Raw genomic sequence first — 144,179 nt, 5'->3', positions numbered from 1 at the left:
TGGCTAATGCTATAATCTTTGAATCGAAGCTCTGGTAAGTACCAACTCTGTGACCCTGGGCAAGTTATTCAACTTATCTCTGTCTCATTTACTAATATCTAAAATGGTACTAATAGTAGTAACACAGCTTGTAGGATCACATTGAGATAAAAGGAATTAATATATAGTAAGCAATAGGAACAGAACCTGGCACATAATAAGTGCTTCATTGGTATTATTTAGCTGGATTATATATAGATCATGAGGTTCAGTTTATGTCACAATTTTTAAGGTTAGAAGAGTCACCCTAGTTACACTGTTCTGTTAAGGAGCATGGCTTTGGTCAATCAGTGAGTTGAGTTGGCATCAAAAGATAACTATGTATTAGGGGTGGTATGTTTTTGTTTTGAAAGTGGTGGTATAGGAGAGAGGCAATCACATTTTTCAACTCCTCTAATTCCTAATTAATTATGTAAGTATAAGAAACCAGACTAGAACAAAAGACCAATTCCATTTATCAGACTGAATTAAATAATTCAAGATCCTAGGCATAAGGGACTGATACCCATGGATGTTCTTGTTTGGAATTGTCACAATTACTATGTGAAAATAAGTTTAGTATGTTGGCTTTGTCTATTTACATACAAAGATATATTCACCTGCAGGTGTTCCATCATGCCTTGTTAAATGTCAGTTCCACTCAAAAGATAAACAATTCCTACCACAATTTCAGTTATCTATTTGGTTATATCTTGAAATTTTATCTTGAACAGGGCAAGGTAAAGATAAAAGAATAATCAGCAACTATACTCAATCTGTGACTCACAATTAAGCCTTCACTGTATTAACCTTGGAAGCTTGAATCACTATCTGTATCACCTAGATTTAGCGTATTCAGTAAAGTCTAACTAGTGGGTAGCTTAATTCAGAGAAATACAACTTTATACTGAACTCAGTTGAACGCTGTATTGTAGACACCTATAAGTTTTTTAAGCTTTCCCCTAGGACATATTTGTATCTCCAAGTGTTATGTACCAGAAAGTTTTCCTAGTCAGGAAGACTAATGAAATTTTGGTGTAATTAGAAGACAGTTGAAAACAAAAGAGAACACATGTGGTACCTCCACACCTGGGATATGGTAAGAAATTCTGATTGATGTAATTCAACAAATAATTGGAAAAGTCAGAGAATGGGAAACTGAAGGCAAGGGTTAATTAAAATTTATGTAAAAAAAGAAAATAACAAAAATAAGTGTTGGCAATAATAGAATGGTATGAACTATGAAGAAGAGAAGTGACATTAGGAAGTATACCTTTCTACCAAGGTGTCTCATAAGAACATTAAAAAATCATATTCCAGCTGTACTCACTAATCTTTGTCCTCAAATCTGTCTTCCTCATATTCTTTAGCTCAGGTGGCAGTAATACCACTATCCTCCCATCCACTCAGTAAAGAAACTTGGAAGTTATCACAGACTATTTTTCAATCTCAATTTCCAACCCATTGTTATGCCCTGTCATTTTTACTTCCATGTTATCTCTTATTAAAACTTTTTTAAAAGATCCAACTGCTAATACCTGAATTTAGAATCTCATTGTTGTTTTGACTTTTATATTAGTACCCTAGTGGTCTTTCCTTTATCCATTAATTCTGTATCTTCAGCAACTAGCACTGTTCCATGGAATATAATTAATTGACCTTGGGCCATATTTTAGTACGCCATTCAAAAGGGCTAAGATAACAGGACCCCAGCTGAAAAGTCTATAAAATATACTGTAGGAGATTAGATATAGCATTGAAAGTGCAAAAGACCAAGTCCAACTGTTAAAATATTACACATTACGAAGGACCTTCTGTGGGACTCCCTTTTATAAAGCTGAAAATATGCCCTGCAAGATAGCCGGCATTTGAGTACTTTCCTAACAAAGATGTTAACTGTCAGACTGTTTTTTTAGGAAAGCATTGAGAGATAAGACAGTATTATCAAGGCAGCCAATTATGTGAAAGAACACCTGCAATTTCTCCTATTTCCCCTTTTACAGTTTTATATCCCAGAGAAGCTAGAACCAGAAGAGAGAGAAGAAAGAGTAAAATAAAATAAGACCACACTCCCTCCCCTGTGTGGTTGCCTTGGTCTAAAGGTCAACGTATATCTAGAGGGATGTGAGGAAATAAGTTTAGGCTTTTTAATCAGAATGATATGTGCTGTTTAAAGATCACTGAAAATGGGGACTTCCGGCCAAGATGGAGGCTTAGACTGACACGCTTGGTCTCCCTCTACAACTAAGAAGGAATACAACTACCTCAAAACAAAAGATAACTAGAAATTCCAGAAAATAAAACTACATGGAAGCCCAATGTATGAAGTTATAAACCAGCGGTGCTCGTCTGGATGGTAGGAGGGGCGAGATCAGAATCAGTACAGAAGGGTCAGGCGGAGCTGTCTGAGGTAGCAGCGGGAATAGTGGCAGGACTGCGAGAAACACCAGGGGAGCAATCTTGGCTGCAGTCGAGACCCAGCAGCTCGCGATTCCAACGCTGGGGAAGGCAGACCCCCCCCATTGCCTTGAACAGTGAGGCTGTGGGGAAAAAGCCTCCCGGTCTCTTGGTGGAGAGTAATGGCAGGAATCCATCTTGGACCCCCGCCCCCACACATAGAGCCACAGAGCAGTAAAAATGGTTGCCAATTGCTACCAGTCGCGGATCGCTGCTGGTCGCTGGGCAGTGACAAGTGCACAGGGCTCCGCACCCTATAGCCTGCCTGGGAAGAAAGCTAAACACAAATCTGTTAGAATGAGGCAGACAACGATTGAAATCCCAGTGACATAGCTCACCAGGCAGCAGATGAGAGGACTGACAGAGGGACAAATAAAAAACCTTTCAGAGGCTCAGTTCAGAGCTATAGTGATAAGGTGGCTTACAGAATTAACAAAAGATTTGTAACAAGACAGGAAAGGAATGAAAGCTACACATACTGAAACAAACAAAAACACATACAAGAGAAGTGGTGAGGAAATAAAATGCAAAGTTCAAATCAACAAACCAGAACATAGGGAAGGAACAGACAACCAGTGCAGAAAGAGGAAACAAAAAGTAATGAAAGTGAGAAGATCAGAAACCTCTGGGACAGCTATAAGTGATCAAACATTCAGATAATAGGATTGCCAGAGGACGAAGAAGAAGAACCAGAAATTGAAAAATTATGTGAAAAAATAATGAAGCAGAACTTCCCGAACTTGGGGAAGGAAATAGACTTACAGGTCCAGGAAGCACAGAGAGTTCCAGAAAACTGGACCCAGGGAGAACCACTCCAAGACATATCATAATCAAAGTGTCAAAAATTAAAGAGAGAATCTTAAAAGCAGCAAGAGAGAAGAAAAGAATCATTTACAAAGGGGTCCCATTTAGACTATCAATGGATTTCTCAAAAGAGACCCTGCAGGCAAGAAGGGAATGGCAAGAAATGTTTAAAGTAATGAAAATAAAAAACCTACAGCCATGAATACTCTATCCAGCTAAACTGTCATTCAGAATAGAAGGGCAGAGAAAGTGCTTCCAGGACAAAGTAAAACTGAAGGAGTTCATTAGATCCAAACCACTGTTATATGAGATGTTAAAGGGACTGGTTTAGAAGAAAGAGGATCAAAACTATGAACATTAAAATGAAAACTGCATCACATCAACCAACAACAAAGCTCGGGAATTGAAACAAAGGCAAACTAAGTAGGCAACAAGAATGGAAAAAGAACTATAGGTATGGGGAACATATTGGGGCGAGGTCAGCAGGGAGGGGAAAGAGGGAAAGGGAGAGAAATGGTACAGGAATTAAGAAGCATAGTAGGAGGGAATGGAGTAGACAGGAAGAAGTTGAGAAGAAATATATGCACAACCAATGGACATGGACTAAAAGTGGGGGAGAACTGGAGGGGGGCCACTGGGTGGAGGGGAGCATAGGAAAAAGAAATTGGGACAACTGTAACAGCATAATCAATAAAACATATTTAAAAATAAATAAATAAATAGATAGATAGATAAATAAAAAAGGGAAAAAAAATCACTGAAAATGATCAGCTTGGAAGCTACCAGAAATGTCATTAAATGGATTGGTAGGACAGATTCAACAGGATAAGACTTAATGTAGTGTTTGGAAAAAAGTAATAAAATGATTTGGTACCTATATCTCACAAAGTTCAGAGGGCTTATTATTTACTTACATTTTACCAGATAATTATTTTTAAATATATATTGTTGATTATGGTATTACAGTGGTTCCAATTTTTCCCTTTGTACTTCTGCACCAAGAACCCCCATTCCCTCCAGAAATCCCTGCTTTGTTTATGTCCATGGGTCATGCATATATGTTCTTTAGCTTCTCCATTTCCTATACTGTTCTTAATATCCACCTATTTTGTACCTACAAATTTGTGCTTCTTAATCTCTGTACCTTTTCCCTATTTACCCCTTCCCCATCCCAACTGATAGCCCTCCAAATTATCTCCATTTCTGTTCCTGTTCTGCTTGTTGGCTTAGTTTGTTATTTGGATTCAATTATTGATAGTTGTGAATGTATTGCCATTTTAATGTTCATTGTTTGAATAATTTTTTCTTCTTCTATAATCCTCTTTAGCATTTCATATTATAATGGCTTGGTGATGATGAAATCCTTTAGTTTTATCTTGTCTGGGAAGCACTTTATCTGCCCTTCCATTCTAAATGGTAGCTTTTCTGGATAGAGTAATCTAGGCAGTAGGTCATTGGTTTTCATCAGTTTGAGTACTTCTTGCCAGTCTTTTCTAACCTGCAGTTTCTTTTGAGAAATCATCTGATAGTCTTATGGGAAATCCTTTGTAGATACTTGCCTGCTTTTCTCTTGCTGCTTTTACGATTCTCTCTTTATCTTTAACGTTTGGCATTTAAAAATACGATGTTTCTTGGTGTGGTCCTCTTTGGGTCTAGCTTGTTTGGGAATGTCTGTGCTTCCTGGACTTATATTTCTATTTTCTTCACTAAATTAGGGAAATTTTTTTTTAAATAAGTTTTTAATTTCTTGTTTTTCCTTTTCTCTTTCTGGCACTCCGATGATTTGGATGTTGGTATGTTAAAGATGTCCTAGAGGTTCCTAAGCCTATCCTCATTTTTTTTTATTTCTTTTTTCTTCTTGGTGTTCTGATTGATTGCTTTTTCCTTCCTTGTCTTCCAAATCATTCATTTGATTCTTGGCCTCATTTTCTCAACTGTTGGTTCCCTGTAGATTTTTCTTTATTTAGCTTAATGCCACCTTAATTTCTTCCTGGGTCTTTTTTGTGCCATTGAAGTACCCAATGAGTTCCTGGAGCATCCTCATAACCTGTGTTTTGAACTATGCATCTAATAAGGTCCCTTATCTTCATTTAATTTAGTTCTTTTTCTGAATTTTTGTTCTGTTCTTTTATTTGGGCCATATTTCTTTGTCTCCTCATTTTGTCAGCCTCCCTGTATTTGTTTCTGTGTATTAGATAGAGCAGCGTTGACTCTGTGTCTTAGTAGTGTGGCCTATTGTAGAAAGGCATACCTATTAAGTTGTATGAGGTGGAGCCTTAGGTAATCACTGGGGAGAGGCCACCAGTGTCACTGATTTGCTGCTGTGTGTGTTGGGGAGAGCTCACAGAGGGGACAATGACACTGCCTGGTCTCTGGAGTTTTGACAGAGAGGAGGATATCTCCCAACACTTGCATTTCACTTTCTCCCCAAATGCCATTGGTACTTTTCCAGCTGTTGCCCAGGTGCTGAATTCCAGAGGGTGTGGGTCTATGTGAATCCTAAGTCTGTGGGGAGCCATTTAAGAGGAGTCTCTTGAGAATCCCACTGTTTCCTTTGCAGCCCCAACCCCCACTGGTTTTCACAGCCAAAAGTTTGGGCCCTTATCTTCCTGACCAGAAGTTGTATATTTTACCTGATAATTATTTGATAATTAATACATTGATGAAATAATATTTAACACACTAAGAATCTTATGTTTTATCAATATAAAATGAACTTTTTGTCCCATTTAATGTTTTTTGCCTTAAATTTTACTTTATTTGGTACTTTGTAGCCCCTGCTTTTTTCGTTTGCTTTTGTGTTGCATATTTTCTTTTCAAAAGATTTTCATTCACAAGTTGTTTTTAACTCAATGTAACATGTACACACATCCATCTACTATCTATCTAATCTCAATATGGGAGTTCAATTTATTCACATTTGTTTTAATAGCTGATATAATTGATTTTTACAATATGTTTTAATATGCTTTCTTTTAATATATATGTATGTACATATATGCTTTTCCTTGGTTTTCTGATTTTCAGTATAAAAGCTTCATTTTATGTTTTCCAGTGATTTAAAAGGTCATGTTCTGTTTTTGTATAATGGCAACATTTATGTTGTTCAAAATTATTCTTTAACTTACAGTTCTTCAAAATACTGAGTCAAAAATAAAAGTTTAATGAGAATCCCCAATATTTGAGATAAAATATTTAGGACACTTTTAATTGTTTCTCTTTTCAACCTCTTAATTGTTTCTTTTTAAAAATTAATTTATTGTTTTTTTTATTACAATTGTCCTGGGAATTTTCCAGGCTATGTAGAAAGTTTATTTCAATTTTGAAAACTAAGAACTAGATGTGTAAGTGGATGAGGCTAACTTTGGACAGAGATTCTTTTAGCTACAATCAAATGAGAATTTTAGATCACAAAAGTTAGGGAATAGCCAAATGGTTTCATGTATTCTTTATTTCCAAACACTTATTAGAACAATCTCTGCAGGTTTAAATGGATTGTCCTTCCAGAAATGAGGAGGTGGGCATTTATTCTGAACCTAGTTGTTTATTTATACTTTCCCCAGATCAGAGATTGTGAGACCATGGTGTTATTTAATTATATTGTCCGTCTCTGGAGGCTACCCATTGCAAATTCCCATTACTTTATTTGGGAACAAAAAGCAGAATTTCTTCTAAGAAGTTAGGAGAGGCAAGATTTTTCAAGAAAGAGCCATTATTCAATACATTTTAATCTCTTTTTACTTGTTACTAATTTCAGAAATGCACATTCCATAGGAAAGTAGCACACTGACTTTGGCCCAACTTTATTATGAACAATAATCATAGTGTATCCTGTGTTCTAGTAAGAAAAACAAAGTGGTCTGGATCATGTTCCTTAAATATAGATAGACTGGTAATATTCCAGGCAATATCCTGACGATTATTTTTCAAGCCCTATGAATAAAATGTACTTTATTAAGATAAACTTTTATTATTGATTAAAGTTCTATGGGGATTTTATTATTAATATTAAAGCCCTATCATTTAATATTATTAGAGCCCTATTATTTATTAAGCTCCATATAAAATTGATTAGTCAAAAAATATACAAACTTTAAAATTTGCAAAAAGTAAGTGAGTAGCCTTTTTTTACATACTTTTCCCTACTAGGAGTTTTTTCATATTTTAAAATCTCTGTCATTCTGATATGCACAAGTAGTTTTGGTTTCAATTATGACTGATGTCGCATACTTTTTATGAAAAATTAATTTTTTACATTTTAACGTTTTAAATTCCTGTTTTATTTTTATTTCTCTTTATTTTTATTACTTTTGTATTTAATTTTATTGTAATTTTTTCTATTATCTTTTAGTCCCCTTATACTTCCCTCTTCCAAGCAGCCAGTCAGAGAAGGCCAAATACCATATAATTTTACTCATATGTGAATCTAGTGAATAAACTGAACTAACAAGGAAAATGAAGACAGACTCATAGATGGAGAGCAGATGATCGCTAGTGTGGAAGTTGATTAGTGGGTAGAGGGATTGAGGAAAAAAAAAGGACTCATGGGCATGTACATTTTAACTTTCACTAAAAGGATGAGAAATAATTTGTTAAGTTGAGCAGGCAGAATGAGAACTAGGGTAAAGCTCTTTAGGTGTGGGAAACAGCACATGAAAGAATATGGGTGTTTGAAAGTGGATCTTTTCAACAAATGCTTCAATAGTGTCCATAGCAGAGTTGTTGTGAGATGAGGCTGGAAAAGGAAACAGCAGTCAATTCTCTGCATAGAATTTAGTCTCCCTTTTATTTAAACTTGAACCGATTGATGAGAGACCTTCCTAATTCCAGTATACTGATTCCAATGTTTCTTGTTGGTATAATTGCTAAAAAATTAACAACCAGTAGTCTCCGAGTTGATTGTTATCTTTGGCACTTATAAACCCCCATTGTAATTTGACATGGAAAATAATTTTATAACACCAACCCTGTTACTTGTTAGCTTATAATTATTGATTTTTAGTCTAGAGTAAAACTAGAAAATGGCATATAGTGAATCTTGTCTTTGAACTTCATCCCAACACAGACAATATGCATTTAAAATTTTCTTCTTAAGAAAGAGAAGCTAGTTCTTTTACTATCCTGGGATGTTAAATCACTTACCAATACACTCTTAGCCACATGCCTGCTTCACTTTCTCCTGAAAAATAATTAAGGTAAGGAATGATGGATGAAAATCCTAAGGACCATGACACTATTTTGTGTTTGTTAATTGTCCACAAGTTTCTTCTTAAGTACTAATAAATTATATAGGATATGATACTTTATTTACAAATAAAATGCCAGTTGTCATGTTTGTTATAAAAGTACAATAACTCTAAGACTCACTGAAGATTTTCAGTCTGAGCTCTGAGGCTTTGCTTTCTCTTTCAGTTTTTAGATGCTGTACAAAAACTTTCTTTAAAGAAAAAATATCTTCAGCACAGGAATGACAGACACTTAGTTGATCTTCATAAATTAATGTCACATACTTTTGAGTATGTCTAATATGTTTATTCATCATTCATATTTCTTTTATAAATTGCCATGTTTGCTAAAATAATGATGTTTATACTTGTCTTAATGATTAGGCTTGTTGTGTGACATATACATTACTAGATTTTCTAATTTCTTAGCTATATTTTGTGTGTGTATGTATATAGTATTTCATTGTTGTTTTACCTACATATTTTTCACATTTCTATTTTGTCTAATTATTAATTATTATCATTTTATTTTTGAATTTAAATATTTTTCATATTCAGAAATGAGTCTCTCAAATATTCTATAAAATGGTAACATAAAATTTGTCTAGTGCTTTTACAATTTGCCTTATATTTAAAACTTCAAATCACTTACAGGTTGTTTTTATTGTTATATCAAGAGATATTTTTGTTTGTTTGTTACTACATAACTTCTCCCCCTCTCAATATCATTTATTGAATACATTTATTTTTTGTTGATTTGAAATGCCACATTTAGCATGTATAAGGTCCCATATATCCTTAGGTTTGTTTAAAGATCTTATTCTGGCCCTGGACAGGATGCTCAATTGGTTGAGGCATCATCCCATACACCAAAAGTTTGCAGGTTTGATCCTGGGTTCAGGGTACATACCTAGGGTATGGATTGGATTCTTGGTCAGAGTGTATTCAGGAGGCAACCAATCCATGTTTCTTACATCAGTGTTTCTCTCTCTTTCTCAAATTAGATGAAGATTAAAAAATAAATAAAAATAAAAGTAAAGAGCTTATTCTGTACTACTGATCTATCTGTTCTCAACCCAGAACCATTTATCTTTTTCAAATAAGATTCCTTATTTTTAAAATATTTATAACTTCTATTTTATTGTCTGGATAGTGTTTTTGGTAGAAGTACTAGAAATATGAATACTAATAATTACAGCAAAGAGTGTTTTACTGTTCATGATTTTAATAATTAGTGGAATAAGAAAAGGGGCTATTAGACAACTGCACTTAATCTGCCATCTTATTAGTGCATTGTTCCAACATTTCCAGCTATTTGTTATGCTTTTCTTTCCAAATGTTTTATCTTGAACAGGATTTTCTGGAGTAACTTCTTTGATTTGCTTTTAGCAGTCAGAGTCTTATCATATATTTAAGAGCATGTTTCTACTGTAACGCATATTATCAATCTGGCATATGGATGTTTCCCCTAGAGAAAATGAAAACTTATATTTACACAAAACTTGTATATGATTATTTAGAGTCCCAAACTGGAAACAACCCAAGTGCCCCTCAAGTGGGGGATTGATAAAATGTGGCACAAATGTATAATGGAAGAATACTTGATAATTAAAAGGATCAAATTATGACACACAACAACATAGATGGATCCTAAATACATTATCTTAAACAATAGAAGCCATATTGAATAATTTACATATGTACAATTCAATTTCCATGTCATTCTGGAAAAGACAAAACCATGGGAATGATGATTATTGATAGGATTTTGGACAAGGGTAAATATTTACTATAGAAGTGTTGCACAGTCCTGGCCAGTGTGGCTCAGTGGTTCAATTCTCAGTCAGGGCACATGCCTAGGTTGTGGGCCACATCCCCAGTTCTGGGTGCACAAGAGGCAACCACACATTGATGTTTCTCTCCATCTCTTTATTCCTCCCTTCTCCTCTTTCTAAAAATAAATAAAATCATAAAAAAGAAGTGTTACACAAAGGAGTAATTTGGGATAAATATTTGTTTTGTATTCTGATCATGGAGATGTTTATATGACTCCATATATGTGTCAACACTTGTAGAACTATACAACAGAAAAGTAAATTTCACTGGATGTAATTACAAAAATAAATTAAAAAAAATTACACAGCAGGGTCTTCCTTTGAGCTAACACTTGTTTCTCCCACTGGTGTTTTACCTGCTAGGAGCAGAGGTCAACTTAGAGGTATCTGTGTGAAAAGCCCAAACCAGTTTTCTGCTTAGTACAGAGGAACATGCAATTTTAACACTTTCAATTCATCAAGTCACTTTTCAGAGAAAATCAGGTTTTTAAAAATGATACACAAATAATTAAAGAGAAATAAAGCAAAGTGTACAGATCTGTTAAGTATGAGAAATTACTGAGAGCACGTCAGATACACTGGACTGAATTTTAGGCATCAGCTTACATTAGGTATAATTTTTTATTATATTTAAAGTTCTGAGGATTCTTGTGTTTTCCTCAGCCACAACTTAAGAGCTATTAAAATAACAATACTTATATAGAATAATTGTTTCAATTCTTCTGAATTATACTTTTTATCATTTTTAATGAGATAATACTTTAAAATCTTAAGTCAAGAGATTGCAATTTAGTTGCTTACCTCTTAATTATTCCCAGTGAAGGGAAATGAAGAGATGTTTGTCATCTAAATACAATAGTAGCATACAATGTCTTAAAAGTTATAGAGGCAACCCAGTCAAACTTACTTGGGCCACTCTAAATTCTCTCATTTATATCCCATAGCAAGATCAACATTTCCTCAATTACTTTTGTACATTCTGTCTCCTGGATTCCTCATTTCTTATTTACCTTTTCTTCACCTCCACTTTCTTTGTCCAAACCCTTTTGGTTTGGGTTACACCTATGGCCTTATACATAGTTTTTTTTCCTCCTAAGTAAACACTCCTTTCTCCTATCCACTAATAATTGACAAATGACTGAAAGTATATGAATTCAGGATTTACAAACTGGCATAGGGAAATGTAATATGCCAATCAACCAGACAGTAATTATTAGAAACATTATTGTCATCACACAAACATCTGAACTTCAGACAATTGCAAATTAAATATTACAGTACCACTTTCAACCTTAAAACTGAAAATAATATAAAAGAGTGATATCTAGTTTTAACAAGTTCTGAGGAAATGGGTGGTACCAAGTATGCTGCTGTGAGTGTGGATTGCTATAATCTTTTGGTAAGGTAATTTTTTTGTATCTTAATGTTAAACATTTTCTATTAGAAATCTATCCTGCCTAAATAAAATATATGTAAGATGCATAGTGCATCATAATTTTAATTTAAATGTACTATAAATATTTAGGAAATGAATGGCTTAATTATGGTGTAATCATTCTAGATTTTAAAGGGAAAATTGTATATCTATGTTGATTGGCCTAGAAAGATCTCTATATACTGTTCTGTGGGAGAAAAAGTTGAAGAACAATTAATATAAGATGATTACTTATACACATAAAGAAGTTAGTATTTTTTAGTGTATGTTTGTGATATTACATAGAAAAAAATGAGAGTGGGGATAATTATCGCTAGTAGAGAGGCCGTTTGTTTTTTTAAACAAATCAACTAAAATGTCAGCATCTTTTAATGAAGTTCAAAATGTGATTACTTGTGTGATTATAGAAAATGGCACAGTAGTGGGGTGAATACACACCAAAGTAGTTACCACTAGATAGAACTTATGGCTTCTTCCACTGCATGATACTAGAGAGCCAGTATAGAATAGCTGTTAAGAACATAGTGTCTGTATTATAACTATATGGGTTTGAATCTTAGCTCCATTATTTATAATATGTGTGATCTTTGGCAAGTTTAATATATCACTTAGTGCTTCAGTTCTCTCATTTGTAAATTAGCGTAATAATAATACCCGCTGAATAAAATAATTTTGAGGATTACATGAACTAATAATACCTATGTATAATTCTTAAAATATTCCCTATTACAAAGTAACCATTAAATAAATGTTAGCTTCTATTCTAGAATGATAGGATTTATGTGGATATGTCACTTACTAGAACATGTAGGTAAATCCAGTTTATATGTATATTATATTTCTCATTGCTTCACAGTGAGAACAGGACTATGGAAGTTTATTTTTGGACTTTTAGTATTTATAAAATCTTTATTCAGATGAAAAGCTAAAAGGTATTATGAGTAATATATGTTTGATGTTGGGGCAAATTAGATAAATCACCTGCAGCTTACTATGCAAACACATCTAAAGCCAAGTTTTAGATTTCAGCCAAATTCATTTCTATATTTCTTCAACTCTAATTAGGATGACCATATAATTTATCATCTAATTCAGGGCACTTTTGACAGAAAAATAGAACACTTTATAACTGAACCTAGAACTTGTCTTAAAGGGGAATGTCCAGATAATTAGGATACATTGTCATGCTAGCCTCTGTAGAATTTCCCTTGACATACCTACATTCACCCCACTGTAGCCCAGTACAATATGCTTGCTTCAAATTCACAGTGGTCACTAAGGACACCCTGGTTCAAGCTACCACCATTCTTCATTTGGATTAACAATAGCTTTACATAAGACCTCCCTGCTTTCCTTTTTGCTCTTCACTCACCACAGCTCTCAGAATGATCCTTTGGAAATATAGGCTAAATCACATCACTATTTTTGCTCAGTTCCTCCAATGACTTTTTGTGTCACTCAGAGTAAAGTCCAGAGTCCTTTCAACTGTCCTTATAAGACCCTACCCTATCTGGCTGTCCCCTACCTCCAAATAAAGATACCATTGATTCTCTAACAATATCTCCTACTACTCCCCCATCATTGGTTTGCCTCCAGCAATATTGACCCCTTTTCTGTTCTTTGAACATACCAGAAATGTCTCCACCTGAGGAACTTTGTACTTCTAGTCCCTCTGCTTGGTGTGCTCTTTCTACCAATATCTATGGGGTTTGCTCCCTTATATATTTCAGGTTTTTTTTCTCAAAGTCTCATTCCTCATGAAGCCTCCTCAAACACTTTATTTAAAATTGTAAATCACTGCCCCTCTGATACTCCTTTTCTAGATTTTATTTCTTTTCTTTTGAAATTCACTAGAATGTAAACCTCTATGAAGTTAAGAATTGTCTCTTGGATCCACTATTGTATCCATAGTTCCTAGAATGGCACTGACCACATAGCCAGGGCTTAATACATATTTCTTGATTGACAATGAAGACAAAGTTCACTTGCTTCTCTAAATTTTTCAAGTATAGACTTCTTTACACTATTGCTTTGTAGGATGTAGACTCCATTCTTTTGGGGGCCATGTCTAATGCCATAACTTCTATGAGCATATTGCCCATCAATTCTGAAAAAAAGCTCATGATTCTGCTGATGACCACAAGCTATGTGCTATACCAATTTGTAAGTAAATGACAAGTTCTGGAAATATGTTCCTTCATACATATATAAGCACATGGGGTAGGAAATAAGAGTCTGTTATCTGTGCTGGTGTAGATCTTTATTCTATAGCCATTAATTCCTCAGAGGGGTAATAAAGAATGACAGCAAAAGAAGAATGATCTCAAGACTCATTTTTGTGTGATGCTTTGCCAAGAGCAACATTATCAGGGCAGTGCATGCAGCACATGGAGTTGGGGGGCCTTGGCAATGTGTGAATTTGTTGCCACCACCTAATTAGCTGCTTAATTCTCTTACCTTTCCAAGTTTACATTCTTGATTACATATTCATAAAACTGCCCCTTCTTTTGAGCATAAATATAACTGCTACAAAAATATAATTGTGCATGTTCGTCAAATACCTAATTTGTCTTACTTGCCAGTTCCTAATTACATATGGAATATAAATTAATTGTAGTCCATATATTCTGTGTTAACTACTGCAAGGAAAACTTTTTGTGGTTTCAATCAACACTGAAGTTGCAAGCTTGGTGTTGAACATTCTTTATGTACACTACTTCTCAACCTAGACAAACAGAAACATACAATTAGCAATGGCTTACATATATATTCATAAAATGTTGCAAAACAACATATCCTGTGGCAATTGTCTTTTTAAATATTTTCACACTATTAACAAGTATTTTATCCTAACTTGCTCTAGTGTCACTAATTTTATCTATTTTGAAACTAAACTTCACGTTCATCATTCTATACCTAAATATATTAGTTTTCTGAGATCATCATGACAAGATACCATAACTTTGATGTCTTAAAATAACTTCAATTTTATTTCTCACAGTTCTGTAGGCCTAAAGTCTGAAATCAAGGTGCCTGTAGTACCGCACTGGCTCATGAGGCTCTGGGTGGAGAATCCTTCCTTGCTTCTTCCTATCATATTTCTAGTGACTGTACAGCATTCTTTGGTGTTTCAAAATCTTCTTCTCTCTTCACATTGCCTTTTTCTATATGTGCTTTTCTGTCTCAAAACTTCCTCAACGTCTCTCTTTAAAGGATACATGTCATTGTGAACATACATGCCATTACAAACATGCACACCTGATAATTCAGGATAAGCATCTCTTCTCGAGATGCTGAACTTAATCACATCTTTTTACATGTAAGGCAATGTGTTCTATTTTGCATATAATATGTACAGGTTCTAGGTATTAGGAAGTGAATATGTCCTTGGGACATGATTGTTTTCAGCTCACTACACTAAGACAGTGCCTGATACATAATAGAAAGTTGATAAACTTAGTGACTTATATGCCTTGAGCAAGTGTCTCCCTCTCACCTCTCCCCCATTATCTCTCTATTTCTGTTACTTTTCTCAAATTTAACCTGAGATGGTTAAATTATACAGTCATTTTTATGTAAAATGACATATAACAATGATGAAGAAAAAATCACATGGAATACAGATGAAGCCAGGTATACACTTGAGTTTAATACAGCTCATTCCACACTTCCATTATTCAGCGAAATAGAGAAAAAGACATACACATGTCTTTGTGTTTCTGAGTTGGCTTATCGGTCATTTCAAGGCAATGGAATGAGATTTGATAGAGATGTTCTCACTGTAAGTACGTATATGAAAGTGGGAGAAATCTCTGTAAATGCATGATACCTGCAATATATTTGTAATCAGTCTTGAGATCTAAGCTTCGAACAATTAACAAATATATTAGAATTATTTTTCCTGAATATCACAAAACAAAACACTGTAGGGGATGTAGACTGCCATACAAAGAAAATACACTTTTGATAGCTAAAATTTTAATCAAGTGTAAACAGTTTGCAGTAGCTATTATTTCAATACTTATTGGAATTCTTGATATTTTAAAATAAAACTTTTATTATGTTTAGATATATATCAGTCATGAAAGACAAGTACATATGGTTTCACTAATATGTAGATTCTAAGGAACAAAATGAACTAACAAGTAAAATAGAGACAGATTCATAGATAGCTGTCAGAGGTGGAATTGAAGGGCTGGGTGGGGGATGGAGGGATTGATCAGAAAAGAAAAAAACAGAAAAACTCATGGACACAGACAGCAGTGTGGTGATTACTGGGAAGAAGGGAAGAGGGGAAGAGGGAAGTGGACAAGGGCATGGGGAGTAAATGGTGATGGAAGGAGACTTGACTTGGGGTGGTGAATACACAATACAGTGTACAGATGATATGTTGTAGAATTGTACACCTGAAAACTGTATATAGAAATTCAATAAAAAGGAAAAATAAATAAAAATATAAACTAAAACATTTACATCACCTTTTAAAATACATTTAATTAAATTAAATGCCATAGAAATTTGAGATCTGCTATCATGTTTTTAAAATATGCAAATTTTTCAAAATTTCTTTACACATAAGACATTTCTCCTTGAATTCATGTTTTCATTCAACTAGTAAAAAGTTTATTATCCTAATTTAATATACATTTGCATGAAATTTTTTATTGGTTTTCATAAATGATGCTGGAAGAACTGAAGATTCACTTAAAAAAAATGAATCTAGACACAGACCTCACTCTTCACCAAAATTAAAATGGATCACACACCTAAATGTAAAGCACAAAACCCTAAAAATCCAAGATGATAATATTGGAGAAGACTTTGGTTTCTTTGGGTATGGTGATGATTTCTTAGACAAACACCAAAGACACAATTTGTGAAAGAAATACTTGATAAGCTGAATTTTCTTAAAATTAAAAACTTCTACTCTGTGAAAGACAATGTCAAGAGAATGAGAAGATAAGTCACAGACTTGGATATATATGGGGGTGAATAAAATTAGTTCTATAGTTGTAAGTACACCAAGCACAGAATTTATTCTTGTACTATTACTTATTAATTATTGTATTATTTTCCATACTGTACACCTGCTTTTGCTCACCCCATGTATTTGCAAAAGACACATCTGATCAGGGACTGGTATACAAAACACACAAAAACCTCTTATAACTCAACAACGACAACAAATACAATTAAAAAGTGGCCCAAAGCCCTGGCTGGTGTGGCTCAATTGGTTGGGCATCATCCTGCAAACTGAAAGGTCATGGGTTTGATTCCAGGTAGGTACACATGCCTAGGTTGCAGGTTTGGTCCTTGGTCAGGGAGCATACAAAAGGCAAGCAATGAATGTTCCTCTCTCATATTGATGTTTCTCTTCTGCTCTTTCACTTTCTCTTCTCCTATCTCTAAATCATCTCTCCTCTCTCTAAAAGCAATGAAAAAATACCCTCGGGTGAGGATAAAATTTTTTAAATGGGACAAAGGCATTAAAAGACACCACAACATAAAAGATGTACAGATATCAAGTAAAGCATATGAAAATATGTTTCACATCATATGTCATTGGGGAAATGCAATTTAAAACAACAATAAGATATCACTATGTCCTTATTAGAATGGCAAAAATCCAGAACATTGACAACACTAAATGCTGGTTAGGATATGGAGCAAAAGGAAATCTCATTCATTACTGGTGGGAATGCAAAATGATAGACACTTTGGAAGACAGCTTGTAATTTTCTTACAAAACTCAACATGATTTTACCATTTGACCCAGCAATTACACCCCTTGCTTTATACCCAACTAAATTGGAAATTTTATTTTATTAATAAAGTCCTGCACTTGAATACTCATAGCTTTTTTCATAATTACCCAAACTTAGAAGTAACCATTATCTTTCAGTAGGTAAATAGATAAATAAACTTGGTATATCCAGAAAATGGGGTCTTAGTACTAAGAGGAAATTAGCTATCAAGCCAAGATAACACATAGAAAAACCTTAAGTGCATATTAATAAGTAAAATTCAATCTGAGAAGGCAACATACTGTATGATTCTAACTATGAGACACTCTGGAAAATAAGTATGTAGACAATAAAAATAACTGTGCTTGCCAGGGATTGGAGGTAATAGGGTATGGGGAGGGGAAGAATGAATTAGTGGAGCACAGTGGATGTTTAGGACAGTAGAAATGTGTGATACTACCCTGACCAGTAAGGCTCAGCTGATTGGGCATCATATTACAAAGCGAAAGGTCACTGGTTCAATTCCTGGTCAGAGCACATGCTTGGGTTGTGGGTTTGGTCCGAAGTCAGGGCACGTACAAGAGACAACTAATTTATGTCTTTCTCTCACATTGATGTTTCTTTCCCTCTCTTTCTACCTCCCTTCCCCTCTCTCTAGAAATAAAATTAAAAAATATTTTTAAAATGTATGATACCATACTTATAGAAATAGGTAATATACGTTTGTCCATGCCCATAAAATATACAAAACCAAGAGTGAACCATAATCTAAACCAGTGATTTTCAACTGATGTGCTGCAAGAATTGTTAAAACATGCAATGCTTGAATATTTAATCAGGGGCACTGACCGCTTTTTCCTTAGATTGTCAAATAAAAAAAGACAACAGCTAATGCAATAGTTGTTCAGTATGAATAAATAAAAATTATACCTAATTTTTGTCAGATTTGCATATATATATATATGTATATGTATATATGTGTCTGTGTTTGTATATATATATATATATTGGTGTGCACCAAATTTTATTAATTGGATTATGTGTGCCATGACATGAAAAAGGTTGAAAATCTCTGGTCTGTATTGTGACTTTGGATGATTATGATGTGTCAATTTAGGTTCATCAACTTTATTGTTTTTCTGATTTAATCTTTATTGTATTTTTCCCATTGCCATTTAGTCACTTTATATCCCCCTCCTTCCATCAATCACCATACAGTTGTCCATATCCATGAGTCCTTTTATTTTTCTCATTTCCTCCATCCCTAACCCCCTTCCCCCGCCACTAGCTGTCATCTGCTCTCTCCATCTATGACTCTGTTGCTGTTTTGATTGTTAGTTCAGTTTCTTCATTAGGATCTACATATGAGTGAAATCATAAGGCATTTGTCTTTCTCTGAATTGATTATTTCATTTAGCATAATCGCTTAGTTCTCCCAGTGGAACCTTGATCCATTTCCCCCTTTGGGCCATACTTCTCTGTCTCCTCATCTTGACAGGCTCCTGTGTTTTTTTTGCTTCTGTGTCTTAGGTAGAGCTGTAGCTCCTTTTACATTGTAAGGGGCAGAACCTTGGGTATTCATCAGTAGAGGGTGACCCGTTTCACCATGTGTGGTGCTGTGTATGGGGGAGGGGTCTGAGAGGGAACAATGTTGCTTGCTCAGCACTTGCCCCTTTTCCAGGCACTTCTCCCACTTCTCTATGGGACTGGCTCCTCACTAGCTGTTGCCCTGGCCATTGTTCCCAGAGTGGAGGGGCCTTCAGATGTTCTAGGACTGTGGGGGCCCTTTAAAAAAATGGACTGGCAGTTTCTTCCTCCGCCCCAACCCCCACTGGTTTGCACAGTCAGAAACAATGAGGCTTTATTTTTCCCAAAGATGGAACCCTGAGCTGTGCAGTCTGGTCTAGTGCTGGGAGCGCTCCCCAGGTGTACCTCTGACTTTTTAAAATGTGTGTCTGTGCTTTCTGCCAGCCTGCTTCCATCACACTGCGGCCTCTCCACCCTGGCTCTGCCCCTCCTACCTGTCTAGATGAGTATTTCTTCTTTGTTTGTTGGACTTCCATGCAGCTCGATTTTCTGTAACTTCTGGTTGTCTCTAGTTTTGAGGTAGTTGTATTCCTTCTTAGTTGTGTAGTGAGATGCATTTCTGATTTTATTTATTGGGGTGTTTTCTCTTTTTTTTTCTTGAAGAGTCTAGTTAAAGTTTTGTTAGTATTTTTAACTTTTCAAAGAATCAGCTCTTGGATTTGTTATATCATTTTGTACCATTTTTTAGACTCTTTTATTTATTTCTACTCTGACCTTTATTCTTTTCTTCCTTTTACTCACTTTGGTCTTTACTTGTTCTTTCTCAAGTTCCTTTACATGTAAAGTTATATTGTTTATTTGAGGTTTTTTTAAAAAATAGGTTTGTAATGCTATGAGTTTTCCCTCTTAGGATTGCTTTCCCTGTGTCCCACAAATTTTGGATTGCTGTGTCCTAATTTTCATTTGTTTCAAGGTCTCTTTTGATTTCTTCTTTGTTCTGATTGTTGGCCCATTTATTGTTTAATAACATTTAGCTTCCATGTCTTTGTGTGTTTTTCAGTGTTCTTGTAATTGATTTTTAGTTTCATAGCATTGTGGTCAGAGAAGATGCTTGATATGATTTCAGTCTTCTTAAATTTATTGAGACTTGTTCTGTGTCCTAATGTGTGGTCTATACTATAAAATGTTTCATGTGCATTGAAAAATATTTATATTCTCCTGCTTTGGAAGAAATACTCTGAACATATCAACTAATTCTATTTGATCTACTGTGTCATTTAAGGCTGCTGTCTTCTTGGTGATTTTTTATCTAGAACATCTATCCATTAAACTCAAAGGGGTGTTAAAATTGCCGACTATGACTGTATTTCTGTTGATCTCTCCCTTTATGTCCATTAAGATTTGCTTCACATATTTAGGTGCTACTATGTTGAATACATAAATGTTTACTATGGTTATAGCCTCTTGTTGGATTGTTCCCTTTATCATTATGCAATTGTCTTTCTTTGTCTCTTATGGTAGCCTTGGTTTTAAAGTCTATCTTGTTGAATATAAGTACTGCTACCCTAGCTTTCTAAAAAAATTTCCGTTTGCATGAGATACATTTTCCCATTCCTTTACTTTTAATCTCTCTGTATCTGAGATGGATTTCTTTGAGACAACACATATATGAGGCTTGTTTTTTTTACCCATTTAGCTACCCTATGTCTTTTGGTTGGATCATTTATGCCATTTACATTTTAGGTGATTATTGATAGATACATATATAGTGTCATTTTATTGTTAGACTGTTTTCCTCTGTTTTTTCTTCCTTATTTTTCTTTCTCTTCTCCTCCTCCTCCTTCTTCAAGCAAGCTCTTTAACATTTGTTGCAGTACCGGTTTGGTGTTAAAAAACTCCTTTAGCTTTTTCTCATTGGGAAGCTCCACATTTCTTCTTTGATTTTAAATGATAAACTTGCTGGATGAGTAGCCTTGGTTGTAGGTCCTTGCTTTGAATCAGCTTGAATATTTTTTCTTTTTTTTAAGTATATTTTCTTGTTTATGTTGTTACAGTAGTCCCAATATTTTTCCCTTTGCTCCCCTCTGTCCAGTACCCACTTCCCTCCAGCAATCCCACCCCCCTTAATTCAGGTCCATGGGTCATGCATATAAGTTCTTTGGCTTCACCCTTTCATATATTATTCTTAGCATACCCCTGTCTATTTTGTATCTACTGATTATGCTTCTTAGTCCGTGCACCATTTCCCCATTTCTCCCCCTCCACACTCCCAGCTGATAATCCTCCAAATGATCCCCATACCTATGATTCTGTTCCTATTCTGGTTTGCTTAGTTGGATTTTGTTTTGATTTTTTAGATTCAGTTGTTGATAGTTGTGAGTTTGTTGTAGTTTTAGTGTTCATAGTTTTGATCTTTTTTTAAATTAATTAATTAATTTGTTTATTTCTTTTATTTTTAGAGAGAGGGGAAAGGAGAAAGAGAGGGAGAGAAACATCACTGTGTGGTTGCCTCTCACTCACGCCCCCAACAGGGGACCTGACGTGCAACCTAGTAATGTGCCCTGACTGGGATGATCTTCTTTTTCTTAAGTAAGTCTCTTTGACATTTCATATAATAATGGCTTGGTGATGATGAGCTCCTTTATCTTCACCTTGTCTGAGAAGCACTTTATCTGCCCTTCCATTCTAAATGATAGCTTTGCTGGATAAAGTAATCCTGGTTGTAGGTTGCCTTCCATCACATTGAATACTGCTTGCCAGTCTCTTCCTGTCTGCAAAGTGTCCTCTGAGAAATCATCTGATAGTCCAATAGGCAACTTCTGTAGGCAACTCTCCACCTCTCTCTTGCTGCCCCTAGGACTCTGTCTTTATCTTTCACCTTTGGCATCTCAGTCATGATGCGTCCTGATGTGGTCCCCTCTGGGTCCAGCTGGCCCAGGACACTCCATGATTCCTGGACCTGTATGTCCATCTCCTCCGCAAAATTTGGGGAGTTTTCCTCATTTTTTTCAATTCTTGCTTCCTTATTATGCACTGGTTGACTGTTCTTTTTCTTCCCTATATTCCAAATCACTGATTTGACCCCCAAATTCCTTCCCTTCACCATTGGTTTTGTGTGGATTTTCCTTCTTTTCACTTAGCATAGCCTTCACTTCTTCTCTTATGCATTTGCCATACTCAAGCATATCTGTCAAGCCTGTGAGCATCTTTATCACCAGTGTTTGGAATTCTGCGTGTGTTAGGTTGTCTATCTCCTCATCTGTTAGGTTGGCTCTCTCCTTGTCACTTAGTTCTCCCACTGGAACCTTGATCCATTTCCCCTTTTGGGCCATACTTCTCTATCTCCTCATTCTGACAGGGTCCTGTGTTTGTCGCTCCTGTTATGTTTTAAAGGGTGGAGCCTTAGAGATTCATCGGTACAGGGCAACCTGTTTCTCCAAGTTGTGGCGCTGTATGTGGCGGAGTGGTCCGAGAGGGAACAATGCCACCAGCCCAGCACTTGCCCCTTTTCCAGGCACCTCTCCCACTTCTGCACTGGACTGGTGCCCCTCTAGCTGCTGCCCTGGCCGTCGTTACCAGAATGGGTGGGTCTGTGGACGTCCTAGGACTGTGGGGGCCCTTTAAACAAGCAGACTCTGCTGAGATGGCCAGTTTCTGCCTCGCCCCCAAAGCCCACTGGTCTGCACAGTCAGAAGCAATGAGGCTTGATTTTCACCAGTGCTGGGACTATGAGCTGCAAGGTCCGTTGAGGAACTGGGAATGCTTCCCAGGTGTCCCTCCTGACTTTTTAAAATGCGTGACTGCATTTTCCGCTGGCCCATCGCTGCTGCTGCCACTGCCACTGCCGCCATCACACCACATCCTCTCTGCCTCGACTCCACCCCTCCTACCTGTCTGGATGAGTATTTCTTCTTTATATCTTTGTTTGCTGGACTTCCATGTAGTTTGATTTTTCTGGAACTTCTGGTTGTTTCTAGTTTTGAGGTAGTTGTATTCCTTCTTAGTTGTGGAGGCAGATGCAGTGTGTCTGTCTACACTTCCATCTTGGCCAGAAGTCCCCATCAGCTTGAATATTTAACACCACTTCTTTCTGGCCTGATATGTTTCTGTTGAGAAACAGAAAACAGTCTGATTGGTGCTCCCTTGTATATAACTACCTGCTTTTCTCATTCAGCTTTTAGAATTCTCTCCTTGTCTTTAAGCTTTGTCATTCTGATTGTTTTGGACTCTATGGGCTTCCTGGACTTGTGTGTCTTTTTCGTTCACTAGATTAGGGAAGTTTTTGGTCATTATTACTTCAAATAGATTTTTGATTCCTTGCTTGCTCTCTTCTCCTTCTGTTATTTCCATTATTTGGATGTTGTTCTGCTTCATGTTGTCCAAAATATTTCTTGAGCTTTCCTCATATTTTTAAATTGCTTTCTAGTTTAGTTTTTGTTTTGTTTTGTTTTTTGTTTTGCTGTTCTGCCTGGGTGTTTTTTTTTTTTTTTCCACCCTGTCTTCCAAATCACTAATTTGAATCTCTGTTTTATCTGAGCTACTACTTATTGCTTCAGAGTATTATTTATTTCAGATATGGCATCCTTTATTTCTGACTGGTCCTTTTTTATGGTTTCTATGTCTTTTTCAATGCTGTTGAGTATCCTTACAATCATTATTTTAAACTCTATCTGATAAATTACTTGCTTCCATTTCATCTAGTTTTTCTTCTGGAGAATTCTCTTATTCTTAAGTTTGTGTCTCTTTCTTTGTCTTCCCATTTTTGGCTGCTTTGTTGTATTTCTTGCCTTAGCTGTTAAACCAATCAGTTTATTTTTTTAAAATAATTTATCTATTTGCTTGTTTATTTTATTTTTAGAGCGAGGGGAAAGGAGAAAGAGAGGGAGAGAAACATCACTGTGTGGTTGCCTTTCACTCGTGCCCCCAACTGGGGACCTTACGTGCAACCTAGTAATCTGCCCTGACTGGGAATCAAACCAGCGACACTTGGCTCGCAGGCCAACACTCAATCCACTGAGCCACAGCAGCCAGTGCTTCCGATCAGTTTTTAAACTAATCAATCTGTAATCAGCAGTCTGGCTTAAGCGCCACAGAGTGGGGCGGAGTAATTCCTTTGAGTGGGGTTATTGCTTTCCTTTAGGCTAATGCCACTTGGAGAGAGTGCTCTGCCTGAGAAAGATGGTTCCTGCAGTTGGGGAATGACTCAGCACAGGGATCCTGGAGGCTGTTTCTCCAGTCCTCTCCCCAGATTCTCCTCAAGTGTCTCTAGTTCACTCTGCCCTTCCTCTGCAAGAGCCCAGGGTGTGTGGCTGTGAATGAAATTTTGTGTGTTGTCCCTTTAAGAGGCTCTCTGAGTCTCCACCCATCTCTCCCTGGCAGACAGCAACCCTGTTGTTTTTCACAGCTGAATGTTATCTGGGTTTCTTTCAGGCTTTAGTGCTGTAGGCTGGGGAGCCCAGTGTGATGTTTAGACCCCAGGCTTGTCAAGGGGAAGCTTCAACAAGCTTGGTCCACTGAAATATCCCTCCCTAACTTCAACTGCCACCAATAGGAACCCAGCCAGCCCTCTTGCACCTCCTCCACACTCCCTACCAGTCTTATTGTGGTAAAGTGGTTTCTTCTGTCTATCCTTGGTTATTAGGCTTCTCTCCAGGTAGTGTTCAGTTGGTTATTCAGAATGCTTTCTTTATAGTTTAGTTGTGATTCCTGATTGGTCCTGAGAGGAGGTTAATGTTGCTTCCACTTACTCCTCTGCCATCTTGTATCTCTGGCACCAGGCTTGTAAATTTTAATAAGTGTACCACCCTATTACATTTGGAAATGGTAGGGGATGTTGATAATGGGGGAGGCTCTTGTGGGAGGAGGGTGTACATGGGAAATATTTGTACCTTCCTGTAAGTTTTTCTGTGAAATTTAAACTATTCTAAAGAGATAATCTATAAATAAATAAAACATTTATTGGTAACCTCATCATTATATTCTGCAAAAATTAAATATCTAAACAATATTTGTTTAAAAATTCTTATGAGCATAAACTTCTAATTGTTTAATTTTTAGAGTGAGCTATCATAATATAGTTATTACTTAATAGCTGAAACAACATAAACATTTAGTAAATATTAGGCATACAAAGTAAAATTTATTAAAAATACATTTATTAATAAAATTATAGGGTTTTTTTTTCCCTTTACTAAGCTTATGTGTCCATGGAGTTATAATATCTATGGATATAAAGAGGATTTGATGGAAATTTAAAGAAATAACAAGAGAAGGTATTAGGCCATCAGTAATTGTAGAACTTATAAAATTTTTAATATGATTATTTTTATGTTAATTTATAGAGAATCCTGATTATTTATTTTCAATTTATTGGGGTGACAATTGTTAATAAAATTATATAGGGTTCAGATGTACAACTCTATAATACATTATCTGTATATTGCATTGTCTGTTCACCACTCCAAGTCAAATCTCCTTCCATCACCATTTTCCCCCTATGCCCTCTTCTACCTTCCCCACCCCCTTTCCCTCTGGTAATCACCATATTGTTGTCTGTGTCTATGAGATTTTTTTTATTTTGTTTAGTCCCTTCACCTTTTTCACAATAAAATTTTATTTATTTAAATCTAATTAAGTACACAATTAGAATCAATGCATTAGTGAAATATTCATCGAGGAAAGACAAAAAACAGGAGACTCATGCCCAAGTTTGAAACATAGATACAGATTTGCAATATTTGATTATCTTCCAGCAAATTGAGATTGTTTCTTTTCAGTCTTCATTAGTATTTAATATATAACATTCTACAATTTTTTCAAATGTGTTCCTTTTAGTAAAGATGTGATATTGCTTTCTCAAGAATGAATGTCAAGCTTCTCCCTCTTCCTTGAAAGCGTGCAACATTTGAAAGTGACACACAGTCCAGTCTGAGACAAGGTTATGGGAGTAAACACCAGGTTCTTATTACTGAGAATGGTGAAAATGTAGGGACAGCATTGTTTATAGCAGATTGGTATTTTCTATGATGCCTTTACAAGACAAATATTTTAATAATAAAATAGTTAACACAGCTTTGTGTTTGTTATATAGATTTAAAAGTGTATTATACCTTTAATATTTCTTATTAAGTGTCTCTTTTGTTTGCTTTTCTGGGACTCTCCTTTAGAAACAGTGCACTGTCTTAAACATTATTTGGGGGGTTGAATAGGGAAAGCCATTAAACAAAAATTATCTTTCCTACCTTCCTACTCTTTCATATATTTGATTTTTTATTTCTATAGAGGTCAGCATACCCTGTTTCTATTCCATAATTATGTTATAACACAAATATGTATAATACCTATTGTGACTTTATACAGTACCTTGATAAAGGAGACTTCAAAAGCAACATTTAAAGTGGTTCTTTTGTTTTTCCACTTGGATATCTTTATATTCCACACAATATAATAAGATTATAGGTGGCTGAGAAATATGCCTTTCTTCATAAGTATGTAGTAGATAACTACAGACATATTTTCAGGTAATTCACTTTTAGGGACTAGATCATAAAAATTTGTGTATCTAGAAATTGAGTCTTAAAAAATTCCTCCTTGTATGTCCCTTGGAAAATATCTAGGTACCTACCACCATGCTTATGTGGACTCCAATTTACAGAACACTAATTTAGTGATACAGGTCCACTGGAAGTCTGCATCTACACAGCAACAAAGTAATCAAGTCAATCTAAACATTGAAAAATAATTTGTGATTCAGAATATGCTTTTTGCTGATAGAGAAGGGATCATCCAAATTAGTTGTTTGGTATCATATAAACCATTTTTTAACTAACCAACAAACATATTTCTAATAGTAGATTAACCGGCTTAATAGTTCATTTGTCAATAGTTAAAATTATTAAGATTTGAAGAAATGTACTTGGCGCTATGAGATTTTTGGTGGGTAGGGGAAGTATTGTTTAATCATTACATTGTTTTTGAATAGGTATGGTTTAACTTTTTCATAAAATGGGTTTAAATATGTATAGTAATTACTTCCACTTTTTCCTTACAGTCCCACTTAAAAATATTTAAATAAAATTTTTTATTTCTTGTTTTATCCCATAATCTTTACTAAGTTTCTTATATTTTGAACTGAAAGAACCAGATTTTCCGATAATCTGTAAGCATGCAAACTTGGAATACTGACTTGAAAGAAAGAGTCAGATTATTTTTACTGAATGTTTTGGTTAAAATTTGAATTTCTTAAGGGTTTTTATTGAAGTAATGCCAAATTCTAAATTTTATCCTTTACAGGCTGTGGAGCCACCAAACAGTTTTAGTTATTTCTGGATATTAATGGAGCACCATCATTTTGAATTTCCTTATTACCCTGATCATGATGGAAGTTTAAAGTTTAAGTTATTCAAAAGAGAGTCCTCATTGACTTACCCTTTCATTAAATCCTGTCATGGAACATGATGAGATGCTGCCCCTTTCAAAATAATGGTTTCTTTTTGTTACTCTTCATCAGTTTACAAACAAGCATTATAAACTTTTGTTTTTCACAAACAGCAGGGTAATTTGATGGAGGAAGAAAGTAGCTGGAACTAGTGAAGTAGTTAAAATACAGAATAATTCTTACATTATTTTTGTTGTGATAAGAAAGGTACAGTGAATTTTTATTGAGGTATAATTAACATGTACCATTATATGAAATATGATTTTATATTTGTATACATTGAGAAATGATCAACAAAATAAATCTAGATAACATCATTAGCACAGTTAAAACCAACATCATTTAACGTTTATTCTCTTAGCAACTTTCAAATATGCAATATAGTATAGTCAACATGCTGTACATTAATCCCCAAGACTTAAGTATTTTATAATTGTAATGTTGTACTTTTTGACCCCCTTTATCAATTTTTGCCACCACCTCCCTGCTTCTGGCAACTACTATTCTATTCTCTATATCTATGAATGTGTCCGTTTGTTTTTTAGATTCCACATATTAGTGAGAACATACAGTATTTGTCTTTCTCTGTCTGACATTACTTAGCATAATGTCCTTGAAGTCCATCTATATTGGTGCACATGGCAAGATTTCCTTCTTTTTTTAACTTAATTATTATTGCTGACACTATTACAGATGTTCCCATTCCCCTCCCTTTGACCACCTCATCCTGCCTTTTTCCCTACTTTACTTTGGCCGTCACCACACTGTTGTCTGTGCCTGTCATGTATATATGTTCTTTGGCTGATCACTTCACCCTCTTTGATCGAGTCCCCCCTCCTCTCTGACAGCTGTCAGTATGTTCCATGTATCCATGCCTCTGTTTCAATTTTGGTAATCAGTTTATTTTGTTCATTGGATTCCACATATAAATGAAATTATATGGTATATGTCTTTCATAGACTGGCCTATCTCACTTAGCATAATAGTTTCCAGATCCATTCATGCTATCACAAAAGGTGAGTTCCTTTCCTTTTACAGCTTTATAGTATTCCATTGTATAATTATACCATGGCTTTTTTATCCACTCATCTACTAATGGGTACTTGGGCTGTTTCTATATCTTAGCTATTGTAAATAATGCTGATATGAATATAGGAGTTCATACATTCTTGCAAATTGTTGGTTCAGGATTCTTATTATATATTCACAGAAGTGGAATAACTGGGTCAAAAGGCAGTTCTATTTTTAATTTTTTGAGGAAATTCCATATTGTTTTATACAGTGGCTGCACCAGTCTGCATTTCTACCAATAGTGCACTAGGGTTCCCTTTTCTCCACATTCTCACCAACACTTGTTTTTTGTTGATTTATTGGTGATAGCCATTCTGACAGGTGTGAAGTAATATCTCATTGTGGTTTTAATTTGCATATCTCTGATGATTAGTGATGCTGAAAATTTTTTCATATGTGTATTGGCTATCTGTATATCCTCTTTGAGGAAATGCTATTCAAGTCCTTTATCCATTTTTAATTAGACTGTTTTCCTGATATTCAGTTGTATACATTATTGTCTATCTATCTATCTATGCATCATCTATAATATGTCTATCTATCATATGTCTATCATCTATATACCATATATCTATCCACATACACACAGTGGCTTTTAAAAGCATGTTATTCATCACCTCCCAAGAATTTTGAATATACTTCTTATCTACAAATCTCTTTCTTTTTAAGTAACTTTTTAGTACAGGAGAATATTACCTCAACCCATATCTTCATATTTGTAAATTTGTTAAAAATATTAAAGTGTTTATCGCTTTCAGACTGAGGGAGAGAGAGAGACAGAGAGAGAGAGAAATTTATGTGAGAAAGAAACATCAATTGGATGCCTCCCATACACACACTGACCAGGGATAAAACCCACAATCTAGCTATGTCCCCTGATTAGGAATCAAACCCCCAAACTTTTGGCGTATGCTATGATGCTCTAACCAACTGAGCCACACTGGCAAGGGCTACAAATTTCTTGATAGTCCCTTTGAAAATGAGAGGATATGCTGCTTATTTGTTTTTCATATAATGTATTTTCAGTTTTATTGAGATATTTTCAAATAAATTGTAAGATATTTAAAGTGTACATCATGTTGTTTTGATGTATATATACATTGTGAAAGGATTCTTTCCATCTAATGAATAAACACAACTATCCCCTTACATATTTAACATGTGTATGTGTAAGAATATTTAGTGAGAAAAATGTGGTATATTTACACAATTGAATACTATGCAACAGAAAGAAATAAGAAATTTCTACCTTTTGCAACAGCATAGATGGAACTGGAGAATATTATGCTAAGTGAAACAAGCAAGTTGGTAAAGATCTCACCTATAAGCGGAATACAATGAACAAAATAAACTAACAAACAAAATAGAACCACAGAAATGGAAATACAGAACAGACTGACAGTGACCAGAGGTGAGGAGAAGAGGGATAATGGTGGAGTGATGTGAAAGTACTAGTCAAAGAACATGTATGAATGACACATGGACATGGACAACAGTGTGGGAATTGACTATGGGATTGGGGGTGAGATGGGCTGAGGAGGGCAAAGGGGAAAAATCGGGACAGCTGTAATAGAATAACAATAAAATTATTTTAAAAGAATATTTAATTTCTACTCTCTTAGAAAGTTCAGTTACACAATAGAATGTTATTAACTATAGTCAGCATGAAACATTAAATTATCCAACCTTATATATTTCATAGATGAATATATGTGCTTTTTAAAAAACCTATCTCTATTTTCCTTGCCCCTTAGACCCTGGAAGTATTTGCCTTTCTTTGTCTGGCTTATTTCTTTAGCATAAGGAGTTCAGGATCCATTCATTCTTTAATGTTGTAAAATTTAGGATTTTCTTTTTCATAGCTGAGTAATATTCTTCTATGTGTGGGGCGGGTGGATTGTCATATTTTTTAATCCATTCATCCATTGATGGACATATGTTTTTCTTATATCTTGGCACATGTGAATAATGTTGCAATTAACATGTAAGTGCAGATATCACATCTAGATCTTATATTCATACCTTTCTATATATCCCCAACTATGAGATTGCAAGATCATATGGTAGTTCTATTATAGTTTCTTTTTTTTTTTTAATTTTATTTTTTGGTTATTCAATTACAGTTGTCCTATTTTTCCCCCATTGCTCCCCCCTCCCAGCCCATACCTACTCCCACAATTATATCCCACCCCGTTGTCCATGTCCATGAGTCATTCATACACGTTCCTTGACTAGACCCTTCCCTTAATTATCCCCCTTCTCTCCCTCCCCCTCGCCCCTACTGACTACTATTCTAGTCTTTGCCTACTTTGTTCGTTTGTTTGTGTTGCCCTTTAGTTTCTGGAATTGGGTGATATCATATGGTATTTTGCTTTCTTTGCCTGGCTTATTTCACTAAGCATAATTCTCTCTAATTCCATCCATGTTGTCGCAAATGGCAGGAGTTCCTTCTTTCTTTCTGCTACATAGTATTCCATTGTGTAGATGTACCACAGTTCTTTGATCCACTCATCCACAGACGGGCACCTAGGCTGTTTCGAGCACTTAGCTATTGTAAACCGGGCTGCTATGAACATAGGGGTGCATAAGTTCTCTTGAATTAGGGTTTCAGGATTTTTCGGGTATAATCCTAGCAGTGGAATCATTGGTTCAAATGGCAGTTCCATTTTTAGTTTTTTTGAGGTAATTCCATACTGTTTTCCATAGTGGCTGCACCAGTCTCCATTCCCACCAACAGTGCAGTAGGGTTCCTGTTTCTCCACATCCTCGTCAGCATTTGTTGTTTGTTGATTTGTTGATGATGGCCATTCTGACAGGTGTAAAGTGGTATCTCATTGTGGTTTTTACTTGCATCTCTCTGATGGCCAATGATGTTGAGCATTTTTTCATGTGCCTATGGACCTTCTGTATGTCCTCTTCAGAGAAGTCTTTGTTCAGGTCCTTTGCCCATTTTTTAATTGGGTTGTTTGTTTTCTTGATGTTGAGTTGTATAAGTTCTTTATATATTTTGGAGATCAGTCCCCTGTCTGTGATATCATTGGCAAATATGTTTTCCAATATGGTTGGTTTCCTATTCATCTTGCTGATGTTTTCTTTTGCTGAGCAGAAACATTTTAGTTTGATGTAGTCCCATTTGTTTATTTATTCCTTTATTTCTCTTGCCTTGGGAGATGTATCCGTGTAGATGTTGTTACGTGTGATATCTGAAATTTCCCTGCCTATGTTTTCCTCTAGGACTTTTATGGTATCACGGCTTACATTTAAGTCTTTAATCCATCTTGAGTTTATTCTCGTGTGTGGTGTAAGTTGGTGGTCTAGTTTCATTTTTTGCAAGTCCCTGTCCAGTTCTCCCAGCACCATTTGTTAAAGAGGCTCTTCTCACTCCATTTTATGTTCCTTCCTCCTTTATCAAAGATCAGTTGACCATAGAGACCTGGGTTTATTTCTGGGCTTTCAATTCTGTTCCACTGATCTATATGTCTGTTCTTATGCCAGTACCAGACTGTTCTGATCACAGTGGCTTTGTAGTATTGTTTGATGTCTGGTATCGTGATTCCTCCTGCTGTGTTCTTCTGTTTCAAGATTGCTTTTGCTATTCGGGGTCATTTTTGGTTCCATATGAATTTTTGGAGGCTTTGTTCTAGGTCCGTGAAATATGTCATTGGTATTTTAATAGGGATTGCATTGAATTTGTAAATTGCTTTGGGTAGTATGGCCATTTTGATGATGTTGATTCTTCCCATCGAAGAACATGGTATTTGCCTCCATTTATTTGTATCTTCCTTAATTTCTTTCTTCAGTGTTGCATAATTTTCAGTGTACAGGTCTTTTATCTCTTTGGTTAAGTTTATTCCTAGGTACTTTATTTTTCTTGTTGCTATAGTAAATGGTATTTTCTTTTTTGCTTCTGTCTCTGATATTTTATTGTTGGTGTACAGAAATGCCTTAGATTTCTGTATATTTATTTTGTACCCTGTTATTTTTCCAAATTCACTTATTATATCAAGTAGTCTTTTAGTGGAGTTTATAGGGTTTTCTAGGTATACTATCATGTCGTCTGCAAATAGTGGTAGTTTTACTTCTTCTTTCCCAAATTGGATGCCTTTTATTTCTTTGTCTTGTCTGATTGGTGTGGCTAGGACTTCCAACACTATGTTGAATAGAAGTGGGGAGAGTGGACAGCCTTGTCTAGTTCCTGATTTCAGGGGGAATGCTTTCAGTTTTTGTCCATTGAGTATGATGTTGGCTTCAGGCTTCTCATATATAGCCTTAATGATGTTAAGGTTTGCTCCCTCTATTCCCATTTTGCTGAGTGTTTTCAACATAAATTGGTATTGTACTTTATCAAATGTTTTTTCTGCATCTATAGATGTGATCATGTGATTTTTGTCTTTCATTTTGTTTAGGTGATGTATTATATGTATTGATTTGCAAATATTAAACCATCCTTGCATCCCTGGGATGAATCCCACTTGATCATGGTGTATGATCTTTTTGATGTATTGTTGGATCCTGTTTGCCAAAATTTTATTGAGGATTTTAGTATCTATCTTCATCACTGATATTGGCCTGTAGTTTTCTTTCTTTGCTGTGTCTTGACCTGGTTTTGGGATTAGGGTAATACTGGCTTCATAGAAAGAGTTTGGGATTCTTCCCTCTTCTTGGATTTTTTGGAATAGTTTGAGGGGGGTAGGAATTAGTTCTTCCCTAAATATTTTGTAAAATTCGCCTGTGAAGCCATTCAGTCCAGGGCTTTTGTGTGCAGGGAGATTTTGGATTACTGTTTCAATTTCCTTCTTTGTTATTGGTCTGTTGAGACTTTCTACTTCTTCTTGATTCAGTTTTGGAAGGTTATATGTTTCTAGAAATCTGTCCATTTCTACTAGGTTGTCAAATTTCTTGCCATATAGTTGTTTGTAGTAATTTCTTATAATTGTTTGTATTTCTGAGGTATCAGTCGTGACTTCTCCTCTTTCATTTCTGATTTTGTTTACTTGGGTCTTCTCTCTTTTTTTCTTAATGAGCCTGGCTAGAGGCTTGTCAATTTTGTTTATTTTTTCAAAGAACCAGCTCCTAGTTTTGTTGATTTTTTTGGATTGTTCGTTTCGTTTCTATGTCATTTAAGTCTGCTTTGATCTTGATGATTTCCTTTCTTCTTTTTGCCCTAGGCTTTGTTTGTTGTTGCTGTTCTAGTTCTTGTAGCTTTATGGTTAGGTTTTTTATTTGAGATTCTTCTAGCCTTTTCAGATATGCCTGTATTGCTATGAACTTCCCTCTTAGGACTGCTTTTGCTGTGTCCCATAGGTTTTGGGCTGCTGTGTGTTCATTGTCATTAGTTTCTAAAAATTTCTTGATTTCGTCTTTGATGTCATTGTTAACCCATTCATTATTTAAGAGCATGTTATTCATTCTCCATGAGTTTGGGTGTCTTTGATTTTTTTCCCTGAGGTTGATTTTTTGTTTCAAGGCACTGTGGTCTGAAAAGATGCTTGATATAATTTCAATTTTCTTGAATTTGTTGAGGCTTGTTTTGTGTCATATCATGTGGTCTATCTTTGAAAATGTCCCATGTGCCTTTGAAAAGAATGTATATTTTGCTTCTTTGGGGTGAAAAGTTCTATATATATCAGTTAAGTCCATGTGGTTTAGTGTGTTTTTCAATGACTGTATATCCTTGGTGTTTCTTTGCTTGGATGATCTGTCCATTGTTGATAACAGAGTGTTGAAGTCCCCTATTATGAGTGTATTGTTGTTAATATCCTTCTTGTGGTCTTCTAGTATTTACTTTATGTATTTGGGTGCTCCTATGTTGGGTGCATATATGTTTATCAGTGTTATATCTTCTTGATATAAGCGTCCACTCCGGCACGCTGCTTTCCAGGAACGCTGGGCTCCCGCAGCAGTTTCAGGGGACAATGGAAGTTGCCGAGCACATGCGGGGCAGCTGTGTGTGGCCCACGGCAGTGCCCACGGCCTCGGGGAAATGGCGGTTTCCGGAACACTGCACATCAGTGATGGGTTGGCGAGACTGTACCCCTGCACCCGGGCCGATGGACCCGGGCTCCTCCGAGAGGTCGTCCCGCGTCCGGGAGCAGACAGACAGCTAATCTGCTCTAACCCCTTGGAAACTGTGGAGGAAATGAATCAATTCCCCCCTCCCTATCCGGTCAGCTGTGTACGTCCAGGCCGCCTGTGGGTTGGAAGCGTGCGCCCTCCTCAGAGAACAACCTGAGGTTTTAACTCCTCTGTTGAGGAGATTGTGGACTCTTCTGTTTATGGGGAAGGTATACATCTAGTCCTCTCCGTACAAAAGCAGGGCTTTAAGGACTAAAAAATATCTACACTTCCTTCTAGAGCTTGTCTGGATAAAAAGCTGTGTTCTTATATTCACAGCTTTTGTATTTGTCATTATAGCTTATGTTCAAATATATACAAACTGAGAATGCTGTGTATAATGGATACTCCTGCACCCACAAGCCAGCCGCCCGCGCTCTGAGTCTTGCCGTTCTTGTTACATTCCTCGCACCTGCCTCCACGCCTCCCTTTAATTGTTTCCTGGCACGTTGTGTTAGCAAACCTCGGGGAGGTGGCGCTGTGGTGCTCTTCAGGGCTCAGGACAAAGGCACGTGTTGGTCGTGGGTCTTCCCCTGTACTCCAGGACCACGGCAGAAATGGGGGCCTCTCCTATGGAGGCCCCCAACACGTCGCTTCTGACATAGACCCCACACCCAGTGCGCCAGGACCCAGAGCCAAGAGAAGCGATACTTCCCAGAAGGAAAAGTCTGTCACAGTGTCAGGAAAAGTAAGAAGCGTTGTGTTTTTCACCTAGATAATGTGATAGCCTTGCTGTCAATGAACTTGTCCTCTCAGGGCAGGAAGTGAACATTTGAAGTTCCCTAATTAAGAACAGATACTATACTCCAGGGCAAGTTAAGGATGGCTCAGCAAGTAAGTAAGTGTCGAGACTGTCAGGCAGCACAAGAGTACTGGAGTCTTTTTCTTAGGTGACAGGGGTGGTCTTCAAGTGATAAGGGTTCACTGGAGATGTTGTCTGCCGTCTTCCAAATGCAATGGATGGATTTGCTTCAGTATTGTGTTCTAGGCCCAGGACTCTGCTCTTCCAGGGTCCTGCCCCAGTGAAGGACCATGGGGATCTGTCACCAAACCCAACCAGAAGGTAGCTGAAGGCAGCTTCCAGAAGAGGGCCGCCTGTCTCCCTCAAACCGTTCAAGTTCCTAAAAGAGCGAGTGTTTGAACTTCCGGACTTACAGCAGGTGTTGTGACCGTTTTGTTCCTGTTTGTTGTAATATACCACCTGGTAGAGAAATTCTATGGGAGGGGACCTACATTCCCACCTGCCTTTGACATTGAGATCTACCCATAACATATTGACTAAATGGCTATCATGCTGGGTCAATTTAGGGTGGAGAAAAGGAGTGAGAACTTCAGAGGGAGCTTTGGCTTTTTCTCTTGGGAGAAAGGGTCATTAGTATCCTCCCAAACTGCGGAGACCCATGCAGCTCCTGTATATCAGGTTGTCCCTGTAAGGGACACAGGCACTGCTGACTCTCAAACCAGTAAAACAGTAATTCGCAGCAAAGGGCAAATGTAATTAAATTGTGAATCAGGGGGTCTCCGAGTCAGAGTCTACAGTATTAGCATACCTACAAGTCAGGGCCCCTGGCTGGTTTGGCTCAGTGGATTGAGCGTCGGCCTGCGAGCTAAGTGTCGCTGGTTCGATCTTCCAGTCAGGGCACATCAGAGAAGGAAAACTCTGACTCCAAAAAACCTCCGCTGCCATGCGGCATACCTCTTCAGGGGAAAGGCTAAGGGAGTAAACCCCGACAGAAAATCCGGAGCCGGAGTCCCTAAGGCGGTTTGACGTTGTAGTCAACACCGGCAACTCCTGCGGCGCACCTGAAGCCAAGCTGTATTGACTCCGTCTTTCCCTTGGACCCTTCAGCTGCGAAGAGAGGGGGGTCTGCTGCATGGGCAACAGCAGACCCTCCATATCACCCTGCCCAGGCTCTGTAGCTTCAGCTTCACTGGAGAGGACACTCCAGCATCATCGCAAGATGTCGATTCAACACGGGAGGAGACAGATACCGTGTCACTCCTGAGTCGGACTGCTCAGCCACTCTCGGCGGTGCAGATAGACTCTTAAGAAGCTACACCATCGTCTCTCGAGACGGACGGTTGCCGACGATCTTCTTGATGAATCGTTCCTTTAAGTATTATGAAATGTCCTTCTTTGTCTCTTTTTATTGCCCTTGCTTTGAAATCCGTTTTGTCTGATATGAGGACTGCTACCCCAGCTTTTTTTTCAGGTCCATTTGCTTGGAATATTTTTTATATCCCTTTACTTTCAGTCTATGTAAATCTTTTGTTTTGAGGTGTGTTTCTTGTAGACAGCAAATATGTGGGTCTTGTTTTCTTATCCATTCCGTTACCCTATGTCTTTTAATGGGAGCATTTAATCCATTGACATTTAAGGTTATTATTGACATGTGTTTATTCATTTCCCTTTTGTATCTATGTTCCTTTACTCTGTTTTTGTTTTTTCTCTTCCTTTTTCTTACAATATTCCCTTTAGCATCTCTTGCAATGCTGGTTTTGTGGAGATGTATTCTTTTAGTCTTCCTTTGTCTGAGAAACTCCTTATTTCACCTTCTATTTTGAATGAGAGCCTTGCTGGGTAGAGTATTCTTGGTTGTAGGCCTTTGTTTTTCATTGCTTGAAATATTTTTGACCATTCCCTTCTGGCTTGTAATGTTTCTGTTGAGAAATCGGTCGATAGCCTTATTGGAGCTCCCTTGTAAGTTATTTGCTGTTTTTCTCTTGCTGCTTTTAGGATTCTCTCTTTGTCTTGGAATGTTGCCATTTTAACTATGATGTTCCTTGGAGTGGGTTTTTGGGGGTTCCTCTTTATTGGAACTCTCAGTGCTTCTTGGACTTGCATAACTTTTTCTCTCATCAGGTTTGGAAAATTTTCTGTCACTATTTCTCCTATCAGTTTTTCAATTCCATGCTCCTTTTCTTCTCCCTCTCTTATTCCTATGATCCTTAAATTATTTTTTCTGATGCTATCCTGTAATTCCCTTACATCTTGTTCATATTTTTTTCAATCTTTTTTCATTTTGCTGTATCATTTGAGAATTATTACCTACATTATCCTCTAACTCACTAATCTGATCCTCTGCTTCGTTTAGTCTGCTTTTGACTGATTCTTCTGTGTTTTTCAGTTCAGAGATTGCATTCTTCATTTCTTCCTGGTTCTTGTTGATAGTTTCTATGTCTTTTTTTAAGCTGGTGTAGTTCTCTGCAAGTTCCCTGTAATTTTCTTGGAGCTATTGGTAACTTCCTTGGAGGTCGTCATAGTTTTTTTTGAGGTTTTCGAGCATATTGAGCTTCTTCACCACCATAGTTTTGAATTCCATGTCTGACATTTGGGCTATGTCTATTCCATCTACCTCTCTTTCTGGGAATTCCTCTTTTCTTTTCATTGAGAGGTTGTTTCTGCGTCTTACCGTGTTGGATTCTTCTTGTTTGTTTTTGTTATTTGGATTTGTCTGCTTTGCCTTCCCACCTTTGTGGTATGAGATTTTTTTATGGTAGATCTGGGGGTTTCAGCGGTGCAGTCTCTTTAATCTCCTGAGCCTGATGTTCTTGGGGTACCTTTTATATCGTTTGTTTCTGCTGTCTGGTTATATTTCAGATTTTTTTTTTTTTTTTGTTAGGATATTCCTTCTGGCTTGTTGATTGAGAGTCACTCTATCCACTTTATCTCGAATTCTTTTGTGGAGATGCTGTTAAAAACATAAACACACAGCGCCGGCAGGAGACCCGCACCTCAAATATATCCCCCACCCTCTATCCTGCTATCATCAGCCAACAAGCCAGTATTAATATAGATGTAGAGAGATTAGAGCTTTTACACTCTAGGAAGAATAGATAAGGGTTGTTTTAGTGAAGGAAAAATACGATTTTTGAGAGAGGGGATAATAGATTAATAATAGATGAGACTGTGCAAGAGAGTAGGTAATATTTACGTTGTATGTTAATAACTATAGAAAAAAGGGGGAAGAGTGCAGAATATAGTAGGAAAGTGGAATTATATAGTATTGGATTTAAATAGTAGTTATAGTCTATTTATTTAGAGTGAAAGGGAGGCTAAACTAGGCCCACAAACAAATAAACAACAATTGAAGAAGAGGGATAAGAAGGAAAGATTATATAAAACAGATTAGATATATAGTTTGTTTTTTCCTCCTTCCTTCCCCTCCTCCCTCCTCCCCTGCTCTTTCAGGAAGAGAAGAAAAAGGAAAAAGGGAAAAAGAAAAAAAAAGGAATGTTTTTACTCAGTTCAGCCTTCTTGTGTCGTCTTCTTTTTCTGTGTCCACAGCTGGTCTAATGTGATGAGTCAGAGATTCCTATTCCTTGCAGCAGTGGTGTACGCGAGGTGGCTGGCAGTGCGCAATGCAAGGCAGCCAAGAGCCCACCTCAGGTCTGCCACGCCACGCTCCAGGAAAGCAGGCCTCGCCGTGCTCTGGGGAAGCTGGCCAGGTGTTTTTTTCACTCAAGCATCAGTGCGCACCCAAGGCGGCTGGGGAACTAAGCTCAGGCATGCCGCACTGTGCTCCTAGAAAGCAGGCTGCTCCAAGCTCCAGGAAAGCCCTCCAGGTGTTTTTTTGGCATGAGCACCGGTTCACGCCCAAGGTGTACGGGGAACTAAGCTCAGGCCTGCCGCGCCGGGCTCCTAGAAAGCCGGCCGCACCGTGCTCCGAGGAAGCCGGCTGCACCGTGCTCTGAGAAACCCCTCGAGGTGTTTTTTGGCTAGAGTGCCGGTGTGCACCCAAACGGCTGGGGAGCTAGCCTCAGGCCTGCAGCACCGTGTTCCGGGACTTGGTCTTTCGCCTCTTAGGGCAGGGCCGCAGACACTTGTGCTCAGTAGACGTGAGTGTCTGTGAGTCGCTGCTGCCCACCGTTCCCGCACCTCCTGAGCTAGCACGCGCAGAGCCTGGGCAAGTGCTCTGCGCTCCGGATTCCGGCCTGGTACTTCCGCCTGGCGCCCACTGAGCTGGCCAGGGGCAACTGTGCACAGTCTTCTGCGTGTCCAGTGGGCCCTCCCTGCGCCCATTGGGTCACTGATTTTATGTCTGTTGGCATGTGTCCGGGGGGCACCTGGACGCGCAGCCCTGCGCACCTGGGCCAGTGAATGAGGGCACTTCCCTATGCGCGCCCCTGTGACCCAAGGGGAGGATTGGGGGAGGATGAGCGCACCACTGCGCCTGCGCTCCTCAAGAATGACCTACCACCCCCAAACTTTCCTCCCCTCTCCACCGTCCACTAGAGAAAAATATAAAGGAGAATTATGTTCTCACTTGCCTGGCAGCACGCTGTCTCCTGTCCTTCAGCACCAATGCCACTTGGTCGAGTCTGGTCTCTGCCAGCGGGCAGAGATCTGCTGTCCTCCCAACACCTCTCCCGGGTAGCCTGTGGTCGCCAAAAAGCCTTTGTGTACTTCCAGCCACAGTTCCAGCAGCCGCCCCAGTCAGGAATCCAGTTTCGTCCCCTTTTTCTCCGCTATCCTCACTAAACAGGTTGTTCCCAGATGGATTTTGTCTAATCCAGCAGTGCCTTGGCTGGACTCCTGCCAGTGTCCAGCTGCTCACTGAGATGTTCTGTCTGCAGTTAGCCCAAACTGCAGACGGGTCTCAGGAGCCTGAAACCGCAGCCTCTCCTCAATCCTCCGCCATCTTCCTCTATTTTAGTTTCTTGAACAGCCTTCATACTATTTCCTGTAGTGGCAGAAACAGTTTACATTTTGACCAGCAGTGCACAAGAGCTTCATTTACTCCACATCCTCACCAACACTTGTTATCACTTGTCTGTTATATATAGTAATTGTAGTTTCCATTTGTAGTTCCCTGATTATTAGTAATTTTGAACATGTTCTCCTGTACCTAACTCTATGTCTTCCTTGGCAAAATTTCTATTCATTTTCTCTGCCCATTATTAATTGAATTCTTTAGATTTTGCTATTCAGTTTTAAAAATATGTTTTAGATATTAACCCCTATCAGGTATATGATTTGCAAATATTTTCTTCTATTCTGTAGGTTGTCTTTTTATTTTGTTGATGGTTTTGCTGCTGTGTACAACCTTTAAGTTTGATGTAGTTACATATGTTATAATTTAAAGTAAAAATATAGTTAGAAAACAATATTAATGAAGAGAACTATGCAGGTCCTATATGAAGTACAATTACTCAACAATTGATTATAGCCTTTGACATTGCAAAAGAAAGAGTAAGGGAGAACTAGTCTGGATTTACAACGTAATTTTGGAGAAATCATCTGGAATAACCAACCAAACACCAGCTGGAGAGAAGTCTTATAACCACGGAGAGACAAAAAAGGCTGCTACATCACAACGTGACTGGTAGGGAGTGCGGAGACACGGAAGGGCTGGCTGGGCTCACACAGGTGGCAGCTGAAGGGACTGAGAAACAGCTCAGCAGCTGGGGATTCCCCCTGAGAAGGGCAGGGTCTAAACCCCCAGCCGGGCTCCCCAGCCTATAGCAACAGAGTGGAAAGTAAAATACTATCCAGCTGAGAAAAGCGAAAAGCCACAGGGTTTCTTGCTAGCCAGAGAGAAACAGCTGGAGAAAAAGAGCTCTTAAGCGGATCACATACAAAAATATTTTGGCCCCCACTTACCCTGGGCACAAGCAGAGGGAAGACAGGACTGGAAATGCTTGGGGAGAGTTTGGTGGGGTGGCTTTGAGGGGAGAGCTGGGGAAGTGGCCGGCCGGGTCCCAGTGCTGACTCATCCCCACTCTGCAGGCAGACCATTCCCGGCCAAGTGGCGTCAGCCTGAGGGGAAGCAAAGGCCCTGCCTACAGGAATTAAGCTGCCACACCCACGGTCCTTAAACCTGACAGCTAATCACAGATTGCATAGATTAACAACTAAAGGAGACAGACAAAGGCAGTAGATCCCTGGAAGTCTCCAACAGGCTGCCTAGGCCCAGACTGGTACAGGATCTGATGCCACCAGGGGCAGATCCAGGAAGTGCAGATCATTCTAAGAAGCAGCAACAAACAATAAGAGTCACAAAAATGGGGAGACAGAGAAACAACCCCCCATCGAAAGGAAAGGTAGAGTCCCCAGAAAGAGTCCTAAATGAAATAGAGGGGAGCCAACTATCATATATGGAATTGAAAGCATGTATTATGGAGAAGCTCAATGAGCTCAGCGGAAACTACAAAGAACTCCAGAAAAACTACAGTGAACTCCAGAAGAACTATAAGGAACTTACTGAGAATTATACCAGCATCAAAAAGGACATGGAAGCTATCAATAAGAGCCAGGAGGAAATGAAGCATACCATCTCTGAATTGAAGAACACAGTAGAAGGAATTGAAAACAGGCTAGAGGAAGCAGAAAATCGGATCAGCGAGCTGGAGGACAATGTAGACAAAACTCACAGACAGTGCAACAAAAGGAAAAAAGGCTGAACAAGACTGAAGAGGCTCTAAGACAGCTGCAGGACAACATGAAATGTAATAATATCCGTATCATAGGAATTCCAGAAGGAGAAGAAAAAGAGCAAGGAATAGAAAACCTCTTTGAAAAACTAATGACAGAAAACTTCCCTAACATGAGGAGAGAAAGAATCATGCAAGTCCAGGAAGCACAGAGGGTCCCAAAGAAGATGAACCCCAACAGGACCACTTCAAGACACATCATCATTAAAATGGCAACATTCAAAGACAAAGAGAGAATCCTAAAAGCAGCAAGAGAGAAACAACTAATAACATACAAGGGAGCTCCAATAAGGCTATCATCAGATTTCTCAGCAGAAACACTACAAGCCAGAATGGAATGGCAAAATATATTCCAAGTAATGAAAAACAAAGGCCGACAACCAAGAATACTCTACCCAGCAAGGCTCTCATTCAACATGGAAGGTGAAATAAGGAGTTTCCAAGACAAAAGAAGGTTAAAAGCATACATCTCCACCAAACCAGTATTTCAAGAGATGCTAAAGGGTCTGCTTTAAGAAGATGAAGAAACAGAGAGAGACAGAGAGGAACACGAGTACAAAGGGGGGAAATAACAATGAATAAGTACTGAAAGAAAGAAGGAACTTCTACCATTTGAAACAACATGATTGGAACTAGAGAGAGTTATGCTTAGCGAAATAAGCCAGGCAACAAAAGAAGATTACCTTATGCTATCACCTGTTAAAGGAAACTAATGAACAACACAAACAAATGAGCAAAATTGAACCAGTGGTATGTAAACGAGGAATAAACTAACAGTAACAAAGGGGGAGATGGGAGGGAGAGAAGTGGTAAGAAGGGGAAGGGTCTAGTCAAAGAACATGTATAAATGACCCATGGACATGGACAACTGGGTGGGGACTGAATGTGGGAGAAGGGAGGGACAGGGTGCAGAGAAGCAAGAGGGGGGAAAAAGTGAGACAACTGTAATGGAAAAACAAACAAAAAGAAAAATTTTTAGTGGGGGGAAAAATAAAAATATAAAGAATAGAAATGCAAGTTCAGTGAATATTAGAAGGACAAGGATTTTCCTTCACACTGTATATATTTTCCCCCTATCTGATCCCTCCGGAATTTGGCATTCTAAAGAAGTAAGTAATGACCTAAGTTTCTTTGCATAAAACTAATAAGACCAGTTGTTAATAACGATTTTTTGACTAAGACTTTGACTGGAATGTCATGCCTAAAGGAGACATGATTGGGCTTTGGTTGTTACCAAAAAGCCCTGAGCAACTGGAACTGACTTTCAAAGGTAATAAAAGTCCACGAGATAAAAGGCCTGGTACCTTGGATGGATGAGCGGTCCATAGCAATCTTTCCAGGGAAGGAACGAAGGTTGTTTCCCTGAAAGATGGCTAGAAGGGACCTTAAAGCACAATGGAAAACCAGGAGGACCTGGAAAAGACAGGTGTTTAGAGGCAAGGCTGAATGCCAGGTATGTGACTCAACTTCTCTGCCCTGAAGGGCAGACTGAAGGTCACCCTAAATGTTCCTTGTGTAAGTTCCAGCAAAGCAGAACTAAAGATCATAAGTGATCATTTGCTACTCTTGTTGTGTTTATGCAAATGAACAGGATAAATTAAAAATGAACTTAATGCAGTCCCTTTAATGACAGGGAGGGTAATCTTATGGAGAAAAATCAAGATTCAAGGAAGATCACAATGCCCAGTGGTAGACTATAAAGTAGTGCAGCTAACCGTCTTTAAAGTTTCTTTTCATTTAAAATTTGTTTTCATTTGAAAGTTAAACTATGTGACATTATCAAAGATGTTTAATTTACAGGCGAGAAGAATGTCAAATGCCTTGCAACTGGATGTCTTTCCGATGAGACAGTCCTACAGATTTAGAGACTTGTATGTGGGTTATGTTACATAAATTAACATGTGTTTTCTGTTTTCAAAGAGCATAATCCTACGATCTCATTACCTGACTGATTGTCTGTACGTATTGGCCTCACTTAATCCTGTCTGCATTGCTGCCTCCTGAGACTCAATGGTTTGGCTGGGTTGGTGAAGAACGGGTTGGTCTGTGGGCTTCACTTTAAAACTGGTTTCTCTTTTCTATCCTAATGGCTTGGACAGAAAGAGCCCAGAGGCCTGAGAGGGGGGAAACCTAAAATATTTCCCTCAGTTCAAACTAAGTATAATGGGCAAAAGGGTTTTGGACAGGTGAGATGTACCTGGCATACCTTCCTCCAAAGAAACCCTTCTTTTCCCTAATGTGGGACATTGAAAAATTAATACCTGTCTTTTGTCATCTAGTGGTTACGGATTGAATAATGTCCTTTAACCCTGTTGTCCCCAGAATACAACAAGGATGCCAGCCTGTTAAACCAAGCATGCCGTTGTCCAGAGACAGCCAACCAACCTGGAGTCTGCACGGTCCTTCCCCTTGTGGGAAGGCCACCCTCCCCTCCACACCCCCACTCTTATTAGGGATTTCTTGACCCAAGGGTAGGTAGGACAACAACCATGTCCAGCTTGAAGCAGCTAGAGGAGCTCGAGACCTTCGTCCATTGTCCTTTATAAGATTGTAAAGTGTCTTAAGTCTGAGAGGGAGGGATTGTTATTTTTTATTTTTAAAATATTTAAATAATTAATTAATTATTTTTTTAAAAAAGGAAGAAGAATATATGAAAGGGTGAGCCATGGGCATGGACTTGGGGAGGGGATTGTCGGGGAAGGGGGGTGCTGGGTGGAGGGGAGCAAAGGGGAAAAAATTGGAAATATTGTAACAATATAATCAATAAAATATACTTAAAAAAAAAAAGAAAGAGTAACCAGAACTTGAATATTTGTCAATTAATTGATTTTTCCAAGGATTTTATTAGCATTTTTGTGCTATTTACTTCGCTTTCTTTAAAATAGTCACACTAAAACCCTTAAATTTCTTGATAGGTCTTTGTTCTAGTTTTTCCACTTCATATGAAAACAGGGCCCTGGTTTATTTTATAAAAGAATAGAATGATCATAGGATAAATTAAATGTAAGGTCAATGTGTTTGTGATTCCTCACTCTGTTACAATAGCCATTTGTTGAGAAAATGGTAATAGTATATATAGGTGTATAGATATAGATGATATCGAGATAGGTTAGATATAGCTATAAATATATAACATAGACACAGATAACAGTTTGTTGATAGCCAGATGGAAAGGTTTTGTGGGGGAAGTAGAAGAGGATAAAGTATGGACAGTGGAAACAGAAACAGATTTTACTTTGTGTGATCGGTGCATGATGCAACTTGCCGATGATGTTTTATAGAGTCGTACAATTGAAACCTGTGTGGTTTTGTTAGCCAATGTCATCCCAATGAACTCAATAAAAATTAAAAAATAGCCCTGTCCTGAGTGACTTGGTTGGATGGAACATTGTCCCATACACTTAAATGTTACAAGTTTGATTCCTGGTCAAGGTACATAATTAGATTGCAGATTCCATCCCCCATTAGCGTGTATTGGAGTCAACCAATTGATGTTTATCTCTCACATCAAATGTTCTCTCTCTCTCTCTCTCTCTCTCTCTCTCTCTCTCTCCTTATTTCTCTTCACTCTAAAAATCAATGAACATGTGCTTGAATGAGAATTAAAAATAAATAGATGATAGATAGATAGATAGATAGATGATAGATAGATAGATAGATAGATAGATAGATAGTACAAGGAAAGCTGCAGCGGAAATGCAGACTCAGTAGGGACCCCAGGCATGAGAGCAGTATGCACAGGCGAAAAATAAGACGCTGCCAGCCAGAGACGGATGCAGCCTGGTGCTGCGGCTTGGAGCACAGAGAGTTTTGGGGAGGAAGAGCGAAGATAGGACTAAAGGCTGGGCTGGGCAGGGACTAGGGATATGTGCACTGGCTTGAGAGAACACTGTTGCTAAACAAGCCTGAGGATTGCTGGAGGGTGCCGCAGGACAATTAGGGAGACACCCAACTCAGTGCGGCTCACAGCAGAAAGCAGCAGCAGGCCCATGGGAGAGAGAAAAACAGCCACAGAAACCAGCCAGATCTTCTCACAGCCAGCCAGCCAGAAAAGATTTGAAATCCACCGAAATTTGACCAAGGGGGGGATCTATAAAAAGAGGACTGAGCCCAAAGGTTGAACTGAGTAAAAACTCTTTTTTTATCTTTTCTTCCCTTTCCTTTTTTTCTCTTCCCTTTTTATTCTTCCCCTTTAAAAAAACCTCAACTTTTTCTTTAATCGGTTTCCTACCTTCTCTCCCTCCTATCCTTCTTCTTTAATTTTTGTTTGTTTGTTTGTCTGTTTTGTTTTTCCTCCCTTTCACACTAAACATATAGCATATAACTATTTAAACCTAATACTGTACACTTCCACTTTCTCACTTTATTCTGCAATCTTCCCTCTCTTTTTTAATATACAATGTAAATATTACTTACTGTCTTGCATAACCTTGACCCTACTTGAAACTATTATTATTCTATCATCTTCCCTCTCAAAAACCATCTTTCTTTTATTTAAAACAACTCCTATCTGTTTCTCCTATAGTATAATAGTCTTAACCTCTCTACATTTATAACAATACTAGCTCATTTGCTACCGATAGTGGGATTATGAGTGGGGGATATTTTGGAGGATGTGTATTTCTTGCCTGGGTTGTGTGTTTGTGATTTAACAGCATCTCCACAAAAGAACTCCAGACAAGGTAGGAAGAGTGACTCTCAATCAACTACCCAGAGGGAAGGATCCACCAAAGAGTAATTGAAATACAACCAGACAGTTTAAACAAATGGCGTAAAGAGCATCCCAAGAGCATCAGGCTCAGGAGATCAAAGAGACTGCATCACTGGATCCGCCAGGTCTCCTATAAAGAATCTCATACCACAAAGGCGGGAAATCAATGCAGACAAATCTAATAAACAAAAACAAAGAAGAAGAATTCAACATGGGGAGACACAGAAACAACCTCCCAATGAAAGGAAAAGAAGAATTCCCAGAAAGAGAGATAGATGGAATAGATATAAGCCTACTATCAGACATGGAATTCAAAATAATGCATATAAAGTAGCTCAATATACTTGACAGTCTCAAAGAAAACAAAAACAAACTCAAGAGAAATTACAAAGAACTCCAGGAAACTACAAAGAATTGCAGGGAAACTACAAGGAACCTACATAGAACTACACCAGCATAAGAAAGGACATAGAAATTGTTAATAAAAACCAGGAAGAAATGAAGAATACAATTTCTGAACTGAAGAACACAGTAACATCAATCAATCAAAAGCTCGCTAAATGAATCAGAGGATCGGATCAGTGAGTTAGAGGACAATGTAGAAAAAAATTCCCAGACAATGCAAAAAAAATAAAAAAAATATTTAAAAGAATGAAGAGGGTTTAAGAGAACTGCAAGACAACATGAGACTAAACAACATTAGAATCATTGGCATAAAAGAATGAGAAGAGGAGGAACAATGGATAGAAAACCTGATAAAAAAAGTAATGACAGAAACATTTTCTCCCCTGATGAGAGAAAAAGTCATGCAAGTACAAGAAGGACAGAGGTTGCCAATAAAGATGAACCCAAAAAGGCTCATTCCAAGTCACATCATAATTAAAATTTTAACATTCAAAGACAAAGTGAGAATCCTAAAAGCAGCAAGAGAAAAACAGCTAATAACATACAGGGAGTGCCGATAAGTTTATCAACCAATTTCTCAACAGAAACACTACAAGCCAGAAGGGAATGGTAAAAAATATTCCAAAAAATAAAAATCAAAGGCCTACAACCAAGAATACTCTGCCCAGCATGGCTCTCTTTCAATATGGAAGGTGAAAATAGGAGTTTCTCAGACAAAGGAAGACTAAAAGAATACATCTCCACCAAACCAGCATTGCAAGAGATGCTAAAGGGAATGCTTGAAGAAAAAGAAGAAAAAAGGAGAGGGAGAGGAACACAGGTACAAAGGGAAATGAATAAATTCCTATCAATAATAACCTTAAATGTAAATGGATTAAATGCTCCAATTAAAAGACATAGGATAGCGGAATGGATATGAAAACATGACCCACATATATGCTGTCTACAAGATACACACCTCAAAAAAAGAAGACTTACACAGACTGAAAGTGAATGGATGAAAAAAAGCATTACAAGCATATGAACATGTAAAAAAAAAAAGCTGCGGTAGCAATAGTTATATGAGACAAAATGGATTTCACAGCAAGGGCCATAAAAAGACGCAAAGAAGAACATTTCATAATACTTAAGGGAACAATTCATCAAGAAGATGTAACCGTGGTAAACATATATACACCCAAGATAGGAGCACCCAAACACATAAGGAAAATACTGGAAGACTACAAGAAGGATATCAACAACAACACACTCATAGTAGGGGACTTTAACACTCCATTATCAATAGACAGATCTTTGAAGCAAAGAAACACCAAGGTTATACAGGCATTGAACAACAGTCTAAACCAAATGGACTTAACTGATATATATAGAACTTTTCACCCTAAAGAAGCAAAATACACATTATTTTCAAATGCACATGGGACATTCTCAAAGATAGACCACATGGTAGGACAAAAAACAAGCCTCAGCAAATTAAAGATAATTGAAATTATATCAAGTGTCTCAGATCACAATGTCTTAAAACTGAAAATCAACCTCAAGGAAAAAACTCAAAGACATTCAAACTCATGGAGAATGAATCACATCATATTAAATAATGAATGGGTAAACAATGACATCAAGGAAGATATCAAGAAGTTTGTGGAAACTAATGATAACGAACACACAATAGTCCAAAACCTATGGGACACAGCAAAAGCAGTCCTGAGATGGATGTTCATAGCAATACAAGCCTACCTGAAAAGGATAGAAGAATCTCAGATACAAAAATCTAACCCTACAGCTACAAGATCTAGAACAACAACAACAAATAAAGCCCAGAGTAGGAGGAAGAAAATCATCAAAATCAGATCAGAATGAGTGACATAAAGACTAAACAACCAATTCAAAAGATCAACAAAAGTAGGAGGTGGTTCTTGAAACCAATAAACAAAATCAACAACCCTTTAGCCAGGCTCATCAAGAAAAAAAGTGAAAGGACTCAAATAAGCAAAATCAGAAACAAAAGAGTAGAAATCACGACTGAGATGACAGAAACACAAAGGATTATAAGAAAAATTAGTAAAACAACTCTATGGCAAGAAACTTGACAACCTAGATAAAATGGACAAATTGTAGAAACATATAACCTTCCAAAACAGACTCAAGAAAAAATAAAGAGTCTGAACAGACCAATAAAAAAGTTTGAAATTGAAACAGTAATCAAAAATCTCCCGGGGACTTCCGGCCAAGATGGAGGCTTAGACGGACACGCTAGGTCTCCCTCTACAACTATAGAGGAATACAACTACTTCAAAACAAAGGATAACTAGAAATTCCAGAAAATAAAACTACACGGAAGCCCAACATATGAAGTTATAAACCAGTGGTGCCATTTGGGCAGGTAAGAGTTAAAGTGGGCAGTGCTGTTTGCGGTCGCACCCGGAGCGGCGGGTTGCGAGGAGTCCCGGCGGCCAAGCCCCTGGCGGTGCGCGACCCCGGCGAGGAGTCCCGGCTACGCAAGCCCCTGGCGGTGCGCGACACCGGCGAGGAGTCCCGGCGGCCAAGCCCCTGGCGGTGCGCGACTCCGGAGCTGGGGAGAGCGGCCGCCGCATCGCCTTGAACAGTGAGGCCCAGGGGGGCGGGAGGACGGATCCCGGTCTCCTAGCTGAATAACTGTGTGAATCCATCTTGGACCCCCGCCCCCAAAGAAAGCACCACAGGGCTGCGAAATAGGTCGCGGACAAGCAGGCGCCGGTCGCTAATTTGTGACGCGTACACAGGCACTGCCCCCGACAGCCAGCCCAAGAAAACAAAAAGCATCTGTCAAAATGAGGCAGGCAACTTTAGAAATACCGGTAACACAACTCACCAGGCAGCAGATAGAGAACCTGACAGATGAACAGATAAGAAACCTGTCAGAGGCTCAGTTCTGGGCCATTGTTATCAGGTGGCTTACAGAATTCACAAAAGAGCAGGAAAAAGATATGAAAGAAGCGAAAAACTTTCATAACGAAAGGAACAAAACAGCATACGAGACAGAAGGAAAGGAAATAAAATCCAGAGTTCATTTCAACAAACTGGAATATGGAGAAGGAACAAGCAGTCAACCAATGCAGCGAGAAGAAATGGGAAGCAACAATGAAAGGATCAGAAACCTCTGGGACAGCTATAAAAGGCCCAACATAAGAATCATTGGTTTGCCAGAGAATGAGGAAGATGAACTAGAACTTGAAAAATTGAGTGAAAATATAATAAAGGAGAACTTCCCAGACTTGGGGAAGGGAATAGACCTGCAGGTCCAGGAAGCAAGGAGAGTTCCCAAGAGACTGGACCCAGGGAGAACCACTCCAAGACACATTATAATCAAAATGTCAAAAATTAAAGATAAAGAGAGAATCTTAAAAGCAGCAAGAGAGAAGAAAAGAATTATGTACAAAGGGGTCCCAATTAGACTATCAGCTGACTTCTCAAGGGAGACCCTGCAGGCAAGAAGGGACTGGCAAGAAATATTCAAAGTAATGAAAATCCAAAACCTACAACCACGAATACTCTATCCAGCGAAATTGTCATTCAGAATAGAAGGACAGAGAAAGTGTTTCCAGGACAAAATAAAACTGAAAGAGTTCATTAGATCCAAACCACTGTTATATGAGATGTTAAAGGGACTGGTTTAAAAAAAAAACAGAAGCTAGGGAGATGAAACAAAGGCAAACTAAATAGGCAACGAGAGGGGAAGAGGAACTGTGGGTACGGGAAGCATATTGGGGGGAGGTCAACAGGGAGGGGGAATGGGGAAAGGGAGGGAGATGATATAGGAATTGGGGATCAAGGTAGGAGGGAATGGAATAGACGGAGAGAGGTTGGGAGGAACTGTATGCACAACTAATGGACATAATCTAAAAGGGGGGGACAACTGGAGGGAGGGGGGCCACCGGGTGGAGGGGAGCAGAGGGAAGGGAAATTGGCACAAATGTAATAATTTAATCAATAAAACACATTAAATCTGAAAAAAAGAAAACAATCTCCCGGCACACAAAAGTCCTGGACTGGATGGCTTCACGGGTGAATTTTACAAAACATTTAGGGAAGAACTAACTCCTACCCTTCTCAAACTATTTCAAAAAATCCAAGAAGAGGAAAAAATCCCAAACTCTTTCTGTGAAGCCAGTATTACCCTAATTCCAAAACCAGGTCAAGACACAACAAAGAAAGAAAACTACAGGCCAGTATCACTGATGAACATAGATGCTAAAATCCTCAATAAAATATTGGCAAACAGGATCCAGCGACACATTAAAAAGATTATACACCACGATCAAGTGGGATTCATCCCAGGGATTCAAAGATGGTTTGATATTCGAAAATCAATAAACATAATACACCACCTAAACAAAATGAAAGACAAAAATCACATGATCATATCAATAGATGCAGAAAAGGCACTTGATAAAGTACACCATCCATTTATGATGAAAACACTCAGGAAAATGGGAATAGAGGGAGCATACCTCAACATAATTCAGGATATATATGAGAAACCTGAAGCCAGCATCATACTCAGTGGGCAAAAACTGGAAGCATTCCGCTTGAGATCAGGAACAAGACAAGGATATCTACTATCTCCACTCCTATTCAACATAGTGTTAGAATTTCTAGCCATAGCAATCAGATAAGGAAAATAAATAAAAGGCATCTGAATTGGGAAAGAAGAAGTAAAACTATCATTATATGCAGATGACTTGATAGTATACATAGAAAACCCTATAGACTCCACTAAAAACTACTCGCTATAATAAGCAAATTTGGAAAATAGCAGGGTATAAAATAAATATACAAAAATTAAGGCATTTCTGTATACCAACAATAAAATATCAGAGATAGAAACTAAATAAAAATCCTATCTACTATAGCAACAAGAAAAATAAAGTTCCTAGGAATAAACTTAACCCCAGAGATAAGATACCGGTACTCAGAAAACTATGTAACACGAAGAAATAAATTAAGGAAGATACAAATAAATGGAAGCAAATACCATGTTCATGTATGGGAATAATTAACATCATTAAAATGTCAATACTACCCAGAGCAATTTACAGATTTAAAACAATCCCTATTAAAATACCAATGACATATTTCACAGACCTAGAAAAAATACTTCAAAAATTTATAATGAACCAAAAAAGACCCTGAATAGCCACAAAAACCTTCAGACAGAAGAACACAGCAGGAGGAATCACAATACCAGACATCAAACTATACTACAAAGCCATTGTCATCAAAACAGTCTGATATTGATGTAAGAACACATATATATCAATGGAACATAATAGAGAGCTCACAATAAACCCAGGACTATATGGTCAACCTGCATTTGACAAAGGGGGAAGGAGGATAAAATGGAGTGAGAAGAGCCTCTTCAACGAATGCTTCTGGGAGAATTGGACAGGGATTTGCAAAAATATGAAACTAGAACACCAACTTACACCATACACCAGAATAAACTCAAGATGGATCAAAGACTTAAATGTAAGCCATGACACCATAAGAGCCCTAGAGGAAAACGTAGGCAGGAAAATTTTGGATATCCCATGTAGCAATATTCTTGCCAATACATCTTCTAAGGCAAGGGAAATAAAGGAAAAAATAAACAAATGGGACTATATCAAACTAAAAAGTTTCTGCTCAGCAAAAGAAAACATTAGCAAGATGAAAAGGAAATCAACCATGTCAGAAAACATATTTGCCAATGATACGTCAGACAAGGGATTGATCTCTAAAATATATGAAGAACTTACACATTTGAACACCAAGAAGACAGACAGCCCAATTAAAAAATGGGCAAAAGACCTGAACAAATACTTCTCCAAGGAGGATACACAGAGGGTCCATTGATACATGAAAGAATGTTCAACATCACTAACCATCAGAGAGATGTAAATAAAAACCACAATGAGATACTACATCATACCAGTCAGAATGGCCATCATCAACAAATCAACAAACAGCAAGTGCTGGCGAGGATGTGGAGAAACAGGAACCCTAGTGCACTGTTGGTGGGAATGCAGACTGGTGCAGCCACTATGGAAAACAGTATGGAATTATCTCAAAAAATTAAAAATGGAACTGCCTTTTGAACCAGTGATTCCACCTCTAGCATTATACCTGAAAAATTCTGAAACCACAATTCAAAAGAACTTATGCACCCCTATGTTTATAGCAGCTCTGTTTACAATAGCTAAGTGCTGGAAACAGCCTAAGTGTCCATCTGTAGATGAGTGTACCAAAAAACTTTGGCGCATTTACACAATGGAGTGCTGTGCAGCAGAAAGAAAGAAGGAACTTCTGTTATTCGCGATGATATAGATGGAACTAGAGAGAATTTTGCTTAGTGAAATAAGCCAGGCAATGAAAGAAAAATACCATATAATATCACCAAATACAGGAGACTAAGGAACAACAAAAGCAAATGAACAAAATTGAACAAGGAACAGAATAACAGTTATCAGGTGGGAGTGGGGAAGGAGAGAAGGGGATAAATAAGGGAAGGATTTAATCAAAGTACATGTATAAATGACACATGGACATGGACAACGGGGAGGGATATGACTGAGAAGGGGTGGGTTGGGTGGGGGGAGCAATAGGAGGGAAATAGGACAACTGTCATTGAAAAAAATAATAAAAAGAATTTAACCAAAAAAATTTAAAAAAATAAAATAAAATAAATAAATAATTTTAAAAAGAGTCCAGTGCTGCAAAATTACTAATGTTCTTGTCATTTTTCTTAGGCCTCATCTAACTTAAGTTTTAGCTTAGAATGATATCTGCTAGGGATCTTATACATGTCAAATATTTATGACTTTTTTATGTTTGTTGACGAAATGGAAATAATTTTATTTTTACTCATTATAAATGTAATATATATATATATGTATATATATATATATATATATATATACACACACACATCGTCGTCGTCGTCGGCAGCCGTCCGTCTCGAGAGACGATGGTGTAGCTTCTTAAGAGTCTATCTGCACCGCCGACAATGGCTGTGCAGTCGGACTCGGGAGTGACACGGTATCTGTCTCCTCCCGTGTTGAATCGACATCTTGCGATGACGCTGGAGTATCCTCTCCAGTGAAGCTGAAGCTACAGAGCCTGGGCAGGGTGATATGGAGGGTCTGCTGTTGCCCATGCAGCAGACCTCCCTCTCTTCGCAGCTGAAGGGTCCAAGGGAAAGACGGAGTCAATACAGCTTGGCTTCAGGTGCGCCGCAGGAGTTGCCGGTGTTGACTACAACGTCAAACCGCCTTAGGGACTCCGGCTCCGGATTTTCTGTCGGGGTTTACTCCCTTAACCTTTCCCCTGAAGAGGTATGCCGCAAGGCAGCGGAGGTTTTTTGGAGTCAGAGTTTTCCTTCTCTGATGTGCCCTGACTGGAAGATCGAACCAGCGACACTTAGCTCGCAGGCCGATGCTCAATCCACTGAGCCAAACCAGCCAGGGTCATATACACACATATACATACATATATATATATATATATATAATTTGTTGTAGAGCAAAGCAAATATCCACCAATATGAATATTGGTGAGGAATAAATTAATGTTGTTGGTGGAAATGGAATCCTTTTGCCGAGTCATGAGAAATGCCTGTCCGGGTAACTACTCATTAGAGGATGAGGTCCAGCGGTAAACTTTGTTTGAGTGTATATAGAAGGCTGCCTCCATGTCCCTGGGTTCTCATTTCCATCCATCCCACTGTGAAAGGGGTCCAGATTTGTTCTTTTAAAAAATTATTTTTTCATTTTATTGTTTTTCAATTTTATTGTTTTCTAATTACAGTTCTCTCATCCCCCTCATTGCTCTCCCCTACCCCACCCTCCCATCCCTGCTCCCATAGTCAATTGCCACCCTGTTGTCCATGTCCATGGGTCATTTATACTTGATTCTTGATTAGACCCTTCCCCTCCTTACCAGCCTTCTCTTCCTCCCCCCTCCCCACCAATTCATTGTCAGTCTGCGCCTTGTTTAAATGCCTCTTTCTGTTCTGCTTGTTTGTTTGTGTTGTTCATTAGTTTCCTGTATGAGGTGATATTATATGGTATTTGTCTTTCATTGCCGGGCTTCTTTCATTTAGCATAATTCTCTCCAGTTCCATCCATATTATCACAAATAGTAGGTGTTCCTTCTTTCTTTCTTCTACATAGTATTCCATTGTGTAAATGTACCACAGTTTTTTGATTCACTCATCTACAGGTGCACACTTAGTCTGTTTCCAGAACATGGATATTATAATTAGTGCTGCTATGAACATAGGGGTGCATAAGTCTTTTGAATTGGGGTTTCAGGGTTCTTTGGGTATAATCCTAGAAATGGAATCACTGGATCGAAAGGCAATTCCATTTTTAGTTTGTCGAACAAATTTCATATTGTTTTACATAGTAGCTGCACCAGTCTGCATTCCCACCAACAGTGTACTAGGTAGGGTTCCCTTTTTACCACATCCTCACCAGCACTTGTTTTTTGTTGATTTGTTGATGATGGCCATTCTGACTGGTGTGAAGTGGTATCTCATTGTGGTTTTTAATTGCATATCTCTGATGGCTAGTGATGTTGAGCATTCTTTCATATGCCTATTGACCCTCTGTGTGTCCTCTTTAGAGAAGTGTTTGTTCAGGTCCTTTGCCCATTTTTAATTGGGCTGTCTGTCTTCTTGGTGTTCAAATGTGTAAGTTCTTCATATATTTTAGAGATCAATCCCTTGTCTGACGTATCATTGGCAAATATGTTTTCTGACATGGTTGATTTCCTTTTCATCTTGCTAATGTTTTCTTTTGCTGAGCAGAAACTTTTTAGTTTGATATAGTCCCATTTGTTTATTTTTTCCTTTATTTCCCTTGCCTTAGAAGATGTATTGGCAAGAATATTGCTACATGGGATATCCGAAATTTTCCTGCCTATGTTTTCCTCTAGGATTTCTATGGAGTCATGCCTTACATTTAAGTCTTTGATCCATCTTGAGTTTATTCTGGTGTATGGTGTAAGTTGGTGGTCTAGTTTCATTTTTTTGCATGTCCCTGTCCAGTTTTCCCAACACCATTTGTTTCACTCCATTTGATATTCCTTCCCCCTTTGTCAAATATTAGTTGACCATGTAGACCTGGGCTTATTTCTGGGCTCTCTATTCTGTTCCATTGATCTATATGTCTGTTCTTATGCCAGTACCAGACTGTTTTGATTCCAGTGGCCTTATAGTATAGTTTGATATGAAGTACTGTGATTCCTCCTACTGTGTTCTTTCTCAAGATTGCTGTGGCTATTTGGGCTCTTTTTTGGTTCCATATAAATTTTTGAAGTGTTTGTTCTAAATCTATGAAATATGTCACTAGTATTTCAATAGGGATTGCATTGAATATATAAATTGCTTTGGGTAGTACGGACTTTTTAATGATATTAATTTTTCCCATCTAAGAACATGGTATATGCTTCCTTTTATTTATCTCTTCATTGATTTCTTTCTTCAGCGTTCCATAGATTTTGAAGTAGAGGTCTTTTATCTCCTTGGTTAAGTTCATGTCTAAGTACTTTATTTTTTTTGTTGTTGTTGTAGTAAATGGAATTTTTTCCTAATTTCTATTTCTGATATTTTATTATTGGTGTACAGTAATGCCTTTGATTTCTGAATATTGACTTTGTACCATACGTTTTTTCCCAATTCACTTATTAATTCAAGTAATTTCTTTGTCGAGCCTATAAGGTTTTCTATGTACACTATCATGTCATCTGCAAATAATGATAGTTTCACTTCCTCCTTTCCAATTTGGATGCATTTTACTTCTTTTCCTTGTCTGATTGTTGTGGCTAAAACTTCCAATACTGTGTTGAATAGGAGTGGAGAGAGTAGGTATCCTTGTCTTGTTTCTTATCTTAGGGGTAGTGTTTTCAATTTTTGCCCATTGAGTATGCTGTTGGCTTCAGGTTTCTCGTATATGGCCTTTATTATGTTGAGATATGCTTCCTCTGATCCCATTTTGCTGAGTGTTTTCATCATAAATGGGTGTTGTACTTTATCAAATGCCTTTTCAGCATCTGTTGATAAGATCGTGTGATTTTTGTCTTTCCTTTTGTTTATGTGGTGTATTACATTTATTGATTTGCAAATATTAAACCATTCTTGCATCCCTGGGATGAATCCCACTTGATCATGGTGTATGATTGTTTTAATATGTTGCTGGATCTAGTTTGCCAATATTGTGTTTAGAATATAAGCATCTATGTTCATCAGCGTTATTGGCCTTTAGTTTTCTTTTTTTGTTGGGTCTTGACCTGGTTTTATAATTAGGGTAATACTGGCCTTGTAGAAAGAACATGGGAGTCTTCCCTCTTCTTGGATTTTCTGTAATAGTTAGAGAATGATAGGAGTTAGTTATTCCCTAAATGTTTTGTAAAATTCTCTTGTTAAGCCATCTGGTCCAGGGGTTTTGTGTGTTGGGAGCTTTCTGATTAATACTTAATTTTACTAGTTATTATCAGTCTATTCAGGCTTTCTGCTTATTTTTAGTTCAGTTTTGGAGGACTTTATGTTTCCAGAAATTTGTCCATTTCATACAGGTTGTCAAACTTCTTGTAATATAGTTTTTCATAGTAGTTTCTTACAATCCTTTGTATTTCTGTGGTATCGGTTGTGATTTCTCCTCCTTTGTTTCTGATTTTGTTTATTTTGGTCCTTTTTTTTTTTCTTGTTGAGTCTGGTTAAAGGCTCATTGATTTTTATCTTTTCAAAGAACCAGCTCCTGGTTTTATTGATCTTTTGAAATGTTCTTTTAGTCTCTATGTCATTTAATTCTGCTTTGAACTTGATGATTTTCTTTCTTATACTTGCTCTTTTTGTTGTTGTTGTTGTTGTTCCTCTAGTTCTTGTAAATGTAGGCTTATATTGTTTATTTGAAAATTTTCTATTCTTTTTAGGTAGGCCTGTATTGCTATGAATTTTCCTCTCAGGACTGCCTTTTCTGTCCCATAGGTTTTGGGCTGTTGTGTGTTCATTTTCATTTATTTCCAGAAATTTCGAGATTTCTCCTTTGATCTCATTTTTAACCCATTCATTGTTTAATACCATATTATTCAGCCTCCAAGAATTTGAATGTTTTTGAGTTTTTTCCTTGAGGTGGTTTTTTGTTTTAAGCCATTATGGTCTGAGATAATGCTTGATGTGATTTCAGTTTTCTTGAATTTGTTGAGTCTTGTTTTGTGCCATACGATAAGATCTATTTTTGAGAATGTTCCATATGCACTTGAAAAAACAATAGTTTTCTTTTTTGGGGTGAAAATTTATGTATATGCCAATTAATTTTATTTGATCTGAAGTGTCATTCAGTGACACAACATCTTTGTTGATATTTTGTTTGGAAGATCTATTAAATGTTGACAGTGGGGTGCTAAAATCCATTGCTATGAGTGTGTTGTTGTAAATATATCTTTCTTGAAGTCCTCCAAGATTTTCCTTATATATTTGGGTGCTCCTGTGTTGGGTGCATGTATGTTTATAATGGTTATATCTTCTTGAGGCATTGTTCTCTTAATTCTTGTGAAGTATTCTTCTCTGTCTATTTTTATGGCATTTGTTTTGAAGTCTCTTTTGTCTGATATTTGTATTGCTACCCCATTTTTTTTTTTTCATGTCCCTTTGCTTGGAATATTTTTTTCCAATCCTTTCACTTTCAGTCTGTGTAGATCTTTTCTCCTGAAGTGGGTCTCTTATAGACAGTATATATGTAAGTCATTTTTTCTTATCCATTCAGCTACCCTATGTCTTTTGATCAGAGCATTTAACCCATTTATATGTAAGGTTATTATTGATAGGTACTTATTAATTGACTTTTTTCCCTTTGTACCTGTGTCCTCTTTCTCTTTATCTTCTTAAACTAGTCCCTTTAACATGTCTTGTAATGCTGGTTTTAGAGATGTTTCTTTTAGCCTTCTTTTGTTTTGAAAACTCCTTATTTTATCTTCCATTTTGAATGAGAACCTTGCTGGTAGAGTAGTCTTGGTTGTAGTCCTTTGTTTTTAATTGTTTAGAATAGTTTTTTGCCACTCCCTTTTGGTTTTTAGTGTTTCTGTTGTGAAATCAGTTGGTAGCCTCATTGTATCACCCTTGTATATTACTTGCTCTTTTTTTCTTGCTGCCTTTAGGTTTCTCTCTTTGTCTTTGAATGTTGGTATTTTAATTATGATGTGCTTTGGATTGGGCCTCCTTGAGTTCGTCTTCATTGAGACCCTCTGTGCTTTCTGTACTTTTGATACTTTTTCTCTCTTCATGTTCGGATAGTTTTCTGTCATTACTTTTTCAATCAGGTTTTCTATCCCTTGCTCTTCTTTTCCTTTTGGTGTCCCTATTATACGGATATTATTATGTTTCATGTTGTCCTGTATCTTTGTTAAGCAACCTTTTTTTTTGAACCTTTTTTTCATTTAGTTGTTCTGTCTGGGAATTTTTTCCTACTTTGTCATCCAGCTCACTAATTCGACTCTCTATCTTCATCTAGCCTGCTTTTAATTCCTTCTACTGTGTTCTTCATTTAGCAGTTGTATTCTTCATTTCCTCTCGGCTTTTATTGATAGTTTCTATGTCCTTTTTCATGCTGGTGTATTTTGCTGTAAGTTCTTTGAAGCTTCCCTGGTGTTTGTAGTTTCCTTGGAGTTCTTTGTAGTTCTCATTGAGCTCATTGAGCTTCCTTATAACCATTATTTTGAACTCAAGGTCTGATAGTTGGCTTTCCTCAATTTTGTTTAGTAGTATTTCTCGGGATTCCTCTTTTCCTTTCAATTGGTGGGTTGCTTCTTTGTCTCCCCATTTTAGGTGACTCTTCTCATTGCTTCTTCCTATTGGCTTGGATTTCTTTGCCTCTCTGTCTTTGTGGTGTGACCTTCTGTGTTAGGAGAACTATGGGACTCTGGTATAGTTCCTTTGAGTTCTTGAGTTTTATGCTCTTGGACTGCCCTTTATGCTTTTATGTGGGCTCTCTGGTTGTGACTGGGTTTTCATTGTTGCTAGGTCATTCTTTGGTGGGTCCTTCTCTCTGGATAGCTGATAGGTCACATTTCCAATCACATCTTCTATTCTATTGTACTGGTGCTGTCAGAACAAAACCAAACAGCCCAGGAAACATACCCACAGCCACAAAAATATCCCCTACTGACAGCCACACTATCAGCAGCAAATAAGCCAATATTCATACAGGTCTAAAGATAGTAATACTATTATAAGGAAGGAAAAACAAATATGACATGACTAACGGGGAGAAAAGTGATTTTGTGAGGGCAGAAAGAGGAAGAATAATAAGAGTGGGGAATAGACACGAGGCATGGAGAAAAAGGTAAAATTTACTTTGTAGGTAAAAAAATGGAGGAGGGAAGGTATAGTAGAGTAAGAGAAGGGAAGCATGTAGTATTAGGTTTAAGCCTAAATGTAATGTGTGTGTGTGTGTGTGTGTGTGTGTGTGTATCTATTTAGAAAAAGAAAATAAGAAAAGAATTACAATAAAAATTATATAGATAACAAATAATAGGGATATAAATGAATAAAAATTCCCTCCCAATACTATGAACAACAAATGAGCTAAGATTTATATATAGGTGGGTTGGGGATGAGAGAGAGGTGAGGGTAGAGTGAGAAAGAGTACTGAAAGTGAGGAATAAAGACCAGGTTAAGAGAGGGAAAAATTTACATTAACAACAAAAAATAGAAAAGGCAGGAGGAAGGCAAGATGGAGTAGGAGAGGGGAGGGATAAGATTTGAGATTTGAAATACAAAAATAGTGCCTATCTAGATATGAGCTTGAAGAAATATATTAATAACCATCTAATCCACAACTACCGAGTAAGATTAATAAAGTGGGGCATGAATATGGGTATTTTAAGAACAAGAAAAGGAATTTAAGATAGTTAATGACAATCATCAATGGTTTTGATAGGCTTGGGGGTGGAATAATAAGAGTATGGAGTGCAAAGAAATCATAGCTAGAGATAAATAGAATATAAATCCAAGATAAGATAAAATGGTGTAAGAGAAAGGAAGAGACAATATATGAGGTTTGAAATAAAATACAATATAAAACCTGATGATGTATTAGGCTCTAGCTTGAAGGGCAATATGTGGCCATTTAAAAGCTATGCAAGGGGGAGGTTTGCACCTTGTTGGCCCAAGGAACTATGTGGCTTTGGGTGTCTGGCAAAGGGCCTTTTCAGAGTCTTTTTCTTTCTTTTCAACCTGTGGAAATATTTTTAGCAGGATACTCCTGAATTCAGCTCCTGCCTCCCAGTCCTGATATTGTTGTTCTCTCACTGGTAGCTCTGTCAAATTCTCCTCTCTTACCAGCCCTCTGCTCTGAGCTTGACTGGGTTCTGCTGTGCACTGTGTCACCCTGAGTTTTTGTATAGCAGTGCTGCTGTGTCCATGCACAGGTCTGTGCCCAGTATCAGGTCTTGTCTTGGCTCCCCTTTTAAAAGAGTCTCTGTGTGGTCCTTTTGTTGCAGTACCAGTCCCTGGGTGCCTCATTCTTCATGCACTTCATCCCTAAAAATCACACAGTCTCTCACAGTCAGGGCTGTGCTCCATTTTCCCAAGCCTCTGACTGTTTAATATAGTTCCTAACTGGATCTTTCCCAGGTGCCGTGGCACCTGGGAGAGCCCTGTGGTGATTCAGTAACACAGGGGGGTGATGGAGTCCTCTCTCTGATCCCTCCAGCAACCTTACACCTATGGTGGGTAGTTTCTAGGGCCTACACCTCCCAGACCTTCTTTCTTCACCCTGTAGCTCACAGCTCCTGAACCAATCCACAGCTATCTCTATACTGTGCAGCCAGAAGCGCTGTGCTGGGAAGCTGTGGTGGGCCCCTGCTTAGGAAGCACAGGCTTCCAGGATTCTTGCATCTACCAGTTCTTGGCCGCTTCCACTCAGTCTCCACATTTGTGCTAACTCACCACCACTCTCCTTCATTTTCTACTCTGTGTTTTCACTCCAAGTCCTGTTTGGTATAGGAGCAAGTGGACAGGGCTGCTAGCTACTCTGCTACCATCTTTCACTCCCAGCCTTGTCTTCATCAATCCCAGAAGAAAGGCCAGTGTCCAAAGGTTCTGTGCCATGTCGTCTTAGTCCGCTTCAGCCTCTGTTCCCATTCAACTAGCTTAGCTTCTATTCCCAGCTGTGCTCCAGCTGTGCTCCAGTTGGTACTGCATTATTGTATCTATGCTCATTCTTGGAGCCTGTGTTTGGACTCTGAAGCTGCTGGTCTCCACTTTGCTGCATGGCTGCTATGGAGAGAGAGCTTGCCTTTGTGAGACTGATTATATTATCTTGGGTTTGGGAAGAACTAGTCACTTTTTCAAACTCACCAATCAACTTTCCAATCCTTCTCTGGGTTAGTGTTGGGTCCACCCCCTAACCAATTCATTTCCTAGATCGTGTTCCTTATCAAATCCAACCTTTTCCCTAGGCTAGACAGACCTATGTGGTTGTTATCATGGCTTTTACTGGACATGTGCTCATACCTCTCCTTTATTGTTCTATTCCTTCCTCCTATAGCCTGGGCAAATGGATCTGTTGTTCCCTGCATAGTTTGGAAAACTCATTCTTTCTCCCTACACTGGAAGAGGGATGTTAATCCCCTACAAAGGAAATTCTATGATCCACTGTGGTACCTATGAATTCTCCAACTTTCTAGCAAGGAGGCCCACCATCTGATTCATCTCTCCAGTCCATCAGGCTCAACATGTACAATTCCCTTTGCTCCCCTCTCTTCCACCAACATCTAGCTACTTATTACATATAAAGATCACCTATATTTCCACCATCCAAAGATAATTGGTAATTTTGATCAATATTCTTCCAGACAATTTTACTTTTTGCTTTCGTTATTTTAAGCCAGTCAACAAGTATTAACGATCTACTGTAATGCAAATTAATAAATGGCATGCTTTTTTATTATTTAGACTTTAGGTAGGTGGACTTTAGTTGAAAATATTGCTTAATACCCATTACACCATCAGCATAAATCTGTGGTAAACTGCTATTTTCTTTTATAATATTTTCCCCTTTGCTCCCCATAGGAATTCCCCTTCCTCTCTCTCCATCATTGATACCTGCTCTAGTATATTTAAATTATAGTAATCCCCTCTTATCCAGTTTCACTTTTTGTGGGTTCAATTTCCTGCCGTTGACTGGAGTCCAAAGATATATGGTAAATTCTAGAAATATAAGATTAACTAGTATTAATGACCCACGGACATGGACAATGGGGTGGGGATCAATTGTGGGAGAAGGGGTTGGCAATCGGGAAAAAAGTGGGACAACTGTAATAGAAAAACAAATAAATAAACAAACAAACAAAGTGGTCAGTTGATCCCCCCCCCACTCAAAAAGAAAGAAGATTAAAATTTAAATTGTGTGCCGTTCTGAGTAGTGGGATGAAATCTCATACTATCTGTTCCATTCCACCTAGAATGTGAATCATGCCTTTGTGTAACCTATCCAGAGTGTATATCCTTCCTGCCCATTAGTCACTTGGTAGCTGTTTTGGTTATCAGATCAACTGTCTCAGTATTACAGTACTTGTGTTCAATTAACCTTTATTTAACTTAATAATGTCTCCAAAGTATAATAGTAGTAATACTGAAAATTTAGATATGCCAAAGATAATCCTTAAAGTGCTCCTTTTATGTAAAAAGGTTCTTCACTTAATAAGGAAGAAAAAATTTTATGCTGAGGTTGCTAAGACCTACAGGAAGAATGAATTTTCTGTCCATGAAATTGTAAAGAAATAAAAATAAATTTATGCTATTTTTGCTGTTGTACCTCAAACCACAAAAGTTACAGCTACAATACATGATAATTACTTAATTAAGATGGAAAGCACATTAAATTTTTGGTGGAAAACATGAAAAGAGAGAGAGAGACCACATCCACATAACTTCTATTAGAGTATATTGTTATAATTATCCTATTTTATTATTAGGTGTTAATTTCTTTCTGTGTCTAACATAAATTAAGCTTTACCATAGATATGTTTACATAAAAAACATGGCATATATAGGATTTGGTACTATCTATCTATTTTCATGCATTCAGTAGGGTTCTCGGAATGTATCCTCCATGAATAAAGGAGGTTGGCTCTAAGTGCTTCCAATGTACTTCTGTATCATTATTTGGAGGTGTGTGTATTTTTAAAATTATACAGTGTTGTTTTATGTGTTTTAATTTATGAAAATACTATGTGCTTTGATATATAAATTCATACTTTTAATTGCTGCATAACATTTCATTGTATTCCTGTGACATTTTGCCATTTCCCTGGAGATGCACACAAGTTTTTTCCAGATTTCGCTTCCAGACAATACTGTGATGCGATGAAAATGCCTGATATGAGTTTCTTTGTTATTTCTGGCTCCTAGGACGTGCACATACCTAATGTCACTAAGAAATTCCAGAATGCCTTCATCAGCATAGATGAATATGGCAGTACATGAGAGTTCCTACGTCACTATCAGCTCTTAATATTATCTGATTTTTTAAATTTGTCATTTGATGGATGTAAAGTGGTACCATGTATCTCTTTTAATATGCATTGCTTTGATTATCAAAAAGGGTAAGTATTACTTAATGTATTAGCCATTTTTCTCATTCTGAACATTATTAATATCTCGACCATTTTTTTCTATGGATTTTCTTTGCTTTTGTTTTGTGGGAATTCCTTGTATATTATAAGTATAAATCCCCTTTGGCTTTTAGATATTTCATGTTTTGTTCCAGTCTGCCACCCACCTGTTAACTTTTGCATAGTGTGAACTTTGCTTTCTTTGAACTGAAATCCTTACTGAGGCTGAAGGTAGTCACATTCTTCATTATCTTATCATTGTTTATGCTTTTTTTAAAGAAGTCTTTCTCAGCATCAAAATTACAGAGATACACTCCCATAATTTTTCTCATTACTTTTATCATTTTGTCTTTTTCTCATGTAGTTTTTTCATTCATTCAGAAGTTTTGTTTACCTTGTGGTGCAAAGATCAACCTTTATTCTTCTCCATAGAGTAAACTACGTTTAACAAGTCATTTACTAAATAATTTGATATTTTTTCACTGATGTATTATGCCACCTGTGTTCTGTTGGTCTGTCAGTTTGTAAAAAATTAAAAGCATTTTTATTACATTGGCTTTGTAACAACTTCTTAACATATGTAGGGTAAACATTACAATCCACTTTTAGGTATTCTTTGTATAAGTTTTCTTACTTGTAGACTTTCTCATTTCACATACATTTTAGCTCAGATTAACAGTTTTCTCATAAAATGTTGTTAGAATTTTATTACAATTGCGTTAAGTTTATATACTATTAATATGGGAAGAAACAACAATTTGCTATTGCTATATCATCACTGTTGTGTTGATGGTAAACCTCTTATATTTTCAAGACTTACCTCAAAATAAATTTATAAAAATCATTAATGTTAAAAAAATATTCTCTATGTGGAGGCAGGAATAAATCAGGGCAGGGGTAAGAGTAGAAGTGGAAAATCTCTAAAAAGCTGTTGAAATAGTCTTAGAAAGTGATGGTTATTAGTACCCTGGACTATGTAGAGGCAGTGGACATGGAAATAAAACACAGATTCAACAGATATTTATGCTTTTTGGGATTATATGGGTGAAGGAATTGTGATAATCAAAACTACACACATGGTTTTGGCTTGGACGTTGTAAATGAGTAGTATCATTATCGAGCAGAGAGCAAATTTGCATAGGCTAGGGTTAATAAAAGGAAAATAGAAGTCTAAGTTGGATTGTTTATTTATTTATATTTATTTATTTATTTATTTATTTATTTAATTTTTTTAACATCACTGTGTGGTTGCCTCTCACTTGTGCCCCCAACTGGGGACCTGGTGTGCAACCTAGTCATGTGCCCTGACTGGGAATTGAACCAGTGTCACTTGGCTCGCAGGCCAATGCTCAATCCACTGAGCCACAGCAGCCAGGTTGGATTGTATATTTTTAAGGTAGGATGAGGACTCTATGTTCATCATACTTAAGCAAATGGAACCTATGTGAGATGATGCATTCATAAGCCCTGGGAAACTCTAAATCAAAGTTATAAATATAGTATTATGTTACTACTATTATTAATTTTTAAGCAGTGTTGCCTATGTCTTTGGTTTCTGCATCTAAACAATTGACATAATGGAAATCTTATGGGCATTGAGTTAATGATTTCTAAGTTTGAATTCCAGATCTGTCATTTTATACATTCTTGAACCCAGGAAAATCACTTAAATTTTCTGAGTTTTTGGTTTTTTTAGCTATAAAATCAGTATAGTAGTATTTATTTCATAGAACTCTTTTGAAAATTAAATCAGAAATTAGTCAAAGCATGTTTGACACTGAACATGTTTCTAATCAATCTCTTCTCTCATCTTCTTACTTCTATAGATGAGATCTAACTAATAACATAGTAGCCCTATTGTAACTTTTAATTTATAGGCCAATAAGACTAATTTTGATGTATTTCTTATTGTACACTGGTGCATCTCAATTTATAAAATTGATGTGCTTAAAAATGTGAATTTTTCCTAAGTCAAATTATTTTCAAATGTATTGGAGAAAATGACAATTTAATGGAATCTTATTATAAACTGTATTTTAAACTGAAAAGCCACTGTCTCATTCATTTATTCCTTTACCCATATTGTCATTTAGGAAAGTGGTTTTTATTATTAGTAAATCTGTTTATTAAAAAAGTTAAATATAAGCAGCATAAAATATATATCAAAACACACCATTATTTACAGAAAACAATTTTTTAAAGAAAATGATAGGACACAAAGGATGAACAACCCACTGTTATGGAATTTCATTTGGGACTTTTGGAGAAAGGAAGAATGTATTTACTTATTTCAAGTATGTATGGTGACAGCTTTCATCATGCAACAGCAGTGTTTTAAGTCATTCATTCCATGCTGTGCTGTCAGCTGTGATAATGAGAAATGCATATTTCTCCCTCTGTGAAAGGTTTAAAAAATAAATTACCATTATTTTGAGTAACAACTGTTATCAAATGGTGTGTAAAGTTAAAGCTTAAAGTAAGAATTTACTATTAAAAAAACTTATAGGGATGGATAATGCCAAGTGTAAGAGAGTTTATTTAGTAGCATGTTTTGTTTTTGTTTTGTTTTATAAATGTAATAAATTATAGAAAGTTTAGAAAAATGGAAAGTAGAAATATGCATAAAGGAACAAGAAACACCAGAAATATCTGTTAGTATTTTTCACACTCTTGCAGATTTTTCTGAGTTCTCCTTTATAATTAAGATATCCTTTTAAATACTTTTCTACATCCTACTAATTGTATTTTAAGTTATAAAATGGAATTTATCCACATTGTTTAAAATTATTTTAAATATTACTTTTTAAATTAATGTTTTTATTTTTTGAATCACCATTTATCCCCCTTATACTCTCTTCCATTATTTTTAATGGTGCATATATTCCATTGTATGTGTGTCCTTTCTATTTTGCAAGTCAAGAATTTGGAGACATCAGAATTATTTACAATGCTTACACTTTTAATAGTTAACTGCTCAGTATCTCCCACCCCTTCTTCTAGGAACTAACCCTACCACATATTCCAGCCACCTTGTTACCAAAGGTATTAGCACATGACTTCAACCTTGCCTATTAATTTCCTTCCTTAGAGGTTTCAAATTTATAATCCAAGAAAATATTGTCCTATTTATGGCTAAAAGTTTAAGTTAAAAGCCTTGAAAGCTGTTGGCATATGGCAAATAGTGGCATATGGCAAAAGTTGATGTGTAGTGAAAGACAATGAAACAGATATTCAGTGGAAAATACATCTTAGAGACAGCACTTGAATTTTTGGCCCAGTTGTTCCTGAGGCAAAATTGTTTTCCTGTTCTTTCCACAGCTTCCTTATTCAATTCTTCTTTGAATCAATGAGCTAATAATCTCTTCATTTTTAAATCTAGTTTTAGTTGAGTGTCTGAAACTTACAACAGAAAGGACCTTATTTTAAATAAAGTATTGAGTATCTTTGAGTGTAAGACATGGTCTGCATTTGAGATTAATTCCTTAGAGTTATTTTTGAATATTTCAAAGTTTCTAAATAAGAGTATTTAAATATCACCAGATTTAAAGAAACTGGAGGAGACAGACATCAAGTTTTAGTTCACTTCACTATTAATTGTGAGAAAATGACTGGAGAATTATGATCAGATAAAAAAGCAGTTGAATCTCTCCATGAATAAAAGCCTAGATCATTATAAAAGTTTCTGTGGAGAAAAATACACATATTAAGAGGAATACAAAGAAATAATAGGTATTCAACATTTGTCATGAATTCAAGTTATTTTAAGATAAGTTAGAAAACATTAATTTTGGGAGAAAATAGATTGTGCAACCTCATGTTTTCAGAATAGCATGAAAATAATGCAGCAGTGTCTAGAATGGTCTGGTCTTACATTATCCAAGAAATCTTTCCTTCATTCCTAAGATACAAGTGATTAAAAAATGCAAATTTTTAATCAAAATTTGTTTAATGAAGCTTAATGTCATATCAACTTTCTTGTGAAGAAATTTTGGATTCTGGCTCATAAGATGTCTTCTTTAAAACTTTTTTTCACAAAGACTGATATTGTTCAGATTCATCATCCATTTCATTTACCAGATTATGATTTCTATGACTCTGTATTTTTTCCCAACAAGGAAAACTATCTTTATAAGGTGAAGATTTATTACAAGTGATTCTTTTCAAGTGCATGGAACTTTTTCTGGGATAGACCACATGTTAGGATACAAAAACACAAAACAAGTCTCAGTACATTTAAGAAGATTGAAATCATATCAAGTATCTTCTCTGATCATATGGTATGAAACTATAAATTAATCATAAGAAAACTGAAAAACACATAAAGACATGGAGGCTATTTAACATGTTATTTAACAATGGATGAGGTAATAATGAGAGTGAAATTCATAACACTATAGGCTTTCCTCAAGAAACAAGAAAAATCTCAAATAAACAATCTAACTTTATACTTAAAGTAACTACAAAAACAACAACAAAGCACAAAATGAGTAGATAAAAGGAAATACTAAAGAGCAGAGCAGACACAAATAGCTTTTAAAAAAGAATACAGCTATGGCACAGTGGCTCAGTTGATTGAAGTGTCATATTGTAGAACAAAAACTTTGTGTGTTTGATTCCCAGTCAGTGACAATACCTAGTTGAGGAATAAAACATATAAAAAATGAGAGAAAGAAAAAATTAATAAAAAAGAGCTATTTATTTTAGAGATAAGAAAGATTGACAACATTTTACCACACTCAGAGGACCCAAGTAAATAAAATCACAAATGAAAGAGAAGAAGGAAGTGACAACACAGAAATACATAGGATTGTAAGAAAACATGAAAAGCTATATAACAACAAATTTGACAATCTGGAAGAAAGGGATAAATTTCTAGAAACATACAATCCTCAAACTGAATCAGGATGAATCTGAGAATCTGTGTAGACAGATTACAGCTAGAGAAATTGAAGCAGTAATAATAATAATAATAATAATAATAATAATAATAATAATAATAATAAATAAAAGCCCCAACAACGAAAAGTCATGGACTGGATGGCTTCACAGGTGAGTTTTACTAAACAGTCAAAGAAGAAATATCCTCAAACTATTCCAAAAAATTCAAGAGGAGGGAAGACTCACAAGCATATTTTAAGACCAGTATTATCCTATCTTTGAAACCAGATGAAGACACTACAAAGAAAGAAAGTTATAGTCCAAGGTATGTGATGAACATGAATACTAAAATTTGCAGCAAAATATTATCAAATTTGATTCAGGAGTACATTAACAAGATCATACACCATGACCAAGTGGGAGTTATACTGGGGATGCAAGGCAGGAACAATATCTACAAATCTATAAACATGAGACCACACTAAAAAATGGATAAAAACCCCACATGATCATATAAATACATGCAGAAAAAGCATTTGATAAAATCCAGTATCCATGCATAATAAAACCATTTAGCAAAGTGAGAATGAGGGAACATGCTTCAAATAATAAAGGCCATAAGTGGCAAACCCACAGCCAATATTATATTCAGGGGGCAAAAATTGTAGCATTTTCTTTAAGATCAGGAAAACGATAGGTATATATGCTTTCACTACTATTATTCAACATAGTTTTGGAAGTTTTAGCCACAGCAATCAGACAAGAAGAAGAAATAAAAGACATCTGACTTGGAAAGGAAAGAGTAAAACTGTCTTTATTTGCAGAAGACATGATATTGTATAAGAGAACCCTAAACATTTCACCAAAAATCTACCAGCACTCATAAGTGAGTTCAGTAAATAAGAAGGATACAAAATATCCAGAAATAAGTTGCATTTATATACAATCATGGAATATCTGAAAGAGAAACTAAGAACACAATCCCATTTATAATTGCTTAAAAACTACCTGGAAATAAATTTAACCTAGGATGGAAAATACCTTTACTCAGAAAATTATAAGACACTGAAGGAAGGAATTGAAGAAGATACAAGCAGAAGAATATACTGTGTTCATGGATAGAAAGAATTAACATTATTAAAATGCCATACAACGCAAAGAAATCTATAGATTCAATGTAATTTTATCCAGATACCAATGATGTATTTCACAGAATTGGAATAAATATTCCAAAAATTGTATGGGATAACAAAAAATCCTGAATAGTCTCCAACAATTTTGAAAAACAAAAGAACCAAATAGCAGAATCACACTACCTGATATCACTCTATACTATAAGGCCATTTTATTCAAAATAGCATGGTACTGTCATAAAAACAGTCATTTAGGTCAATGAAAAAGAATGGAGAGCCCATAGATGGCCAATAGACATATAAAAATATGTTCAGTGTCTCTAATTATCAGAAATATGCAAATTAAAACCACAATGGGATATTACCTCACACCTGTCAAAATGACTATCATCAATAAATCGACAAACAAGTGTTGGCAAGGATGTGGAGAAAAGGGATCCCTTGTATACTGTTGGTGGGAATGCAGACTGGTGCAGCCATTGGGGAAAGCAGTATGACTCAGAGATCCCACTTCTGTGAATACAGTATATCCAAAGAAACTGAAAACACTAATTCAAAAGAACATAAACACCCCTATGTTCATTGCAGTGTTACTTATAATTTCCAAGATGCAGAAGTAGCTTGAGTGTCTATCAGTAGATGAGTGGATAAAACAGCTATAGGACATTTACACAATGGAATACTACTCAGCCATAAAAAAGAACAAAGTTTTACCCTTTGCAACAACATGGATGACGTGGAGAACATTTTGCTAAGTGAAATTAGCTAGTTAGAGAAGACAAATACTGTATGATTTCACTCACAGGTGGAACCTAATGAACAAACTGAACTAACACTCTAAATAGAGACAGACTCCTACAGAGCAGGGTGAAAGCTATGGAGGGGAGGTTAGGGGGTTGAGGGATTGAGCAAAAAGGAAAAGGAACTCATGGACATGGACACCAGTGTGGTGATTGTCGGGGGAGGGGAGTATAAGGGGGCTAAATAATAATAGAAAAATACAATAAAGATGAAAGGAAAGAAACCTTAAACACTAAGTCGAAAGAATATATGAACACTTACATTGATTACATTGTTATTTACAACAGCCAGGATTTAGAAGCAGCCCTGGTGCTTATCAGTAGGAAACTGGATAGGAAAGTTGTGTTACATTTGCACAGTGGAATATTCTTTGCTCTTAAAAAGATAAAATCTTTTCCTTTGCCACAGCATGGGTGGACATGGAAAGCATTATTCTAAGTGAAATAAGCCAGTCATAAGAGGAGAAGTACCACATGATTTTGCTTATATGCTGAATCTAATGAACAAAATAGAGACTCATAGAGAACAAACTGTCAACTGTCAGAGTGGAAAATGTTTGTGGGGCTGGGTTATAAAGGTGAAGGAATTAATAAAATAAAATACTCATAGACACAGAAGCAGTATGGCGATTGCCATAGGGAAAGGAGAATGGGAGGCAGAATAGGGTAAAAGGGGATAAATGGTGATGGAAGGAGACTTGACTTGGTGTGGTGAACAATACAGTATACAGATGATGTATAATAGAATTGTACATCTGAAACATACAATTTTAATCTATGTCACCCTAATAAATTCAAATAAATAAATAAATAAATAAATAAATGAGTGTCTGAAGACCCCTCTGTAGTAAGGATCTTAGCCTGCATCCCATCTATTCTGGTGTCCTCCATCCCAGAAAATTCATTCTTAAAAACTAGGAAGTTTCTGCCTAAGCACATGGTTTTCCAGATGTAGTATAGAGCAGGGACTTAAGAGGTAGCCATGTGTTTGGGAGTTAGACTAAAGAACATCTCTTACCTCTGCGTTTGCATCAGATTTATATATATATTTTACTTAATCTATATACTACTTTGAGATAGATTGAGGATGCACTTATGGAGATTTGGGAGTGTTTTAAACATCTATTCCCTACCACTTCTTAGTTTTACCACTGTCCAAAATCATCACAACTTTAATCACCATAAAATACATATTAACTCTATTTTTAGAATTAATAAAAATCTCTGCAACATGGAGACAAATTTATGTTTAGTCCAGACATTTATGATATTCAAGTAGATAAATTTTAGATGTAGTTCCAATAAGCCAACAATGCCAGGTAACTTGAAGGATTTGGGAGGAAAGGGAGATGACCTCTACCAGGAATGGTGAGGAAAACACAACAATGCAATAGGAATTTTAAGTCTTTGGTAGGAGAGATACAGTTTACAATTCAGGAACTTGTTAAGGTATGATATAGAATGTTTAAACGAAACCTTTATAATACATATTTTGGAATATGTCCAATGTTTTCTTCTCAGCTGGGATTAGTTCATAAAATTGACAAATCTTCCCAAGTATTGTGTGAATAGGAGAGAGAATAAGTAAACTTGGACTAGGAGAAATGTCAAATGCCCTTTGATGCCTCTGAAAACCTGCGTTTTCCAAAGGGAGTAAGAAGACCCCTAATCAGTAGCACAAATATCCCCTAGCTCAAAATTTTTACTTGGAGTTGGATAGCTGATAAGTCTATTTACTGTTGCTCAATTAAATCTGAAAGGAGTAGAGAGGGATCCTGACAGGCTGTCAAAGAGCAGTAGGAAACAAAATATGGGGGGAGGGAGCTATTTGACATGTAGAAAATACTAACAGACTGCCTGAGTTTACTTAATCAATGTTTTGTTTTGTTTTTCTTAATTGCTAACTACTGCCCTCCTCCCTGCCTAACAGTATTGAAAGTTCAATATGATAAATTCAGGTCTTGTCCTGGCCAAGAGCTTGACTTATGATTTCTATTCCTGTATTTGCTTCTCTATAAATTTGAAGTTCACCCTAATACCCATCCTCACTATCTGTTTGAAAGGAACTTCCTTTCCACTTGCTGTGTCCTGGGATTGGGAGGTGAGCTTTTATTGGGTTGATCAAAAAGTTTTTATACTTTGTTTCCCATAAAATATAAGACAATTTTCACCAATAACTTAATTGATTTGTATATTTTGAACATATTGGCCATCTCCCATGTGGTATAACGTTGACTGTTCTCAATTAATATCTCGATTTGATCACTATCAACTACAACTGCTCTACCCAACCATGGAGCATTGTCCAGCAAAATATCTCCAGCAGGAAACTTTGTAAACCACTTTAGACACTTTCAATCAGTCACAGCACCTTCTCCAATACACTGCACAAATCCTTTTCTATTATTTGCTTTGTAGTTGCATTATTACCTTTCTTAAAATAATAAAGCATAATATGCCAACAATGTTTTGTATTTTCTTCCATCTTTAGTATTAAAATGGCTACACAAAAATTCAACAATTTTGATGTTTTTTTAAAATGCACACTGATATGAAAGTTGTCACAATACAATATGAAAACGTGTTTTGAATAAAGTAAAAGATAGCTAAGCACTACTAGAGACATCTTACAGAAAAATCGAATGAACATTTTGGCCAATCCAATAGTAGACACAATATCAAATAGGATTTTAGATAAGAAATTATATAAACTAGAGAATACAATTTAACATTAAGATGGGTTATCTGAGTTCAGTAATTTCTGGTTTCAGTTGCAATTGCTTGAAAGTTTCTCTGACAAGAGATTTCTGCATGATTGATGCAAAAGTTGTGAGCACTTAAAGCAAAAATTTACTCAAAATTAGTCTTTCAAATTTACATCTGGTAATAACTGCAACTGAGTCCTAAGTGTATGCTCAGTCCGCTTTATTTTTTAAAATGTTCTTCATATCTCTAGTCTTGTGAAAATTTTTTGCAGTTAAAATAGGGGGCTGGGTGAAAATCACACATATAGTCAGTGGGGGAAAACTGAAAATGTTCTCATAAATCACTGTAGCAGGACTGAAACAAGTAGATGGCATCTCTGCCTTGTTTCCTCAGGGTTGTTTTGTGTTCCAGGGGAATCTCAGCTCTCCTCTGAGGGGATCTTCTCTAATGTTCTTTGCAATCACCAGAAAGCTATGCCCCATTGCTCAGCACAATGTTGCCTCTCTCTCTCTCTCTCTCTCTCTCTCTCTCTCTCTCTCTCTCTCTCTCTCTTTTTTTACTGTGTTTTATTGATTTTAGTGTTACATTTGTCCCAATTTCCCTTCCCTCTGCTCCCCTCCACCCGGTGGCCCCCCTCCCTCCAGTTGTCCCCCCCCTTTTAGTCCATGTCCATTGGTTGTGCATATAGTTCTTCTCAACCTCTCTGTCTATTCCATTCCCTCCTACCATGATCCTTAATTCCTATATCATCTTCCTCCCTCTCCCTCTTCCCCCTCCCTGTTGACCTCCCCCCAATATACTCCCCATACCTATAGTTCTTTTTCCACTCTCATTGCCTATTTAGTTTGCCTTTGTTTCAATTCCCTAGCTTCTGTTGTTGTTTCTTGTGATACAGTTTTCATTTTAGTGTTCATAGTTTTGATCCTCCTTTTTCTAAACCAGTCTCTCTAACATCTCATATAATAGTGATTTGGATCTAATGAACTCCTTCAGTTTTATTTTGTCCTGGAAACACTTTCTCTGCCCTTCTATTCTGAATGACAATTTCGCTGGATAGAGTATTCGTGATTGTAGGTTTTGGATTTTCATTACTTTGAATACTTCTTCCCAGTCCCTTCTTGCCTGCAGGGTCTCCCTTGAGAAGTCAGCTGATAGTCTAAATGGGACCCCTTTGTACATGATTCTTTTCTTCTCTCTTGCTGCTTTTAAGATTCTCTCTTTATCTTTGACTTTTGACATTTTGATTATTAATGTGTCTTGGAGTAGTTCTCCCTGGGTCCAGTTTTTCTGGAACTCTCTGTGCTTTCTGGACCTGTACGTCTGTTTCCTTCCCCAAGTTTGGGAAGTTCTGCTTTATTATATTTTCACTTAATTTTTCAATTTCTAGTTCATCTTCTTCGCCCTCTGGAAAACCAATGATTCTTATGTTGGGCCTTTTATAGCTGTCCCAGAGGTTTCTGATCCTCTCATCCTTGCTTCCCGTTTCCTCTCTCTGCACTGGTTGACTGTTTGCTCCTTCTCTGTGTTCTGGTTTGTTGATTTGAACTCTGGATTTGATTTCCTCACCATCTGTCTCGTACGTGGTTTTGTTCCTTTCAGTATAAGTGTTTTTCAATTCTTTCTCATCCTTTTTTAGATCTTTTGTTAATTCTGTAAGCCACCTGATAACAATGGCCCTGAACTGAGCCTCTGACAGGTTTCTTATTTGTTCATCTGTCAGATTCTTCATCTGTTGCCTGGTGAGCTGCGCCACCGGGATTTCTATAGTTGTCTGCCTCATTTTGACAGGTGCATTTTGCTTTCTTGGGCTGACTATAGGGGACAGTGCCTGTGTACTCATGACAACCCAGCAACCAGCGGCTATGCGCACCCTTTTTTGCCGCGCTGTGGCCCTTTGTCGTCACTGCCCAGCGACTGGTGGCGATCTGAAACCTATTTCACAGCGCTGTGGCGCTTTGTGTGCGGGCAGGGGTCCAAGATGGATTCCTGCAGTTATTCTGCTAGGAGATCAGGATCTTTCCTCCTGCTCTCTGGGCCTCACCGTTTGAGGCGATGTGGTGGCTGCTTTTCCCAGCGCTGGGGTTGCGAGCTGCCAGGGTTCAACTGCAGCCGGGATTGCTCTCCCTGCTACTGTCCCTGGTGCTACCGCAAACAGCATTGCCCAATTCGCTCTCCTTACTTGGCCAAAGAGCGCCCCTGGTTTATAACTTTGTATGTTGGGCTTCCGTGTAGTTTTATTTTCTGGAATTTCTAGTTATCTTTTGTTTTGAAGTAGTTGTATTTCTCTCTAGTTGTACAGGGAGACTGAGCGTGTCCATGTAAGCCTCCATCTTGGCCTGAAGTCTCAACTCTTTCTGGTTTTTTTTTTTTTTTTTTTTTTGAGTGCTGCTTCTTCCTAGCAGCTGGGAGGGATCAGCTCTTTCCTTGAAGCTTGTCAAGTGGAGATGAGCTGCCTGTTAAAGCAGTAATCATGTCATTCTGTATTCCTTAAAGAGTCCGTAGTCAGGGTTTGGGAGGTAGAGGATGGCTGAGCATTATTTGAATACACATAGCTATACCAAAGAAGAGTAGGTAAAGATGCAACAGAACCCTTCTTCAATAGAGGCAAGATAAAAAACTTCCACTCTAGTGACAACTGCAGCATGAAAGGTTTTTCTTGGGTCTCATAAATATTCCTCCTCTTTTGTTGTATAGAATAGGAGAACCTCTGGGTCTCTTTGATGTTATGCAGTCCAGTGGTTTTCAAATAGTTTTTATCTAATGTATGTTGAATAATGCAGTTTATATTACAATAGTACACACATATACAAACATATATGTAACTAAAAAATCTCATAAAACACCTACTGAGAGGCTTTCTGATATTTTCTACACTATCCTATCTTCATGTGACCCACACAATTGATTTCAAAACCCACTGAGTTATCTGCAAATGAGAAACATTGTTCTAGTCCAATAATAATTTTAATCACAAAATTTTTGTTTATTATAATTGACATATTTTCTCAAAATTTTTATTTTTATCTGTATGAAGACAATTATACCCTATATTAATGCAGTTTAAAACAACAAATTTAATCTCCTGTTTCTTATATTTCCTACATACATAAAAGGGAGTATGATAAAGCGAAAAGAACACTAGTTGGGAGCGCCAGTCCTGGATTTGACACTATTTAGCTTCAAGACCTTTAGTAGGTCACACCCTACCTAAGGTCTCAATTTCTCAACTGTAATATAAAGACACTAGTATAAATGATTTATAAGGTCTATGAAGTACAATCTGTAATTTTATGTCATTTCTTTCAGAGAATTGCTATTATGATAATGAGAAGTAATATGCGTGATAAGTCTATGAAAGGTTTTATGACTCTCATTTGTTTTTATCAAGTAGTGAATTTTATACTTATATTGTGTTCCAGTACTGTGCCAGATAAGTGGGGGACTAAGAAAATGTAGTGAAGTAATATGCTAGCAAAAATAATAGCATCTGATCTCATAGAAATCTTCTTTATAAATCCAAGTTGGAAGGACTTCTGAATTTAAATTGTAGTCTAAGGCACTAGTTGACTGTCTCAGGTAAAACAAGCAAAAAACAAAAACAAAAAACAAAGATAGAATCACATAATCATGATGTCAGATATATAAAAGGACTCAGAGATTATTAATTCAAAGTACACAGTAGTATTGTCCAAAGTATATCCAAACTTGGCAAAAAAGACAAAGTAAGACATCAGCATTGAATGAATTTAGTCAGCATAACTGATGCATTCAGGAATCTCCTCTAAGTGGAGAGGGATTTGCTTTTAAACACTTAATACAGACCCATTTTTAATGAACTTATTGACAAGTTGATATGAGAGCTGGGAATTAAAAGTCTTTGTGGATTTTTGAATGGTTGGGAGGATACTTTGTAATGGTACATTAATTTTTCCTTTGACCTATAGTTAATTGGTGTGTAACTTTAACAATAGGCTTAAAAGTGTGATATTTTTGTTGCTGAGAGGTTCCATAGCTTTCACAGGCCAAGATCAGGGTGATTTTGACATGTACTGAAGTTTGAGAACCACTGCTCTAGACTATAATCTACCAGCATTGGGGAGTTAGAAGAGGATAGATGGAGGAGTCAGGCCTAAAACTCTTCAATTCCTATCTTTTTACTCCAAGTTTTCAATAAAGTAGGGGTTATTTGATTGATTGTACCCATGTGGATGCTTGCAGAGGCAGGTGCCATCTGTCTGATTTATTTTCTCATAGCAACATGAAAAAAACTCTGCTCCAGAATTCAGCCATCTCATTTTCTCACACCCAGACACATCAATTCAAAACCATCTTCACTCTTCCCAGAAGTTTGTATTCCATGTCTCCCCCTATAGCTACTCCATGTTTGAACTTTGGAAATGGTACTAGCATGCCAAGTGAAATCCTCAACTCAGCAAAAAAAGATAACTGATCTCCTATGGACCCCATCAGCTTTTATTATGTTGTCAGTTTGTATATTCCTACTAAAGTACAGAGTTTTTGATCATCTTTGGACTACTTACACATGGTAAATATGAGATGCTCAATTAAACTTTGTGGCTATAAATTCATTGAATTAAATATCTATTATGGACCTACCTTTGTTGTAGAATTTGTGTATATATTCAAGACTAACTTGCCTTCTGGTGTGAAGAAAGAAAAACATTCTGTATATAAAATCCAAAGCATCTTCACTTAATATTCTGTAATGATCAATTAAAATAGAATTTTAATATTTATATGGAAATAGATTAATAATAGGACATACATATGACAAATAGATATATGGAAAGATGCTCAATATCACTAACCACCAGAGAGATGCAAATTAAACCACAATGAGATATCATCTCACACCTGTCAGAATGGCCATCATTAATAAATCAATAAACAACAAGTGCTGGTGTGGTTGCAAAGAAAAGGGAACCCTCATGCACTGTTGGTGAGAATGCAAACTGGGGCAGCCACTGTGGAACACAGTATGGAATTTCCTTAAAAAAACTAAAACTGGAACTTCCTTTTGACCCAGTGATTCCACTGCTGGCGAAATACCCTAAGAATCCTGAGTCACCAATTCAAAAGAATGTATGCACTCCTATGTTCATAGCACTGGTATTTACAATAGCCAAGTGCTGGAAACAGCCTAAGTGCCCATCAGTTAAAGAGTGGATCAAAAAAGCTGTGGTATATTTACACAATGGAATATTACACAGCAGAAAAAAAGAAAGAACTTCTACCTTTAGCAACAGCATGGATGGAAGTGGAGAATATTATGCTAAGTGAAATAAGCCAGTCAATGAAAGACAAATACCATATGATCTCACCTATAAGAGGAACCTAATGAAAAAAATAAATGAATAAAATAGAACCACAGACATGGAAACATAGAACAGATTGAAAGTAACGAGAGGGGAGGGGGGAGCGGGAGAAGGGAGAAAGAGAAGGGGAAGGGTCTAGTCAAGGAACATCTATAAATTACTCATGGATATGGATAATAGGGTGGGGATTTACTCTGGGAGTGGTGGGGTGAGACAGGGGAGAGCAGTGGTGGGGGGAGGATTGGGACAACTGTAATACAATAACAACTAAAAATTACTTAATAAAAAAATTTGCATCCTACTGGCCATTTTGCCTGCAGACTGAGGTGACCATTTGGCCTGACAGTGAACAACACCAGCAGCTGAGCCACTTGAAGACCCTGTCAGCTGGCTTTTTTACAGATCATGAAAACTGGCCCATGCACACCACCACAATTTTATATTTTATAAAATCTTAGACTTCAACAACTATTGGAATTTAATCCACAGATTCAGTAAAGTTGTAGTATATCAAATCAATATGCATAAATCAGTTACATTTCTCCACACTAAAAATGAAATAATCTGAAAAAGAAATAAAACTATCCCATTCATGTTAGCATAAAAAAATTAGGAATAAACTTAACCAAGGAAGTGAAAGATATCTACACTGAAAATTATACAACTATGATGAAATGAATTGAAGAAGCAGCAAACAAATAAAAAGGAAATACATAGATCAAAAAATTTATATTGTTGGCATGTTCACATTACTCAAAGCCATGTATAGATTTAATGTTAACTCTATAAAAACTCAAATACCAATTTTCACTTAAACAGAAAAAAGATTACTGAAATTTGTGTGGAACAACAGAAGACAATGAGTAGCCAAAACAATCCTGAAAAAGAAGGTCAAAGCTGGAGGCATCACACTTTCTGATATCAGACTATGGTACAAAGATATAGTAATTGAGACAGTATGGTACTGGCATAAATATTGATATATTGACCAGTGGAAAAGACTCATGAAGACAGAAATAAACCAATGCATACATAATCAGTTAATATTTAAGAAGGGAGCCATGAATATCCAATAGGGATAGCATTCTCTATTCAATAAATGATACAGGGAAATTTGGATAACCACTTGCTGAAAATTTTAGACCCCATATTACACCACTCAAAAATTAGCACAAAGTAAATTAAAGATTTAAATATAAAACCTGAAACCATAAAACTTCTAGAAGAAAACAGGAGAAAAACCTTGACATTGGCCTTAACAACAATTTTGTAAATATGACACCAAAGCACAAGGAAAATATCAACAACTGGGACTATATCAAACTAAAAATTTTCTTCACAGCAAAGAAAACCATCAACAAAATAAAAAGGCAACCAACAGAATGGAAGAAAATATTGTGAACCATATGTCTGATAAGGGATTAATATACAAAATATATAAAGAAATCATACAAATCAATAACAAAAAGCAAACAATCCAATTTAAAAAATGAGCAGAGGAACTTACTAGACATTTTTTCAAACAAAATATATAAATGGTCAACAGATACATAAAAAATGCCCAACATTATGAGTCATATGGAAAATGCAAGTCAAAACTGCAGTGAGATATTACCTCAACACATGTTTGAATGGCTATCTTATGCAAAATGAGTTAAAGTATTGTAAGGATATGGAGAAATGAGAACCCTTGTGCACTATTGGTGGGGATGTAAATTGTTTTAATCACTATGAAAAACAGTATGGAAAAAAGTTCCTCAAAAAGTTAATAATAGAACTACCATATAATCTGGTAATCTTGCTTCTGGAAATATATTCAAAGAAAATGAAACAGGATTGTTAAAAAGATATGTGCACTGCCATGTTTATTACAACATTATTCATAATAGCCAAGATATAAAAATAACTTAAAGGCCATCAACAAACGAATAAATAAGGAGATGTGCTATGTTTATATACAATAGAATTTTACTCAGCCATGAGGAAGAAGTAAATCCTGTCATTTGCCACAACATGGATGACCCTTTAGGTTACTATGATAAGATAAGCCAGAAAGAGAAAAAAAAATGCTTATTTGTGGAATCTAAATTAACCAAATTCATAGAAGCAGAGAATAAAATAGAGGTACCAGGGGCTGTGGTTTGGAGAAATTGGAGAGATGTTTGTCAAAGGGTACAAATTTACAGTAAGAAAATAAATAAGTTCTGGGGATCTAGTACATAGCATTTAAAAATTTTTCCAGTTGCAGTTGATATTCAATTTTATATTAGTTTCAGGTGTACAGCATAGTGTTTAGACATTTATATAACTTACAAAGTGATTCCATAGTATTTTTATTAAATTTACTGGGGTGACATGATCAATAAGATCATATAGGTTTCAAGAGTACAATTCTATAATACATAATCTGCATATTGCATTATGTGCCCACTACCCACAGTCAAACTCACTTCTGTTACCATATATTTGGCCCCCTTTTCACTCTTGATAATCATTTGGCCAACAAAGATATTTTAAAAAAATTAGAAACTATCTAGAGTTAAGTTAGAAGAAAAACTTACCGTATCAAAACATATGAGATACAGAAAGAGCACTACTAAGGTGAAAGTTTATAGTGATAAATGCCTTTATTAAAATTGAAAGATCTCAAATGAACAACCTGACTTTATACCTCAACAAAGTATAAAAATAAGAGAACAAGCTAACTCAATGTTAGCAGGACTAAAGAAATAATACAGATTAGCTTAGAAAAATGGCAGCAGGGTAGTCAGCAGCCTGCTGGTTGTGCTCCTATTGCAGAGGAGACTTGGATGACAGAGAGCAGAGAGTGGGTGAGAGCAGCTTTCAGATAGGGCAAACTGGGACAGAAGCATGGGAACAGCATTGGAGAGAGAAGGAACCTCGGCTTGCACTTTCTAAAGCAAGTAGCCAGGCCCACACCCTAGCCCAGCACCTTGGGTTGCACCAGGAAAGGATGTTGGCAGATCAACTCAATAGCAGGGATCCGACTGAGGTAAAGAGCAAAGGCCAGGGAAGTTCAGAGGCCTGAAGGCTGTGCTCCTGCCAGGGGTACCCTGTCCAGCAGTACCCGGGAGGGACTCAATGAAAAGATGTCCTGGCCTTCCCCTGGGTCTGGGTCTTTGGCTAAATTGTTGAGAAATCATATGTACCACAACTGGACACTGCCAAGAGTTGAGTTTTATGGCTGTAAGTAGACACAGGATGCTGCTTTCTAGCAACCTGTGGGGTGCAGATCGCTGAAGAGACTTGTTGCCGGCTTGGTGCCCGCAGACAGTGGCTCCAAGCACAGAGAGATTTTACAGCATCTGGAACATTTTCCCTAAGAGATTTGGGGGCTGAAACTCAGGCTGGGCCTGCTGGCAGAGCTGAGAGTAAGCCAGGAGAGGTCTGGTTATAAGGCATAAAGCAACGTTTTGTTTGTTTGTTTGTTTGTTTGTTTGTTTGTTTTCCCCGGCCAGGGAGGAACAGATGGGGGTGCAGGGAGATTCTTAAGGGCAGCTCGTGTGTGCACTTGCTCCAGGCTCCAGCAGGGATGCAAGGTAGACTTTGAGTGCTGTGGAATAAATCATTTGGGGAGATCAATTCCATTCTGGAGGCTCTAATAGGACAAAGCAACATGTTGTTGTTGTTGTTGTTTTTGCCATTCTGGGAGGAACAGCTGGAGGCATGGTGAGATTCTTAGGAGGAGCTTGCTGGACACTTGCCTTGGGCTCTGGCATGGTTAAGAGGTGGACTGGAAACCTTGAGTGCTGTGGGAGAAACCATTTGGAGCAATCACTTTTCTCTGGTTGGCAACAGCCAGAGGGGAAGCAGTAGCCCTGCCTGAAGAAGTACTCACCCTTCCCCATGGTGCTTAAACCTGACTGCAGATTAGGGAGTGACTAAACAGTGAAAGAGAGAGACCCTGGCAGAAGAGCACAATGGTTGAGATTAGGCTGCCTATATCCAGATTTGGACACAAGCTGAAGTTAACAGGGTGGTTCCAGAAAGAGAAGAAAGCGAAAAAAAATATAGAAACTACAATGACAAATTCCACTGTGACCTTCTCATACATATCCTTTAAATAGTCATTCTTTGTCCTCCCAGTCTATGCATTATAAGTAAATAGTCTTTATGTTATAGTTTATTTTAAATCTCATATTTTGCTCCTCCCATTCCTCAATCAATTTTACCATTTGATTTCCTCCTTTAATCTTTATTTTAAATTTTACATTTTCTCTTACTACCACTCATTTCCAATCAGCACTCATTTTTTCTTACCTCTCCAGTGTCTTCTTTTTGCAATCATAAAATATACTTACTCTATCCCCACCTCGACCAAACTGTGGCATTCCTGCAACTTTATTAATAGACCTTCACTATTATGGTATTTCAAATCTCAAAATTATCATTCCCCTCTCCTAATTCATCTGTACCTTCATCCAGACCTTTCCTTCTTTCACTTTAAATTTGAAAATTTCCCTGTCTTAGCCTGGTATTTATTCCTCACTATAAGTATTCCTGCTCCTTTTATCATCCCAATATCACTTCCCTTTCCTCCAGATATCTTTTAAGCTTCTCCTTCTTTCTTTTTTACCCTTTATTCCCATCCCACCTACATTAATCTTAGCTTATAGATTACTGTTAGTGCTGTGGTGAAATTTATTCTCTAATTTGGGACTTATTTTTTAAACTTTTTTCTTATTCACCTTACTTATTTTCTTCTCTGTGTTTGTGTGTTGGTTCTTTCACACACACATGCACACACTATATATATATATATATATATATATATATATATATATATTTACAACTTCTGTTTAAATCTAATACTATACACTTCCCCTCTCTTAATTCATTCCACCTTCATTCCTCTCTTTTTAATATATGATATAAATTTTACTTTCCTTCTCTCATTGCCTTGTTCCAACTCGTTACAATTATTGCTCCTCTCCCTCCCCTCTCAAAAACCATTTTTCTTTCAGTTAGTCAACTCTTATTTATTTTTCCTGTTTTATAATTGTCTCAATCTTATTAAATCATTAGTAATACTGGCTCATTATCAATTGATATAGTGATTTAGGGTGGGGGATATCTTTGTGGGAGTGGGACTCTTGCCTGGGAAGGTGGCTTTGATTTTGTAGCAGCTCAATAACTGTTTACAAAATGAAGTGGGTGGATTGACTCTGAGTCAGCTAGCTGAAGGTAAGGACCCATGAAAGAGCAACAAAACACCAAGCAAAACCAAAATTCTACCAGACAGCCCAAAGAAAAGGCATAAAAGGCATCCCAAGAGCATGAAGTTCAGAAGATCAAGAAGTTGGCAGCACTGAATCGCAGAAACGCTTACCACAGAGAATCATAGCATTAAATCAGGAAGTTAAAGCTGATCAAACTAAGAAACAGAAACAAAAAAGAAGAGCCACTTAAAGTGGGGAGACAAAGAAGCAACACCCCATTGAAAGGAAAGAAGGAATTCCCAGAAGGAAGAATAGATGAAACAGACACGGGAAAACTACCAGACATGGAATTCAAAAGAATGATAGTAAGGAAGCTCAATGAATTCAACAAAATCAGAGAAAAAGAACTTACTGAGAACTACACCAACATTAAAAAGGACATAGAAACTATAAATAAGAGCCAGGAAGAAATGAAGAATACAATTTCTGAACTGAAGAACATAGTAGAAAGAATCAAATGCAGGTTAAATGAAGCAGAGAATTGGATCAGTGAGTTAGAGGACTATATAGAAAAAAATTCCAAGACAGTGCAACAAAATGAAAAAAGACTGAGAAAGAATGAAGGGGGTTTAAGAGAGCTGCAGGACAGTATGACATGAAACAATATTCGTATCATAGGGATACTGGAAGGAGAAGAGGAGGAGCAAGGGATAGAAAAGCTGATTGAAAAAACAGTGACAGAAAAATTCTTGAACATGAGAAGAGAAAAAGTATCACAAATATAGGAAGCACAGAGGGTGCCAATGAAGATGAATCCAAGGTGGCCCAATCCAAGGCATGTCATAATTAAAATGACAACACTGAAAGACAAAGAGATAATCCTAAAGGCAGCAAAAGAAAAACAGCAAGTAACATACAAGGGAGCTCCATTAATGCTATCAGCTCATTTCTCACAGAAACACTACAAGCCAGAAGGGAATGGAAAAAATATTTCAAGCAATGAAAAAAAAGGCCTACAACCAACACTACTCTACCCAGCAAGGCTCTCTTTCAAAATGGAAGATGAAATAAAGAGTTTCCCAGACAAAAGAAGACTAAAAGAATACATTTCCACCAAACCAGAATTGCAAGAGATGCTAAAGGAAATGCTTTAAGAAGAAGAAGAAAAAGAGAGAGGAGAGGAACACAAGTAAAAAGGAAGAAAGTCAATGAATAAATACCTGCCAATAATAAACATAAATATAAATGGATTAAATGAACCAATCAAAAGACATAGGGTAGCAGAATGGATACAAAAGCATGACCCACATATATGCTGTCAACAAGAGACCCACCTCAGAACAAAAGATCAACACAGACTGAAAGCGAAGGGATGGAAAAAAGTATTCCATGAAAATGGACATGAAAAATAAAAATCTGTGGTAGCAATACTTATATCAAACAAAATAGACTTTACAACAAAGGCCATAAAAAGAGACAAAAAAGGACATTTCATAATACTTAAGGGAGCAATCCATGAAGCAGATATAACCCTGGTAAACATATATGCACCCAACATAGGAGCACCCAAATATATAAGGAAAACCTTGGAGGACTTTCAGAAAGATGTTAACAGCAACACACTCATAGTAGGGCACTCTAACACCCCATTGTCAACAATGGGCAGATCTGCAAAGCAAAGAAACACCAAGGATATTGAGGCATTGAAAACACTCTAGATCAAATGTACTTAGTTAATATATATAAAACCTTTCACGCCAAAGAAGCAAAATATACAGTCTTTTCAAATGCACATGAAATATTTTCAAACATAAATCAAATGGTAGGACATAAAACAGGCCTCAAAAAATTCAAGAAAATTGAAATCAGCATGTATTTTCAGATCACAATGGCTTGAAACTGGAAACGAACCTCAAGGAAAAAACTCAAAGACATTCAAATTCATGGAGACTGATTAACATGCTATTAAATACTGAATGGGTTAACAGTGACATCAAGAAAGAAATCAAAAAGTTTCTGGAAATGAATAATAATTAACACACAACAACCCAAAACCTATGGGACGCAGTGAAAGCATTCCTGAGAAGTATCTTCATAGCAATATGGGCATACCTGAAAAGGACAGAAGAATCTGAAGTAAAAATCTAACCCTACAGCTACAAGAATTAGAGGGACAACAACAAAGCCCAGAACAAGTAGACAGAAGGAAATCATCAAGTTCATAGCAGAGTAAATGACATAGGGATTAAGCAAACAATTCAAAAGATCAATAAAACCAGGAGCTGGGTCTTTGAAAATATTTTTTAAAAATCTATAAGCCCTTAACCAGGCTCATCAAGAAAAAAAGAGAGGACCCAAATAAACAAAATCAGAAACAAAGGAGGAGAAACCAACACCGATACCATAGAATACAAAGGATTGTAAGAAATTACTATTAACAATGGTATCACAAGAAATTTGACAACCTGGGTGAAATAGACAAATTTCTGGAAACATATATTTCTTCCAAAACTGAATCAAAAAGAAGCAGAGAGCCTGAACAGACTGATAACAACTAGTGAAAATGAAGCAGTAATCAAAAAGCTCCCAGGACACAAAAGCCCTGGACCAGATAGCTTCAAAGGTGAATTTTACAAAACATTTTGGGAAGAACTAAAGCATAACATTCTCAAACTATTCCAAAAAATCCAAGAGGTAAGACTCCCAAACTCTTTCTATGAAGCCAGTATTACTCTAATCACAAAACCAAGTCAAGACACAACAAAGAAAGAAAACTACAGGCCAATATCACTGATAAACATAGATGCTTAAATTCTCAACAAAACACTGGAAAACTGGATCCAGCAACATATTAAAAAGATTATACACCACGATCAAGTGGGATTCATCCCAAGAGTGGTTTAATATTCGCAAATCAATAAACGTAATACACCACATTAACAAAATGAAAGAAAAAAATGACATGATACTATTAATAGATACTTAAAAAGCATTTGATAAAGTTCAACACCAATTTATAATGAAAACGCTCAGCAAAATGGGAATAGAGGGAACATACCTCAACATAATAAAGGCTATATATGAGAAATCTGAAGGCAAGTTCATACTCAACAAGGATACCCACTCTCTTTACTCCTATTCAACATAGTCTTAGAAGTTATAGTCACAGCAATCAGACAAGAAAAAGAAATAAAAGGCATCCAAATTGGAAAAGAGGCAGTAAAACTGTCATTATTTGCAGATGACATGAATGTGTGCATAGAAAACCCTATAGACTCCACAAAAAAATCTACTTGACCCAATAAGTGAATCTGGCAAAATAGCAAGGTACAAATTCAATCCATACTATCCAAAGCAATTTGTAGCTTTAATGCAATCCCTATGAAAATACCATTGACATATTTCACAGACCTAGAACAAATGCTTCAAAAATTTATATGGAACCAAAAAAGAGCCCGAATAGCCACAGAAATCTTGAGACAGAAGAACACAGTAGGAGGAATTACAATACCTGATATCAAACTATACTACAAAATCACTGTAACCAAAACAGTCTGGTACTTGCATAAGGACAGACGTATAAATAAATGGGAAAGAAAACAGAGCCCAGAAATAAACCCAGGTCTCTATGGTCAATGAATATTTGACAAAAGTAGCAGGAGCATGAAATAGAGTAAAAACAGCCTCTTCAACAGATGGTGTCAGGAGAACTGGACAGGGACATGCAAAAAAAAAAAAAAAAAATGAAACTAGACCACCAACTTACACCACACACCAGAATAAACTCAAGATGGATGGAAGACTTAAATGTAAGCCATGGCACCATAAAAATCATAGATAAAAATAGGCACTAAAATTTCAGATGTTCCACTTAGCAATATTTTCATGAATATATCTCCTAGGGAAAGGGAAAAAAAGGAAAAAGTAAACAAATGGCACTACTTTAAAGTAAAGAGTTTCTGCTCAGCAAGATGAAAATAAAACCAACCATATGGAAAAACATATTTGCCAATGATACCTCAGACAAGGATTTTATCTCAAAAACATATAAAGAATTTATGCAACTCAACACCAAGACAGACAATCCAATAAAAAACAGGAAAAGACCTGAACCCACACTTTTTCTAAGGAGGACATACAGAAGGCCCATAGATATATGAAAGAATGCTCAACATCACTAGACATCAGAGATGCAAATTAAACCACAATGAGATATCACCTCACACCTGCTAGTATGGCCATCATTAATAAATCAATAAAGTGCTGGCAAGGATGTGGAGAAAAGGGAACCCTAGTGCACTGTTGGTGAGAATGCAGACTGATGCACTCACTATGGAAAACAGTATGGAATTTCCACAAAAAAATAAAAATGGAACTGCCATTTGATCCAGCAATTCCATTGCTAGGATTATACCTGAAGTATTCTGAAACACCAAATCAAAAGAAGCCATGGTCCCCTATGTTCATAGCAGTGCTATTTACATTACTCAAGGGCTGTAAACAGTCTAATGCCCATGAGTGGATGAGTGGATCAAAAAACTGTGGTACATTTACACAATGGAAGACTACACAGCAGAAAAAAAGAAGGAACTCCTACCTTTTGCAACAGCATGGATCAAACTGGAGAGTATTATGCTTAGTGAAATAAGCCAGGCAGTAAAAGACAAATGCAATATGACCTCACCTAATACAGGAACCTAATGAACAAAACAAACAAATAAACAAAATACCAACAAAGGCATGTAAACAAGGAGCAGACTGACAGTGACCAGAGGGGATGGGGAGGGGTAGAGGAGAGCAAAGAAGCGGGGGTTCTAGTTAAAGAATTAGTATAAATGACACATGGACATAGACAACAGGATGGGTATTGATTATGTGGGGGTAGGTGGGTGGGGCATGGGAGAGCATTGGGGGGGCGATGGCAAAACCGTAAGAGAAAAACAATAAAACAATAAAAAGAAACAAAAAATGTGTTCCCTCTTCTATTATTTAGAATAGCACATGAAGGATTAGTGTTAATTATTTGTTTACATATTTGGTAGAATTCACCCATGAAGGCATCCTGTCCTGGGCTTTTCTTTGCTGGGAGGTTTTTGATTACTAGTTAAATTTCTTTATTTGTTTTTGGTATGTATGATCTTTTCTGTTTTTATTTTTATTTAGACTTAATAGGCTGTATGTTTCTAAGACTTTTTGCCACTTTTTAAAAGTTATTCAAATTGTTGGCATTTCATTGTTCTTAATAGTCCCTTAGAGCATTTTTAGGCTTGTGTTGTTAGTTTTAATGTTTCCTCTTTCATCTCTGATGTAATTTTTAGCATCTCCAACTCTTTATATTATAGTTAGTCTAGATAAGAACTTCTCAGCATTTTTATCGTTTCAAAAAAAAAATTTTGGTTTTAAGAATTTTTACTGTTGTTTTTCTATTTTACATTTTATTTATTTTTTCTTTATATGTATTTTTTAAAATTATCTTTTTGTTTTTATATTATAGCTCACATGTTTTCCCCCTATGCAGCCCCCCACCCCACCCATGCCTTCTCCCAGTCAAACCCCACCCTGTTGTCCATGTCCATAGGTCGTTTATACAAGTACCTTGATTAGCTCTTCTCAAACGTACCCCTTTTATCTCCCCCCCGCTCCGGTGACTGTTAGTCTGCTCCTTGTTAAAATGCCTCTGGTTCTATTTTGCTCGTTTGTTTGTGTTGTTCATTAGTTTCCTGTATTAGGTGATATCATATGGTATTTGTCTTCCATTGCCTGGCTTATTTCACTAAGCATAATTCTCTCTAGTTCCATCCACGTTGTTGCAAATGGTAGGAGTTCCTTCTTTCTTTCTGCTGCATAGCATTCCATTGTGTAACTGTACCACCGTTTTTGATCCACTCATCTATACATGGGCATTTAGGCCATTTTCACAACTCGGCTATTGTAAGTAGCGCTGGTATGAACATAGGTGTGAATAGGTTCTTTTGAATTGGTGTTTCAGTATTCTTTGGGTATAATCCTAGCAGTGGAATCACTGGATCAAAAGGCAGTTCCATTTTTAGTTTTATGAGGAAATTCCATACTGTTTTCCATAGTAGCTGCACCAGTCTGCATTCCCACCAGCAAGGCACTAGGGTTCCCTTTTCTTCACATCCTCACCAGCACTTGTTATTTGTTGATTTGTTGATGATGGCCATTCTGACTGGTGTGAAGTGGTATCTCATTGTGGTTTTTATTTGCATCTCTCTGATGGCTAGCGATGTTGAGCATTCTTTTATATGCCCAACAACCCTCTTTATGTCCTCTTTGGAGAAGTGTTTGCTCAGGTCCTTTGTTCATTTATTAATTGGGTTGTCTGTCTTCTTGCTGTTGAGTCATATAAATTCTTATATTTGGAGACAAATTCCTGGTCTGAGGTATTATTGGCAAATATGTTTTCCCATATGGTTGGTTCTCTTTTCATCTTGCTGATGCTTTCTCTCTCTCTCTTTTTTTTTTAAATTTAATTTAATTTCTTTTAATTTTATTTTTTGGTTTTTCAATTACAGTTGTTCCATTTTTCCCCCATTGCTCCCCCCCACCCAGCCCACTCCTTCTCCCACAGTCATATCCCTCCCCCTTGTCCATGTCCATGAGTCATTTATACACGTTCCTTGACTAAACCCTTCCCTTACTTATCCCCCTTCTCTCCCTCCCCCTCCCTGCTATTGACTGCTATTCTGCTCCTTGTCCTATTTAGTTCCTTTGTTTATGTTGTTCTTTAGTTTCCTGTATTAGGTGATATAATATGGTATTTTCTTTCTTTGCCTGGCTTATTTCACTAAGCATAATTCTCTCTATTTCCATCCAGGTTGTCGCAAATGGCAGGAGTTCCTTCTTTCTCTACTGCATAGTATTCCATTGTGTAAATGTACCACTGTTTTTTGATTCACTCGTCTACAGATGGGCACTTCGGTTGTTTCCAGCACTTAGCTATTATAAACAGTGCTGCCATGAACATAGGGTTGCAGAAGTTCTTTTGAATTAGTGTTTTAGGATTTTCAGGGTATAATCCTAGCAGTGGGATCACTGGTTCAAAAGGCAGTTCCATTTTTAGTTTTTGGAGGTAATTCCATACTGTTTTCCATAGTGGCTGCACCAGTCTGCATTCCCACCAACAGTGCAGTAGGGTTTCCGTTTCTCCACATCCTCGCCAACACTTGTTTGTTGATTTGTTGATGATGGCCATTCTGACTGGTGTAAAGTGGTATCTCATTGTGGTTTTATTTGCATCTCTCTGATGGCTAGTGATGTCGAGCATTTTTTCATGTGTCTATGGACCTTCCGTATGTCCTCTTCCGGGAAGTGTTTGTTCAGTTCCTTTGCCCATTTCTAAATTGGGTTGTTTGTTTTCTTGATGTTGAGTCATATAAGCTCTTTGTATATTTTGGAGATCAGTCCCCTGTCTGAGATATCATTGGCAAATATGTTTTTCCATATGGTTGGTTTCTTTTTCATCTTGCTGATGCTTTCTTTTGCTGAGCAGAAACTCTTAAGTTTGATGTAGTCCCATTTGTTTATTCTTTCCTTCTTTTCCCTTTCCCTAGGAGATATATTCATGAAAATATTGCTAAGTGGAACATCCAAAATTTTACTGCCTATTTTTTCTCTATGATTTTTATGGTGCCATGGCTTACATTTAAGTCTTTCATCCATCTTGAGTTTATTCCGGTGTGTGGTGTAAGTTGATGGTCTAGTTTCATTTTTTTGCATGTCCCTGTCCAGTTCTCCTGACACCATCTGTTAAAGAGGCTGTTTTTACTGTATTTCATGCTCCTGCTACTTTTGTCAAATATTCATTGATCATAGAGACCTGGGTTTATTTCTGTGCTATCTGTCCTGTTCTGTTAATCTGTGTCTGTTCTATGCCAGTACCAGACTCTTTTGATTACTGTGGCCTTGTAATATAGTTTGATATCGGGTAGTGTGATTCTTCCTACTTTGTTCTTCTTTCTCAAGGTTGCTGAAGCTATTCAGGGTTGTTTATGGTTCTGTATAAATTTTTGAAGCATTTGTTCTAGGTTTGTAAAATATGCCTTTGGTATTTTAATAGGGAATGCATTGAGTCTATAAATTGCTTTGGATAGTATGGCCATTTTAATGATGTCCATTTTTCCCATCAATGAACATGGTATATGCTGCCTAATTTTTGTAAATTCTTCAATTTCTTTCTTCAGTGTTCTTTAGTTATATGAGTACAGGTCTTTTACCTCCTTGGTTAAGTTTATTCCGAGGTACTTTATTTTTCGTGTTGCTGTAGTAAATGGGATATTTTTCTAGTTTCTACCTCTGATATTTCATTCTTGCTCTACAGAAATACCTTCAATTTCTGAATATTGAGTTTGTACCCCGCTGTTTTGCCAAATTCACTCATTCATTCAAGTAGTTTTTTGGTGGGGACTACAGGGTTTTCTATGTATACTATCATGTCATCTGGGAATAATATCAGTTTTACTTCCTCCTTTCCAATTTGGATGGGTTTTTTTTTAGTTGGATTTTGTTTTTAATTTTTAGATTCAGTTGTTGATAGTTGTGAGTTTGTTGTCATTTTAGTGTTCATAGCTTTGATCTTTTTCTTAAGTAAGTCCCTTTGACATTTCATACAATAATGACTTGGTGATGATGAACTCCTTTGGCTTCACCGTGTCTGGGAAGCACTTCATCTGCCCTTCCATTCCAAATGATAGCTTTGCTGGATAGAGTAATCTTGGTTGTAGGTTGCTTTTCATCCCATTGAATACTGCTTGCCAATCCCTTCCTGCCTACAAAGTGTACTCTGAGAAATCAGCTGTTAGTCCTATAGGCATACACCTGTAGGCAACTCTTCGCCTCTCTCTTGCTGCCCCCAGGACTCTGTCTTTATCTTTCACCTTTGGCTTCTCAATCATGATGCGTCCTGGTGTGGTCCCCTCTGGGTCCAGCTCACCCTGGACCCTCCGTGCTTCCCAGACCTGTATGTCTATCTTTTCACAAAATTTGGGAAGTTTTCTTCATTTTTTTCAATTCTTATTTCCTCATTCTGCACTGGTTGACTGTTCCTTTTCTTCTTTCTTATGTTCCAAATTATTGATTTGAACCCTCGTTTCCTTCCCTTCACCATTGGTTTTCCTTCGTTTCACTTAGCATAGCCTTCACTTCTTCTCTTATGCGTCTGCCATATTCAAGCATATCTGTCAAGCCTGTGACCATCTTTATCATCAGTATTTTGAATTCTGTATCTGTTAGGTTGTCTATCTCCTTGTCACTTGGTTCTCCCACTGGAACCTTGATGCATTTCCCATCTTGGGCCATACTTCTCTGACTCCTCCTTCTGACGGGTTCCTGTGTTTGTTTGCCTCCATGTCCCAGGTAGAGCTGCTGCTCCTGTTACGTTGTAAGGGGCTGAGCCTTAGGTATTTTTCAGTACAGGACAACCTGTTTTACCACGTCGTGGCACTGTATGTGGGGGAGCGGTCTGAGAGGGAACAATGCCGCTCGCTCAGCACTCGCCCCTTTTCCAGGCACCTCTACCACTTCGTTCCGGACTGGCACCCCTCTAGCTGCTGCCCTGGCCGTCGTTCCCAGGGTGGGTGAATCTGCGGACATTCTAGGACCATGGGGGCTTTTTAAAAAAGTGGATTCTGCTGAGACCGGCAGTTTCTGCCTCCACCCCAACCCCCACTGGTCTGCACAGTCAGAAGCAATGAGGCTTGATTTTCCCGGTGCTAGACCCTGTGCTAAACCCTGAGCTGGAACCTGAGCTTTGCGGTCTGGTGAGGAGCTGAGAATGCTCCCCAGGTTTCCTCCCTGACTTTAAAAAATATGTGACTGTGCTTTCTGCTGGCCTGCCACTGCCACCACCGCTGCCGCCACTGCTGCCGTCACCACACTGGGTCCTCTCTGCCCCGGCTCTGCCTCTCCTACCTGTCTGGATGAGTATTTCTTCTTTATTTCTTTGTTTGCTGGACTTCCATGCAGTTTGATTTTCTGGAACTTCTGGTTGTTTCTAGTTTTGAGGTAGTTGTATTCCTTCTTCGTTATAGAGGGAGATGCAGCGTGTTTGTCTGTGCCTCCGTCTTGGTTGGAAGTCCTACTGTATCTGGATGCCTTTTATTTCTTTTGCTTGTCTGATCACTGTGGCTAGAAGTTTCAGTAATATGTTGAGTGATGGTGGTGAGAGCGTACACCTTTGTCTGGTTCCTGATCTTAAGGGGAAAGCTTTTAGTTTTTGCCCATTGAGTGTAATGTTAGCTGTAGGTTTCTTGCCTATCACTTTTATTATGTTGTGGTATGCCCCCTCTACTCCCACTTTTCTGAGTGTTTTTATCATAAATGGATATTGGGTTTTATCAAATGCTTTTTCTGCAGCTATTTATGTGATCGTGTGATATTTGTCCTTTATTTTATGTGGTGTATTACATTTACTGATTTACAGATATTGTACCATCCATGCATCCCTGGGATGAATCCCATTTGATCATGGTGCATGATCTTTTTAATGTATTTCTGAAACTGGATTTTTAGTATTTTGTTGAGGAATTTAGCACCTATGTTTATCTGTGATATTGCCTATAGTTTTCTTTCTTTGTGTATCTTTACCTGGTTTTGGAATAGGATGATTTAGCTTTGTAAAAAGAGTTTGGGGGTCTTCCCTCTTCTTGAATTTTTTTTTTTTTTTGAAATAGTTTGAGAAGGATAGGAGTTAGTTTTTCCTCGAATGTTTGGTAGAATTCACCTGTGAAGCTGTCCAATCCAGACCTTTTTTATGCTGAGAGATTTTTAATTACTGCTTGAAAAACAAAAACTGTGACATGCTTTTATCATTATTTCAAATGGAATATCATTTCATATACTTATATGTGTGATTTATGTAAATTATCTTTTTGTTATTGATTGCTAACTTTTTTCCTAGTTTAGAAAAGGAACATCTGCATGATACCCATTCTTTGAAATTTGCTGAATTTTGAGTTGTGATGATGAATTCTTCTGTTCTCTTGAGGCTATTTAAAATTAAAATTAAAAAAAAAAGCCAAAATTAAATGCTGTTGCTTAAAATTAGATTAAATCAAGTTAAATAAAATGTAAATTTTAGTTAATGAGTTTCAGTAGCCATGTTGTCATTGCTCTAGAGCCACATTTGACTAGTAGCTACTGAATTAAATGGAACAATAATTCCCTTATGGCCAAAACTTTTATTGGACAGAGATTGGCTAAAATTAGGTCAATTGTGAAATGTTCCTTATATGCTTAAAAATAATATGCCATCGCCCTGGCTGCTGTGGCTCAGTGGATTGAGCATTGGCCTGTGAGCCAAGTGTCGCTGGTTTGATTCCCAGTCAGGGCACATGACTAGGTTGCACATCAGGTCCCCAGTTGGGGGCGCGACTGAGAGGCAACCACACAGTGATGTTTCTCTCCCTTTCTTTCTCCTTTTTCCTCTCTCTAAAAATAAATAAGTAAACAAAGAAATAATATGCCATCACTAAATTTGATGTTAATTTTATATATTATTCTTTAAAATATTTTTAATCTACCAAGTATTAGAGGAGTATTACAATCTCCCACAATGATTGTATACTTTCCAATTTTTTCCTAAATTTTATTTAATATTCAGATTACATGTATTGAGTCTCTGTTATTAGATGAATACAATTTATATTATCTACATACACCTGGTGAATTATTTACCTTTTATTGTGCATTGATTGTCTTCATGAATATGTTTTCATCAGTAAACTATTTTATTAATACTAACATACCTACAATCTGTTTTCTTTTGTTTGGTATTACCCTGATTATTTTATTCCATCTCTTTACCTTCAACCATTCTAAATGCCTATGTTTTAATAGTTTACCCTCAAAATCAGCAAGAAATCTTAATATACTCATGTGTTTACCAATTTAATTTTCTAACAAATCTTATACTCCATTCTTATTTTCTCAACCAATATTTTGCTTCCTTTATCTTTTTGTTCCATTAAAGATATGAATATGTTATCTTTGTTCATGAACAGAATTTAACAGGCTACAAAATTTTATGTTGAGAATTCTTTTCTTTCAGTTCACTGACAACAGTTTATCTTTGATAACTTGCTATATTTTTGCTGTAAAGAAGACTGCTGTCAGTTTTATTATTGCTTGGTGACAAATATCATTGATTATTTTTACTTTAAAGATTTTTTTTTGTTTGTTTTTTTCTAAAGATCTACTCTGGTTGCTAGGGATAAATTTAGATTTTTCTTAAGTTGTAGTTAGAATCATTTTAATAAACGTATATGAGTACATGAGACTTTCACTTATTTTCAATAATTCTCAATCTTATTTTTATTATATCCTTTCCCTCATTTTCTTTGTTTTTCTATTCCATTTTTTTTTAGTTTTTATTGTGGTAAAAATAACAACAACATAAAATTCACCATTTAAAACATTTTTAAGTGTACAATTCATTGGCATTAAGTACGTTCACAATATTATACAACCACCACCACAATCCATTTCCAGAACTTTTACATTATCTCAAACAGAATTTTGTACTTCTTAAACAATAATTCCACTTCTCTTCTCCTCCCAGAACCTGCTAATCTCTATCTTTTCTATCTCTATAACTTTCCTAACCTAGGTACCTCATATAAATGGAAGAATACAGTATTTGACCTTTGGTTTCTAGCTAATTTCACTGAGCACATGTCTTTAAAGTTCATCCATGTTGCAGCATGTATCAAGATTGTATTCTTTTTAATTGGTGAGTAATACTCCATTTTATGTACATAACACATTTTGTTTATCCATTTATGTGTTGGTGGATACTTGGACTGTTTCTACCTTTGGCTATTATGAATAATGCTGTTATGAACATTGATGTATAAATATCTGTTACAAGTCCCCACTTTTAATGCTTTTGAGTCTATACCTAGGGATGGCATTACTGGATTGTATGTAAATTCTATATTTAACTTTTTGAGGGACAACCAAACAGTGGCTCTATCATTTTACATTTCTACCAACAATGCACAAGAGTTCCTTTTTGTCCATATTTAACATGTGTTATTTTCTACATTTCTAAAGTAATAACTATCCTAATGGGTGTGAACATTTTTTTATAAAAGCCTCTTTATTGAGATGATTGATATACAATAAACAGCATATATTTAAAATATATAATTTGATAAGTTTTTTATTGTTTATACTGTTATGGTTGTCCCAATTTTCTCCCTCTTGGTTTTCATTACCTGGAGTACTTTATGTAAATCCCTTCTCACTTGTATTGTTTCTGTTGAGAAATCATCTGCTAGCCTTATCAGATTTCCTTCATATACTACTAGCTGTTTCTCCCTTGCTGTTTTTTTTTTAAGTATATTTTATTGATTATATTGTTACAATAGTTCCATTTTTTCCCCTTTGCTCCCCTCCCCCAGCAATTCCCCCTTAAGTCCATGCCCATGGACCATACATACAAGCTCTTCCACTTCACCCTTTCATATATTATTCTTCTTTTATATTTAATAAATAAATAAATAATTATTTTAACAATAAAAAATAACAATCCCTCCCTCTCAGACTTAAGACCCTTTATAATCTTATAAAGGACAATGGGCAAAGGTTTCAAACTCCTCTAGCTGCTTCAAGCTGGAGATGGTCATTGCTCTACCTACCCTTGGGTCAAGAAATCCATAATAAGAGTGGGGGTGTGGAGGGGAGGGTGGCCTTCCCACATGGGGAAGGATCGTTCAGACTCCAGGTCAGTTGGCTATCCCCGGACAATGGCATGCTTGTTTTAGTAGGCTGGCATCCTTGTTGTATTCTGGAGACAACAGATTTGGCAACAGGGTTAAAAGACATCATTCAATCCATAACCACTAGATAACAAAAGGCAGATATTAAATTTTCAACGTCCCACATTAGGGAAAAAAGGGCTTCTTTGGAGGAAGGTGTGCCAGGCACATCTCACCTGTCCAAAACCCTTTTGCCCATTATACTTAGTTTGGGTTGAGGAAAATATTTTAAGTTTCTCCTCTCTCAGACCTCTGGGCCCTTTCTGTCCAAGCCATTAGGATAGAAAAAAGAAACCAGGTTTAAAGTGAAGACTGCCATGCCTAAAGGAGACATGCTTGGGCTCTGGTTGTTATCAAAAAGCCCTGAGGAACTGGGAATGACTTTCAAAGGTAATAAAAACCCACGAGATAAAAGGCTTGGTACCATGATTGGTTGTGTGGTCCACAGCAGTCTTTCCAGGGAAGGAATGAAGGTTGTTTTCCTGAAAGATGGCTAGAAGGGACCTTAAGGCACAATGGAAAACCAGAAAGACTTGGAAAAGACAGCTGTGTACAGGCAAGGCTGAATGCTAGGTATGTGGCTCAGCTTCTGTACCCTGAAGGGCAGACTGAAGGTCACCCTAAATGTTCCTTGTGTAAGTTACAGCAAAGCAGAACTAAAGATCATAAGTGATCATCTGCTGTTCTTGTTGTTTATGCAAATGAACAGAATAAATTAAAAATGGACTTAATGCAGTCAGTCCCTTTAATGACAAGGAGGGTAATCTTAGGGAGAAAAATTGTTATTCAAGGAAAATCACAATGATCAGTGGTAGACTATAAAGTAGTGCAGCTAACCGTCTTTAAAGTTTATCTTCATTTAAAGTTTGTTTTAATTTGACAGTTAAACTATGTCTGTGGTATCATCCAAGATGTTTAATTTACAGGCAAGAAGAATGTCAAATGCCTTGCAACTGGATGTCTTCCCAATTAGACTATCTTACAGATTTAGAGACTTGTTTGTGGGTTATGTTACATAAATTAACATGTGTTTTCTGTTTTCAAAGGGCATAAGCCTACGATCTCATAACCTGAGTGATTGTCTGTATGTATAGGCCTCACTTAATCCTGTCTGCATTGCTGCCTCCTGAGACTCAATGGTTTGGCTGAACTAAGTGTCTGGATTGGTGAAGTATGCGGTGGTCTCCCTTACTGCTTTTAAGATTCTCTCTTTGTCTTAAAAATTTGCCATTCTAATTATGATGTGTCGTGGAGTAGGCCTCTTTAAACTCATCTTGATTGCGACCCTTTTTGCTTTTTGAACTTGCATGACATTTTTTCTCACCAAGTTAGGGAAGTTTCTGTCATTATTTTTTCAAACAGGTTTTCTTTTCCTTGCTCCTTTTCTTCTCTTTCTGATATTACTGTGTCACAAACGTTATGTTTCATATTGTCCTGAAGCTTCCTTAAACTATCATTGTTTTTACTCAGTCTTTGTTCATTTTGTTGCTCTGACTGAGTATGTCTTTCTACCTTGTCTTCCAGCTCACTGATTCAGTCCTCTTCTTCTTCTAGCCTGCTGTTAATTGCTTCTCATGTATTTTTATTTCTGATATTGTATTTTTCATTTCTTCCTGGTTCTTATTCATATTTTTGATGTCTTTTCTCATGCTACTGTAGTTCCCACTAAGTTCCTTGTAGCTTCCATAAAGTTCCTTGTAGTTCTCACTGAGCTCCTTCAGCATTCTTATAACCATTATTTTTAATTCTATGTCTAATAAATTGCTTGCCTCAATTGCATTTAGCTCTTTTTCTGGGGATTCTTTCTTTCCTTTCGATTAGGAGTTATTTCTTTGTCTCCTCATTTTAGGTGACTCTTTTTGTTTGTTTCTGTATCTCAAGTTGCTCTGCTTTGCCTGCCTGTCTTCATGGGGTGGACTTCTGTGGTAGGGGACCTTTGGGATTTGTGGTGCAGTCTCTTTGTTCTTTGAATCTGGATGCTCTAAGTTTGCTTTTTATTCAGTTTATGTGGTCTCTCTTGTTCAACTTGGGCTTTGGTTATTGATTGCTCATTCATTGGTGGGTTCTCCCCTCCATTTGGATGACTGTGAGTTATAACCCCCGCCATATTTTATATGCTGCTGTACCGGTGCTGGTTATGTTTTGTGAATAATTTCTACTGCTTTGTTTAATCCTCTCATTTTCAGCTTTTACATTTATTCATTTTTTAATTTTGCTTTATTCGTGTTCATTTTGCAGTTCTCTTTTTAGTTTTATATTTTAATACTTAAATAATTTGTTTAATTTCCCAATATTCAAGTACATTGCCTTCTTGATATGAAATTGACTGCATCCCACAGGTAGTTTTTTTTGTTATTATTTATTTCTAAATCTATTTTTATGTATTTTTTCAACTTTTATTTAACTAAAGAGATTTAGAACTGTCTTTTTTCTTAATATCTAAGTTGTATCAAATTTAGGGACTATTTAAAAAATAATTTCTAAATTTGTTTAATTTTGGTGTGTGGACCTTGTTGTTACAATGTGATTATTTTAAATTGGTTAAGATATCCTTTATCTTTTTTGTGTGTAAATATATCAAATATGTATTTATTCTACCTTCAAATAAATATTGTGCTTTCTTCCCAATATACTTGTTAATTTGGATGTTGGAATCCTCTATAAACCTTATTATTTGATTTATTGGTTTCTGAGAAGTGTCTGTTGAAGTCTCCAAGCATTATTGTATATTTTTTAAATTCTCTTTTGAAACTCAGTCCATATTTCCTTTGCTTTACTTTAATAGAATATGTTGGATATGCGAAGAAATATTCATGACTTTTATATATTTTAGTTTATTTTTCTTTACCAACATATATTACTTTGTCCCACTTAATGCTTTCTGTAGTGTAACTTGTTTTGTTTACACTAGCTTATATTTTAATACTTATCTGATATAAAATTTTGTTCACTTATTTTCTACCATTTTTTGCCATATTCATTGGTGCCATTAATAGTAGTCATGCTTGGACTTTTTAAAAATCCAATTAGATTATCTGTGTCCTGTAATAGATAAGTTTAACCAATTAAAACTTATGCGATTCCTGATTAAGTTGACTTTATTCCTGTCATCTTATTTTGTGCTCTCTCTTTCATTATTTCATACTATTCCTTTTTATGTTCGATGATCAAAGTTATCTTAATTTCTGCTTTCCTGTTATTTGTTTAGAAACAGAATCTACAATTCTAATTTTTGTAAGGTTAATCCCTAGTCTTTTTTGAAACACATTTATCTGTGAATTTGTTCTTAATAATTTATGTTTTATAACTGTCACCTTTTTATCATTTCATTCTTTATTCTGTCTTTTTCTTCTGTGCAGCCAAAATTCTCTTTTAGATACTTTCCACAAAACTAGTTTATATTAAGTTAAGTTATCCCTGCTTATAATTCTATTTTGAAATAGCATTATAATATTTATTTCCCTCTGCACTTTTTTCTTTATACTATCAATCTCCTTTATTGCAGTATTTTATTTCATTAGCACAACTTTCATCTTCTCTATAGAATTTCCCTTGTTTCATTCTGTGAGAACAATGCATATGCTGGCTAAATTTTTCTATTTTTAGCAATCATTTTAACAAATTATATTCTTTATCTCTTTAGTGTTACTTTTATTTCTTTATATTATTTTGAAAAATCTTTTAATGGCCCATTTGCTAGTTCTTTCCATTGCAAATTTGAATGTGGCCTGATATTTGTCCAAAAGTGTGAGTGGATTTTCCTTAGATTACCTCATTGGACTCTAGGATACTTACAGACTCCTTTGCTCTCCATTTCAATTTGAAAGTTGATTAAAATAAGCTTATGTTACCAGTCTGGTGATTCAGTGACCCAACAGTAGTGGCAAGACGCTAAAGCAGTAAGCAGCCCCAGTACAGCAATTTCATTTTGACATATATTTTATTTCAGGAATCATCTCTCTGCCTCTAGTTTTCTCTTTAGCCTGATTTCCACTTCATTTTTCTACAATGCCAGAGAAAATCCTGATATATTAAGAAATGATTTTGAAGACCTAAATGGAGAAATATATCTTTTTTATGGATTTAAAGATTCACTGTTGTGGAGGTGATAACTATCCACAAATTGATTTCTAGAGTGTTGTACTACTTTATGGTTGAGGGCACCCAAGTAATTCCAGCAGACAGAATGTGGGACCGACGGAGGGCTGCCGCTCGCTCAGGCAGGATCAGCACTGAGCAGTGCAAGCACCTTCCTTTTATTGGATTTTACAGATATGCTAATCAACAGGGAGGGTCCAGGAATGAGCTCACAGGCACATTCCAGGAATGATTACAATGTACTGGAAACTTACAACAGAGGAAGCTTAAAGGATTAACTGAAGAGAACACTTCCTGATAAACAAGCCTATATATCCTCTATAGATTCAAAAACAGAAAAACAGAAATCCAATCTCTTATTCTTTTAAGGCTGTGGAATGGATGCACTGTTCCTTAAACACTAACAGAAAGCATTCAAGGTTAAACACCATTTGTGCTTAGTTTTGTTTGATTTCCTTATCAACATCAGGGAAGATGGAGTACTCAGCAAGATTATTTTTAAGTCACAGGATGTCTTTAAGATCCTGAGGCCTGAGCAGTCAGAGACTGTCGGCACCAGTGAGTCCAGCTCGCTGCTCGGATCATTAAACACCTGGACTGAGAGGCATGTAAAGATACCTCAAATCAGAAGTCTTGATTTCCAGCATCATCTCCCCCTTTTTGTTTTACGGAAATTTTATTGGCCATAATTGAAAAGATGGCATTTTTAAACCTGTTGCTTTCTTCTATAATTACATCTTACTATAATAATGACTAAAAAGATCACAAGAAACAAAAAAAGCAAACCTGCATGAGACCCAATGAATCCCTGGATGTATTGAGTAGGATTCATTGTTTTCAAGATATTTATAACATTTTTAAGCATACCTTTATCGAACATTTGCGCAAGATGTTCTCCAAAGGTAATATATATCTTAGTTTGCAACGTTGCAATATACTGAGTCAAATTATTATGATTAAGCAAATGTTCTCTTACTTTTTCTTATGGTAATTCAGTTTTGTTATAGGGAATGGGAGTTATACAACTGGTAGAAAGATTCCAGTTACATTTCAATAACAATTGTCATTTAACACCTTGTAGCTGATCTCCAACTAGCACAATTGCTTGGCTTAAATTTACTAACTTGAATTGCAGTTCAAAATCTATTTGATGTTGTACAGTCCATAACTTCTCGGTCCGGACGAAGTCTGCTCTCTGCACAGAATGATGAAGAGCAACTCCGGTTGTAGCAGCAGTGGCAGCTATAGCAATTAGTCCCATGATGACCATAATGAAAAGACCAAGAGAACGCCTGCCTCTGTGAGGCAGTCGCTCAGCCTCTTTGTGCAGAAGTCCAGATGCTGGACTGTCCTGCCAGTCGCAATCAAGCAGGAAGGCATCCAAACTCCTATTTGTAATCTGTTCCTGAAGAGTTGTTAAGAGTTCTTCCATCAAACTCTCTTTCGTTTTTGCTTCTGGGATGACGTGATGCAACTTAATGCATTTATCAGGAATCCAGATGTTCTATGAACCTGTGGAAATATAAGCATAACCTCGACCCCAACGAATGACCATTGCTGGGAGCCAAGTGGAGGTTAAAACATTATAGTAATAAACAGGCTGATTTATTGGTGAAACAGTTTTCATTGTCCAATGCCTTTGCGCTGGGACAAGAAAATTGTCACCAATTTGTAAAAAATTTAAAGTGAATACTGCATTCATTAATCTTTTCTTTGGGGAATCCATACCATATCCCCCTTTTTGTTTTAAAAGCAACTCTTTTAAAGTTCTATTATGACGTTAAATGAGGGCTTGTCTAGTACTATTATAAGGAATGCCAGTAATATGCTTAATATTATGTTGAGTAAAAAACTCTTGGCACTTTTTAGAAAGATATGCTGAAGCATTATCTGTTTTAATAACTTCTGGCTTTCCTAGGACAGTAAAGGCCTCTAGGAGGTGTGTGATAACACATCCTGCGCATTTAGAGGACATTGCTGTAGCCCATGAAGATTTAGAACAGGTGTCAATGGAATGATGAATAAGGCCAGTCAAATTTAGTAGTGCGGGGTTGTTTTACCAACTTTAAGTGACACTAACTTTAGTTTTTCTGATAACCCACTTCCATCGGACCAGCCATGTTTAAGTTTTCCAAAATCAGGTATAATAGTAACGTCCATTTGCCAACTTTGATTAGGTAATAAACCTTTAGGGTTAACACCCTTGGGCAAAGATGGCTGATTGACAAGCTGGCATGTAGGACAATTTCAGACAATTTGACGTGCTTGTCATCAAGTAATTTTGTGCCGATACCTCAACGATCGTGCATTATCATGATGAAGCTGATGTTCATTTTCTGCTTGTTGAACAGAGCCAATTAAAGTATCAATGTGACTATTTCCTTTGGCTAGTGGTCCTGGCAATCCTGTATGTGACCGAATATGAGTTATAAAGACAGCATGACAACGAATCCTCAAAAGAGATTGTAATTGTAAAAAAAGTAAGTTAAGCTCAGATTTATTAGATGGTGTGGTTACTGTCTCTAGGGCTTGAATAGTATAAGCTGCATATTGAGAATCTGTAATAATGTTTAATGGGATAGAAAACACATCAGTTAACAGCATGAAAATAGCAAACAATTCTGCTTTTTGTACAGAGGTATAAGGGCTTTGAATAGTCTTGTTAGTTTTTAGATTACTATAACCAGCAATTCCTAATTTGTTGGCATGAGTAAAAGCAAACTTTTCACAATCCTCCAGCCGTAAAGGAATAGTGAAAAAAGCAATATTTTAAATCAATAATAATAATATGCCAATTTTTAGGACTCAACACTGGATTAGGTAGTCCTGGTTGTAGTGGTCCCATAGGCTGAATTACTGAGTTAATTTTCCTCAAGTCAGTTAACATTATCCATTTACCCGATTTCTTTTTAAGAACAAAGACAGGAGAATTTCAGGGCGAAGTGCTCAATTCAACGTGCCCTTGATCAATGTGTTCCTTTATTAATTGATGGAGCGCTCTGTCACAAGTACATTGGGAGATACAAAGGCCATTGCCAGCATTAAGGAGGATGGACAGTGGCAGCAGTGGGGTCTGGGGTCCCCGCCGTGGGTGCAGCGTTCCTGCCAGGTCCGGGCTCTGCCAGGCTCCACCGGACTGAAAGAAGGCCGCGAGGCAAAGAGAGAGAGACCGATGAGAAGGGAGGAAGGGAGGGGAAGGGGCGCCATGCCCGACTCACCGCCCCCCCCCTGCCACGCCCCCCTGAAATGCAACAAGGCCTCTATGCGACCGCCCTGCCATGCAGGCTGGAGAAAGCAGCCAGCCGGGACAGAGATACCCGAGAGAAGGCCACGGGGCCCACCACCATTGCCCTCCGTGCCCGCGAAGGGCCGCCGGCCGCACAGTCAGGTCAGACATCCTGCGCGGCGGCCGCTCCCTTCCTGTGGCTCAGCAGCGGCCACAGCCAGCCCCCGGTAGGTCTGTAATTAAACTCAAGAGGCGGCACGGTGGCTGTGGGGTAAGTTGGCCACAAGGCGTGGTCTATGCTCTGCGCGATTCCTCAGGCGGGGCAGGGGCCGGAGCAGGGAAGGGCAGCGTGGCAGAGGGCCGGGCGTGGCCCGGGGGGTGGACCTGGCGGGACCAGAACCGGTGGTGCTGTGAGGGGCATGAAGGGGAAACCGGTGAGGCGTGCGGAGGGGCGGCCCCGCCGAGGCCGCCACTGACCATACACCCCAGAACCCTGGGCGCATGGGCGCTGGAGCCCGCCAGGCTATTCCAGGTGTGGCCGCGACACCCACCGCAGCTGGGGCGATCCACAGGAAAGTCCCGGCTCGGGTCCAGAGTCGCCCCCGCCACCGCCCCTTGGGTATCCGGGCCCCCGCCCACGGTGGGAACCTCCCCTCACCGCAGCCTCCTGCCTTTCCTTTCAGACACAGACACAGGGGGACCTAAAAAGAGGTTAGGGTCAGCATATTGAGTCGGGTCCTTTTCTTCTAGAGAGAAAGGAGAGTTTTTAATAAAGATGATATTTCTTGTATTGAATCAGGAGGCGGCTGCGCGAGAAGAGAGGAATAAAGATGAGTAGTTTCACTTTTGGTTTGAGGGAGAAAGGAGATCAATAACAGATCAATAAGAGCACTTTCCTTGACTTTAATTTGAGACCCCTTTAAAAGGGAGCACTTTCTTGGACTTTAATTTAAGACCCCTTTTAATAATGAATGTGTAAGACTCGCATATTCTTCCTTTATTGAGGGCGAGTTCCCCATTACTCCGACTCGTATCGCCGAGAGGCTTGTGAACTCTGCGCAACCAAATACCCTCCTGGGTTCTATCTGTTCCCGGTTCCCACCTTCTGCCACACGTTGGGCGCCAGATGTTGTAGTACTTTGTGGTCGAGGGCACGCAAGTAATTCCAGCAGACAGAATGTGGGATGGACAGAGGGCTGCCGCTCACTCAGGCAGGATCAGCACTGAGCAGTGCAAGCACCTTCCTTTTATTGAAATCTGAGGGTGGCAATTACAGGATACACATCCTATCGCTTAAGAAGAAAACAGGATACTGGGGTTCAAACATTAACTGCTTAGGTACAAAACAGAACTGTAAGTCCTTAAAGGCTAAGTTCCAAACAAGATGATAGGACAAGGGAGTAATGGAGTACTCAGCAAAGTCTCTTTGTTCTCAGGATACCATAGCTCAGCGGCCTGAAACAGCTTACAAACAGCTGCCAGTGTTAGCAAGTCCAGCTTGCTTAACTGAGTCACAGGACACCTGGACAGGGGGACATAAAGTCCCTACCCAGAGACTTGATTTCTACCAACACTAGAGTCAAATTAATGGCACTCAAAATCCCACCAGGATCTTTATTTATAAATTAAAAATTGATTCTATGATTTATATGGAAAGGCAAAGGTACTAGAATAGCCAAAACAGTTCTGAATACCAAATTCCAAGACTTTCTATAAAGCTCAAATAATCAAAACTGCGGAATTGGCAAAAAGGTAGATACATAAATTAATGGAACAGAATAGAGTTCAAAACTAAACCCACACAGATATGGCTATTTGATTTCTGACAGAGATGTAAATGTAATTAAATAGAGAAATAATAATCTTTTCAAGAAAATGTGCTTAGACAATTGGACATTCAAAAAATTAATTTTGTTTTTTAGAATACATGGCAATTTTTGTCCATATTCAAAATTTTACTAGTTTGTGTCTAGGTACAGGTTGATTTTTATTAATTTATCCCAAAGTTAATATTTTTCTTTTTATTCTAAGGCATTGTTTCAGATTCAGAGAATTTTATTCCCAACATTTGGTGATTTCTTTGAAATGTTCTTGTTCCCTCTTTGAAACCCCTAAACTTTAGAGTTTTGATCTCCATTTTCTATGCACATTTAATTGTTTATACTTCATTTTGTTTTATCCTTATTCATAATTTTACAGAATGCAGGGTAAAATAAACAGTATTGCATATTTAGCTGATTTTAATTTTACTTTGTTTTACTTTTTACCATTGAGACTACATTTTGTATCTCTTAGTACTGTTTTCTATATTATCTATGTTTTTATATACTTTTCACGTAACTTTTAAAAATTTTCTTTGATGTCATGTGCTATTGCCTAACAGACCACTTAAAGCCATATTGAAGAAGCAAGTGTGCCAATGAATGCAGATTCTCTTTTGTCCAGCAATTGGATGAAATATGTGAGGCAAGGTCTGAATCTCTGGCAGTTCCTTTATTGCAGATATTATTACAGCATTCACAGATGCACCCCCGCTGTTCACTCGCACGGTGCTCAGTGCCCGCTTGCGTTCGGTGCCACTCCTTCGTTCACTCCCTGCCCCTACTGTCCGAACATGAACACAAACACTCCCGTGGGGGTTCCACCTCTTTCATATTATGTATAAACAAAGCTGGCCACTAGCCAAAACATGACAGCAATGCTTATATAACTGTGAGTGCACTGTACAAGCCTATCTAATGTTATCTCTAGGAACCCACGCCTGGGATTCCGGGGTGAGGAAGACTGACTAGAGTCTACTGTCCTCACACCAAGCATAGCAGATTTTAAAACTTCTATATGTCCCTTGTAAATATTTTTCCCTTTTTCTTGAAACTGCTCACTCTCCACTGGGAGAAGATTGCCAGAAAGTTTCAATAAAAAATATCAATGTATATTACACCTATCATGGCAATCACTTCATAAGTTATATAAATGTCTAATGAGTATGTTATACATCTGAAACTAATATAATATTGTATGTCAACTATAACTGAACAAATTTTAAATGTCAGTAAAATTTTTAAAAAATGGACAAGCATTCTGTTTCAAGATCCTGCAATCACCTCCACCCATGGACACAACCAATCAACAACTACATATAAGAGTTTCCTCCAAAAAAGATAAAGCCCTAAAAACTAGCTGAGCAATCCTACACAGCAGGCAAACAAGAGAAAAGGCACTTGGAAGCAGGTAGGACAGGCTGAGACGCAGTGTTGCCTAAACCCCAGCCCCAGCCCAGTAACCCACAATTGGGAGGGAACTCAAAACCTGGGGCTTCTCCCTGAGGAGTGAAAGCTTTTGACCCCACATTGGATACCCCATATTTTATGGCCTGCACCTGAGAGGCAAACCCCAAAAACATCACTTAGCTTTGAAAATCAATAGAGCCCACAGCTACAGGACCCACAATTCAAGAAATACAGAAAACTGAGAAAAGACTCAAAGGTTTTTGCCCCTTCAGACTCATCTCAGGGACTAGTGTAGAGGCAGCAAATTGAGAGTGCCTCTTTCCTTATCTTGAAAGAGGCTTACTTGCTTACCTTAAAGTGTTGGCCTAAAGGGTAGGCATCTAATGTAACATACATCTAGAGGCCTGCTAGGTTTCTGTCTGGAGACGGAGCCTGGCAGGCACCATCTTCACTCTCCCCATCTGTCTTGTTCCATTTCCTAGGTATCTCTCAGAAAGCAGCTTGTACCCTCCTCTGGCACTCCAACTTTTGGGACTGCCATCAAGGAGACACCTCTAGATCCCCTAGCTCTGGTGGCCAGCAGGGTTTATGCTCCTCATGGGTTCAACATGTCTGTAACAAACAGAATGAGTTCTTAAATGACTAACACCCACATAGCACAGCAAGAGGCAACAGTCTGAGGAACTCAGTCTTTCTGTGAAAGAGGCCTCTTAGTTTATCCTCATAGCTGTCGCCTGAGGGGAAAGCATCTAATTAAAGACTCATCTAAGAGCTTAAAGTAATCCTCTCCAGAGATCATGGATGGAGGGTGCTATCTTCAAGCTTTCCTTCTGCCCCACTCCAGAATGCCAGTATTTCCCAGAGGAGAGCTCATACATCCCTCTGGTGTTCTGGTTTTTGTGGCTGCCACCCAATAAACACCCTTTGATTATCTGGCTATAAGGGTTGAAGGTCTTGTGTTCTTGGGTCCCATAGAACTGTGATGATCAGAGACCATTCACGGCTGGCCACCACCCCTCAAGGCACTAAGGAAATATCTAACTGAAATGTACCTCTAGTCTTTCTGTGAAAAGAGACCTATTTGCTTGTCCTGGAGCTTCAGCCACAGGGGCAGGCACCTGGTTTGGCACACTTCTAGGAGCCTACCAACGTGCTCTCAGAAGCACAGGCTGATTGATGCTACCTTTGCATGTTCTGTTTGCTTCAGCTCACTACCATCTCCCAGAAAAAAACTCATACTCTCATCTGGGACCCAATTTTTGTGACAGCAATCCAGGGCATACAGCTAAATCACCTGACTCTTCTGGTCAGTGAGACTGTATATATTAGCATACTTTAAAAGCCACTGCCTAAAGGTCTTGCTTTCCATCAGCCAGAATCTAGGTGCTTACTGAAATTTTCCCCTTTGGTACACTGACAGGCCTTGGCACACCCTCAAGTACTGGGTGTCACTAAAAATAGAACAGACTGCTTGGACAGTCACAATTGGTAACTCTTTCTGTTGTGAAGTTCAATGAGCTTTGACATATGCTACCATTATAGTATTAGGCAAAATAGTTTTATTACCCTAAAATAATTCTTTGTGATTTTCCTATTCAATCCTCCCCATTTTATCTGAACTGCTGGCAACCACTGATCTTTTTTACCTTATGTGTACTCTTCAGAATATTATATAATTAGAATAATAGAGTATATGATTTTTTCAGACTGGTTTAATTCCCTTAGCAATATGTATTTAAGATTTATCCATGTCATTTTATGACTTAACAGACCGTTTCTTTGTACTGCTGAATAAAATTCCATTGTATGAATGTACCACAGGTGCTTACCCACCTCCTGAAGAGCATTTTGGCAACTTCCAGTTTTTGTGATTGTTACCAAAAAACAGTTGGGGTCCCATTGCCTGCCGCCACCCTCTAGGCAAAATTTCAGAGGCAAAGGTTTGGTGATAAAGAAAAGGAGTCTTTATTCCAAAGCTTCACAATTTTGTAATAACAGCTTTCCACATGCATTAGTTACTTAACCCTATCAATTAAGGCTAAACACTTTAACTCGTTAGTTACAGCTGTGGTCACTTAAGCCTATCAATTAAGGTTAAACTCTTTAACACCTGAGTTCTCCTATTATTTCCCCCTGTTAGTTTTAATATCTTTTAAAAAAATACGTTTTATTGATTTTGCTGTTACAGTTGTCCCAATTTCCCTTCCCTCTGCTTATTTCTATAGAGTTAGTTTACAAGCCAAAACAACATAAGATACAAAAGCTACACAATTTTGGAAGAATGGCAGGCTTCTGCCTCAGAGCCCACCCCCTCTAGAACACCCAAAGAGGAATAACCCTGCCCTCCTTGCCAGGCCAGCCCAATCCTAGACTGTTCTCAGAGTTCCTTCTCATTCAAAACACCATCCATTGGGAGATGCAGGTAGCTGCAGTGGGATCATCCATGCAATCAAGGCATCCTCGAGGAAGAGAGAGATCCAGCAAGCCAGACCCAGCCTGTCCTTCTATTACAGTAGTCCCTCTCTATATCGTGGTTCATTTATCACAGCCACACTGTATCATGGGATTTTTAAAAACATATTATATTTAATTATTTATCACGGATTTTTTGCTATATCAGGATTTTGCAGTACTGTATATGTATGTTGGTAAAGTTATGTAGGTTTAAGAGTGTAGAATATGTTTAAGAACATAAGTAGTGTTTATAAAAGTATGGAAAAGGTTAATGAGGGACTGGGAAAGGTTAATGAGGGACTGGGAAAGGTTAACAAGGGACTGGGAATGGTTTATAAGTGTGTGGGAAGGGTTTATAAAGCCTTAAAATATATATAAATACTAAAATAAATGTAAGGTTCCTACTTTGCAGATTTTCACCTGTCATGGGGGGTCTAGAACATAATACCCATGATAAGTGAGAGAATAATGTATTTCAAATCTTCTGGCCCATAATTTCATGTGCTCTGGAGGTATTTAGTTTCACAGCCAGCCCCATCCTAGACTGCTTACCATTGCCTTGACAAACTCCTCCTATGGCCCCTCCTAATACTCCCCAGTGATCTGATCAGATCTCCCTGTACCATGATTACAAATCTATATTCTTCAATTCTGTAATTTTATTTACTTTTTAGTACATTGACTTATTTGCTGAGATTTTCTGTTCTTTTTATTTTAAGAGAATTTGTAATCAACTGTTAGTGTTTTTTTTATGCTTTAAAATACTTGTAACATAATTTCAATATCTGATTCATCTTAGAGTTGGCATCAGTTGATTGTTTTTTGTCACTTATGATGTGGTTTTTCTGGTTCTTAGTGTGATGGGTGATTTTCAGTTGTGTTCTGAATATTCTGGCTATTAAGAGAGTCTGTGCTATATTTTAAAATTCTTAATTTATCAATAACTTACCCTGTTTAGTTTTAGCATGCAGATCTTAGCCTATTTTTGTGGATTATGGTTCCAACTGAATTCTAATCTTCAGAGCCCTTATGGTACCATTTTGGGCTGCTTGTTTCATCTGTTGCTGCTATGGTTTTTACTCATTCCTACTAGTGCTGCCTAAATGAGTATAAGGGGTTTCTCTAGGCTGGTACTCTCTTCCTTCAAGGTTGGGGAAGAAATTCTTTTACCTAAGGGAATAAAGAGGGTTTCAGGATCTGGTGCTAGTTGTGTCAGATTTTTCCTCCATGATGCTTCCCAGCTGCCTAGTGTCTCTAGGTGGGGAGGGGAAGTCTCAAGGCTGCAGATACAAAGAGGCAGATAATTTGGCTGCTGCAAAGTTCTCCTTGCTGATTCACCTGCTAACTCTGAAGGCTGCCGTTTCTTGTGGGTGGAGGAGTTTCACTCAGGCCTTGTAAGGGAAAGAGAGCACTTTCTGGGTTGGGCTCCTTGTAGCAGACCACTCTTGCCAGTGATGTCTTTCCACTTGGTTAGGATCCCCTTTCTAGTGCCCTCTAGCTCTTCAGTATTTCTAGGTAACTAAGGGGGAATATCTGGCCTGTTTGAGAAGGAGGCTAGTTCACCTGACCACTTATTCTCAGTTCAATTTCTGTTCTATCCAGTAAACATGAGCCTATTTAGGCATGAGCCTTCTTTTTCTAAAAGGTGACTGGGCCATAGTCAACTTCTTCTGTGGGGTGGGGTATTGTAAGATGTCCTGTTTTTATGTTTTTCTTTCACTCCTGAGGTTCTTAAACAATTTGCCTTTCTCTTAGTTCCCATGTGTGTTTTTACAGTTTATAGTTATACTTAGAGGGGTGCAGTATCAAGAAAGGAGTTTATGCCACCTCATCCACTGGAAGGGGAAGAGTTTAATTATTAAATGTTTTATCCAATGTATACACTTTCTTGAGTGATCATTTCATAATTATATTTGTGATTAATTTTATTTGAGCTTTTATCTGCCTTGTTCCAAATGGAGTTTTCCCAATGTGTCAATAGAGAGGCCTCAAATGTTTTTTTTTTAATTTTATTTTTACATTGATTAGTAAAATCTACCAAATTTCTGTATGTGAAACCACAGTATGTTTTATCAGTCCAGCTTTGACTCTTCCTAAATGTCAGAATATTATATTCTATAGGTCAAAAATCTAACTTAATAACTTAAACATCTTACTGAAAAACACAATAGAGGGAATCAAAATATTCTGCCTAGAAATATGGAATCATGTTTTTGAAAAGTTGCCTTTCAAAGAAACTAAAGTAGCCAAATAAAAAACATACACTTGCCCAAACATAAAATCTAAGATTTAGCTTTAGAGCTACATACGCTGGCCCCACAAAAGACCTCTATATGTGTTATTACTTTACCAAAATTCTATTATTTGAATATATTTCAAGGTTTCTGCATCCTCTATCAAGTTTGGGTGATTTAGAGGCTCAAAAATAATAAATTCACTTTATTAACTAAGTTTGTAATGAATTGAGTGATAGACAAGGGAGTCAGGAAAATGAACCTTTTCATTTATCTATTTGGAGAACACTGTTTTGTATTTAAGGCCAAACGTTTTTAAGTTCCCTGTGCACTAGGCTCTGGCAAGGTAGCTCAGTTGCTAAGAGCATCTTCCTGATATCCCAAGATTGTTGGTTCCATCCACACATAGGGCACAGGAATCAACCAATGAATGCACTAAATGAAACAACAAATCAATGCCCCCCACACACACACACCAGCAATAAGTTTAAAAAATTAAAGTTTCTTGTGTGCTTACACTTCATTCTCAACTATGGGATAACCTAATCACATGAAGGTTTAGATCAGCAGAAATGTATTACTATCGTGGGTCTGGAGAAAAGTGAGATGAAAAAAATGGAGTGAACTCCCAAAGCTAATTAGATTCACAGAATAAAAAATATATACCATTGACTGTTACTCTTCAACCATGTACTTCATTCTTTAGTGTAGCAAATAAGGGATAAGGCAATAGTCAAATAGTATTAATCTAAGGAAGTCTCCACATGGAAAGAGAAAGAGTGAGAGATAAGCAATCCAATAACATTTGGCATTATTAATTTTTACAAAAGTTGTCTCTGTAATAGGCAAAACATGATATCCCATTCTTACAGATTATCTTTCTATAATTATTAGAGGTGTGACATCATCTTTAATGTTTTTTTTTTACATCTATTAATTACTTTTTGGACCATGTGATAGAAAATATCACCCATCTCCCCAAATATCCAGTGATGTTTTGGTTAAATGGATTTCAACATAGACTAGGTGGGCCATGAAGCTGACCAAAATGAAAATGCTTTCCTTCAATTCAAATAACTTGCTAAATGCAGCATGTTATACATACATATAGTTTGGGAGACTCAATCCATTTCTACCAATCTGGATTAAAGACAGGAGATCCATCATTTTCTATTATGCAGGGGAACCATTTTTAACAGAATTCCTGTTGAGTTCTATTTTTCGCCTGTTTTAGACTTAAATAGGCATGCTGAGTTCAAAACTGCAGTTAGTTTTCTTCTATCATGTCAAGGTATTTCTGTATAGCTTATCTTAATGTGACCACTCTAGGCTGGATTGAGCCTGGATCGAGGGAAGCATTAGTGCTCTCCTATTTGCTGAGAGCAAACGTCCCTCAAGTGGGGAGGGGTGGGGGATGACCTTGGAGACCAGCAACAGGTTCATACTTGTCTAGGCTATTCAGTTACAAATGAGAGAGTGTGGTGAGAGGTTGTGTGCAGCTCTATATAGTAAATTGTCTTCCAGTGTGTAGTCTGAGTTCTTCTTGTCTGTATACAAGGAGTTAGCATAATTTATTTTTTATTTACATACATACTTATTTTCTTTCCTTCAGATCATATCTACCTCTGCTATTTCTCATTGTAAATTTCTAAACAACCCTGATTTGTTTTTTTATATCATCTGTGGCAGTTTCACCATTCCAAGTTAAAGGACAAACATCAGTGTATTTTTCAGGCAAGCCTATTTTGCATATTTTAAAGTAAAACTTGGTGATCAAGATAAGTCTTGGGCCCCTCACAAGGTGTGCAAGCAGTGTGTCAAGAGTTTAAGGATGTGGACAAAGGAATACATGATAAATTGCTATTTGATATACCTATGGTTTGATGAGAGCCCAGAGATCATTCAAGTGACTGTTACTTTTGTATAGTGAAAACGTCAGGATATAACAAGAAAAGTAAGTGTAAAATAGAGTATTCTATTCTACCATCAGCTATATGCGCAGGGCCTCATTCAGCTGAAATCCCAGTGCCAGTTTTCATTGAACTACCCTTTTTCAAAAAACAAGAGTATGGTGAAGAACTAAGTGACAGCAACAATGAAGATTTTGAAATTGAAAATGACCCAATTCGTAAAGGATTTGATCAGCATGAGTTGAATGGTTTAGCATGAGATTTGGGACTATGCAAAAAGGCTTCAGAACTCCTAGCATCAAGACTGCACAAGAAAAACTTGATTGAAAGAGGATCGAAGGCTTCCTATTTTCAATCAAGAGAAAGTGCATTTCTGCAGTACTTTTGAAGTGATGGTGGCTTTTTGTATTGCCATAACATACATGGTTTAATAGAGGAATTGGGAATTCCAATCTATAACACAACTGAATGGCAACTGTTCTTAGATAGCTCAAAGCGGAGCTTGAAGTGTGTCCTCCTCCACAATGGCAATTTATTTGGTGCAGTCCCAATTGGCCATTTAGTTTGTTTTCACGAAGAATATGAAGACAGAAAGAGAGTCATTGATCTGTTGCAATATCACAAGTACAACTGGATCATCTGTGTTGACCGTCAGTTGATCTGCTTCCATCTTGGTCAGCAATGTGGATATACCAAGTATCCCTGTTTTCTGTGTATGTAGGACAGCAGAGCTCGTGAGAAGCATTGGGTGGAGCTTAATTGGCCTCCAAGTTCTGACCTCAAACCTGGTGATCCAAACTTTCTACATGGGCCACTTGTTGACAGAAAGAATATTATATTCCCACCTCTGCACATAAAACTGGGTCTCATGAAGCAATTTGTTAAAGCTTTGCCAACTGAAGGAGACTGTTTCAAGTATCCCATTTTGGCATTTCCTAGCCTGTCATTTGAAAAGATAAAATACCTTGATATGTATATTTGGTAGCGGAACTTTAGTACTTGTACACAATTTGACTTGCAGTAACAATATATAGCCTTTATATGAATAAAATAAATAAATGGCCTATTCAGGTAAATTTTCTTTATTTTCCTTTGTATGTACATTTTGTATGATGTTTGGGACATGATAGAGAAAAAATGGGGGTCATTTTTGGATTCAGATGCCAAAAGTTAGTCAAAATCAAGTGTCAGGTCTAACTCAATGAAAATTGTGTTCCCCAGTGTTATGGCTATAATGTATCCAGTACTGGATATTGTCTGACAGGATAACTTATAATTGGACTTGATTATGATCCTTGTTGTTAACTACCCAAAGATAAGCATGTATATGAACATTATCATTTCTCTTAACAACTTCATGAATAGAATAACTTTAACAAAATTTCCATACCTATTAGAAGGTGTATACATTTTGCAGATATTCTGAAGAGTTCATAATTTGGTGAAAACATCCAAGTTTATTCTCTGCATTCCTTTTTTAATTTAATGTGTGACACTCATCTCCATTGAACTTTGAGTTTGCTCTTATGCAGATATTTAGAATCAACAGGATATCATAGTGACATGGTGGTACCGAAGGTTAAGAGATGGGAGCTGTGGGTTTAAGTCCCAAGCACTTAACATTTTCTATGGAACAACACCCATTGTCCAAATTCTATTTAATTTGAACAGCTGAAGAGATGAAAACTAACTCGGCCATTTTCAAGTTGTTTAAACCTGTGAAAGTCGCTTTTAGCTTTAATTTCCTTATGGCAGAAACATTGGGATTATGAAACAAGATAAAATTAAGGAAATAACTTTGTATACTTTAAGTACAGCATACATGTAAGAGATTGCTATTATTTTGCAGTCACATCCCTAATCTCTTGGATAACTCTGATATTTTCCCTTGCCAAATAAGGACCATCTGTAATTCATGTCACTTATTTATGCACTTAGGCTAAACAGAGATGATCCCTATGTACATTATCAGATTTCCACATATGGAGACAATTCAAGCTCCTAGGTGGTGCATTTCATAAATTGAGAAATATCCTGATAACAGGTAAGTCTAATTATCAAGTTTTAAATACTGCCTGTACAGCTAGTGTTAGTTTTAGTAAGGAATACCTGAGTGGAGAATAAAGATCAGTTTTTTCCTTTGATAAAGCAGGCTTTTCTAGATTAAATATACATACCCTTAGGAGATTGGTCAAACTTGAGACAAAATAGTCTTTATATTAGAATATATTTATAAAATAATATCAGCCAGGATTTCAGGGATTTTATATGACTAAGTAGGTCGGGGTGTTGGAGACAGATTTTATTTTTCATGGTCTCTGAGAAGAGAAAAAAATACTGACTGCAGAGAAACAATAAACAAAAGCCTGATTGCCAAATTCTAATGAACCCACCTGACCCTGTATCTCAGAAGCTTTGTACATGAGAAAGAATATTGATTTGAGGTCTGAGGCTTCCTTCTCAATGACACATGTAAAATCTCATATGTCTGTAGGGCCAAAGGAGAAATCCTTCTAATGGGCCCTCCTTCTTTAGCTAATGAAAACTTATCTCCTGAATAACTGAAGTGATATGGCTCATCAGACACCACCACTGTGTCTATGTTTTAGGCAGTGTGAAGTAGTAAGTAAAGTAGAACCCTTATCTGAGAGGCAAATTCAGAACTAAGAGAGGAAATAGCAAAGAAGCTAAAAAAATACTTTTATTTTTTAGGCATTTAAAATTTTTAAATTACAGTTGACATACAGTATTACTCTAAAATTCCAGCTGTACACCCCAGTGATTGGACATTACATAACTTACTAAGTGATCATCTTGATAAATCTCAACCCATCTGACACCATACATAGTTATTAGAATATTATTGACTACATTTCCCGTTCTGTACTTTATATTCCCATGAATATTCTGTAACAACCAATTTGTACTTCTTAATCCCTTCACCTTCTTTACCCATCCCTCGAACCCCATTCCCATCTAGCAACTGTCAGAATGTTCTCTGTATCTATGAGTCTGTTTCTGTTCTGCTTGTTAGTTTATTTTGTTTTTTTAGATTCAGTTGTCGATAAATATGTATTCCCATTTTATTGTTCATAATTTTGATCTTTCTCTTCTTCTTGTTAAGATTCTTTTTCTTTTTTGCATGATTAAGCATTATTTATTGTTTTTCTATTATACTTGTCCCATTTTTACAAAAAGTGCTCCTGCCCCACCCAGCCCACCCCTTCTCCGACAGTCAATCCCCACCCTGTTGTCCATATCCATGGGTTATTTTTACTAGTTCCTTTACTAAACCCTTCTCCTGCTTACCCGCATTCTCTCCCTCCTCCCCTCCCCCCTGGTAACAGTTAGTCTGCTCCTTGTTTACATGCCTCTGCTTAACTTTGGCTCTTTTATTTGTATTGTTCATTAGTTTCCTGTATTAGGTAATATCATATGGTATTTGTTTTTCATTGCCTGGCTTATTTTGCTAAGCATAATTCCCTCTAGTTCCAACCATGTTGTCACAAATGGTAGGAGTTCCTTCTTTATTTCTGCTGCATAGTATTCCATCGTGTAACTGTACGACCGTTTTTTCATCCACTCATCTAAAGATGGGCACTTAGGCTGTTCCCAACACTTGGCTATTGTAAATAACACTGCTATGAACATAGGGGTACATAGGTTCTTTTGAATTGGTGTTTCATGATTCCTTGGGTATAATCCTAGCAATGGAATTGCTGTTTCAAAAGGCAGTTGCATTTTTAGTTTGTTGAGGAAATTCCATAGTGTTTTCCACAGTGGCTGCACCAGTCTACATTCCCACCAACAGTGGACTAGGGTTCCCTTTTCTCCGCATCCTCACCAGCACTTGTTATTTGTTGATTTGTTGGTGATGGTTATTCTGACTGGTGTGAAGTGGTATCTCATTGTGGTTTTTATTCACATCTCTCTGATGGCTAGTGACATTGAGCATTCTTTCATATGCCCAAGGACCCTCTATATGTCCTCTTCAGAGAAGTGTTTGTTTAGGTACTTTGCCCATTTTTTAATTGGGTTGTCTGTGTTCTTGGTGTTGAGTCATATAAGTTCCTTATATATTTTGGAGATCAATCCCTTGTCTGAGGTATCATTGGAAAATCTGTTTTCCCTTATGGTTGGTTCTCTTTTTATCTTGCTGATGTTTTCTTTTGTTGAACAGAAACTCTTTAGTTTGATGTAGTCCAATTTGTTTTTCCTTTCTTTTATTTATCATGCTTTAGGAGAAATATCAGTGAAAATATTGCTATGTGGGACATCTGAAAATTTCCTACCTATGTTATCCTCTAGGACTTTTATGGTGTCCTGGCTTACATTTAAGTCTGTGCTCCAACTTGAATTTATTCTGGTGTAGGGTGTAAGTTGTTGGTCTAGTTTTATTTTTATTTTTATTTTTTGCATGACCCTGTCCAGTTTTCCCAACACCATTTGTAGAAGAGGCTCTTTTTATTCCTTTTGAGGTTTCTTCTCCCTTTGTCAAATATTAGTTGACAATATAGAACTGGGTTTATTTCTGTACTCTCTACTCTGTTCCTTTGATCTATATGTCTGTTCCTATGGCAGTAGCAGATTTTTTTGAATACAGTGGCTTTGTAATATAGTTTGACATCGGGTATTGTGATTCCTCCTACCATTTTCTTCTTCCTCAAAATTGCTGTGGCTATTTGGGCTCTTTTCCATATATATTTTTGAAGTAATTTTTCTAGGTTTGTGAAACACGTCACTGGTATTTTCATAGGGATTGCATTGAATCTATATATTGCTTTGTGTAGTATGGACATTTTAATGATGTTGATTCTTCCCATCCATGAACATGGTATATGCTTTCATTTATTTGTATCTTCCTTAATTTCTTTATTCAGTGTTATACAGTTTTCTGAGTACAGGTCTGTTACCTCTTTGGTTAAGTTTATTCTTAGGTAATTTATTTTTCTGGTTGCTATAGTAAATGGGATTTTTTTTTATAGTTTCTATCTCTGATATTTTATTGTTGGTTTAGAGAAATGTCTTCGATGTTGAATATTGACTTTGTACCCTCCTATTTTGCCAAATTCACTTATGTCAAGTAGTTTATTGGTGGAGTCTATAGGGTTTTCTATGTACACTATCATGTCATCTTCAAATAATGATAGTTTTGCTTCCACTTTTCCAATGTGGATGTCTTTTATTTCTCTTTCTTGTGTAATTGCTATGGCTAGAACTTCCAAGACTATGTTGAATAGGAGTGGAGAGAGTGGACATCCTTGTCTTGTTCCTGATCTCAGGGGGAATGCTTTCTGTTATTCTCCATTGAGTATGATGTTGGCTTCAGGTTTCTCATATATGGTCTATATTATATTGAGGTATGCTCCCTCTATTCCCATTTTGCTGAGTGTTTTCATCATAAATAGCTGTAGTACTTTATCAGATGCTTTTTCAGCATTTGATATGGTCATGTGATTTTTGTTTTTCATTTCGTTTATGTGATGTATTACATTTATTGATTAGCGAATATTAAACCATCCTTGCATCCCTGGATGAATCCCACTTGGTTGTGGTATATGATTTTTTTAAAATTTTATTTTGTAAGTATATTTTATTGATTATATTGTTACAATAGTTCCAATATTTTACCCTTTGCTACCCTCCACCCAGAACCCCCCCACAATCCCCCCTCCCCAAGTCCATGCCCAAGGGTCGTACATACAAGGGCTCCTGCCTCGCCCTTTCATATATTCTTCTTTTTTTAAATTAAATAATTAATTAATTAATTTAACAATAAAAAAATAACAATCCCTTCCTCTCAGACTTAAGACTTTATAATCATATAAAGGACAAAGGAAAAAGGTCTTGAGCTCCTCTAGTTGCTTCAAGCTGGACATGGTCATCATCCTATGTACCCTTGGGTCCAGAAATCCCTAATAAGAATGGGGGTGTGGAGGCACGGGTGACCTTCCCACATGGAAAAGGATCATGCAGACTCCAGGTCGGTTGGCTGTCCCCAGACAACGGCATGCTTGATTTAACAGTCTGGCATCCTTGTTGTATTCTGGAGGCAACAGATTTGGCAACAGGGTTAAAAGACACCATTCAATCCATAACCACTAGATGACAAAAGGCAGGTGTTAATTTTTCAATGTCTCACATTAGGGAAAAGAAGGGCTTCTTTGGATGAAGGTGTGCCAGGCACATCTCACCTGTCCAAAACCCTTTTGCCCATTATACTTAGTTTGGGCTGAGGGAAATAGTTTAGGTTTCTCCCGCTCAGACCTCTGGGCTCTTTCTGTTCAAGCCATTAGGACAGAAAAGAGAAACCAGTTTTAAAGTGAAGCCCACAGACCACCCCATTCTTCACCAACCCAACCACTTAGTTCAGCCAAACCATTGAGTCACAGGAGGCAGAATTGCAGACAGGATTAAGTGAGGCCTATAAGTACAGACAATCACTCAGGTAATGAGACCGTAGGCTTATGCCCTTTGAAAACAGAAGGCGCATGTTAATTTATGTAACATAACCCACAAACAAGTCTCTAAATCTGTAAGACAGTCTAATTGGGAAGACATCCAGTTGCAAGGCATTTGACATTCTTTTGCCTGTAAATTAAATATCTTGGATGATACCACAGACATAGTTTAACTTTTAAATCAAAACAAATTTTAAATGAAAATAAACTTTAAAGACAGTTAGCTGCACTATTTTATTGTCTACCACTGAGCATTGTGATTTTCCTTGAATCATGATTTTTCTCCCTAAGATTACCCTCCTTGTCATTAAAGGGACTGCATTAAGTCCATTTTTAATTTATCCTGTTCATTTGCATAAACACAACAAGAGCAGCAAAAGATCCCTTATGATCTTTAGTTCTGCTTTGCTGCAACGTACGTAAGGAACATTTAGGGTGACCTTCAGTCTGCCCTTCAGGGCACAGAAGTAGAACCACATACCTGGCATTCAGCCTTGCCTGTAAACACCTGTCTTTCCCACGTCCTTCTGGTTTTTCATTGTGCCTTAAGGTTCCTTCTAGCCATCTTTCAGGAAAACAACCTTCACTCCTTCCCTGGAAAGATTGCCATGGACTGCATATCCAACCAAGATACTAGACCTTTTACCTCGTGGGCTTTTATTACCTTTGAAAGTCAATCCCAGTTCGTCAGTGCTTTTTGGTAACAGCCAGAGCCTAAGCATCTCTTCTTTAGGCATGACATTCCATTCAAAGTTTTAGTCAAAAAAACAAAACAAAAACAAAAAAAGAACACTCTATTAACAACAGTTCTTATTAGTTTTAATCAAAGAAACTTATGTCATTACTTACTTGTTTAGAATGCCAAACTCTGGAGGGATCAGATAGGCAGATAAATATAGTGTGAAGGAAAATCCTTGAAATATAGTGTGAAGGAAAATCCTTGTCCTTCTAATATTTATTGAACTTACATGTCCATTCCTTATATTTTTATTTTTTCCCCACTAAAAACTTTTTTTGTTTGTTTTTCTATTACAGTTGTTCCACTGTTTTACCTCTCTTACTTCCCTGCACACTGCCCCCCCTTCTCCCACATTCAGTAACCACCCAGTTGTCCATGTCCATGCGTCATTTATACATGTTCTTTGACTAGACCCTTTCTCTTCTTAACCCCTTCTCTCCTTCCCATCTCCCCCCTTGTTACTGTTAGTCTACTTCTTGTTTACATACCTCTGGTTCAATTTTGCTCATTTGTTTGTGTTGTTCATCAGTTTCCTGTAATAGGTGATAGCATAAGGTATTTTTCTTTCATTGCCTGGCTTATTTGGCAAAGCATAATTCTTTCTAGTTCCATCCATGTTGTTGCAAATGGTAGAAGTTCCTTTTTCTTTCAGTATTTATTCATTGTCATTTTCAGTCTTTGTACTCATGTTCCTCTCTCTCTCTCTCTGTTTCTTCATCTTCTTAAAGCAGACCCTTTAACATCTCTTACAGTGCTGGTTTGGTGGAGATGTATTCTGTTAGCCTTCTTTTGTCTTGGAAACTTCTTATTTCACCTTTCATTTTAAATGAGAGCCTTGCTGGATAGAGTATTCTTGGTTGTAGGCCTTTGTTTTTCATTGCTTGGAATATTTTTTGCTGTTCCCTTCTGGCTTGTAGTGTTTCTGCTGAGAAATCTGATGATAGCCTTATTGGAGCTCCCTTGTATGTTATTAGTTGTTTCTCTCTTGCTGCTTTTAGGATTCTCTCTTTGTCTTTGAATGTTGGCATTTTAATTATGATATGTCTTGAAGTGGGCCTGTTGGGGTTCATCTTCATTGGGACTCTCTGTGCTTCCTGGACTTGCATGACTCTCTCTCCTCATGTTAGGGAAGTTTTCTGTCATTAGTTTTTCAAAGAAGTTTTCTATCCCTTGCTCTTCTTTTTCTCCTTCTGGAATTCCTATGGTACGGATATTATTGTCTTTCATGTTGTCCTGCAGCTCTCTTAGAGCCTCTTCATTCTTGTTCAGTCTTTTTTCATTTTGTTGCACTGTCTGGGAGTTTTTGTCTACATTGTCTTCCAGCTCGCTGATCCGATCTTCTGCTTCCTCTAGCCTACTTTTAATTCCTTCTATTGTGTTCTTCAATTCGGAGATTGTATTCTTCACTTCCTCCTGGCTCTTATTGATAGCTTCTATGTCATTTTTCATGCTAGTGGAATTCTCAGTAAGTTCCTTGTAGTTTTTCTGGAGTTCCTTGTAGTTTCCCTGGAGTTCTTTGTAGTTTCCGCTGAGCTCATTGAGCTCCCGCATAATCCATGATTTCAATTCCATATCTGATAGTTTGCATCCCTCTATTTCATTTAGTCCTCTTTCTGGGGATTCTACCTTTCCTTTCGATTGGGGATTGTTTCTCTGTCTCCCCATTTTTGTGACTCCTATTGTTTGTTGGTGCTTCTTAGAATGATCTGCACTTTCTGGATCTGCCCCTGGTGGCGTCAGATTCTGTACCAGTCTGGGCCTAGGCAGCCTGTTTGGAGACTTCCAAGGATCTACTGCCTTTGTCTGACTTCTTTAGTTGTTAATCTATTCAATCTGTGATTAGCTGTCAGGCTTAAGGACCGTGGGTGTGGCAGCTTAATTCCTATAGGCGGGGCTTTTGCTTCCCCTCAGGCTGACGCCATTTGAAGGGGGGGGGATGATCTGCCTGCAGTACTCGGGATGAGTCAGCACTGGGACCTGGTCAGCTGCTTCCCCAGCTCTCCCCACAAAGCCACTACACCAAACTCTCCCCAAGCGTCTCCAGTCCTCTTTGCCTTCCATCCGCTCGAGCCCAGGGTAAGTGGGGGCTAAAATATTTTCGTATGTGATTCTCTTAAGAGCTCTTTTTCTCTAGCTGTTTCTCTCCAGCTAGCAAGAAATCCTGTGGTTTTTCACTTTTCACAGCTGGACACTATTTTACTTTCCACTCTGTTCCTGTAGGCTGGGAAGCTGAGCTCGGGGTTTAGACCATGCCCTTCTCAGGGGGAACCCCTGGGTGCTGAGCTGTTTCTCAGTCCCTTCAGCTACCACCTGTGTGAGCCCAGCCAGCCCTTCCGTGTCTCCGCACTCCCTACCAGTCACGTTGTGATGTAGCGACCTTTTCTGTCTCTCCGTGGTTATAAGACTTCTTTCCAGCTAGTGTTCGGTTGGCTATTCCAGATGATTTCTCCAAAATTAAGTTGTAAATCCAGACTAGTTCTGGGAGGAGGTTAGTGTAGCTTCCACTTACTCTTCTGCCATCTTGTTTCTCTATGGTCTTTTTAATGTGATGCTGTATCCGGTTTGCCAATATTTTGTTGAGGATTTTAGCATCTATGTTCATCAGCGATATTGGCCTGTAATTTTCTTTCTTTGTTGTGTCTTGACCTGGTTTTGGAATTAGAATAATACTGGCTTCATAGAATGAGTTTGGGAGTCTTTCCTCTTCTTGAATTTTTTGTAATAGTTAGAGGGTAGGCATTAGTTCTTCCCTAAATGTTTTGTAAAATTCACTTGTGAAGACATCTTGTCGAGGGCTTTTGTGCGCCTGGAGTTTTTTGATTAGTGCTTCAACTTAATTAGTTTTTATCTGTCTATTCAGGCTTTTTGCTTCTTGATTCAGTTTTATAAAAAATATGTTCCCAGAAATTTGTCCATTTCATGTAGATTGTCAAATTTCTTGGTGTACAGGTGTTTGTAATAATTTCTTACAATCCTTTGTATTTCTATGGTTTTTTTTTTTTTTGGTTTTTCAATTACAGTTGTCCCATTTTCCCCCATTGTTCCCCACCACAGAGCCCACCCCATATCTCTCCCTGTTGTCCATATCCATGAGTCATTTATACATGTTTTTTGACTAGACCCTTCCCATAATTATCCCCCTTCTCTGCCTCCCCCATCCCCTACTGATTATTATTCTGCTCCTTGTCCTATTTAGTTCATTTGTTTGTGTTGTTCTTTAGTTTCCTGTATTAGGTGATATCATATGGTATTTTGCTTTCTTTGCGTGGCTTATTTCACTAAGCATAATTCTGTCTGGTTCCATCCATGTTGTCGAAAATGGCAAGAGTTCCTTCTTTCTTCTTGCTACATACTATTCCGTTGTGTAAATGTACCACAGTTTTTTGATCCACTCATCTACAGATGGGCACTTAGGCTGTTTCCAGTACTTAGCTATTGTAAACAGGGCTGCTATGAACATAGGGGTGCATAGGTTTTTTTGAAGTAGGGTTTTAGGATTTTTTGGGTATAATCCTAGCAGTGGGATCACTGGTTCAAAACGCAGTTCCACTTTTAGTTTTTGGAGGTAATTCCATACTGTTTTCCATAGTGGCTGCACTAGTCTGCATTCCCACCAACAGTGCAGTAGGGTTCCCGTTTCTCCAAATCCTCGACAGCATTTGTTGTTTGTTGATTTGTTGATGATGACCATTCTGATAGATGTAAAGTGGTATCTCATTGTGGTTTTTATTTGCATCTCTCTGATGACCAATGATTTGAGCATTTTTTCATGTGTCTATGGACCTTCTGTATGTCCTCTTCAGAGAAGTGTTTGTTCAGGTCCTTTGAGCATTTTTTAATTGGGTTGTTTGTTTTCTTGATGTTGAGTCTTATAAGCTCTTTATATATTTTGGAAATAAGTCCCCTGTCTGTGATGTCATTGGCAAATATGTTTTCCCATATGGTGGGTTTCCTTTTCATCTTGCTGATGTTTTCTTTTGCTGAGCAGAAGCTCTTTAGTGTTATGTAGTCACATTTGTTTATTTTTTCCTTTATTTCTCTTGCCTTAAGAGATGTATCCGTGAAGATTCTGTTACGTGGGATATCTGAAAATTTCCTGCCTATGTTTTCCTCTAGGACTTTTATGGTGTGATGTTTTAAATTTAAGTCTTTGATCCATCTTGAGTTTATTCTCAGGTGTCGTGTAAGTTTGTGGTCTAGTTTCATTTTTTTTGCACATCCCTGTCCAGTTCTGCCTGCACCATTTGTTAAAGAGGATCATCTCACTCCATTTTATGTTCCTTCCTCCTTTATCAAATATTAGTTGACCATAGAGGCCTGGGTTTATTTCTGGGCTCTCTATTCTGTTCCACTGATCTATATGTCTGTTCTTATGCCAGTACCAGACTGTTTTAATCTCAGTGGCTTTGTAGTTCTGTTTGATGTCTGGTATCGTGATTCCTCCTGCTGTGTTCTTTTGTTTCAAGATTGCTTTTGCTATTCGGGGTCTTTTTGGTTCCATATGAATTTTTGGAGTATTTGTTCTAGGTCAGTGAGATATGTCATTGGTATTTTAATAGAGATTGCATTGAATCTCTAAATTACTTTGGGTAGTATTACCATTTTGATGATGTTAATACCAAGGACATGGTATTTGCTTCGATTTATTTCTATCTTCCTTAATTTCTTTCTTCAATGTTGTGTAATTTTCAGTGTACAGGTCGTTTATCACTTTGGTTAAGTTTCTTCCTACGTACTTTATTTTTCGTGTTGCTATAGTGAATGGTATTTTCTTTTTTGTCTCTGCCTCCGATATTTTATTGTTGATGTACAGAAATGCATTAGATTTCTGTATATTTATTTTTTACCCTGCTATCCTGCCAAATTCACTTATTATATCTAGTAGTCTTTTAGTGGAGTTTATAGGGTTTTCTAGGTATACTATCATGTCATCTGCATATAATGATAGTTTTATTACTTCTTTCCCAATTTGGATGCCTTTTATTTCTTTTTCTTGTCTGATTGCTGTGGCTAGGACTTCCAACACTATGTTGAATAGAAGTGGAGGGAGTGGACAACCTTGTCTAGTTCCTGATTTCAGGGGGAATGCTTTCAGTTTTTGTCCATTGAGTATAATGTTGGCTTCAGGTTTCTCATATATAGCCTTAATTATGTTAAGGTATGCTCCCTCTATTCCCATTTTGCTGAGTGTTTTCATCATAAATGGGTGTTATACTTTATCAAATTCTTTTTCTGCATCTCTTGATATGATCATGTGATTTTTGTCTTTCATTTTATTTAGGTGATGTATTATATTTATTGATTTGTGAATATTATTCCATCCTTGCATCCCTGGGATGAATCCCACTTCATCGCGGTGTATGATCTTTTTGATGTATTGCTGGATCCTGTTTGTCAATATTTTATTGAGGATTTTAGCATCTATGTTCATCAGTGATATTGGCCTGTAGTTTTCTTTCCTTGTTTTGTCTTGACCTGGTTTTGGGATTAGGGTAATACTGGCTTCATAGAAATAGTTTGGCATTTTTCCTTGTTCTTGAATTTTTTGGAATAGTTTGAGGAGGGTAGTAATTAGTTCTTCCCTAAAAGTATAGTAAAATTCGCCTGTGAAGCCATCTGGACCATGGCTTTAGTGTGCTCGGAGATTTTTTATTACTGTTTCAATTTGCTTCTTTGTTATTGGTCTGTTGAGACTTTCTACTTCTTCTTCATTCAGTTTTGGAAAGTTATATGTTTCTAGAAATGTGTCCATTTTTAATAGGTTGTCAAATTTCTTGCCATACAGTTTTTTGTAGTAATTTCTTACAATTGTTTGTATTCTGTGGTATCAGTCGTGATATCTCCTGTTTCATTTCTGATTTTGTTTAATTGGGCCTTCTCTCTTTTTTTCTTGATGAGCCTGGCTAGAGGCTTGTCGATTTTATTTATTTTTTTGAAGAACAGGCTCCTAGTTTTGTTGATTTTTTGGATTGTTTGTTTAGTCTGTATATCATTTATTTCTGCTCTGATCTTGATGATTTCCTTCCTTCTTTTTGCCCTGGGCTTTTTTTGTTGTTGTTGTTCTAGTTCTTGTAGCTTTAAGGTTAGATTTTGTATCTGAGAGTCTTCTGTCCTTTTCAGATATGCCTTTATTGCTCTGAACTTCCCTCTTAGGACTGCTTTTGCTGTGTCCCATAGGTTTTGGGCTGTTGTGTGTTCATTGTCATTAGTTTTTAGAAATTTCTTGATTTCATCTTTGATATCATTGTTAACCCATTCATTATTTAATAGCGTGTTATTCATTCTGCATGAGTTTGGGTGTCTTTGACTTATTTCTCTGAGGTTGATTTGTAGTGTCAAGACATTGTGGTTTGAAAAGATGCTTGATATGACTTCAATTTTCTTGAATTGGTTGAGGCTTGTTTTTTGTCTTGTCATGAGGTCAATCTTTGAAAATGTCCCATGTGCATTTGAAAAGAATGTATATTTTGCTTCTTTTGGGTGAAAAGTTCTATATATATCAGTTAAGTCCATGTTGTTTAGTGTGTTTTTCAGTGCCTGTATATCCTTGGTGTTTCTTTGCTTCAATGATCTGTCTATTGTTGATAATGGTGTGTTGAAGTCCCCTACTATGAGTGTGTTGTTCTTAATGTCCTTCTTGTGGTCTTCTAGTATTTGCTTTATGTATTTGGTTTCTCCTGTGTTCGGTGCATATATGTTTATCAGTGTTATATCTTCTTGATGGGTTGTTCCTTTAAGTATTATGAAATGTCCTTCTTTGTCTCTTTTTATTGTCCTTGCTTTGAAATCCGTTTTGTCTGATATGAGGACTGCTACCCCGGCTTATTTTCCCGGTCCGTTTGCTTGGAATATTTTTTTATATCCCTTTACTTTCAGTCTGTGTAAATCTTTTGTTTTGAGGTGTGTTTCTTGTAGACAGGAAGTATGTGGTTCCTGATTTCTTATCCATTTCGTTACCCTATGTCTTTTAATTGGAACATTTAATCCATTTACATTTAAGGTTATTATTGACATGTATTTATTCCTTTCCCTTTGTACCTTTGTTCCTCTACTGTTTTTTTTCTCTTTCTTTTTCTTAGAACATTCCCTTTAGCATCTCTTGCAATGTTGGTTTGGTGGAGATGTATTCTTTTAGTCTTCCTTTGTCTGAGAAACTCCTTACTTCACCTTCTCTTTTGAATGAGAGCCTTGCCGGGTAGAGTATTCTTGTTTGTAGGCCTTTGTTTTTCATTGCTTGAAATATTCTTGGCCATTCCCTTCTGGCATGTAGTGTTAGTTCAACTTCTTACACCACATGCAGAAATAATCTCAAAATGATTTAAAAATTAAATATCAGACTCAAAATTATAAAGCTTATAGAAGAAAACAGAGGCAGTAAAATCTTGAACATTTTTCTTCATAATATTTTTCCAATATATATCTTTAGGCAAGCAAAACAAGAAAAAATAAACAAATGGGACTACATCAAGGAAAAAATGAAAAGACAAACCACTGAATGGGAGAATATATTCATCAAAGATATACCTGATAAGGGGCAAATATCCAAAAATATATAAAGAACTAATACCACTCTAAACCAAAAACCAAAAAATCCAATTAAAACATAGTCATAGGATCTGAATAGACACTTCTCCAAAGAGAACACAGAGATGACCAATAGACATGTGAAAATATTTTCAACACAACTAATCCTTAGAGAAATGCAAATTAAAACCACTATGAGATATCAGTGCATACCTGTAAGGATGGCTATCATCAATAAATCAACAAACAACAACTGCTGGTGATGATGTGGAGAAAAGGGAACCTTTGTGCACTGTTGGTGGGAATGCTGCCTGGTGCAAACACTGTGGAAAAGAGTATGGAGGTTTCTCAAAAAGTTGAAAATGGAACTGCCTTATGACCCAGTGATTCCACTTCTGAGCATATGTCTGAAGAAACCCCAAATATTCATTCAAAAAAGTATAAGCCCCTCTATTTTCATTGCAGCTTTATTTATAATAACCAATATATGGAAACAGCTCATGTGTCCATGAATAGACTAGGGGATATAAAAGCTGTGGCACATATATACAATGAAATATTAGTCATAAAAAGAATGAAATCTTACCATTCACAATAGCATGGATGGAACTAGAGGATATTATGCTAAGTGAAATAAGTCAGTCAGAGAAAGAAGAAAACCATATGATTTCATTTATATGTGGAATCTAAAGAACAATATAAACAAAGAAACAAAACCAAAACAGGTTCTTAGGTACAAAGAACAAACCAATGGTTGCTAGAAGGGAGGTGAATTGGGGGACTGGGTGAAAAAGGTGAAGGGATTGAGAAGTACAGTTGGTAGTTATAAAATAGTTATGATGATATATAGTACAGCAGAGGAAGTATAATTAATAGTGTTGCAATAACTATGTATAGTGCTAATTGTGTACTGGAAATAGTAGGGGGAATAGTTTGTGAAGTATACGATTGCTGTATACACTATGCTGTAAGCTGAAACTAATACAAAATAACATTAAATGTAAACTGTAGTTGAAAAAATGTTTTAAAAATATTAGTTTCTAACTCTGGCCAGGTGGCCCAGTTGGTTGGAGCATTGTCCCATACACCAAAAATGTTGTGGGTTCTATTCCCAGCCAGGGAACATAGCTGGGTTGTGGGTTTGATCCCTGTTCGGGGCTTTTATGGGAGGCAAGTTATAGATATTTCTTCCTCACATTGATATTTTCACTCATAGGTGAAATATAATAACTAACAAACTAAATAGAGACAGACTCATAAACAGGATGAAAGCTATGGGGTGGGGATGTTGTGGGGGAGGGATTGAGCAAAAAGGAAAAAGGACTCATGGAAATGGAGAACAGTGTGGCAGCTGTGAGGGGAGGGAGTATAAGGGGACTAAATAGTAATGGAAAAATATACAATAAACATTTTTAATAAAGAAAAATATGGAGATAATGTGAGGTTTTTGAATTTGGATTTTGAACTAGGGAGAGACCACTTCAGTTCAGTCAGTGTTTGGGCTGAGTAGAGTCTTAGATTCAGTCTTTTAAGAGGCTGGTCTATTTTTGGTTTATACTTACAACCCTGTAAAGATGATCCACCGAAAAACTAGATTATTGTACCAACTTGACCAATTTTAAAATTCAATTCCTTTCGCTTTAGCTGCATGAAAATAATGAAAATGATTCTCAAATTCTTACCTTTTTGGCTGTCAGTTTTGGTAGTGCAGTGCCCTATGCTAAGCTCATGTCTCTGTGTTTAACTTCTCTCTGGGATCATTACCCTTCAAGTCCTAACTTTATTTGTAGCTTTATGATACCTTCAAATATATCTTTAACAAAAATTTTGGTTTTAAAATAAATCATAGTTACACAGGAGGGTACAAAATAATACAGAGAGGGACAATGTACCCTTCATCCAGTTTCCTTCAATGGTTACATTTTACATAGCTATAGTATAATATCAAATCAAGGTTATTGACATTGGTACAATATGTGTGTATAGTTCTGTGCCACTGTATCTCAAAAGTAAATTCTTGTAACCATTACTGCAATTAAGATATGGAACTGGAGAGTATTATGCTTAGTGAAATAATCCAGGCAGCAAAAGACATACCATATAATATCACCTAATACAGGAAACTAATAAACAACACAAACTAATGAGCAAAACAGAACCAGAGGCATGTAAACAAGGAACAGACTGACAGTGACTGGGGGGAAAGGGGGAGGGGAAAAAGGGGAGAAAGAAGGGGAAGGGTCTAGTTAAGGAACTATTATGAATGACCCATGGACATGGACAACAGAATGGAAATTGAATGTGGGAAAGAGATGGACAGGGTAGGGGGGAGCAATGGAGGAAAAATGGGACAATGGTAATAGAGAAACAATAAACTTAAAAAAACAATGTCAAATTTTAAAAACGTATTCATAATTAAAACAATATTCTTGAAATATATCCAGCTCTTCTATTGATTCTTAGAGGTAAGTTTGGTCTAAACCAGTTAGTCTATCATGGCCAGAAGCAAGTGTCCTAAAATAAGCTTTATAATATTTACTTGTGCTTCGGACGCTGTGAGGGGACGTGCAGAACTCAGGTCGTGTCTTTGCAACTTTGATTCCCTTTTCTCAGCCTACAGTTACTTCAAAGTTAAAAGTGTTTTATGTAGTATGTAAACGTGCAGCTGAATAGGGTGGTCCTGGTTGCAGGTTATATCTTTGTTTGCTGGACTTCCATGCACTTTGATTTTCTGGAACTTATGGTTGTTTCTAGTTTTGAGGTAATTGTATTCCTTCTTAGTTGTGGAGGGAGACGCCGCAAGTCTGTCTATGCCTCCATCTTGGCCAGAAGTCCTCCTAGTGAATATTTTAATTGAATTATTATATTCTTCAATTCCTGAAGTTCTGTTTTTTTAAGATATTTTCATTTTGTTCATGCATCATTTTCCTGATTTTCCTTAGTTGTCTGTTTTCTCTCGAAGTTCATTGAACTTATTTAAGATAGTCGTTTTTATTTTTGTCTCATAATTATTAGGTCTTCATTTCTTTAAGGTTGTTTCTGTGCTGGCTTAGGGGAGGGGCTCTCATGGGTGAAATAATTTTTTTTAACCATTTTAATGTAGCTGGTTTTGGCTTTGCACTTTCCTGGGATATTATGACTTTTTAACTGGTTTCTGGAGTTCTCTTAAAGCGTTTTTAGACAGTATATTGTTAAGTTCGTGTCTCTGTGGAAGAACAAAGTGTGGGGCTTCCTATTTTTCTGAAGGATTGGGCTGGCCTGGCAGAGGGTCCCTGGTTTATTCTTTGGGTGTTCTAGAGGGAACAGGCTATGAGGCAGAAGCCTGTCATTCTTCCAAAGTTGTGTAGTTTTTGTATTTTATGCTGTTTTAGTTTGTAACTAGCCCTATAGAAATAAGGTGATTAAAACAGGGGGAAATGATAGCAGGGCCCAGGTGTTAGAGTTTAGCCTTAATTGATAGGCTTAAGTAATTGAAGCTGTGACTGGATAGACTTTCTTTATCACCAAACCTTTGCTTCTGGAATTTTGCCTAGAGGGTGGCGGCAGGCAGCAGGACCCCAAATTGCTTTTCGGTAGCATAACTACTATTGAATCAAGATTAAAGCATTTCCATCTCCCTAAAAATTATCCTGTGTCTTGTTGTATCATCCTTTCCTCTAGCCCCATAGCCCAAGGCAACCAGTGATCTAGTTTCTGTCTCTATAATTTTGCATTTTCTAGAACTTCATGTAGACTTTTATGCTTTGCTTCTTTCACTTAGCGTAATGCTTTTTGAGATTCATTTGTGTTGTTTTGTGTATCAGTATTTTGATCTTTTTTATTGCTGTGGATGTCTGTGACGCGATATTCTAGCGTCCGCATCGTTTAGAGCTGCGACTCAGAACATGGCGCGTTCCTAGAAGCCGCTTTCGGCATCAGTGGGCGGCGGCGCGTGGACTTGCAAGCGTGGGGCGCGGGACCAACCGACGCCACTTCGTGTTGGACAGTGGAAGCTGGAGAGCCGGGCTATTCGGACTGAGCCAATTGGTTTCCATGGATCTCAATAGTGCCAGCACTGTTGTTCTTCAAGGCTTAACTCAGGCCACCAGTCAGGATACTGCTGTGTTAAAGCCAGCTGAGGAGCAGTTGAAACAGTGGGAAACACAGCCAGGTTTTTATTCAGTGTTGCTGGTAAGTTGCTTAAAAATAGTTATTATTTTTAATAAAATGAGACACTATTCTATTGTTTTAAAAACCTACTTGTGTTGGTGGTTTACTTAGTGAAACTGATCCAAATGTTTGGCTGCCATTGCACTGCCATTTACTAATTCGAGGCATGGCACTTGGAGGACATTTAAGAGATGTTTATTGTTGGGTGAGTATACCCAAGCAGGGTATTGGTAGTATCTGCTTAGAAGGTTACACTGCCAGTTTTCTATTTTAGCCTGTAAATGTTGCCCTCAAGACTGTAAAGGAGGAAAGAGGAAGGACATCTCTAAAATCAGAGAAGGAAAACTATGACTCCAAAAAACCTCCGCTGCCTTGCGGCATACCTCTTCAGGGGAAAGGCTAAGGGAGTAAACCCCGACAGAAAATCCGGAGCCGGAGTCCCTAAGGCGGTTTGACATTGTAGTCAACACCGGCAACTCCTGCGGCACACCTGAAGCCAAGCTGTATTGACTTTGTCTTTCCCTTGGACCCTTCAGCTGCGAAGAGAGGGGGGGTCTGCTGCATGGGCAACAGCAGACCCTCCATATCACCCTGCCCAGGCTCTGTAGCTTCAGTTTCACTTGAGAGGACACTCCAGCGTCATCGCAAGATGTCGACTCAACACGGGAGGAGACAGATACCGGTTATAAGCTCATCCGATTGGCGAAGGAAACGAGCGCCAGGGGTCTCCTCTGACGGTGGGAGAGGTCATCGCACCTCACTGGACAGCTACCGTCTCGCCATGGCTCGCCTGCCCCACTGGGTGCGTGGGGATCAGAGAGGCGCCTCTCGAAAAGTGGGCCACAAAACACCCGCACCAGTTAATTCCAAGCAAACAAGAAGGAAGAAGCCTCCGGCTTTTCGCCTCGCTAGCTGGAACATCAGGACCATGTGCCCCGGACTTACTGCAGACCTTCCGTGGATCAAGGGTGCCAGGAAAACCGCTGTCATCGATAGGGAACTGGCACGACTAAACATCGACATTGCGGCTCTACAGGAGACCCGGTTGGCCGACAACGGAACTATCAGATAAACCAACTACACCTTCTACTGGCAAGGGAAGTCTCCGGACCAACCAAGACAGCACGGTGTTGGGTTCGCTGTGAAGAACACGCTTGTTAACTCCATAGAGCCACCCACAGGAGGCACAGAGAGATTACTTACCCTCCGATTGTCAACAACTTTCGGCCCAGTCAGCATTCTTAGCGCGTATGCCCCAACCCTCTGCGCCACCACTGAAGAGAAAGAACAGTTCTACCATGCATTGGACGAAGCGTTATCCAAGATTCCCAGAAGTAACGCTCTCTATCTCCTTGGAGACTTCAACGCAAGAGTAGGAGCCGACCACATGGCTTGGCCCACCTGCCTTGGAAACTTTGGGAGAGGAAAGATCAATGAGAATGGTCAGCGACTGCTTGAGCTTTTGTGTCACCACGGCCTGTGCGTGACAAACACATTCTTCAAGTGCAAAGAGATCCACCAGGTGTCATGGAGGCACCCCCGCTCCCGCCATTGGCACCAGCTTGACCTCGTCATCACCAGAAGAACGGATATTGGCAGCACCCTCCTCACCCGCAGCTACCACAGTGCAGACTGCGACACGGACCATGCCCTCGTGGTAAGCAAGGTGCGCATAATGCCGAAGAGGTTGCACCACTCCAAGATGAAGGGTCGCCCACGCATCAACACCAGTTGTGCCAGCAACCCAGTTAAGACCCAGCAATTCATCAACAAGATGGAAGATGCACTCGGCGAGGGAGTGGCGGCAGATGACATTATCGAATCCAATTGGCCACGTCTCCGCGACGCCATATACAACTCCGCCATTATTGCTTACGGGAAGAAAGAGCGGAAGAACGCTGACTGGTACGAGGCTCACTGGGAAGAAATGGAACCCATGATCGAGGCTAAGAGGAAGGCCCTACTGGCTTACAAGGTCACGCCCACTCCCAGTACACTTCAAGCTCTACGGGCTGCCAGGAACAAAGTCCAGAAGACCGCCCGCCACTGTGCCAACACCTATTGGCTAAACCTGTGCAGAAGCATTCAGGAAGCCGCCGATATAGGCAACGCACGGGGAATGTATGAGGGTATCAAGAAGGCAACAGGCCCAATCCCCTCCAAGATCGCCCCCCTTAAGTCCAAGACAGGTGAGGTCATCACTGACCAGGAACAGCAAATGCGGCGGTGGACCGAGCACTACCTCGAGCTGTACGCAACGAAGAACACCGTAACAGACACTGCTCTTAAAGCCATCCCAGACCTACCAGTCATGGAGGAGCTAGACACCCCACCTACTGCGGCAGAGCTCGGCAAAGCCGTCTACCGCCTTGCTTGCGGGAAAGCACCAGGAAGCGACGGAATCCCTCCAGAAATCCTAAAGAGCGGGAAACCAGTCCTGCTACAGCCGCTCCACCATCTACTCTGTCTCTGCTGGAAGGAGGGTTACATCCCCCAGGATATGAGAGACGCCAACATTATCACCATGTACAAGAACAAAGGAGACCGCAGCGACTGCAACAACTACCGGGGCATCTCTCTCCTCAGCGTCGTCGGCAAAGTATTCGCCCGGGTCGCTCTTGCCCGCCTGCAGACCCCTGCTTCCCGCGTCTACCCAGAGTCCCAGTGTGGCTTCAGAGCTGGCCGATCAACAGTGGACATGATCTTCTCCCTACGCCAGCTGCAGGAGAAGTGTCACGAGCAGCATAAACCACTCTACCTCGCCTTTATTGACCTCACGAAGGCGTTTGATCTGGTCAGTCGAAGCGGACTCTTCAGCTTGCTACGGAAGATTGGCTGTCCACCACATCTGCTTGCTGTGGTCATGTCCTTTCACGACAACATGCACAGCACGGTGTCCTACAACGGCGCAACCTCTGAGGCCTTCCCAGTCAGCAGCGGAGTAAAGCAGGGCTGCGTCCTCGCGCCTACGCTGTTTGGAATCTTCTTCTCCATGCTCCTCCAATACGCCTTTAAGGACTGCAGCGAGGGTGTCTTCATTCACACCAGATCCGATGGCAAGCTCTACAACCTGGCCCGTCTACGAGCCAAGACCAAAGTCAAAGAGGTGCTCATCCGTGAGATGCTCTTCGCCGACGACGCAGCTTTGACATCACACTCCGAAGAGGGACTCCAGCAGCTAGTCACTTGCCTTTCCCACGCATGCAAGGAGTTCGGACTAGCCATCAGCCTGACGAAGGCGAATGTTATGGCTCAAGGCACGGGGACTTCCCCATGCATCACCATCGATGGATACACCCTGGAGGTTGTCAACGACTTCACTTACCTCGGGTCCACCATCTCGAGCTCTCTGTCAGTCGACTTGGAGGTCAACCGGAGAATCGCCAGGGCAGCCACAGTTATGGCCAGACTGAACCGGCGAGCGTGGAACAATTCCAGCCTCACTGAGAAAACCAGACTGCGCATCTACCAAGCCTGCGTACTCAGCACTCTCCTCTATGGCAGCGAGACGTGGACCACCTACGCAAGGCACGAAAGGAAACTCAACAGCTTCCACATGAGGTGCCTGCGACGCGTCCTGCATGTCGCCTGGCAGGATAAGGTCCCCAACACCGAGGTGCTGAAGCGAGCCAATATGAGCAGTTTGCATGCAGTTCTTAGCGAGAGACGCCTCAGGTGGCTCGGCCATGTCAAAAGAATGGATGCAGGCCGTATCCCCAAAGACCTCCTCTACGGCGAGCTAGCAGAAGGCAAGAGGATGACAGGGCGCCCAAAACTGCGGTTCAAAGACATCTGCAAAAAGGACATGACACAATGCTCCATCAATCTCAACACATGGGAAGTTCAAGCAGACGACCGCCTAGCCTGGAGGCTCGCGGTCAGGCAAGGTACGTCACGTGCAGAGGCTGCGCGCAACGAGGAGGCGGTCCAGAAAAGATCGAGGCGGAAGCAGCGTCAACAGCAGCAACAACGGCCATCTGCCTTCACCTGTACCAAGTGCGGCAGGGATTGTCACTCCCGAATCGGACTGCACAGCCATTCTCGGCGGTGCAGATAGACTCTCAGGAAGCTACGCCATCGTCTCTCGAGACGGACGGCTGCCGACGACGACGAATATTTACTTTTGTACAGGATGGGGTAAAAGTAGGTTTATAGTTGTGATGCATGAAACAGAGTTTATTCTTGTATTATTATTTATTGATTATTGTATTATATTCCATATGAACAACTGTAAACCTACTTTTGCCTGGCCCTGAATTTATATTAGGACTCTTTCTGACTCTGAGATCATATATATTATGTGAATATTTAAGATGTACATTCCAGAATTCTCTTTTTCTTCTTCATAATTCCTAGGATGGAGCTGAATATGTGGTAGGAAAACAACAAATAATTATTAGAAGGTATTAAACTAAACCTCTTTCTATAGTCATAGCTATAAAGTCATTATGGCAATGTATTTGAACTCAAACCATCAGTTCTAGTTTACCTACATGCCAGGGACCTAGCTTAACTTACTTTATTTATCGATTCAAGTTAATTGAAACATAGTTGTCTTGTTCTTGAATGACCTTATCTTTGCATATAAACACATCCTGTATGTTTTTAAAATAAAAACATTTAAATTACAGTGATGACTATGCTCCTACTCCACTCTGGAGAAACTTAAAATTTCAAGTTAAATAACATGGACACTCAGTAGACAATAGATAGCTATTAGTGGCTACTCAGCCGAGTAATGCTGCTGGATGAAACATACCTTAGGAAACAAATTCTGTTAGAATTGCACATAATAGCAAAGATATGAAAAGCAATATTTTAGTTGGAAATGTCATGAATAGCCATGAGGTTGACCCAGGGGATTAATGAGTTAGAAGTTTATATCTGATAATATTAGAGTTTAACTACATGACTTTGTATAATGGAATGGAAAATAGAAGTGGGAGAGAAAATGGAAAGATATTAGACAGTGCGGGGCAAGAAAACCAGTAAAGAGGCACATAAATTATTTAAAGTACAGAGTTTTGAGTTTTTACATATTTTTAAATGAGTATCATATAAAAACATTGCCAGATTTAGATAAAGAGAGGCTTTATTAAGAAGAAAGACTATTACAAGTGTCTTAAAAGCAAACAAAAAGGGCATTTTTTAAAAATAGGTGAGGCAGAAGGTAGTTAGGAATGAGATAACTACAGAGGTGCCCCAAGGTTAGGATAAAGGACATCTATATGAACAGATACCCTTTTCTAAAGACTTGTTGTTATGCTTCCAGGAAAAGCACTGAATCATGATGAATCATAACTGAACCTGTGCTGAAGATACTTCTGTGACCACTGCATGATCTGTTTCATTACAATAGTATTATAATGTTAGGATTGTAGTGCCCCCCACCATGGGCAATCAAGGACAATCGTGGGAGATCACATGCACAGTAGCTTAAAAGTAATATAACTACATGCACATGTGCAATAAAAGCCCACCAAAAATAACCAGGAAATACACACCCTGTAAGAATAGTTTCCCTTGAGCCACTGCGGGCCAATCTGCTCAGAGTTGGTCCACTGGAGTGTACTGTCACTTAATAAATTTGTTTTTTCTCTCTCTCTGCTATATACTTTCTGTGTGTTTGGTTCAGTCCTTTGTTCACCATCACCAAGAACCTAGTTACCCATGCCCACCTGTGACAAAGGGGAAGTCAGTAAGTATGGGAAAGTCAGGAAAATGAGAAAAAAATAATCAGAGTGGTCTGATCAAAAAGGTGCCTCACTGTAGTCAGCTGATTCTCAGGATAAGCTGATAAGGGACTTTCATTGCTTGCTCAGGTTTGAGGGCAAGCAGAGTTTAGGGATCTTTTGGGAAGAGAAAACCATACCAAGACAAAGTAGAGTAAGAAGTGGACAATTGTGGACCCAGTCAGGAGCCAACCCCATGTAGGAATATGTACTCTGTTACTAGAGGCATTCCAGTAAATAAGAAATAGCTTTTGTTACATATGCTATAGAAAGAAATTTTTTATTTTTAATATGGTGGCAATTTGGCCAAGGTGACCTTCAAAAATGTGTTCTAACTTAAAGAAAATTTCTGTGTATGATTCAGTGAGGGTTAGTATATCTACAAAAAAAAAAATAGAATTCCCCTTAGTGTACATTCCTAGGCAATATGATTTGCTACATCTTCTAGTCATTTTATATAGTATATTTCAATGAAAGCTAGTAAAATCCATTAAAAGCCATCTTTTCAATCATCATTGTGTAAGCTATATAAATGAATTATTCAGGAATATGTATTTCTAAAATAATAATACCTATTATTTTAGATTGAACAGAATTGCTGCATACAAGATATGCATTGCTTCCCTAATAATGCAATAATAGTATGGAAAGGATGTGCAGTATTAACATTTAGATAGGTATCACAGGAAAAGCAAAGCTTAAAATTTACCTAGTGTGGAGAATAAAAGAGGAAATGTTTTGGTTAAATCTTATCACACTCACCACTAGTCCATCAATTCAAAGTCAGCTTGGGAAGTGATGTTGTCTTTTAGGCTTTCATGAGAAGTGTTTCTGATTTGCAAAGGAGGCAAATTTATTCATGTAAATTGACTATTTTGCACCACTTCTGATTCTTTTACTGTTGACTAGTCCCACCTCTGATAAAACAGATCTAATTTTATTTCCATTAAAATGTAATGAAAGCACATTTATGAATTTAATATTTTCTTGCCTAAGTTTGATAGAAGCATTAAAATTGTTACTATGGAGTGTAGTTAATACTGTTTTTTAAAAATTAAAATTGACTAAGAAATACTTACTAGGCTAAGGGCTTTTTCTATAGATTATGAAAAAAATGAGTTGATTAAAAATAGTAATTTTCCCAAGGGTTTGTTTAATTGGACCCTCTTGCTTATCTCACTGTCAAATTATTTTTAAACCTAAGATTTTCTATATAATTTAAATATTGTTGTGCTTTGTTTTGCATAACATTCATCTTCTTGAAAGGAACATGAAGAAAATGTAAATTTAGGCTTTATGACAAAGCATGAAAAAAGAACTGACATTATGAATTGTTCTAATTTTTCTTCCAGAAGGTTCTCTTACAGTTTTATTTTCATTCATGCTTTCTATACTGTTAGATAAACTACCTATGTAAATATCATTTCTGATAGCTTAGTAGGCCTCCTTGATCTGCGGTATTTTTGAAGTAGTAACATTTAGTTGAAGTTCTTCTGCATAATCTGCATAGCCAACAACAATTTACTCTTTACCAAAAAAGTGAAATATGTGTGGAAAAATTTAAAACTTTTAAAGATTATCAGAAACACTGGTAGCACAACTAATTTTGATCCCACTTAAAATTTTTGACTTCCTCTTCCCAAATGGGGGAAAAAGAGTTTATTTTTTTATCACTTAAAATGACTTGTTTGATTGGTCAGATAAGACAACTTTCTTGGCATCATGAAACATATGTGTTGGGGAAGAATACTGAGAAAAACTATATACAAAGTAGAAACAGTAGGTTGCATAGATTCAGAGTGCTGACACAATATGACTGCAACTCAGAGTTTCTTATGCATAATTGCTTAAAACTAATAAATGCTGGATTAACAAACTCTTGATACCCTTGATAGAGTGCTGCACAGCTTTCAGTCAATTTCAGCCCATACTTTTTTAAAATGAAAAATGAAAAGGTCTGGATTGGAGTGGAACATATTACCTGATATGAAACAATTCTAGCTCACTTAATATGACTAGATCTTCCAGTTTAGTCAAAATATTTTAGATCTATTAATCAGCATCTCTGTATTAGCTCCCTTTTAATTATTTAGTATAGTTCTTAAACATTTAAATTATTTTACCATCGTAATCCAAATTAACATGCTTTTAAATTCATAACCAGTGTATATTCTTATGTATATTAAAATGAGGGTTACATCCCCCAGGATATGAGAGATGCCAACATTATCACCATGTACAAGAACAAAGGAGACCGCAGCGACTGCAACAACTACCGGGGCATCTCTCTCCTCAGCGTTGTCGGCAAAGTATTCGCCCGGGTCGCTCTTGCCCGCCTGCAGACCCTTGCTTCCCGCGTCTACCCAGAGTCCCAGTGTGGCTTCAGAGCTGGCCGTTCAACAGTGGACATGATCTTCTCCCTACGCCAGCTGCAGGAGAAGTGTCACGAGCAGCATAAACCACTCTACCTCGCCTTTATCGACCTTACGAAGGCGTTTGATCTGGTCAGTCGAAGCGGTCTCTTCAGCTTGCTACGGAAGATTGGCTGTCCACCACATCTGCTTGCTGTGGTCATGTCCTTTCACGACAACATGCACAGCACGGTGTCCTACAACGGCGCAACCTCTGAGGCCTTCCCAGTCAGCAGCGGAGTAAAGCAGGGCTGCGTCCTCGCGCCTACGCTGTTCGGAATCTTCTTCTCCATGCTCCTCCAATACGCCTTTAAGGACTGCAGCGAGGGTGTCTTCATTCACACCAGATCCGATGGCAAGCTCTACAACCTGGCCCGTCTACGAGCCAAGAACAAAGTCAAAGAGGTGCTCATCCGTGAGATGCTCTTCGCTGACGACGCAGCTTTGACATCACACTCCGAAGAGGGACTCCAGCAGCTAGTCACTTGCCTTTCCCACGCATGCAAGGAGTTCGGACTAGCCATCAGCCTGACGAAGACGAATGTTATGGCTCAAGGCACGGGGACTCCCCCATGCATCACCATCGACGGGTACACCCTGGAGGTTGTCAACGACTTCACTTACCTCGGGTCCACCATCTCGAGCTCTCTGTCAGTCGACTTGGAGGTCAACCGGAGAATCGCCAGGGCAGCCACAGTTATGGCCAGACTGAACCGGCGAGCGTGGAACAATTCCAGCCTCACTGAGAAAACCAGACTGCGCATCTACCAAGCCTGCGTACTCAGCACTCTCCTCTATGGCAGCAAGATGTGGACCACCTACGCAAGGCACGAAAGGAAACTCAACAGCTTCCACATGAGGTGCCTGCAACGCGTCCTGCATGTCGCCTGGCAGGATAAGGTCCCCAACACCGAGGTGCTGAAGCGAGCCAATATGAGCAGTTTGCATGCAGTTCTTAGCGAGAGACGCCTCAGGTGGCTCGGCCATGTCAAAAGAATGGATGCAGGCCGTATTCCCAAAGACCTCCTCTACGGCGAGCTAGCAGAAGGCAAGAGGATGACAGGGCACCCAAAACTGCGGTTCAAAGACATCTGCAAAAAGGACATGACACAATGCTCCATCAATCTCAACACATGGGAAGTTCAAGCAGACGACCGCCTAGCCTGGAGGCTCGCGGTCAGGCAAGGTACGTCACGTGCAGAGGCTGCACGCAACGAGGAGGCGGTCCAGAAAAGATCGAGGCGGAAGCAGCGTCAACAGCAGCAACAACGGCCATCTGCCTTCACCTGTAACAAGTGTGGCAGGGATTGTCACTCCCGAGTCGGACTGCACAGCCATTCTCGGCGGTG

The sequence above is a fragment of the Furipterus horrens genome, unplaced genomic scaffold, assembly GCF_987537825.1.
Source record: "Furipterus horrens unplaced genomic scaffold, mFurHor1.1.pri manual_scaffold_17, whole genome shotgun sequence".
NCBI lineage: Eukaryota > Metazoa > Chordata > Mammalia > Chiroptera > Furipteridae > Furipterus > Furipterus horrens.
This window is presented reverse-complemented; position numbering follows the sequence as displayed.